The sequence below is a fragment of the Salmo trutta genome, chromosome 21 (assembly GCF_901001165.1).
Source record: "Salmo trutta chromosome 21, fSalTru1.1, whole genome shotgun sequence".
In the NCBI taxonomy this organism is placed as follows: Eukaryota; Metazoa; Chordata; class Actinopteri; order Salmoniformes; family Salmonidae; genus Salmo; species Salmo trutta.
The window spans coordinates 30004674-30148852 of record NC_042977.1 but is presented as its reverse complement, the minus strand read 5'-3'; the positions used below and the strand labels follow the sequence as shown (position 1 = coordinate 30148852).

General features: G+C 43.4%; 3 protein-coding genes and 1 pseudogene across 4 annotated transcripts in view; 3 read left to right on the top strand and 1 right to left on the bottom strand.

The window, feature by feature from the left end:
- LOC115157131 (phosphatase and actin regulator 1) overlaps positions 1 to 28569 on the bottom strand; it is an 86978-nt gene extending 58409 nt beyond the window's left edge. For both annotated transcript variants that reach the window (XM_029705112.1, XM_029705115.1), the window contains exon 1: positions 28291 to 28569. In XM_029705112.1, the coding sequence (XP_029560972.1) occupies positions 28291 to 28402 (112 nt within the window). In that variant the 5' untranslated portion in view covers positions 28403 to 28569. The remainder of the gene's footprint in view (positions 1 to 28290) is intronic.
- A 62-nt stretch (positions 28570 to 28631) lies between these two features.
- On the top strand, positions 28632 to 38506 carry LOC115157751 (NAD-dependent protein deacylase sirtuin-5, mitochondrial-like; annotated as a pseudogene).
- Positions 38507 to 60118: 21612 nt separating this feature from the next.
- Positions 60119 to 132097, top strand: LOC115157130 (adenylate cyclase type 1). Its single transcript, XM_029705108.1, has 21 exons — positions 60119 to 60727; positions 68140 to 68289; positions 68728 to 68846; positions 81000 to 81111; positions 95161 to 95288; positions 96973 to 97131; positions 97315 to 97456; positions 99534 to 99689; positions 102746 to 102940; positions 103118 to 103215; positions 104917 to 105001; positions 105585 to 105674; positions 108325 to 108599; positions 110346 to 110475; positions 110907 to 111023; positions 112585 to 112731; positions 112825 to 112923; positions 113086 to 113325; positions 113502 to 115307; positions 130459 to 130641; positions 131870 to 132097. Exons 1-19 carry the CDS (start codon positions 60119 to 60121, stop codon positions 113937 to 113939), a joined length of 3489 nt encoding a protein of 1162 aa, XP_029560968.1. The 3' UTR covers positions 113940 to 115307; positions 130459 to 130641; positions 131870 to 132097.
- Positions 132098 to 135760: 3663 nt separating this feature from the next.
- On the top strand, positions 135761 to 142895 carry LOC115157129 (insulin-like growth factor-binding protein 1). Its single transcript, XM_029705107.1, has 4 exons — positions 135761 to 136290; positions 136463 to 136602; positions 141512 to 141640; positions 141811 to 142895. Exons 1-4 carry the CDS (start codon positions 135942 to 135944, stop codon positions 141934 to 141936), a joined length of 744 nt encoding a protein of 247 aa, XP_029560967.1. The 5' UTR covers positions 135761 to 135941; the 3' UTR covers positions 141937 to 142895.
- The last annotated feature ends 1284 nt before the right edge of the window (positions 142896 to 144179 follow it).

Here is a 144179-nt window from a genome sequence, read left to right as displayed (position 1 = left end):
GAGTGAATGAAATGGTATCAAACACATAGAAAACAAGGTGTTTGATGTGTTTGAGACCATTCCATTAATTTCGTTCCAGCCATTACTGTGAGACTGTCCTCCCCATTTGAAGTGCCGCCCAATGCTCGAAAGGGGGACAAGTCAAGAAAGTAAATCATGATGCAAGTCATGGGAGGGAGGGAGGGGGGTGCACAGTCATGGGATCTATCATACCATAACAAGTGCACTATACCAGTGCGTCATGCCGTTTTTTGGCCTGGCTTCAAATCCTGAAGGAGGAGATTGATATATCAGAGGACGAGATCTATCTAGACTTGCAACAGGAGAGTTGGGTATAGCCTGTCTTGCGTAATGGCCAACGCAGTCACCCCATAGCCATGGAGTCCCATCCCCTTGCACTCTGAATCTCGATCCTCACAAAGTTAAACTCCAGAAGTTAAATGAGGCAGTAATAAGGCTGCAGCTTTAATATAGGGAAGATATCTAAAGGTCTCCACGGTATTTTCAATCATGTTTCAGGCTGAAAATCTTTTTGCTGTGTGTGTGGTGCCTTTGATGTTCCTCTCAATGAACTGTGGCTTATTCCAGTGACATCAAAGCCCCTATCTGAAATGAGGGACAAAGGCACCTGATTTTCCAACTGCTGCCACAGGTCAATGCGGTGGAGTCAATGCCCTTGGCCATTTTTCGATTACAGAATTTCACCATGTGCTATTCCCACCACCCTTTGGGTCGATGGACAGTAAGGTTCTCTACACTCCCAGACTCTTGTCAGATAGTATTTATGGAGTTCCAGGTGTGAACAGGGAGTACAGGAGGGGACTAAGCACACACCCCTGTGGGGCCCCTGTGTTGAGGGTCAGAGTGGCGTAGGTGATGTTGCCTCCCCTCACCACCTGGGGTAGGCCCGTCAGGAATTCCAGGATCCAGTTGCAGAGGGAGGTGTTCAGATCCAGAGTCCTAAGCTTGGTGATGAGCTTGGAGGGGACAATGGTGTTGAATGCTAAGCTGTAGTCAATGAACAGCATTCTTGCATAGGTATTCCTTTTATCTAGGTGGGTGAGGGAAGTGTGGAGAGCAATTGAGATTGCGTCATCTATGGATCTGTTGGGGTGGTGTGCAAATTGGAGTGGGTCTAGGGTGTCTGGGATGGTGGAGTTAATGTGTGCCATAACCAGCCCCTGTGGGGATCACAGACTGGAACAAGGAGAGGTTGAAAATGACTCTGAATATGCCTGCCAGCTGTTCTGCACATGATCTGAGAACGCACCCTGGAATACCATCGGGCCCCACGGCCTTGCGGGTGTTGACCTGATTAAAGGCCTTTCTCACGTCGGCCTCGGAGAGCGAGATCACCCAATCCTCTGGCTCGGTGACGGCCCTCACACCCGGCACAATGTTGTTGTCAAACATGCATAAAATGCATTGAGTTCATCTGGTAGAGAGGCATCGTTGGGCAGATCAAGGTTGGGTCTTCCTTTGTAATCTGTAATGGACTGTAGCCCTGGCCACATGCGTCGGAGCCTGTGTATTATGATTCCACCTGTATTGTCCTTTTGCTCATTTGATGACTCTGCGGAGGTCATAGTGGGACTTGTACTTATTGCTGTCCTCAGCCGTAGCCTCCGTGTTGTCTACGATAGCTCTGTGTGCGATAGCCCTGTCCTTTAGTTTAGTTTAGCGCCAACCTCAGTGCTTACAGGAATCATTGAAGTGAGACACCAGCCCTCACATAAATAGAGAGATGAAGTACACAGACATATAGGCCCTGCATTGTTGGGTTTTGAGTTTGCAAGAACGGCATTTCACTGTACTTGTGCATGTGACATTAAAATCTTTCAACTTGAACCTTGAAGCAGCACAGTGTTTAAAGCTGCATGACCCTATCAGTGTGTCTCTCTATTCAGCTCCAGTGTTAGCTGTTGGCCCACATGACACATGACAGCATTCTTATGTAACAACAAGCTGTGGATAGGGCCCAACCACATAACTTGGGCTCATTCATGGGAAAACAAACCAAGGATGTTTTATATTCATTTTTGTCTTGGAGCAAGGTAGTTTATTTTTAGCTACAAGTAGTGTTTCTTGAAGGAAAAAAAAATATTTTAGGCAGAGATTTTTGAAGTGAATTTGCTTAGAGTTCATTTTATACTTTAGATGTAAAAGGCTGTAGACAAGACCCATAACAAGGCCCATACCATGGAAATGTATTTGGTCACATATTTCCTCTACAGCAGGGCAGGCACTACACCAACACTGCCACAGCCTTAAATAACCTACACCAGTATTCAAACCTATGTTCATCAAGTACAGTATTTTGATTAGTAGATTATATTTAAATTATTTAGCTTGTTTGATAGAGTTTTGCATTTACAACATAAGTAGAATATGACACTATGATTGCTCTTTTAGTTTATTTTGCACATTGTGTGTATATTTTAGTTTCTGACTGTACTGGATATTGTTAGTGCTTTATGCAGTACTACTGCTACTATGTCTCACCTCATTAATCGGTTATTTTCTTTGATGTAATAATGTAAATGAGTCTAACCAGCCTCTCCAGTTTCCCTAGACCGATTATGTTTCTGTCCGCAGCACGCTACCCTCCAAAAAACCCTGTATTAGAAAACATACTTTTCTGTACAGTCGGTTTGTCCAAGTGGATTGGAATAGTCACTCATCCAGACAGAGAAGTACATGAATTGATCTGTTAGAGCTAATACCTAGGCCGAGACAGTACACTGTACACGCTCTGGAGAGTCCCGCTGCTGTGTTATGAGTGAGGGCGTGGCTAGGGCATGAGTCTTGCGCTGACACAAACAACCACCATGTTTGAATTATCCCTCTACCTCGCCTCAGTTTCTCCTGTTCCATTTCCTTGTCCCACTTCCCTCCCTCCCTCCCTTTCTTTCACTCTTCACTCTCTCTCTTTCTACCCCCCTCTACCTCCCCTTCTATAGTTCCCTCTCCCTCCTTTTCTCTCGCTCGCACGCATACACACACACACACACACACACACACACACACACACACACACACACACACACACACACACACACACACACACACACACACACACACACACACACACACACACACACACACACAGGTCATTCACATCTGCTGTGTTCCCTCCCCATAAACCTGAAAGGAAATTACATTTAAATGATAAAAGCATGATGGCTTTTTTCTCTCTCTCCTTTGAGTCTCTTCTTGGCGTGTTGAATTGTTATGCAATTATAATCTGGGAGGGACCTAATTTTCCTCCATTTAGTTACACAGTTCTTGGCTCCACCCTGAAAACTAAGCTCAATCTAACGTAATCGCTTATGTAAAGTCTGACTGAGACGCTATGAAAGAAAAGATAAATGAGGCCCGTTGAGTCTCTGGCTTCAGCTCCCCGTTTCTTATATATCTTACACATCACGTAAGTTCTCTCTCTCTCTCTCTCTCTCTCTCTCTCTCTCTCTCTCTCGCTCTCACACACTATATTTTCTGCGGTGGTGATTCAGTTAGCTCAGAGTTTGTATAGGGGAGGAGGACTGAGAGACCATCACCCCAGAGGTATTAGACTGTATCACTAGCTATGTTAACAATATGACACTGTAGGGGGAGCACCTTGACTACATTGCAGCTATGGTAACATAAATCCCATCCCAAGAGAGAAACATGAAATAAATGATAGCCAACAGAGACACAAGTTCATGCTCTAGGAGAGCGCACTTCCAATACCCAGATACAGTAAACTGCACTGCCACGCCCAGATACAGTAAAATGGCTGAAATACATGTTATCATAAAATCCAGCTGGTGTAAACTTTCACTTAAATTATACAGTATGAACATTGGCAATGTGGAAAGTGTTCTACCTTGTGTCCATTATGTGAAAATGCTACAGTGGAAAGATGATAAAGATGACTTGGTATTTGCGGCTTTATAATGCTGCCACCTAGTGGTTACTCAATTCACATCAGCCCTACTCGTATCTAACACCTCATTCGGGTCAGGAGTATCATAAAATACAACATAATGTATCTCATACCTTTATATTGTTTCTAGGGCACCACATAGTGTCATACTGTATGCTGTCGCAGGAACATCAAACCTTCCTTTGTATTTTTACAACAGTCCTACTCTGTACCTTAAGTGTCAGAAATGGGTAGAGCTGAGTAGTAACATACTGAATCTCTCTGTGGCAGCAATACACCATTGTATTCTAGAGTTTATAAGGTGGTTCAAGGGAATAGTGGAAAGTAAATATCTATACAATGGTAACCATTTACTGTAGCTGACAAAAAAATGATGTTGTACCCAATAAAAATGATCACACTGTCAACAATGGCTTTCCTCTTATTAGAATGCTCCATCAACTCTTTCCTCATTTCTGGATTTTAACCCCATAGAGTTGATGTCCGAGCCCCCGTGAAAATCGAATTAACATAATTAAAAAAATCCACATCCAAATCCGTCTGTTTAAGCTAGATATATCTTCCATAGGATACGTCTCAATCCAGCACATCCTCCGATGGCGGCATTCCGCATACATTCTGAAAATCGGTCTCCTCGCAAAAATGTCTGTAGCATCTGAACCGTTTGGCCTACAAAACTAAGATGAAAAGATGAGACTACCAGAAACACAATGGTGTTTTCCCTTTTGCTCTACGACCCCCACAAGCGTCACGGGACTCATCTGAAGTCAGTACCGCCCATCACCCAAAATCTGTAGCGTCCCAACACTTTGGGCTACACACTAATGATATGACATATCTATGGAAAGGTGAGACTCTCACGGACACGTACATGTTTTGCTCTAAGACGCCCACAAGCCTCACAAGACTCGTCTGAAGGTAGCCCGGTAACAGTTTAAAAAAATGAATGGAAGTATACACTGAGTGTACAAAACATTAGGAACACTCTCCTAATATTGAATTGCACCCCTTTTGCCCCCAGAACAGCCTTAATTCGTCGGGGCAAGGACTACAAGGTGTCGAAAGTGTTCCACAGAGATACTGGCCCATGTTGACTCCAATGCGTCCCACAGTTGTGTAAAGTTGTCTGGATGTCCTTTGATTGTAGGACCAGTCTCGATACACATTGGAAACTGTTGAATGTGAAAAACACAGCAGAATTGCAGTTCTTGACACACTTACACCGGCGCGCCTGGCACCTACTACCATACCCCGTTCAAAGGCACTGAATGGCACGCATACACAATCCATGTTTCTATTGTCTCAAGGCTTAACAATCCTTCTTAAACCTTTCTCCTCTCCTTTATCTACACTGATTGAAGTGGATTTAACAAGAGACATCCATAAGGGATCATAGCTGAATTCACCTGGTCAGTCTATGTCATGAAAAGAGCAGCCTAATGTTTTGAAAATTCAGTTTAGTGCCCCAGGAAATTGGTTAAATATGGGTAAATAAAAAAATAAAAATCCTGATCTTTCTTCTATCTCTCAGATATAGGACAGACACTATAAAACAAACCTCTTTTTGATTCGTTTTTTTACTGTTTTTTTCCATGTATGAATCTGTTATTCAATGCGTTTCTATGGGCTAATAGCAATAAGGCCAAATTCAATGTTTCACCAAATAATTGTTTTATAAAAACAATTATACATAAAGGGGTTCTAAAATTAAAAATCAAATGGCTAAATGATCTTTGGTATGACTATCTTAAAACAATTCCACATGCTAGCGAAACTACCTCTTACTTCCTTCATACTGGACACAGAGACATCAACATTTCATCCACGACTTCATCTGACTCTGGGGAAGTAGATAAACGGCTTCACTGCCAAAATCCCGAAGTATGCCTTTGGGGATTTTAAAGGACCCCCCCAGAGGAAGTTTACCCCACTATTTCGATGTAATTTCCTGTCCTGGGATGAAATGCACATTTAGGTTCTACCTCCGAAGAATGACCAAGGCAATTCATGAATTGGTTGTGGGAATTTCCATGTGGAGTTGATAAACATCAACAAATAGGGCACTGACAGCTATCAGTGTACTGTAGCTAGCTATCATGCTAACCTTATCTATGTACTGTATATATACTGAACAAAAATATAAATGTAACATGCAACAATTTCAGCGATTTTACTGAGTTACAGTTTATAGAAGGAAATCTATGGATTTCACATGAATGGGCAGAGGCGCAGGCATTGGTGGGCCTGGGGGGCATAGGCCCCACTTGGGGGCCAGCCCCACCCACTGGGGAGCCAGGCCCAGCCAGTCAGAATTAGTTTTTCCTCACAAAATGTCTTTATTACAGACAGAAATACTCTTCAGTTTCAGCTGTCCAGGTGGCAGGTCTCAGACGATCCTGCAGGTGAAGAATCAGGATGTGGAGGTCCTGGGGTGTCGTGGTTACATGGGGTCTGTGGTTATGAGGCCAGTTGGACGTACTGCCAAATTCGGCTTATGGTAGAGAAATTAACATTCAATTCTCTAGCAACAGCTCTGCTGGACATTCCTGCAGTCAGCATGCCAATTGCACACTCCCTCAAAACTTGAAACAGCTGTGGCATTGTGTTGTGTGACAAAACTGCACATTTTAGAGTGGTCTTTTATTGTCCCCAGCACAAGGTGATCATGCTGTTTAATCAGCTTCTTGATATGCCACCCTTGTCAGGTAGATGGATTATCTTGGCAAAGGCGAAAAGCTCCCTAACAGGGATGTAAACAAATTTGTGCACAAAATTTTAGAGAAATAAGCTTTTGTGCATATCAGACATTTCTGTGATTTTTTTATTTCAGCTCATGAAACATGGGAGCAACACTTTACATGTTGTGTTTATTTTTTTTGTTAAGTATAGCTAGCTAGCTATCCTGCTAACCTTATCTAGCTAGCTCATGTTATCTGTGTTGCTGTTTTTTTTTTTTTTTTTACTACACCTTATTCAAAAGATTAGCCAGTTGGCTCTATGGCCGATTCTGGAGCTGGATTTGTCATAAGCATTGATTTAGGGAAAACTTTGCCACAGATGGAAACCACTGGCCTTTGACTTCGCCATTTATTGTAATCTCCAAAGTTTTGTCATCTTTCGTAAATTTACGGCCACGAATCCGCCATAGAAATAATTGGAAAGAATAAGATGAAGCTCTGGTAATATGGATAACTATTGAAAGATAGCTGATATGCGTTTTCCTACATTGTAATGGACACGGTGTGACCTTTCGTAGGCTGGTGATAGGTTTTGGCTGAGATACAGCAAAGCCAAGTCAGCCAATGCTCATGGTTCTCACAGAGGAAGTGAAATGATAGGCTACAATGATCATTCACGCCACAAATTACATGTAACTATAAGTTCCTTGAATTTTCTTTCACAAGGGCCTTTTCATTATCTGGATAGACACTTGTGGTTTCTAGCTTACATTATACCAATCAAAGCATTGGAGCATGTAGTGAAGAAAAACTTTTGTGGTCAAAACCATTCATCTTGTGGCGAGTGGGTTTGCAAAATGCTATCACATCATGCAATTATACCATTTATAAAATGGCCATATATACATATATATTTTAGTTATTTTTTATCCAGATTAGCTAAAAAAAAAGTGAAAATGTACAAATGATCCAATGGATTATGATAATTTTCAGGTAAAAAGTGGAGGTGCAAAAACGTAAGTTTGCATCCCCTATTTTAATTTGCTCCAATATATCATACTTTGACTAAAACGATGACTTTTTGACTTAAATCGTTGTGCAACATCAAGCTCTGTCCATGGTCTTTCAGCTCGAAAAAGTGGATTTCTACCGGTGTGGGTGTTTTAAAGCAGCAATATGCAGTTCAAACATCAACAAAGCAGACACCCTCCCACAGATTTGGCAAACAGCTGAGGGATGGGGCTAGAGAAATGTATCCACTCTCAAATTCATAGACCGAGCTATGGATGCAAGGACGTGATATGAAAATGATCGTTTTAACCATGTTTTGGAGCTATACTGTACAGGAAAAATTATGTATTTACCTGCTTTGTTGAATATTGATAGTTACCAATTATATGCTTAACAATAGGAAGACATTTTCATAACTACTAATACTGTGCTTCTGTAAAGGGATGGTTACCCTCTAGCTTCCTGCAGCTGGTCTGTGAGTATAGTCAAGGAGATAGAGATAACCTGAGGAGTAGAACAAACCCCTACTTGTTTCTAATCATCTTTGCTTTTGAGAAACTAAGCCGGGAGGGGGGTGGGGGTGAACATTGTTCTCTCAACCTGTGCACTTACGTTGTAAACTTTAATTCATAGGCTAGGTTGTAGCAACCTCATGATGGGTATATGGAAAATTAGAGTATCATGTAGTAGCCTAAACCTATAGATGTTACGTTGAACTGGGTGAATGGAATATGAATGACAGGCCATGCTCATGAAAAAGAAAATTGTCCTCCCTCATCATAAACAGCACTGACCGCCACTGATATTAATGCAGTTGTAACGCTCGTCGTTAGAGGGAGAAGTGGACCAAGGCGCAGCGTGGTAAGTGTTCATGATAATTTATTACAAGAAACACTCAAACAAGAATAACCAAAAGTAACGAAACGAAAGCGAACAGTTCCGTCAGGCATAGACGCTAAACAGAAAATAACCTCCCACAAACACAGGTGGAAAACAGGCTGCCTAAGTATGATTCCCAATCAGAGACAACGATAGACAGCTGCCTCTGATTGGGAACCACACTGGCCCAAAAACAAAGAAACAGAAAACATAGACTTCCCCACCCGAGTCACACCCTGACCGAACCAAACATAGAGAATAATAAGGATCTCTGTGGTCAGGACGTGACAGCAGTGTAGTAGTATAATCAGACTATCCCCTCCCCGTCCCTTTACTCGTCTGCCTATAGAGTAGGCTGCTGCTGCAGCAGAGTCAGCGCTGAATCCCTCTGTTTCTGATTTTTACAACAGTGTGCTAATGATGAAACAGCACTGCGGGCTGGGTGAAAGATGGTGACAGACACACAGCAGCTTTTGGAGAAAATGAACATCGCTTTAAAAACTGAGGAGCAAGGGTGTGTGTGTGTGTGTGTGTGTGTGTGTGTGTGTGTGTGTGTGTGTGTGTGTGTGTGTGTGTGTGTGTGTGTGTGTGTGTGTGTGTGTGTGTGTGTGTGTGTGTGTGTGTGTGGCTACAGCACAGGGGTGGGTGTGTGTGAGTACATAGCTAGAGTAATGAAGCAAGGTCATACAAGGGAGAGGGAAATGTTTCAATCCTAATTCAGGTGTGATGAAGTGTAAACCCTACAGTCAGGTCTCAGTGAGGAGATGTAGGATCTATGCAGCTCTTTGAAGTAACAACAATGTATTTTTCTCAGTCCAATACAAGCTTTGTTGTCATACGATATGCAGTGAATGATAGCTCGAATTCAAAATCTTTGCTCTGTGAGGTTGAAATCTGTGACTTTGATATTCTTCTAGAATGAGGCCTATAGAGTTTGATATCCAAATAAACAGTATGTCAAACCTGTACTTGTGAGTTTGATATTCCTCTAGATAGACTGTGCTTCAGTGGAGGCTGGTGGGAGGAGCTTTAAGAGGACAGGCTTATTGTAATGGCTGGAATGGCATTAATGGAATGGAGTCAAACGTGGTTTCCATATGTTGGATTTGTTTGATACCGTTCCAAAGATTCCATTCCAGACGTTACAATGAGCCCATCCTCCTATAGCTCCTCCCACCAACCTCCTCTGCTGTGCTTCCTTTCTGCATCTGTTCTCAGTGTACCGTTGCTATGGGCACTGAGACGAGGTGTTGCTGAGCTGAGCACAGCAACAACACTCACAGGTAAGCTGGCAGCCTGGCAGCAGCTTGGCACATCATGGCCTGCTGGGAGGTGTATAAGAGGTAGCAAGGCCTCTCTTTCTTTCTCTCTCTCTCTCTCTCTCTCTCTCTCTCTCTCTCTCTCTCTCTCTCTCTCTCTCTCTCTCTCTCTCTCCCTATTTCCCTCTCTCTCTCTCTCTCTCTCTCTCTCAAACACACACTCGCTCTGTGTATCTATACATCTGTAATTTGTAACTCTCTACTACTCCCTCTGTTGTCAACACTGTCTTTTTCTCTCTCTCCGTCTCCCTCTTCCCATATCTCCTTTCTATCACTCTCCCTCCGGTGTATCTATAAATCTTTAATTTGTAACACTCTAGCTACCGCTGCTCTCCCTGTTGTATACTCCCTCTCTCTCTCTCTCTCTCTCTCTCTCTCTCTCTCTCTCTTTCCCTCTTTTCCTCTCTCTCCCCCTCATTTTGTGAATGGATTGCTGGTTCTCATCAGAGCTCAGTCATTCCCTCTGGCCTGTGATGACTCAGTAGAAGATTATACACTACACATGCAGCTCTGCTCTGGATCTCATGGGCGGGTAGCATTGCTTTATGTAACTGCTTACACCCAGGAGTTCACTGGCGACAGAGCACGCCAGCAAGTCCCAACAACAATTATGCTAATGTGACAGGACTCCGGTCCCCGAGGGTCCCAGGGAGAACATGGAAACAGTGGAAAGGCGGGAGACGCGGAGGGGGTAAGGGAGAGGGGGGAGGAAGACGGCTGTAACCGCTCACAATTTAATGCTGATGCAAATAAGCCTCAGGTATCAAAATAACAATTCAAGTTTATCTTGACTAAATTAGTCACTCTCTCATTGCCTTCATACAAAAACTCCTCAACTGCTTAATAATTGTGTACCTGCTTAACGTGGACAGATTTCTCGGCTATTGGTTCGCCTCCCTCTCTCTGGCGCTGCCCATGCTCTTACAGATCCCATAATAGGACAGATACAACTTTGCGTCCTCTAACGATCTCTATGGGTTAAACAATTGTACTAAGTTAATGAGGCATTTGTAAGTTATATTCTTAAAGAATCAATGTCTATACATAATTGATTTAGAAGTCCAAAAATGTATGTTTCAATCGCAGAATGCCCTTTAAATATTCGTTGCCATTGTGACCCTTTTCCTTCGGTTTAGTGAATAGCGGTCCAGTAACTGCATGTAAGAACCCAGAGGCACATGCATTTTCACTCTACTGCAGTTGCAGTAGCATTGCACTCCACCAGAGAGCAGCAGTGATACATTATGTGCTACTACTGGACCAAGCCCTTTTGAATAAATGAGAGAATACTGAGGTCGAGTTCCTGCCTGACTACATTGCCGACGCATACCAGATCTTAGAACGCCTGGATAGGTATTTAACATATCAGCTAACCACATCATATGATATAGAAATATGATGCCCGACTGCACAGTCGATGATGTGGCACGCAACAATTGGTGATGCAATACAACGCCTGCACATCTGGTCTGGCAGGAACTTGACCGGTTTCTTCTGTGGTGGGAGTGAACAGCTCCAAGTCTCTCAAGAACTGTAGGGTGCCAAATAGTCTGGTCCCAGATCTGTCTGTGCTGTCTTACTTTGGTTGCAGTGACCATAGGAGTTAGTTGACAAGACATCAGAACAGGTCTGCGACGAGGCTAGGTGGCAGAGGCTGCAGGTGTAGTTTTCCACCTCCCAGTCACTGAAGCCTCTTCTGACCAGTGTGGGTTTGATGATTTAACACCAATCAGGCCACCTCCTTCAGTATGTTCAGTTGGTCTTGGCCATGAAACCTCACTGGAGATGTGGAATGTAAAAGCATTAATATTTCACAAAGGAACTCAAGCACTAAAAAGCTAGTGTATGATCTTAATTTGATCACCTTGTTGAAGGAGAACATTCCTGCAATGCAAACTTGTAGTGTATTTTAGGTTTAAAAAAGCTTCTGAAGTTTGTAATTTCCACAATTCAATTTCAGACTTGATTTTCACAAAAATGTCCATTAATTATGATCCACGTAATAATTCACATTTCCGGTTGCAGCAGGATTATTTTCCTGCTGTATTAAACTGGCTCAAATTAAGATCCTACATCTGTACACTGACATGATGATATATAGCTAGAGCTATTGATGGAGGGGAAAACAAACAATAATAATGGTTAAAATGAATTACTCAATCTAAAATTCAATAGTCCAATGGTTTTTGTTAATGGTGAAAATTGATATTCACCCAAGCAAAAATGCTCATGTTGAAAGTGGTGACCATAATTGTACAAATAATTACCCTCTTATTGAGATGCTTTTGGGAATGAATACAGCTCATACTATTTGGGCATCTGAGTGCAGTCTGACAGGGTTCCTTGAATAAAATGTATCATAAACTCCTCATATTGACCAGAGCAATTTTTTCCCCATCCCATCCCAACAACAACATCATTTAGAACACACTGGTCTCTACACTGAACACATGGACACAGATTTTCCCTCTTATCCTTGGAATGACCAAGTGAAAGACTGTTGAACAAACTGGTATGCAAATAAGAATGATAGTGCAAAAAATAAAGACTCATAATATAAAAATAAAAACAAAGCCTATCATTGGTCACTTCTCTAAACTGCTTGGAGATATAACACACTACCCTCCCTTTTAAATCATCTTTATGATGCTGTTAAACCAATGCCCTGCGGTGCTTATGGATAGTCTATGAGAGTACAGCACAGCAGTCCCCGGTGGAGACACTAGTCAAACTCAGTTGCATGGTTTGCACAGCCAGGAACAATATAGTTCACATTGGTCTTTCCTAAAGGGATTCATTCAAAATGAATAATGGAACGACCGAAATAACTTTCAGTGCCATACAAACTTCCCCAAGGGAGTTTACTCTTCTACGTATTTAATCCCACTGGTTGCTGCACTACACAGAGCTGCTACATATCAGTGGAGATTGCTTAGAGGATGAAGGGGAGGACCATCCTCCTCAGTGAATTTCATAAAAATAAAAATCGTAAAACATTGAAAAAGCTATCCTTTTTAGATAAAACTACACTAAATATAGTCACGTCACCAAATAATGGATTAAAACACACGGTTTTGCAATGAAGGTCTACAGTAGCCTCAACAGCACTCCGTAGGGTAGAAACATGGTGTTGTGACATGGTGAGGTTGGACTCAGGTCCAGAGAAGAGACCAGACGAGGAATCAGTGGTTAAGGATAAACATAATACTTTACTGAGAAATGTTAATGGAAGGATCACTGGAAGAACAACAAACACTAAGTCTCGAAAACTCACTCAGGAGGCAAATGCACATGGCACACAATTCATTCCAGCTTCAGCAAAGGACAACAGAAAACACACCTCTTTTAAAAGGGAAATCATAATGAGTAAATGTGTCGTTCATGTCTCTAGGATGGTCTCTGCTGCCCTCTAGTGACAGGTGGAACCATGTCAGGTGTAGCCGGAGGACAGCTAGCTTCTGTCCTCCTCTTTGTACATTAACTTCAATACAACACCTAAGAGGCTCTTGGTTCTCACCCCCTTCCATAGACTTACACAGTAATTATGACAACTCTGGAGGACGTCTTCCAACCTATCAGAGCTCTTGCAGCATGAACTGGCATGTTGTCCAACCAATCAAAGGATCAGAGAATGAATCTAGTACTGAAAGCATAAGCTATAGCTAGCTAGCACTGCAGTGCATAACATGCGGTGAGTAATTGACTCAAAGAGAGAGAAAGACAATAGTTGAACAGTTTTCAACAAATTAATTTCTTCAAAAATGAAGGAGAAGGAAGAGAGAGAAAGAGTGGCATTTTTTTCACTTTCAGTTTCACTTACTTAGCTAGTTTAGTTACTCAAACACCCAGCTCAAACAGAGGGATGCTATGTTAGCTAGCTGGATATGATTATCCAACACAACACTGGAACTCTTCCAAGTCAAGGTAAGCTTTTGGTTAAACAAATTTATTGCCACCGGGGCCCGCCGGTGTAACTGCTTAATGACTATACACTGTAACGTTACTGCACGATTGTAGCGAGTTTACTAATTCATTAGTTCTATTAGCTATGTTGACTAGGACGTTACTTTAGCTAATATGGTGACAACGATGTAGGCTGTGTGTAGCGGTTATGACATGGTTTGGCTTTGAAAGGTTTGGGATAAAAATACAATAGAAACTCTCATTTGCAACTGTGGGACCAATGATTACGCCATAGACAAGCAAGATGCTTGTCTATGTGTGCAAGGCGGTATTGAATGTGTCACTGTCTGTCACCTCACATTTTTCTCTCAACCTGTGCACCTACGTTGTAAACTTTAATTCATAGGCTAGGTTGTAGCAACCTCATGATGGGTATATGGAAAATTAGAGTATCATGTAGTAGCCTAAACCTATAGATGTTACGTTGAACTGGGTGAATGGAATATGAATGACAGGCTATGCCCATGAAAAAAAAATGGTCCTCCCTCATCATAAATGGCACTGACCGCCACTGATATTAATGCAGTGTGGTAGTATAATCAGACTATCCCCTCCCCGTCCCTTTATTCACCTGTCTATAGAGTAGGCTGCTGCTGCAGCAGAGTCAGCGCTGAATCCCTCTGTTTCTGATTTTTACAACAGTGTGCTAATGATGAAACAGCACTGCGGGCTGGGTGAAAGATGGTGACAGACACACAGCAGCTTTTGGAGAAAATGAACATCGCTTTAAAAACTGAGGAGCAAGAGGGCGTGTGTGTGTGTGTGTGTGTGTGTGTGTGTGTGTGTGTGTGTGTGTGTGTGTGTGTGTGTGTGTGTGTGTGTGTGGCTACAGCACAGGCGTGGGTGTGTGTGAGTACATAGCTAGAGTAATGAAGCAAGGTCATACAAGGGAGAGGGAAATGTTTCAATCCTAATTCAGGTGTGATGAAGTGTAAACCCTACAGTCAGGTCTCAGTGAGGAGATGTAGGATCTATGCAGCTCTTTGAAGTAACAACAATGTATTTTTCTCAGTCCAATACAAGCTTTGTTGTCATACGATATGCAGTGAATGATAGCTCGAATTCAAAATCTTTGCTCTGTGAGGTTGAAATCTGTGACTTTGATATTCTTCTAGAATGAGGCCTATAGAGTTTGATATCCAAATAAACAGTATGTCAAACCTGTACTTGTGAGTTTGATATTCCTCTAGATAGACTGTGCTTCAGTGGAGGCTGGTGGGAGGAGCTTTAAGAGGACAGGCGTATTGTAATGGCATTAATGGAATGGAGTCAAACGTGGTTTCCATATGTTGGATTTGTTTGATACCGTTCCAAAAATTCCATTCCAGACGTTACAATGAGCCCATCCGCCTATAGCTCCTCCCACCAGCCTCCTCTGCTGTGCTTCCTTTCTGCATCTGTTCTCAGTGTACCGTTGCTATGGGCACTGAGACGAGGTGTTGCTGAGCTGAGCACAGCAACAACACTCACAGGTAAGCTGGCAGTCTGGCAGCAGCTTGGCACATCATGGCCTGCTGGGAGGTGTATAAGAGGTAGCAAGGCCTCTTTCTCTCTCTCTTTCTCCCTATTTCCCTCTCTCTCTCTCCCTCTTTCCCTCTCTCTCTCTCTCTCTCGCTCTCTCTCAAACACACACTCTCGCTCTGTGTATCTATACATCTGTAATTTGTAACTCTCTACTACTCCCTCTGTTGTCAACACTGTCTTTTTCTCTCTCTCCGTCTCCCTCTTCCCATATCTCCTTTCTATCACTCTCCCTCCGGTGTATCTATAAATCTTTAATTTGTAACACTCTAGCTACCGCTGCTCTCCCTGTTGTATACTCCCTCTCTCTCTCTCTCTCTCTCTCTCTCTCTCTCTCTTTCCCTCTTTTCCTCTCTCTCCCCCTCATTTTGTGAATGGATTGCTGGTTCTCATCAGAGTTCAGTCATTCCCTCTGGCCTGTGATGACTCAGTAGAAGATTATACACTATACATGCAGCTCTGCTCTGGATCTCATGGGCGGGTAGCATTGCTTTATGTAACTGCTTACACCCAGGAGTTCACTGGCGACAGAGCACGCCAGCAAGTCCCAACAACAATTATGCTAATGTGACAGGACTCCGGTCCCCGAGGGTCCCAGGGAGAACATGGAAACAGTGGAAAGGCGGAGACGCGGAGGGGGTAAGGGAGAGGGGGGAGGAAGATGGCTGTAAACGCTCACAATTTAATGCTGATGCAGCTTTAGCAACACAATGTAATGCATGGAGCAATTTAACCTTGCATGGTGGGAGTGAAGTAGTAGTGTACGTGTGTGGAATTCCAGATCAGTATACTGCCTCCCCTGATTCATACATTGCTCCAGGAACAGCATTATATACAAAAATGAATATAATATTAGGCACTTAATCCAACCTCTCTTTCCTCTTACTACAGCCACCCATTTCCTCCTTCCATAGCCTACTGGCTAGGCTTAATGTAGACTTACATAACTGTCACTCTGAATAGTGGGTACATTATTTCCCGTTATGATCTGTCTATATGGATGAGCCGCACAAACCACCATGTCAAATTTGTCCCATTCTCATTGGCTGCTCTAATTCTGCCCCAATGAAAACACATCTGGAATCTACTTTTTTGTGGAAATTAGTTGTACTAAATGTGGAATTGATACCAGTGTCATGGTTCAGACAAGACAGGGTCTGGATTCAATAAAATGATGCCTGCCCTGGCAATACCCATGATCTGTCTCATTTTTCATGCACACATGTCTTATTCTAAAATGTGGAAGCATCTACCTGTGAGAGTACTATACCTGTACAAAAGAATTAAGCAATTTGACAATGGTTTCTTATCCATATGTATACTGTGTAAATAAATGCTGCAGTGTAGCTTTTACTTAATGGAGTCCAAGGTTACTACTGTACAATAGCATTGCATTTTGAGAGTTGTATCTTAGATCTCTCCTCTGCCAGTCAGCAGAAATGTCATAAAGAACTGGTGCTGGTGGTGCGCAGTGGGAACTGTAGTGTGATACTACCAACAAGCTCTTATGCCATCCTCTCCGCATTGTTTCACAAAAATGCTGCCTGCCTGTCACCAACTCAAACAGATATAAATGAACTGCGCTCCACCGGGCTTTCTGCAGATTGGATAAAATAAAACAGGCTGTGTAGGAAAAGAGACACTGCACTGTACCACAGTAAACATCGTCCACCTCCTCCCTCCTCCAGGCAGCATATTGGCTTTTGGCAGTGGTGGAGCTGTCATTGGGATTCAGTGCCTCAACCCATCCTATCCCCCCACCCCTCTTCCCCCTTCCCCTTTCCAACGTTCTGCCACACTGACTATAAATATGATCAATAACCGCATCGTCACGCAGCTTTCCCTAGCTTGGAGAGCTTTTGCTGAAAGCATTCTTTCACAAGGAGGGGCACATGGAAAGCGCATTACAGCTAGAGCCATTGCCAGACTTCCGGAGAAAGAGGAGGGAGAGAGAGACAGAAAGAGAGACAGACAGAGAGAAGAGCAATCTTGCAACCTCTCCAGGCCTTTCATGGTTGACACCTGCCTGTCTCCTTCTTTCATCTGAAGTGGGGGATGATGGGAGACTTCCTGGTAGGATGGTTGGTTCTGAGGGTTGAAAGGAATCGTAGCACCATTAGTTGCCTCGGTGTAGCACAGCTATACAGCTATTTTCAATATGATATCCATGTTTTATTCACAGATTGATGGTGAAACCGGTGCTGGTCAACGTGAATCACTGTGAGAATAAACAAGTGTGTTGCTTGAGATCTCTGTGAAATGCAACTCTGTAGGCTCACGTGTCATGCTTTAAGTTTAAAGGACAAATTTCTGTTTTTGATGTAAATGGCATGTTATAAAAGAGATTTCTCGTTCCCATTGTGGTGATATGAGAAACGAGAAAGTACCAGCTTGCTAGCACACAAAAAAGTAACGCTCGAGTCCAACAAAATTATATATAATGTTGAGGATAAAGTTTGTAAAGACAAAAATCTTAGGACCAGCATCAATATACTGAGGGCATTGCCGTTTCTAAAAATAAGGTATTTGGGTGTTTTTGGAGCCTTTGTTCTTTTGGAATTTGTATTTATTATTATGGATCCCCATTAGCTGCTGCCAAGGCAGTAGCTACTCTTCCTGGGATCCAGCAAAATTAAGGCAGTTATATCATTTTAAAAAGATTACAATACATTCACAATATCACAATACATTCATAACAGATTTTCACAACACACTAAGTGTTTTAAACTGTCATCTCTGTTAAGGAATAGATGCTCATATCAGGGATGCAATTACTACTAGATGAAACCCTCCCTTGCAGTGAAGCAGTCAGAGAGACCAGGCAACTTCATACACAACTTCATACACACAGTGTATGAAGTAGAGAAGATACAGTAGATCTGCCCGGGGCAGACCACAGACGGACTCAGATAGAGATCAAATACAGCCTGTATTAAGGCTGGGAGTGGGTCTGGTCTGGCAGGTGGCTGTCCCCCATAAAGGCCCAGTCGAGACAGGCAGATAGAGCCCTGCACCTACAGGGTGGCATTGGATGGGCTCTGCCCTGCCGCCGCCACCATCCATCTGGCTATATTGAATGTTCTCTCTAGGACAGGAGTGATTACAGAGAGCAGGAGGGGGAGGGAGGGAAATATGGAGAACTCAGTACCTCAACTGCACTAGGATACCAGGCGGCCGGGGATGGGAAAGAATGATCCCGTAACATTGTAAAGAGGTTGTCAGAATGTTTGGTGCTGAGAAGGTGTGTTAATTGGTATACTGGAGGGGTTATTGTGACACGGCATGTGTGTGCGTGTGTTTGTGAGTGAGTGTGTACTGTACGTGTGAGTCAGTGGAGGCTGGTGAGCTCATAGTAATGGCTGGAACAGAGTTGATAGAATTGATAGAAACACGTTTCCCTCACCAGCCTCCACTGGTGTGTCTTTCTACGCATCACATGCAGGTGTGTGAGTGCATGCGTAAGTGAGTAAGTGAGTGCGTGTGTGCCTGTTATGTACTTGTATCTGTAGAACTATATGTGAATTAAACTGGCTCCAACTCAATATGGGTGTCAGTTACTCTTCTGGAGCACAGCCAGGGGGAGCACCAAATACACACTCCATCCCCTGCAATGCAGCCCAGCCCAGCCCAGTCCAATCCAGCCCAGGCTCCAGCCCATACAGGCTATTTATATTCAGCCCATGTTCTGTAGTGGCGATAAAGCCATCAGCATCCCCTGTACCATGACTCAGTCTGCACACACAGCATTCACCTGCCCAGGACAGGATAACTAACTACTGCACAGCATGTAGCCCACCCCTGTAAAATGCACAGTGTATCACAGACCAATACACTACATTACAGGATCATCCAGATACTGTGTAAGACAGATCAACAATGAGTGTAGCTATCTTCAAGGATGTGATTACATTTAAACCAAAAGCAGATCAAATGTAATCACACACAGATCAAAGGCTCCAGTGTCGGATGATACGAGGAGAACGAGGAGAAATGGAGGAGAGTGTGTGTTTTGTGTGTCTGTGTATCTGTGTGTGAGAGGGAGATAACAGATGTGACTGTTGTTGAGTTGTGCTTGAATGATGATCAAACAAAAACAAACAAATACATCTAATGAGCAGCTGTATCAGCAGACGGTCGAGCAAGCAGGCAACACACACACCGTCGCACATGCACACACATACACACACACACACACACACCATTGCACACACATCACTGCATGGCAGGTACACCACATGTGCATGCAGGCACGCACATACGCATGCAGACACACACACACGTACACACACACAGCTCTCACCCAAACCTTCCCTGAATGATTTTGACTACTGTCTACCATACAGGATCCTGTATAGATGGGACTGGATTCTATTCATCCTGTGTTTGTCTGCACAGTGTACTGTATTATGGAAGTGTCACCCAGCTTCTTTGGTTAGTAGTCATTTCCTGTTGGGGTTGTTGATTGAAATCCTCACTGCACTAGTGCCTTGAGTGAACAAGTCTGACATATGTAGTTCCAATAGTTCAAAGCGGAGCCATATAAAGATTAGTGATGGATACACACACACACACACACACACACACACACACACACACACACACACACACACACATGCACACACACATAGGCACACATGCATTCTTGCATACACATACAGTACATCCTTTGGACTGGCCCCCCAGCTGCTCTGAGAAAACCTCCAAAAGGGTGGCATTGTGGTATTGTACAGTATCTCTGGGTGCACACTGGGAGCTTCATAACATGAGGTGAGAGACAACAGCTAGGGTTAATTTTAACAGCTGTTTCCAACAACAACAAACACCTCGATTAAGGATGAAAAGCCAGCGATATGACGCAGCTCAGGTTAATCTAATCAAAGAGACTAATCAAATTATCCACACGGTGCTAAACAGGCCAATTCAATATACCTACGTCTTGTCATACTTACCCCTTACTGTACTCAACTCTGATTCCATTATGGGGTGATTCCTATCATAAAGTCATTGGATGCTATGGTACTATCTGCAAGCTCTCACAGTCTCACGTCCATCCAGGTTTCTGTTGTTCCAAACGTAACATTTCAAAGTGTCTAAGGTTAGGTTTAGGCATTAACTCCAAATTCTTAAGGTTAGGCATTAACTCTGAATGGTTAAGGTAGGGGTTCATGTTTGGGATAGGCAAAAAATAATAATAATAATACTTGTAGGTATTATTGCTAACTGTTGCCCCTAGCGGCCGGTTTCCACGTCATCTCCCGACGTCCTCAGACATGGATGGACATCGAATACTGACTTGTATCATGGGTGACCTGGCTGGGTAATACAGGCTTGCAGGGCCGAGCTAGCCCCTCAGCAGAGACTGGATCTCCAAATCAAATCAAATCCTACTGGTCGTGTACCTGCCGCTTTTGGGGCGGCAGGTAGCCTAGTGGTTAGAGCGTTGGGCCAGTAACCGAAGGGTGATGGATTGAATCCCAGAGCTGACAAGGTAAAAATCTGCCGTTCTGCCCTGAACAAGGCAGTTAACCCACTGTTCCCCGATAGGCCGTCATTGTAAATAAGAATTTGTTCTTAACTGACTTGCCTAGTTAAATAAAGGTTCAAATGAAAAAAAAATATATATACATCACATACACATATCTTGGGTGCAGTGAAATGCTTATGTTTCCAACAGTGCATTAATACCTAACAATACACAACAATACACACAAATTCCAAAAATGTAAAGAAAGGAATTAAGAAATATTAGAACGAGCAATGTCAGTCAGATATTTATATTACAATGTATATGATGGTGTGTATAGACAGTATATGAATAGAAAAGGTGTGTACAGCAGTAGTTACAGTATATACATATGAAGTGGGTAAAACAGTATGTAAACCTTATTAAAGTGACCAGTGTTCAATAACTATGTTCCATTGAGATGGTAGCAGGTGAACAGGCTGCGGCTCAGGTGGCTGAGGTCCTTGATGATCTTCTTGGCCTTCCTGTGACACCAGGTGCTGTAGATGTCCTGGAGAGCAGGCAGTGTGCCCCCGGTGATGCGTTGGGCTGACCGCACCCCCACTGGAGAGTACTGCGGTTGCGGACGGTGCAATTGCCGTACCAGGCGGTGATACAGCCCGACAGGATGTTCTCAATGGTGCATCTGTAGAAGTGCGTGAGGTCTAGGGGCCAAGCCGAATTTCTTCATTTACATTTACATTTAAGTCATTTAGCAGACGCTCTTATCCAGAGCGACTTACAAATTGTTGCATTCACCTTATGATATCCAGTGGAACAACCACTTTACAATAGTGCATCTAAATCTTTTAAGGGGGTGGGGGGGGGGGGGGGGTTAGAAGGATTACTTTCTGCTATCCTAGGTATTCCTTAAAGAGGTGGGGTTTCAGGTGTCTCCGGAGTTTGAAGAGGTGCTGTAGCGGCGTCTTTGTCACACTGTCTGTGTGGATGGACCATTTCAGGTTGTCAGTGATGTGCACGCAGAAGAACTTGAAGCTTTTCACCCTCTCCACTGCGGCCCAGTTGATGTGGATGGGGATGTGCTCTCTCTGCTGTCTCCTGAAGTCCACGATCAGCTGCTTCTTGTCCAGATGGGACAGGCCAGTGTGCAGTGTGATGGCGATTGTGTCATCCATGGATCTCTTTAGGCGGTATGCAAATTGTAGTGGGTCTAAGGTGTTGGTTAAGGTGGAGGTGATATGTTCCTTAACTAGCCTCTCAAAGCACTTCATGATGAGAGCAGTAAGTGCTATGGGGTGATAGTAATTTAGTTCAGTTATCTTCGCTTTCTTGGGTAACAGAACAATGGTGGACATCTTGAAGCACTTGGGGACAACAGACTAGGATATGGAGAAATTGAATATGTATGTTCACACTCCAGCCAGCTGGCCTGCGCATGCTCTGAGGATGCGGCTAGGGATGATATCTGGGTCAGCAGCCTTGCAAGGTTTAACACGCTAAAATGTCTTTATCATGTCGGCCAAGGAGAACGAGAGCTCACAGTCCTGGTGAGCGGCGGTGGCCCATGTCGGTAGCACTGTGTTTTCCTCGAAGCCGGCGAAGAAAGTGTTTAGCTTTTCAAGGAGCAAGGCATCAGTGTCCACGACATGACTGGTTTTCCCTTTACAATCCGTGATTGTTTTGGAGTCCCTGCCACATACGTCTCGTGTATGAGTATGTATGACTCGTGTATGACTCCACTTTGTCCCTGCACTTATGTTTTGCCTGTTTGATTACCTTACAGAGGCCATAGCTGGACTGTTTGTACTCGTCCATGTTCCCAGTCACCTTGCCGTGGTTAAATGCAGTGGTTTGCGCTTTCAGTTTTGTGCGAATGCTGCCGTCTATCCAAGTTTTTTTTGTTTGGATAAGTTCTAATCGTCACAGGGGGAACAGCATGCTCTGCTCTCACTTCCTGATAAACTCGGTCACCGAGTCAATGTACACACTACATGACCAAAAGTATGTGGACACCTGCTCATTGAACATCTCATTCTAAAATCATGGGCATTAATATGGAGTGGAGTTGGTCCCCCCCTTTGCTACTATAACAGTCTCCCCTGGGAAGTCTTTCCACTAGATGTTTAGTAAAACTAAATATATTCTCTTCAACCGATTGCTGCCCGCACCCGCCCGCCCAACTAGCATCACTACTCTGGATGGTTCGGACTTAGAATATGTCGACAACTACAAATACCTAGGTGTCTGGTTAGACTGTAAACTGTCCTTCTAGACACACAGTAAGCATCTCCAATCCAAAATTAAATCTAGAATCGGCTTCCTATTTTGAAACAAAGCCTCCTTCACTCATGCTGCCAAACATACCCTCGTAAAACTGACTATCCTACCGATCCTTGACTTCGGCGATGTAATTTACAAAATAGCCTCCAACACTCTACTCAGCAAATTGGATGTAGTCTATCACAGTGCCATCCGTTTTGTCACCAAAGCCCCATATACTACCCACCACTGCGACCTGTATGCTCTCGTTGGCTGGCCCTCGCTACATATTCGGCGCCAAACCCACTGGCTCCAGGTCATCTATAAGTCTTTGCTAGGTAAAGTCCCGCCTTATTTCAGCTCACTGGTCACCACAGAAACACCCACCCGTAGCACGTGCTACAGCAGGTATATTTTACTGGTCATCACCAAAGCCAACACCTCCTTTGGCCACCTTTCCTTCCAGTTCTCTGCTGCCAATGACTGGAACTAATTGAAAAAAATCACTGAAGCTGGAGACTTATCTCCCTCACTAACTTTAAGCCTCAGCTGTCAGAGCAGCTAACCAATCACTGCACCTGTACACAGTCCATCTGTAAATAGCCCACCCAACTACCTCATCCCCATATTGTTATTTATTTATTTTTTGCTCTTTTGCACCGCAGTATCTCTACTTGCACATCCTCATCTGCACATATATCACTCCAGTGTTAATGCTAAATTGTATTTATTTCGCCACAATGGCCTATTTATTGCCTTGCCTCCCTAATCTTACTACATTTGCACACACTATATAGAGATTTTTCTATTGTGTTATTGACTATACGTTTGTTTATCCCATGTGTAACTCTGTGTTGTGTTTTTGTCACACTGCTTTGCTTTATCTTGGCCAGGTTGCAGTTGTAAATGAGAACTTGTTCTCAACTGGCTTACCTGGTTAAATAAAGGTGAAATACATTTTTTTTAAATTAAATTAAAAAAGATGTTGGAACATTGCTGCTGGGACTTGCTTCCGTTCAGCCACAAGAGCATTAGTGAGGTCGGCCACTAATGTTGGGTGATTAGGCCTGGCACGCAGTCGGCGTTCCAATTCATCCCAAAGATGGGGTTGAGGTCTCTTGACATGGCTCTGTGCCGGCCATTCAAGTTCTTCCACACCGATCTTGACAAACCATTTCTCTATAGACCTCACTTTGTGCACGGGACCATTGTCATGCTGAATGAGTAAAGGGCCTTCCCCAAACTGTTGCCACAAAGTTGAAAGCACAGAATCGTCTAGAATGTAATTGTATGCTGCAGCATACACTGGAACTAAGAGGCCTAGCACGAACCATGCTAACTTTACAGTTGGCACTATGCATTGGGGCAGGTATCGTTCTCCTGGCATATGTCAAACCTAGATTCATCTGTCGGACTGCCAGATGGTGAAGCGGGATTCATCGCTCCAGAGAACGCGTTTCCACTGTTCCAAAGCAGCAGCAAGCTTTACACCACTCCAGCCAACTCTTGGCATTGCGCCTTGTGATTTTGAGGTCTACTTTGCGGCTGAGCCGTTGTTGCTCCTAGACGTTTCCAATTCACAATAACAGCACTTACAGTTGACCGGGCCAGCTCTAGCAGGGCAGACATTTCAAGAACTGACTTAATGAAAAGGTGGCATTCTATGATGGTGCCACGTTGATCGTCACTGAGCTCTTCAGTAAGGCCATTCTACTGCCAATGTTTGTCTACGGAGTTTGCTTGGGTGTGGCTGAAATAGCCGAATCTACTAATTTGAAGGGGTGTCCATATACTTTTGTATATAAAGTGTACGTCAATGCCATTCTCAGAGGCAACCCAGAATACATCCCAGTTTGTTTTGATCATGCAATCTTGAAGCCCTGGATTCTGATTGGTCAGACCATATTGAACAGCCCTTACCACGGGTACTTCCTGTTTAAGTTTCTGCCTATAGGAGGGGAGAAGCAGAATGGAGGTGTGATCTGATTTGCTGAAGGGAGTGTGGGGGAGGGCCTTGTAGCCATCCCAGAAGGGGGAGTAGCAATGGTCAAGAGTTCTTGATGAGCGAGTAGCGCAGGAGATGTGTTGATAAAACTTTGTAAGCGTTTTCCTCAGATTTGCTTTATTAAAATCCCCAGCTACAATAAATGTGGCCTCGGGATATGTGGTTTCCAGTTTGCACAAAGTCCAGTGTAGTTCCTCGAGAGCTGTCGTGGTGTTGGCTTGAGGGATTATATACACGGCCGTGAAGATTACCTCCCAAGATCATTTTCTTCGGTCATGTGGTCGGCATTTGATGGTGAGGTATTCCAGATCGGGAGAACAAAATGACTTGAGTTCCTATATTTTACCACAATCACACCATGATTAGTGAATCATGAAACATACACCTCCCGCACCCTTTCTTTTTCCTGGAGAGTTATTTCTTCATGTACGGAGAACTCCACTGGCTGTATGGATGGGGGCAGTATATCCGGAGAGAGCCATGATTCCGCGAAACAGAGTATGTTACAGTCATTGATGTCTCTCTGGAAGGAGATCCTCACTCTGAGCTCGTCTATTTTATTGTCTAGGGACTGAACATTAGTGAGTAATATACTCAGAAGCAGTGGAATTAAGGGAAGTCACATTTCTGGTCGAAATGCTGGTAAGTGACCACCGATCTAATATCTGAGCAAATAATGTAAAATGTAACACGCAAAAAAATACTGCAAAGTTGTCTAGGAGCTAAGAACAGGACGATCATGTCTGTTGGTGCCTACTGTATGTGATACTGGCAGAACAGGGATCCAAATGTTTCAACAGTTTCAGCACAAATGGTGAACAGTTCAGAGTACAAATAGCACTGCACGTACTGATTTCTCCAAGCTGTTGATGTTCCTGAGGCCTCTTTATTATGTTGACCCTGGATCAACATGTCCATCAACCAATCAGACAATAGTCTGCCTTTTGAACTGTGTCCTCAGATAATTCAACTGTTGTCCACTCTGAATGATTTTTCTGTTGTCCTCAGTTGTGGAGGGTCGGAGTATGTGTGAGTGTGTGGGACTGTGAATTTGGGTGATATCTGACCCCGTATTGTGATCTGTGGTGTCTGCCGCAGACAGATTGCATGTCTGTTCTCCTTTTGCCACCTTTTGGGAGGTGGCCTTAGTGTAAAGGGAGCAGAAGAATGGGGACCAGCACTTACAGGATTCATGGAATAGACCTGAAGCATGCTGCTACTGTATATTGTATGACAATCTGTCTGCGGCAGACACCACAGATCACAATACGGGGTCAGATATCACACAATCACAGTCCCACACATTCACAGTCACACATACTCCGACCCAGCAGCAGCATTCCATTCCTATTCCATGAATCCTGTAAGTGCTGGTCCCCATTCTTCTGTCCCCTTTCCACTAATGCCACCTCCCAAAAAGGTGGCAAAAGGAGGACAGACATGCAAAGTCATAACCCTCACAGCATGCTACCTGCCACAGAGTGACGGGCTCATTAGAACAGACAGTGTGAACTGGGTCCAGGTTACCCCAGGGCTCATCTGGACTAAATTACTTGGTGACCTTGTTTCCACATAGAAGCTCTGCTTGGCCTCCTGCTGGCCTCAAACCATATGTATACCCTCTGTCTCTGTTGCTCTGTTTCTCTCTCTCTCCCTTCATTTTGCTCTCTCCCTTCATCACCCCTTTCCTCTTTCTCTTCATCTCTTTCTCCCTTCCTCCATCATTCCCCCTCTCTCTCCTCTCATTATCTCTCATTCTCTAGCTCTCCCTCCCTCCCCACTCCCCCCTCTGCACCTCCCTCTCTCCCTCTCACCCTCCCTCTCCCTCTCACTCTCCCTCAAGGCACACCCATACAGCACACAAAATTGCGGACAGCATTTAGCCTACCTGATAGGATTGGGAGCACTGTTTTAGAAAGGTGGGGGGGAAAGTAACCTGCTCCAACTGTCCTCTTTAAATTCCTTTCAGTTGATAGCAACAACAAAAAAACATGGTTTGGACAAATCAAAACACAAGATAGTAGACATTTCCAGAATGCATCAATAGCCTGAAAAGTATTTATTCCTGAAACTATGCAAGTCGGTGCAAAATTGACTGTTAATCAATAACACAGTAAAGTCCATCTAAACACCATAGGGACTGATGCTGCAGTTTAGTCACAGAAGATCACTCATAGTGTGGGTGTGACCATAACAGAAATTGTTAAACAAAATATAGCAGATTAATACAGAAAAAAATATCCGAAAAGATAACATTTAAAGACTTTACCTTAAGTTATTCGAAGTTTGTCCACGTACGCAACGCAATTTTCTAGCCGTTTCAGCACCACAGCACAGTGGACAGCTCCGGCCAGGTGACAGAAGCACTGCAAGACTATTGAACTGATGCACGGACTATATGCCAACTAAAACCATGCAAACGTCTCCAAGGCTATTTATTTCTGAACAAATTCATCATGGCAATCATGCAATCGTATAGACCACATTTTGCATGATATCGAAATACGAATAACTGCGATATGTGATCGGATGCCTAGGCTACATTTGGCTGTATTTGGTTGAAGTTGTATGCTATTACAATGCAAAAAAATCTGAATGCCTCTCATGGGCTAACAACAGACTCAGCCCGAAAATTATGCCAAGTCACCATGGTAACAAGAGATGCAATACACCTAGGCGCTCGGAAAGGGAGCAATTTGTGTACGTTTCCCACAAGCCAGAAACGGAATCTAATCAACATCTAATATACCAATAATATTGCACTGTATATAATAACTTGGATGTATTTAACATATACGGGTGCTTTAACAGTCAACACCAATCTGCTTTCTGTCAGGGATCTCCGGCATAATCCCGAACACCTTGCTGGTGACTACACGATCACGTTGGGGCTCAGATTGTCAGTCGAATGCTCCCTCTATTATGTAACTGAAATGAATTAGAGGACCTAATGCCGTTCTCTAACGAAATAAAATCTCACACGTTGTACAATGACCATTCATCTTCTTCTTATTCTTACATAGCCTAAGAGCAAATGATCAATCGACCAATCAAACAATTCGATATGATAAATGTGTCCAAAATGCCACCAAAATGGCAAATTGGGCAAAACCAAATGTCCACATTATATATGCACTAGTGCAGATCGAGCTGTCTCAGTAAAAATAACTATAAAATATAATTCTATTTTACAAAACCGTTAGTTTACAATAGTAAGGTTTGGTGCTCCGAGAATCAATGGCCACACGTGAGAACAAACCTACCTGTTTGCAGGTTGAAGGAGACTCTGGCTTCGGCGAGGTATGGGGTATCGCTCTTGGACCGGACTCTCCTGATCCGCCGGCGGTCTATATGGTCTTCCGGAGAAGCCGCCATCAATTTGAGCAGCGTCCAGTGACGACTGGCGTGTTGGGACAGACACAGAGCCACGGCCGATCACGGGAAGGTATTGATGGGGAGAGAAATAAATAGAAAGGGTAGAACAGGAGAAGGAGATGCTGGGAGATTTGAAGCGAGGCTTGGAGCTACTATTACAGAGCTCCTTAATAACCCAACAGCAGAGTGGAATGAGAATGGAATATCAGAGGGGGGAAAAATCGCAAAAATGGAAACATCAGACCAGTCAGTGCATTTATTCGAGGTTATTGAACTAACATATGACTGCCTATGAAAGCTAACATTATGAGAACATTAACATTATTTTCCTTCATGTATGTAAACTATGATAAACCAAAAGACATAACTGTAAATTGTGTTATACATTCGTGATACATTTTTAAAATAGCCTATCCAACGCCATCTTGTGGAATTAAATTAGAAATATTGGGTCCTTTATGGACGTATCAGCAAAGTGAGATGAAAATGAAGAAAAAAAGAAAGAGAGAAAGTGTGAGCTCAGGGAAGAGAGGAAGTTCTATATTTTAACACCACCAGAGGGCATTAGAAACTAGACTATATCTTTCCCCTCAGTGGATTTTGTGGTCTGGCTAGAAGGGATCCAGCTTTTGGCAAATTAACGTCAGATTTGACATTTCGTATAGGAGAATGTACGCAGCAGGTTAGGATAATTAACATAGCAGGTTATGAAAAGGTTTAGAGTTAGCTAAAATACAAAAAATATATACTTTTTAAGATAATTTGACAAAACTTGGATCCCTTCTAGCCATGACCGAATTTTGGAGCGAAACATTCAATGCTTTGTGACTGTAAGGGAGTCTTTACGGTTTTCAAACTAATTACTGTAAGAAAAGTAAACAAACTCTGCCTCGCAGGCTGGTAACTCTACTGGTTCGGTATGGATGTGTTACAAATGTTATGTATGAACTCAAAATATTCTGAACACAGGCTATTCAATGTAGTGATCGATGCACAATTTATTTGCCTGCATGTACATTTTATCCTGACTTGATGGCTCATCACCTCACTGTTTTCAGTTTTATACATGTATCGTTGGGGAAATTATATGTATTTGTTATTAAAAGCTGTGTTTAAATGTTTTATAAAAACTATTTCATTTACGAGCCACAGCTGATTTGAACGAGTTTGCTCATTCAGATTCAGAACTTTAAAAACATTGGGTAGACTCCCACTGGGCAGGCTCGCATTGGTCGAATCAACGTTGTTTCCACACTGAAATGACTTTGAACCAACGTGGAATAGACCTTGGATTGACGTCTGTACCTAATGGGGCCTTAATCAAGAAGTTTGCCTACATTGTTAACACCATTCAGAATACATAATCCTACAAAGAGTGGATTTCCTACATTTGGTGGTGCTGCAGGCTACTGGAGGAAATGGCTTTCTCAGGTCATGTAAAACACACATACATAGAACTACAGGCATTCATTTCATAGTCATGATTTTTATGCTCATGTACACACAGATGTTTACACAATGCTACAGATATACAGTAGCAGTCAAAAGTTTGGACACACCTATTCATTCAAGGGTTTTCTTTATTTTGACTATTTTCTTCATCTTAGAATAATAGTGAAACAATCTACACTATGAAATAACACATATGGAATCATGTTGTAACCAAAACAGTGTTAAACAAATCTAATTATATTTTATATTTGAGATTCTTCAAAGTAGCCACCCTTTGCCTTGATGACTGCTTTGCACACCCTTGTCATTCTCTCAACCAGCCTCAGCTGGAATATTTTCCAACAGTCTTGAAGGAGTTCCCACATATGCTGAGCACTTGTTGCCTGCTTTTCCTTCACTCTGCAGTCCTACTCATCCCAAACTATCTCAATTGGGTTGAGGTCGGGTGATTGTGGAGGCCAGGTCATCTGATGCAGCAGTTTTTATTAAAATCTGTGTTGAAATGTTTTAAAACATTTTGGGTGGACTCACACGGGGCATGCGCACATTGGTTGAATCAAAGTTGTTGCCACACTGAAATTACATTGAACCGACGTGGAATAAACTCTTGGCATTCTCTCAACCAGCTTCACCTGGAATGCTTTTCCAACAGTCTTGAAGGCGTTACCACATATGCTGAGCACTCGTTGGCTGATTTTCCTTCACTCTGCGGTCCTACTCATCCCAACCCATCTCAATTGTAAACACCATTCAGACTGCATAATCCTACAACAATCGTACAGGGCAGGTGCACATTGGTTGAATCAACGATGTTTCCACACTGAAATTACTTTGAACCAACATGGAATAGACGTTGAGTAGAGGTCTGTGCCTAGTGGGGTTTTCCTACATTGTAAACACTATACTAAACACTACTCCATTACTCTCCTTCTTGGTCAAATAGCCCTTACACAGCCTGGAGGTGTGTTGGGTCATTGTCCTGTTGAAAAACGAATTACTAAGAGCAAACCAGATGGGATGGCGTATCGCTACAGAATGCTGTGGTAACCATGCTGATTAAGTGTGCCTTGAATTCTTAATAAATCACTGACAAAGCACCCCCACACCATCACACCTCCTTCTACAGTGCATGCTTCATGGTGGGAACCACACATGTGGAGATTATTCATTCACCTACTCTGTGTTTCACAAAGTCACCGCGGTTGGAACCAAAAATCAAACATTTTGACTCATCAGACCAAAACCCAGATTTCCACCGGTCTAATGTCCATTGCACGTCTTTCTTGGCCGTAACAAGTCTCTTCTTCTTATTGGTGTCCTTTAGTAGAGGTTTCTTTGCAGAAATTAGACCATCAACAAGTTGATGTTGAGATGTGTCTGATACTTGAACTCTGTGAAGCATTTATTTGGGCTGCAATCTGAGATGCAGTTAACTCCAATGAACTTATCCGCTGCAGCAGAGGTAACTCTGGGTCTTCCTTTCCTGTGGCAGTCCTCAGAGCCATTTTCATCATAGCACTTGGTTTTTGCAACTGCACTTGAAGAAACTTTCAAAGTTCTTGAAATTTTCCAGATTGACTGACCTTCATGTCTTAAAGTAATGATGGACTGTTATCTTTGCTTATTTGAGCTGTTCTTGCCTTAATATGGACTTGGTCTTCTACCTATCTTCTGTATACAACCCCTACCTTGTCACAACACAACTGATTGGCTCAAGCACATTGAGAAGGAAAGATATTCCACAAATTAACTTTAAACAAGGCACACCTGCTAATTGAAATGCATTACAGGTGACTACCTCATGAAGCTGGTTGAGAGAATGCCAAGAGTGTGCAAAGCTGTCATTCTTATTTACCTTGGCAAGTCAGTTAAGAACAAATTCTTATTTACAATGACAGCCTAGTACAGTGGGTTAACTGCCACGTTCAGGGGCAGAACAACACATATTTACCTTGTCAGCTCAGGGATTCGATCTAGCAACATTTCAGTTACTAGTCCAACACTCTAACCACTAGGCTACCTGCCACCCCACGTCATCAAGGCAAAGGGTGGCTACTTTGAAGAATCTAAAATATAAAATATATTTTGATTTGTGTAGCACTTTTTTGGTTACTACATGATTCCATATGTGTTATTTCAGAGTTTTGATGTCTTCAATATTATTCTACAATGTAGAAAATAGTAAAAATAAAGAAAAACTTTGGAATGATTAGGTGTCCAAACTTTTGACTGGTACTACACTTTCTCTCTCTCTCTCATATCTACATAAACTCCCACACACTGTATGACATGTACTGTATGAAATTGTAGAATAAACACACTGCATGGGTGTGTGTGTGTGTGAATGTGTAGCTAAATAGGTCATATTTCCCATCTTGTTGCTAGGTCAAAGTTTAGTCTTTGATCTCAGCATCAGGGTGGCTCCAGGGTCATTGTGGTAATGGGGGTCTGTCTGTTTCTTCACATAATATGGCTCTGTGCCCTATCAACAGATTTATCTTGACAACAAGAGTGAGAAAGGGGAGGAGGGTGGGGTGTTACTTGCGTAACCACGGTTACTGTGTTCGGTACCAAGGAGCTGGAGCCAGGAGCTGGAGCCAGTGTCAGTTCATCTAAGTGGGACAGTCTCAGGTTGCATGATTGAGTGCCCACCAAGTGTTTATTTATGGGAGCTTGTTCCCACTCTGTTAAATATCTACCTACTTAGTCTCACCCAGCCAGCCCCTAACACTGTAGACTTAACCCATCCCTCTCCACCCTGACCCCTCAGACTCTGTGCGTGTTCCCCTGCCCAGGCATTGCTAACACCTGCCAGATCTTACAATGCCTGGATAGTTATTTTAAGTATCAGCTAACCACATCATATGTTATAGCAATCACGACACAGTCGATGACGTGGCACGCAACCATTGGTTGATACATGCGAAGTTTGAGCAGGGGAATGCGACTTCTACCTCCTTGCCCTGTAAACTCTGACCTCTAACCTTCCATGGCCCTGTTTATCTCTGTCCCCAGGACCTAGCCACCCCTGAGGCCTTCTTTCAGAACCCGCACCTCTCAAGGTTGAGAAAACATGCTGAGTCCGGAAGCAGGTCCGGTCTGTGGTAGTCAACGCCCAGGTCATAGATGATCTGCACTGCCAGGCCGGTTCCAGACATGTCCTCTAGATCCACGGTGAGAGGGCTGGGCTGGGGTTTTCTGTACTAGGCTGGGCTGGGCTAAGAGATGGCTAGGTGGGCCTGTGGAAGGTCTGGGCTTGGGCTGGGATGGCTTGGGCAGCAGGGCTTGGCTGGGTTCAGACAAGGCCACAGGCAAATACATTTTAAAAAGAGGGCACTGTTTCAAGGGAGGCTCCATTGTTTATGACTAAACTGAGAGGATATACAGTAGCCAGATAATTAGCCCTTGCTCTTGTGGTGGTTTCCAAAACTAGTTGTCAAAAGTAGAAAATGTTAAGATGAAGAAAAGACTAAATTTATCTATTCGGGTCCTTCACCTAGGGTTGATTACATCAAACAGCTCTCAACAAGAAACCAGTATGCGTCATTATAATAAGCACACTAGCCATTGAGGACACTACCTTTGACCACTTTCCAGTATTAACATCTCACACACGAGAACTGGAGGACTATTTTGTCTTGCTTTACACCATTGGAGGCAAAGTGGAATGGAGTTAGAGGTAAAAGAGGCGGAACATTCCAACGTATCCTCCCTCTGCCCTCACGTCCAGACCTGTGGCTCTCTAACCGTTTTATGGCTCTGAGCCCCCTGACATCATCGGGGCCCTCTGATGAGGCCTTCCCACTCCACCTTAGCACCCAGTGCAAGCTTCTCTGTATCTGGTCCTGGGGTAATGAGCTGGCCATCCCCTGGATCATAACACGCCTCACAAGCTCGCAGCGACCCTCTCGTTATCCTCTGCTAGTGGTTGTTATAGGGAGCTCCATAGTTAGGGATGTGGTGGTCGTGGAAGCAAGTACCCACTGCTTCCCTGGAGCCCGTGTTTGTGACATCGATCACCAGGACCATGCTGTGATGGAGAAGCACCCAAATTCTCACACGGTAGTCACAGGCTCTCGATTGGGGCAGTGGTCTAAGGCAGTGCTTGAGGTGCCACTACAGACACCCTGGTTTGAATCCAGGCTGTATCACAACCGGCTGTGATTGGGAGTCCCATAGGGTGGTGCACAATTAGCCCAGCGTTGTCTAGGTTTGGCCGGTGTAGGCCGTCATTGTAAATAAGAATTTGTTCTTAACTGACTTGCCTAGTTAAATAATAAAAAAATAAAAAATTTGGTTCAAACCACAACAATCTTCATAAATCGGAGCAATTAAAAGAGGACTTCAGAGGGCTCATAGGCAGGCTAGGCAGCGGGTTCTCATTTCCGGGCCTCTACCAACAAAGGGTCACTGAATGGAATGCTTTAGTCATCTCCTCTGGCTTAAATCCTACTGTTCCTTGATGGATTTTGAATACATTGACCATTTTGAGCACTTTTGGGAGAGGCCTCAGTTTTACAAATAATTGTTTTACAAATAATTGGCTTGCATCCAATTATGAAAGAGGCATAAGTTCTCTCGGCCAACATAACATTGACTCAAAAACAGCCAAACTCCTGCTGAGGTAACTCATCCCATTCCCACTATGTCACAGCGTTATCGTACTGCTACAGGTACATATCTTCCCAGGGGCATTGTCAGTAATAATCTTGTGACCATAAAGTTGATGTCACGTGTACTCCCTCTTCGGCCGCTAGGTCACCAGGCTGCTCGTTATGGCGCACACCTGTCACCATCGTCAAGCGCACCAGCACCTCATGACACTCACCTGGACTCCATCACCTCCTTGATTACCTTCCCTTTATATGTCCCTCCCTTTGGTTCCTTCCCCAGGTGTTATTGTTTCTGTGTCATGTCTGTGCGTTGTTCGTGTTTCTTATTTTGTGTTTATTTATTAAAACACTCACTCTCCTGAACTTGCTTGCCGTCTCTCACGCACATCGTTACAGTTGAATTCCACTCTTATGAGTTAATAATTAAAATGGGCTTCTATAAGAACAGGTCCCGTCTATGGTTAAAAATAGCAGAATACAAACCATTGAGTCGTTATTCATTCTGGTTATTGAATTTGGCGATATCATCTATAGGAACGCAGCTTCCACTGTATTGAAGCCATTGGACACAGTTTATCATTGCGCATTGCGCTTTGTTACGAGCGATAGGTTCAGAACACATAATTGCATTTTGAATGAGAAAGTAGGCTGGCCCTGTTTGAAGTCTCATAGATCGATGCATTGCACTCTTTTTGTCAATAAAGACCTTTTGCATTAACATCCGACATACCTTACGTCATTGTTGACCTTCAGACCCGTGCTCAGGGATGGTTAACCCTGGAGATCCCATTAATCTTCACCGAGTTAAGTAAATCTGCTTTCAGTTTTTTTTGTGCCTCTCATGTGGAATGCTCTCCAAAAGTCCTTAAAGTTGGTGGATTCAGTGTGTTCAAAGTGTTTTGTTTTTCAGATGATTGTTTTGCTTTCTGTATTTTTGTGTTTGCTTTTCATGTGTTGTGTAATTGATGTTCCCTTTATTGTAATTGTTGTTTATTGATGTGTTTGACAAGTCATCATTGTAAATAATAATTGGTTTTTGATTGACTTACAGTGAGGGAAAAAAGTATTTGATTCCCTGCTGATTTTGTACGTTTGCCCACTGACAAAGAAATGATCAGTCTATAATTTTAATGGTAGGTTTATTTGAACAGTGAGAGACAGAATAACAACAAAAAAATCCAGAAAAACGCATGTCAAAAATGTTATAAATTGATTTGCATTTTAATGAGGGTAGTAAGTATTTGACCCCCTCTCAATCAGAAAGATTTCTGGCTCCCAGGTGTCTTTTATACAGGTAACGAGCTGAGATTAGGAGCACACTCTTAAAGGGAGTGCTCCTAATCTCAGCTTGTTACCTGTAAAAAAGACACCTGTCCACAGAAGAAATCAATCAATCAGATTCCAAACTCTCCACCATGGCCAAGACCAAAGAGCTCTCCAAGGATGTCAGGGACAAGATTGTAGACCTACACAAAGCTGGAATGGGCTACAAGACCATCGCCAAGCAGCTTGGTGAGAAGGTGACAACAGTTGGTGCGATTATTCGCAAATGGAAGAAACACAAAAGAACTGTCAATCTCCCTCGGCCTGGGGCTCCATGCAAGATCTCACCTCGTGGAGTTGCAATGGTCATGAGAACGGTGAGGAATCAGCCCAGAACTACACGGGAGGATCTTGTCAATGATCTCAAGGCAGCTGGGACCATAGTCACCAAGAAAACAATTGGTAACACACTACGCCGTGAAGGACTGAAATCCTACAGCGCCCACAAGGTCCCCCTGCTCAAGAAAGGACATATACATGCCCGTCTGAAGTTTGCCAATGAACATATGAATGATTCAGAGGACAACTGGGTGAAGGTGTTGTGGTCAGATGAGACCAAAATGGAGCTCTTTGGCATCAACTCAACTCGCCGTGTTTGGAGGAGGAGGAATGCTGCCTATGACCCCAAGAACACCATCACCACCGTCAACCATGGAGGTGGAAACATTATGCTTTGGGGGTGTTTTTCTGCTAAGGGGACAGGACAACTTCACCGCATCAAAGGGACGATGGACGGGGCCATGTACCATCAAATCTTGGTTGAGAACCTCCTTCCCTCAGCCAGGGCATTGAAAATGGGTCGTGGATGGGTGTTCCAGCATGACAATGACCCAAAACACACGGCCAAGGCAACAAAGGAGTGGCTCAAGAAGAAGCACATTAAGGTCCTGGAGTGGCCTAGCCAGTCTCCAGACCTTAATCCCATAGAAAATCTGTGGAGGGAGCTGAAGGTTCGAGTTGCCAAACGTCAGCCTCAACCTTAATGACTTGGAGAAGATCTGCAAAGAGGAGTGGGACAAAATCCCTCCTGAGATGTGTGCAAACCTGGTGGCCAACTACAAGAAACATCTGACCTCTATGATTGCCAGCAAGGGTTTTGCCACCAAGTACTAAGTCATGTTTTGCAGAGGGGTCAAATACTTATTTCCCTCATTAAAATGCAAATCAATTTATAACATTTTTGACATGCGTTTTTCTGGATTTTTTTTGTTGTTATTCTGTCTCTCACTGTTCAAATAAACCTACCATTAAAATTATAGACTGATCATTTCTTTGTCAGTGGGCAAACGTACAAAATCAGCAATACTTTTTTCCATCACTGTACCTGTATACATAAAGGTAAAATACATTAAAAAAATTCTCTGAAGGGAAATTCTTATTGGACAAATGTCATTGTCAGCATGTTTTGGAGAGAGAAATACATTGTTTTCTTCTCCAAAGTCTCTGGTTGGTGTTCAGTTCTGTGTTTTCCTCCCCTGTGAATCATCAGGTCTGTTTGTGACGTGCTGTGTGAGCTGTGGACATGTGGCTGTGAACCAGGGCAGCCCTATATGTGCTGCCCTAGAGGGGAAAGGGTAACTGCAGCTGCACTACAGCCCCTCAGTACAGCACAACCACCTGCTCACAGCAGGAACATTCCTCTCTCTCAACATGATGAACTTCATTCTCCATTTGGATCCGGTGAATTGTCTGCATTGGCTGTGTGACTTGACTTTTAGAACATTTATTTTATTAATTTGTTCCACTGACCCAAATACCAGTGATGCCAAGATTCCTTCAGAGGAGCTGCCAAGGTAGGGATGATTCGTTTGGTTCTGTGTCTCTTTGTTGACATATTTTGATACAAAATAATTTTCTACATAGTGGCAATATTGTGTTATTTGCTTTTAACTTAACCTCTTCTCAATCCTAAGTAACCATACATACCTGTTATGTGTGATGTTAACCTGCATGTGTCTGATGGTGGTGTTGTCTGGCGGTGGTTTTATGTGCAGATGTGAGAGGAGAGACTGTCATGCTCTGCTCAGGCTCAATGTGACCTGGTTTGGGGAAACTCTGGACTTGCACGTCCTGACCAAGGTGGAGACAGTACTGGACACCTGTGATCTGTGTCTCGTGGTGTCACGTCCTGACCAAGGTGGAGACAGTACTGGACACCTGTAATCTGTGTCTCGTGGTGTCACGTCCTAACCAAGGTGGAGACAGTACTGGACACCTGTGATCTGTGTCTCGTGGTGTCACGTCCTGACCAAGGTGGAGACAGTACTGGACACCTGTGATCTGTGTCTCGTGGTGTCACGTCCTAACCAAGGTGGAGACAGTACTGGACACCTGTGATCTGTGTCTCGTGGTGTCACGTCCTGACCAAGGTGGAGACAGTACTGGACACCTGTGATCTGTGTCTCGTGGTGTCACGTCCTGACCAAGGTGGAGACAGTACTGGACACCTGTGATCTGTGTCTCGTGGTGTCACGTCCTGACCAAGGTGGAGACAGTACTGGACACCTGTGATCTGTGTCTCGTGGTGTCACGTCCTGACCAAGGTGGAGACAGTACTGGACACCTGTGATCTGTGTCTCGTGGTGTCACGTCCTGACCAAGGTGGAGACAGTACTGGACACCTGTGATCTGTGTCTCGTGGTGTCACGTCCTGACCAAGGTGGAGACAGTACTGGACACCTGTGATCTGTGTCTCGTGGTGTCACGTCCTAACCAAGGTGGAGACAGTACTGGACACCTGTGATCTGTGTCTCGTGGTGCATTTGTGGAATTTATGTTCAATCTGTATCTTATGAATCTCATTCATTATTTTTGGCAAATGCCCTCTTTAAACACCCACTTTTTATATACATTATGCACAAGATTTAATATATGAGGGGCCTCCCGAGTGGCGCACTCCGGTGCTTAAGGCTTCACTACAGATTTAGGTTCGATCCCGGGCTGTGTCACAGCCATCCAGGACACTATTATAAGATGCAATGTTTTTGTTTTAATAAAAGTTTATTTTGGGATTTATTTTAGTACATTTTTGAAGAAAAAGAAAAAGATATTTCATCAAACGGGGATACTTCATCAAAACAGAGCCCGATAAAATGTGTTTTATTCATACTTCTACTGCACCACACAGTTCAGGTTTAAAATCATTCAGCGTTAATGGCTCATTGGACTTATATCTTATCATATGTGTGTCACTGATTCCCCCTCAGGAGATTTGGCATGGGTCCTCAGATCCTCAAAAGGTTCTACAGCTGCACCATCGAGAGCATCACTGCCTGGTATGGCAACTGCTCGGCCTCCGACCGCAAGGCAATACAGAGGATAGTGCGAACGGCCCAGTACATCACTGGGGCCAAGCTTCCTGCCATCCAGGACCTCTCTACCAGGCGGTGTCAGAGGAAGGTCCTAAAAATTGTCAAAGACTCCAGCCACCGTAGTCACCACTCTCTGCTACCGCACGGCAAGTGGTACCGGAACGCCAAGTCTAGGCCCAAGAGGCTTCTAAACAGCTCCTGAACACCTAATCAAATGGCTACACAGACTATTTGCATTGCCCCCCCCCCCGACCTCTTTTACACCGCTGCTACTCTTTGTTGTTATCATCTATGCATAGTCACTTTAATAACTCTACCTACATGAACATTACCTCAACTAACCGGTGCCCCCACACATTAACTCTGTACCGGTACCCCCCTGTATATAGTCTCGCTATCGTTACTTTTATTTCTTATTCTTATCTGTATTTCTTTTAAACTGCATTGTTGGTTAGGGGCTTGTGAATAAGCATTTTACTGTAAGGTCTACAACTGTTGTATTCGGCGCATGTGACTAATACAATTTGATTTGATTTGAATTGGTACAGCAGCGAAATCAATAACCAATGTCCTTTGTGATAGTATTCCTTAGGGAGACACTGGGGAGACCGGTAGACCGATTTGTCACATTTCTCCTTTTATACATGCATTGTCCGGTGTTTGTCTTGTGTGTGTCGCGGCATGCTGCTGCTGTACAGGTACCATTTTCAGGGCCCGTGTGGGACCACGCTACCCCTGGCGTTGGCGCGTCAAAGTCTGAATTTATCCAAGGGTCAAGGGGCGGGGTCTGATGGGGTTTGACCTCCGGGGCTCTTCTCATATCCACTCCAGGGTTGTTCGATTCCACGGCAATTATTCTCAGATCCAAAAAACGTGCCTAAAGACACTTTCAACTCGGAATTCTTGGTGGAGGGAGTGCTGCTGTCTGCTGCAGAAGACTGAATAGTAGAGCTGAGTAGTCTGACTGGACACTTGATACTTGTTAGGTTAACTAAACTGGAACTGAGATGTTATGTGTGTAATTGTTGGTTCTTGAAAGGCAGAAAAGTACATATTCAGCTGAAATAAGAAAAATGGATCAGGCTGCTGATTATACCGCACACCTGTCACCATCGTCTCGCGCACCAGCACCTCATGACACTCACCTGGACTCCATCACCTCCTTGATTATCTTCCCGTTATCTGTCACTCCCCTTGGTTCTTTCCTCAGGCGTTATTGACTCTGTTTTCATGTCAGTGCGTTGTTTGTCTTACGTGTTTATTGTTTCATTTATTTATTAAAACACTCACTCCCTGAACATGCTTCCCGACTCTCAGCGCACTCGTTACAGTAGTCACCTGGATGTGCCTTGTTTAAAGTCAATTTGTGGAATTTAGTTCCTTCTCGATGCGTTTGAGCCAACCAGTTGTGATGTGACAAGGTAGAGGTTTGTATACAGAAGATAGCCCTATATGGTAAAAGACCAAGTCCATATTGTGGCAAGAACAGCTCAAATAATCGGAGAGAAACGACAGTCCATCATTATTTTAAGACATGAAGGTCAGTCAATACTGAAAATTTCAAGATCAAAAACCATGAAGTGCTATGATGAAACTGGCTCTCATGAGGACCGCCACAGGAAAGGAAGACCCAGAGTTACCTCTGCTGCAGAGGATAAATTCATTAAAGTTAACTGCACGTCAGACTGTAGCTCAAATAAATGCTTCACAGTTCAAGTAACAGACACATCTCAACATCAATTTCCAGAGGAGACTGTGTGAATCAGACCTTCATGGTTGAATTGTTGCAAGGAAACCACTAATAAAGCACACCAACAAGACGAATGGACTTGCTTGGGCCAAGAAACACAAGCAATGGACATTAGACCAGTGGAAATCTGTCCTTTGGTCTGATGAGTCCAAATTTGAGATTTTTGGTTCCAACCACCATGTCTTTGTGAGACACAAAGTACGTGAACGGATGATCTCTGCATGTGTGGTTCCCACCGTGAAGCATGGAGGAGGAGGTGTGATGGTGTGGGGGTTCTTTGCTGGTGACACTGTCAGTGATTTATTTAGAATTCAAGGCACACTTATCCAGCATGGCTACAGTTCTACAGCATTCTGCAGCGATACGCCATCCCATCTGGTTTGCGCTATCATTTGTTTTTCTACAGGACAATGACCCAACACACCTACAGGCTGTGTAAGGGCTATTTGACCAAGAAAGAGAGCGATGGAGTGCTGCATCAAATGACCTGGCCTCCACAATCACCTGACCTCAAACCAATTTGAGATGGTTTGAGATGAGTTGGACCGCAGAGTGAATGAAAAGCAGCCAACAAGTGCTTAGCATATGTGGGAACTCTTTCAAGACAGTTGGAAAAGCACTCCAGGTGAAGTTGGTTGAGAAAATGCCAAGAGTTTGCAAAGCTGTCATCAAGGCAAAGGGTGGCTACTTTGAAGAATCTACTACTTTGAAGAATCTCAACACTGTTTTGGTTACTACATGATTCCATATGTGTTATTTCATAGTTTTGATGTCTTCACTATTATTCTACAATGTAGAAAATAGTAAAAATAAAGAAAAACCCTTGATTGAGTAGGTGTGTCCAAACATTTGACTGGTACTGTATATATATATATTGTTTTTTATAGCGTACCATATGATCATACAGTAATGTAATCATATACCTGAATGTTTGTTTTTATTCTCTATGGAGGAAATGTTTACACTATTTCCCTTGTGAACTGTATAAACTACAACCCAGTACAATACCTAATCCATATGCCTGGTCAACTGTTTACACAACCAAATACACACAGCCATGACCAAATACACACAACTATGACCAAATACACACAACAATGATCAAATACATCAAGTACATGGCAATATCACAGAGAGAGTTTCAGCCAAGTTCACTGAGATGGCTATTGCTAAGGGAAAGAGGAGGAGGACAGAGAGAGACTGGAGAGTTTGGGCAAATGTACACTATAAAGCTTAAAAATCAGAAATACCTTATTTACATAAGTATTCAGACCCTTTGTTATGAGACTCGAAATTGAGCTCAAGTGCATCCTGTTTCCATTGATCATCCTTGAGATTTTTCTACAACTTCATTGGAGTCCACCTGTGGTAAATTCAATTGATTGGACATGATTTGGAAAGGCACACATCTGTCTATATAAGGTTCCACAGTTGATAGTGCATGTCACAGCAAAAACCAAGCCATGAGTTTGAAGGAATTGTCAGTATAGCTCCGAGACAGGATTGTGTCGAGGCACAGATCTGGTGAAGGGTACCAAAACATTTCTGCAGCATTGAAGGTCCCCAAGAACACAGTGGCCTCCATCATTCTTAAATGGAAGAAGTTTAGAACCACCAAGACTCTTTCTAGAGCTGGCCGTCCGGCCAAACTGAGCAATTGGGGAGAAGGGCCTTGGTCAGGGAGGTGACCAAGAACCCGATGGTCACTCTGACAGAGCTCTAGAGTTCCTCTGTGGAGATGGGAGAAACTTCCAGAAGGACAACCATCCCTGCAGAACTCCACCAATCAGGTCTTTATGGTAGAGTGGTCAGACGGAAGCCACTTCTCAGTAAAAGGCACATGACAGCCCTCTTGGAGTTTGCCAAAAGGCACCTAAAGACTCAGACCATGAAAAACAACATTCTCTGGTTTGATGAAACCAAGTTTGAACTCTTTGGCCTGAATGCCAAGTGTCACGTCTTAAGGAAACCTGGCACCATCCCTACGGTGAAGCAGGGTGGTGACAGCGTCATGCTGTGGGGATGTTTTTCAGCGGCAGGGACTGGGAGACTAGTCAGGATCGAGGCAAAGATGAACTGAGCAAAGTACAGAGAGATCCTTGATGAAAACTTGCTCAGGACCTCAGACTGGGGTGAAGGTTCACCTTTCAACAGGACAACGACCTTAAGCACACAGCCAAGACAATGCAGGAGTGGCTTCGGGACAAGTCTCTGAATGTCCTTGAGTGTCCCAGCCAGAGCCCAGACTTGAACCCGATCGAACATCTCTGGAGAGACCTGAATATAATTTGCAGCGATGTTCCCCATCCAACCTGACAGAGCTTTAGAGGATCTGCAGAGAGGAATGGAAAAAGTCAAGGGGTCTGAATACCTTCCGAATGCACTGTATATACTTCGATACAATGATCGTATTTGTACTTTTGTACAATTACCGCTAGCTATTGTAGGTGTTTTGCTTCTATTCAAGTTGATCTCATATACAATGCTTCAAAATATAATACTGTCAACAACATTATGAATACATTTTCATCACGTTTGTCCTTTTTTCGTCTCACACAATGTTATCATTACTGCAGTCACTGAACGGTCTCTACATAATAAACTATGAGTGATTGGGGGAGTGTGAGTTCCCAAAGCTAACAGTAGATGCCAGTATGTTTCCTGAACAAAAATATAAACGCAAAGTGAAACAATTTCAAAGATTTTACTGAGTTACAGTTCATATAAGGAAATCAGTCAATTGAAATTAATAAATTAGGCCCTAATCTATGGATTTCACATGACTAGTCGGGGGTGCAGCCATGGGTAGGCCTTGGAGGGCATAGGCCCACCCACTTGGCAGAAAGGTCCGCCCACTGGGGAGCCAGGTCCAGCCAATCAGAATGAGTTTTCACACACAAAATGGCACACACGTGCACCTGTGCAATGATCATGCTGTTTTATCAGCTTCTTGATATGCTATACCTGTCAGGTGGATGGATTATCTTGGCAAAAGAGACATTTTCACTAACAGGGATGTAAACAAATTTGTGCACAACATTTTAGAGAAATAAGCTTTTTGTGCATATGGAACATTTCTGGTATTTTTTAATTCAGCTCATGGAACGTGGGACCAAGACTTTATATTTTTGTTCAGTTTAGCTTCTTCTTCCTCATACTGTAGCTTCAATAACAAACTCCTCTGAACAGACAGACAGAATAGTCAGGAGAGTCTGCAGTCAGTCAGGCTGTCTCTCACTTAGTATGAATGAGTGAGAGGAAATACGGAGTTGTGTTCTCCTGCGACAATGTTTTGTTCTGCTCAAGGTGGAGCTAACACCGGCAGTAATGCAGTAGACTGCAGAACCAGGGAGCTCATTCAAACCATCATAATGTTTTGCTCTGCTCAAGGTGGAGCTAACACCAGCAGTAATGCAGTAGACTGCAGAACCAGGGAGCTCATTCAAACCATCATAATGTTTTGCTCTGCTCAAGGTGGAGCTAACACCGGCAGTAATGCAGTAGACTGCAGAACCAGGGAGCTCATTCAAACCATCATAATGTTTTGCTCTGCTCAAGGTGGAGCTAACACCAGCAGTAATGCAGTAGACTGCAGAACCAGGGAGCTCATTCAAACCATCATAATGTTTTGCTCTGCTCAAGGTGGAGCTAACACCGGCAGTAATGCAGTAGACTGCAGAACCAGGGAGCTCATTCAAACCATCATAATGTTGTAAAATAAAAATATCATGTAGGTGTGAACTACTAGCCACATTGACCACAGGTTCATGGTCATTGTATGACCCTGTTTAGCTATTTTAGTTATTTCTCTGTTCCCATATGTATTCTCAAATGACTCTCCATTTCTATTGATCTATTGAGTGAATGAGAAACCTTATGAAACCAGAGAGAGCATGATTTGGAAGCATGGGGTATGGGGAGAGGATTTGGCTGCTAAGGTCCAAGCAGGACAGACCTCTCTTACAACTTACAAGTTGTTGACACGGCTCTGTCTGATCTACAGTCTGCCTTCATTGTTTTACTGAAAACCTTAAGTGACCTTAAACTAGTATTGAATGTGAATAAAACTAAGTATACAGTGCATTTGGAAAGTATTCAGGCCCCTTGACTTTTTCCAAATGTTGTTATGTTACAGCCTTATTCTAAAATGGATTGTATTGTTTTCCCCCCTCATCAATCTACACACAATACCCCCTAATGACAAAGCAAAAACAGGTTTTTAGCCATTTTTGCTAATTTAATAAAATAAAAAAACTGGAATATAACATTTACATAAGCAGCGTCATCCCTTCTTGGGGATGACGCTACAAGCTTGGCACAACTGTATTTGGGGTATCACACCTTGATCTGTTTCATCTGTCTTTGTGCTTTAGGGTCGTTATCCTGTTGGAAGGTGAACCTGGTATTCCAGCACTTTGGATTTGAAATGATACAGTGACTATGAGGTTGAAGTGCAGACTGTCAGCTTAAATTTGATGGTATTTTAATCCATATCGGGTGATACGTTTAGAAATTACAGGACTTTTTGGACACAGTCCCCCCATTTTAGGGGACCAAAAGTATTGGGACTGACTTACGTATGTATATTAAAATAGTAAAAAGTTTGGTATTTGGTCCCATATTCCTAGCATGCAATGATTACATCAAGCTTGTGACTCTACATTTGCTGTTTGTTTTGGTTGTGTTTCAGATTATGCCCTATAGAAATGAATGGTAAATAATGTATTGTGTCATTTTGGAGTCACTTCTATTGTAAATAAGAATAGAATATGTTTCTAAACACATTTTACATGAATGTGGATGCTACCATGATTATGGATCGTCCTGAATGAATCGTGAATAATGATGAGTGAGAAAGAACACAGACACACAAATATCATACCCACAAGACATGCTAACCTCTCACCATTACAATAACAGGGGAGGTTAGTATTTTTTGTGAGTGTATGATATTTAAGCCTCTAACATTCTTACTCATCATTATTCACGATTCATTCAGGATTATATATAATCATGGTAGCATCCACATTAATGTTTAGAAACATATTATTTTCTTATTTACAATAAAAGTGACTCCAAAATGACACAATACATTATTCACCATTCATTTCTATAGGGAACAAAATAATCTGGTTTGTGTCACGCTCCACAGTTTCCCGTGTGTATCAAGACTGGTCCAACACCCAAAGGACATCCAGCCAACTTGACACAAATGTGGGAAGCATTGGGGTCAACATAGGCCAGCATCCCTGTGGAATACTTTTGACACCTTGTATAGTCCATTCCCTGAGTAATTGAGGCTGGGGTGCTCTCAGTAATAGGAAGGTGCTCTTAATGTTTTGTACACCCAGTGTATTTTGTGTGTGCGTGTGTGGACAAGGTGATTCATCGCTGGCGACCCAGGGGAGTCACACAGGTCCAGTTCATATCATGCCCACCCTGCTCCCCGCACTCTTATCAAATTAGTGTCTCACACACACACACACACACACACACACACACACACACACACACACACACACACACACACACACACACACACAACCGAGGGAACAAAACACAAAGACATGCATCACAACCCTGTCTAGACTCATCTAGTCCAAAAATACCCCATCCCATTTCCCATTCATTAAGGAGTAATTCCCTTTTCTTCATGGCTTCTCTCTGCTTCATTTCTTTACCAACAATTAAGGGCCAAATGACATCCTCCTTATGTCCACCATATTGGATCTTCTACTGTAATGTTGATTATCATTGATGATAGAACTTTAGAACTTTTCTCCTATTCTTCTTACCCCTTTATTTCACTTGAATGTTTTCAGTTGTACAACTGACTAGGTATCTCCCTTTTCCTTTCCCTTTCTTTCCATTTATTTTGTTCATATTCTTTATCTTCTATAAACAGTATGTCTAATGTCAGGTAGATGTGAGGGGAAAATGCTATATGGTTTTTCACATCCTAAATAGAAGCCATTAAACAGAGGATAAGATTGTCCTTGCTTTGATATAATGTGATACAGTGGTTTTAAAGCCTCAATTGAGCAAGCCTGCTGGAGTGTGAGTGGTTATATTGGCAGTGACTGGATGCAGGAGAGTGGGATGAGGGAGGACTCAGGGAGGGATGAGATGGTAGATGTGTAGAGGTCCCTGTCTGACCCAGGCAGCTGCAGGTTTATAGAGCCATCATCATTGGTATCAGTTCAGCAAATATCCTTGTGTCTATTTGAATGAAAAGTAAATTGACCAGGAGACAGGGTGTGTGTGTGTGAGTGTGTGTGCTTGCGTGTGTGCGTAAGCGGGTTTCTCTTTATGCAGACTGATAGGACTGTCAGAACTATCCAGGTCAGCAAAAACACCCCATAAATTTGGCCCATTCAAAGAGCATGGTAACTTAGTGAAGACAGATATGATTTCAATTACCTACAAACAAGGTCCCACTTTGTGTAAAAAAAAATTACATTTCAACATTGCTGTGAAATATTCTAACAGACAAGCAGACAGGTTGATGTACAGTACTGTAGGTACTGTTGGTACTTTCTATTCATAGTAACCGTCAATCAGCTTCACAACTGTGCAGGGGAGGCTGCGGCTGGTCTCTATCTATCTCTTTATCTCTTTCTCTCTCTCTATTTCTCTCTCTCATAGACACATAGGTGGGAATAAATAAGGAAATAGAATACCAAGCAAAAACCAACGTCCGGGCTCTTGCACATTTTACCCTAGGCCTAATCTGTGTTCATGCTAGCTGTCAACAAGTGATCATCAGTGATTATAGCAGAGTTGCCTGCAAGTCCAATTGTCCAGGCGTTAGTGCAAATTATTTTTGTCATCTCAGTGATAGTGAATGGCCCGTACGAACAAAGAGAGAGCACAATATTTCACAATGGCAGAGGAAAAGCAACATGATTCAGACAGAAACGACAAAGAGCACTAAAAGCCAGACTCAGAGATTGAAACAGAACTGTCATTATATCAGAGACTGAGTATCAAAATAGCCTAGGAAACTTTCAAAAATATTACATTTCCATAATATCTCAAATCAATTGCAATCCAAAAGGAAAACATAAGTCAAATGTGTTGCCAAACCATTATGAATTTACATTTCAGATGCTCCAAACGTGTTTGAAATGAATATTAAATGAATACATTTCCTGTCATTAATTAACGGTGTGTGACTGCTAAACAGTGATATCTACAGTATCTGTGATAACACTAATACAATATAACAAAAACTTTAAGTGCCATCGGAACAGTGCTACAGTTCACATATTTTAATTGCAATCCAATATTCAATACAGTACGATAGAAGTGAGGCTTTTCTTTTGTCAGGCAAGGGATTCGATATACTTGTGAACAAAATGTCAATGCAGAAAAAGAACTAAAGTACAGAGAATTATAATTATCAATTTTAAAGGTCTTCTACACGCTCTTCTACATACAGGTGAAACTATGACAATGCACAGCATTCCGACGCAAACCCCAGGCACCAGAGATAAAAGAAGCCTCGCTACTTCAGGAGTATACATCATGAATACGCTTCTCCACTTTAACCCCTTCTAATAGCTTGGTATCTGTTGGTGCATCTCTCGACTCGTCCAGCTCCTCTGTTCTAACTGCTTGGTTGACTGACTGATGTTGTATCTCCTGGGTTGGAGACCGATGTGAACTATCTGAGAGTAGTAATGCTGCTGACCTAGGATCAGTTTTCACTTTAGGATAATAATGAACAAGATCACATGAACAGGGCGGCCCTGATCCTAAATCAGCACTCTTACTCTGAGATGCTTTGTAAATATGGTAGTACCAGTCACACTGCCAGCTCCAATATCCATAAATCAATTCACATTACAGTGAGTCCATACATTTTTAGTATATGGGCATGCTTGTTTATTTATCTTTCTATTGATTTCTAGATTAATTAGGCTACCATGCAGGAAATCAGTGTGTCAACAAAGTGACTCGCTAAAGAGCTTAGGCGGCCTAAAAATAGCAGCAGTTTTTCTTTCTAGAGTAATATTTGTTTTTCCTAACAAGCTGTGTATTAGTGATTGCCTGGAGGATTTCAGTCCAAAAATCCAATCTGGAGAAACAGCCAGGGAACTGGGATTATTAATCTGGGCCTATTCTACATCAGTGTGTGCATTCCAGACCCAAAGCAGCAGGCTACTTCCTATTGCTAGAGGATAACATATTATTTTATGGAGTAAGTACTTTACCTGTGAGGACTTGTATGAGGACTTTACCTGTGAGGACTCGTATGAGGACTTTACCTGTGAGGACTTGTATGAGGACTTTATCTGTGAGGACTTTTGATGCGCTAATGAAGTGCTAATGATCAAAACCCAGTAGACCTAAAGGCTCCAAGACTAATTCCCTCTGCCATACATTGTGTGTATGTGCGTGTGTGTGTGTGTGTGTGTGTGTGTGTGTGTGTGTGTGTGTGTGTGTGTGTGTGTGTGTGTGTGTGTGTGTGTACTCTAGCTTAGGATGGATCAATAGACAGGAGAATCCTCTTAATGCTGCTGATAGGTCAAGTCATCTAGGAGAGGCCAGTCACTGTGTGTGTGCTTGCCCATGTGCCCTGTCTCCTCCCTCCAGGGCTTTGCTCCACGTGCCCGATGCTGAACTGAAATACAGAGTGCAAGGTTGGTCTTACCCTGAACATGGGAGCCCACACACCCACCCCCTCGCACAGTCACACAGAGGCACACACAGAGAGGGATACAGAAAGAGGGAGAGAGAGAAAGAGAAACAGATAGAGGAAGAGGAAAAAGGAGGAATAGGAAATACCTAGAAATTAGTGTCTGATGGCAATAATAGAGGTAACACCTATGAGTCAGATATGATTTATTTCTAGTGTAGATATATTGGGGACCTTGACTAGGGAGACCGAGAGAAGATTGTGCAGGAAGTTATGCGATATAAGTGGATGAGGGTCAACAGTCATAGAGACTGGTTGTCATAGGGTCAGGTAAACAAATGTGACGTTCAGAACAACAACAAAAACAAGACACAGGTTTGTCAAGGTATGTGGAAAATAAGAAGAGCAATGTACACTGAATAAAAATATAAACACAACATGTAAAGTGTTGGTCCCATATTTCATGAGCTGAAATAAAAGATCCCAGAAATCTTCCATACACACAAATAGCTTATTTCTCTAAAAGGTTGTGGACAAATTTGTTTACATCCCTGTTATTGAGCATTTCTCATTCGCCAAGATAATCCATCCACCTGAGAGATGTGGCATATGAAGGAGCTGATTAAACAGCATGATCATTACACAGGTACACCTTGTGCTGGGGACAATAAAAGGCCAGTCTAAGATGTGCAGTTTTGTCACACAACACAATGCTACATATGTCTCAAGTTTTGAAGAATCGTGTAATTGGCATGCTGACATGCTGCATGCCTCCAATGTCATTTTAGAGAATTTGGCAGGACGTCCAACCGGCCTCACAACCATGCCAACCATGTACAGATTAAAATGGAAGAAAATAGAATAGAGCCTGTTCAAGTCCTATACAACCCATCCATTCTATCAATTGAAGAAGAATGGCGCCGGAGGAGATGGCTGCTGTTTTACGGGCTCCTAACCAATTCTGCTATTTTTTAACGTTGTTTGTAACTTATTTTGTAGATAATGTTTCTGCCACCGTCTCTTATGGCCAAAAATAGCTTCTGGACATCAGAACAGCGATTACTTACCTTGAACTGTACAAAGTTTTTTTCTTTAACGAGTCGGACGCAAAGGATTTACTCCAGATACCCGACCCGGTCTATTTGCATGAAGAAAAGACACCGATTGTCACATCTACTCCTGCTCCTCCTCTCTGGCGCTCGTTGTAGCCAGTTTACTCATCATTACACGCTACTCGTGTTTCTTGTTTTGTTCATGTTTCATTTATTATTAAATGTACTCCTGTACTTGCTTCCTGACTCCCAGCGTACATGATACAGAATAACACCTCACCAAAGGGAAACAACAGGGATTTTTTTGCTTTTTGACTGGTGACGTCGGGTCCAACGTTCGTCTGCCGAAGCACCCGGGGATGCCTCAGCTGGCTCATCAGGCTTCCATGCCTCAGCTGGCTCGACAGGTTCTCAGGCTTCAGTTGGCTCGTTAGGCATCCATTGCCGAAGCTACCGGGATGCCTCAGCTAGCTAGTCAGGCTTCCATGCCTCAGCTGGCTCGACAGGTTCTCAAGCCTCAGTTGGTACGTCAGGATTCCCGCGCCTAAGCTGGCTTTACTGGTTCCCACGTCTCAGCTGGCTCTACAGGTTCCCGCACCTCAGGTGGCTCTACAGGTTCTCGCGCCTCAGTAGAAGTGATCGGCCCACTCCTGGTCCTCGGGACCGTCCTTCTGGTTGGTGTCCTGCTACTGTCACGTCTACTCCTGCTCCTCCTCTCTGGCGCTCGTTGTCGCCAGTTTACTCATCATTACGCACACCTGCCACCGTCGTTACATGCACCTGCGCTTCATGTGACTCACCTGGACTCCATCACCTTCCTGATTACCTCCCCTATATCTGTCACTCTGAATGGTTCATTCCCCAGGCATTATTGATTCGGTTTCTGTGTTTCATGTCTGTACGCTACTCGTGTTACATTTATTATTAAATTCACTCCCTGTACTTGCTTTCCGACGACCAGCGTACACCGATACAGGGGACGCAGGTCTGGGTGCCTTGAGAAAATTAATCGGCGAGCGGGTAACCCGCCTCTACCATCCGTCCTATTGGCCAACATGCAATCATTGGAGAATAAACTGGATGAACTCTGTTCAAGACGATCCTAACAACGGAACATTAAAAACGGTAATATCTTATGTTTCACAGAGTTGTGGCTGAATGACGACATGGATAATATACAGTTGGCTGTTTTTTCCATGCATCGGCAAGACAGAACAGCTGCGTCCAGTAAGACAAGGGGTGGCGTTCTGTGTCCATTTGACAATAACAGCTGGTGCGCAAAATCAAATATTAAGGAAGTCTCAAGGTTTAGCTCGCCTGAAGTAGAGTATCTCATGATAAGCTGTAGACCACACTATTTACCAAGAGAGTTTTCATCTATATTTTTCGTAGCTTTCTATTTACCACCACAAACCGATGCTGGCACTAAGACCGCACTCAACGAGCTGTCTAAAGCCATACGCAAACAAGAAAATGCTCATCCAGAGTCGGCGTTCCTAGTGGCCAGGAACTTTAATGCAGGGAAACTTAAATCAATTTTTCCTAATTTCTACCAGCATGTTACATGTGCAACCAGAGGAAAATAAACTCGAGGCCACCTTTACTCCACACACAGACACATATACAAAGCTCTCTCTTACCCTCCATTTGGCAAATCTGACCATAATTATATCATCCTGATTCCTGCTTACAAGGAAAAACTAAAGCAGGAAGTATCAATGACTCACTCAATACAGAAGTGGTGAGATGACACAGATGCTAAGCTACAGGACTGTTTTTCTAGCACAGACTGGAATATGTTCCAGGACTCGTCCGATGGCATTGAGGAGTATACCACATCAGTCACCGGCTTTATCAAAAAGTGCTTTGATGATGTTGTCCCCACAGTGACCGTACGTACATACCCCAACCAGAAGCCTTTGATTACAGGCAACATCCGCACTGAGCTAAAAGGTAGAGCTGCCACTTTCAAGGAGCGGGACTGTAACCCGGACGTGTATAAGAAATCCTGCTATGCCCTCAGGTGAACCATCAAAGAGGCAAAGTGTAAATACAGGACTAAGATACAACACTGGCTCCAACGTTTGTCGGATGTGGCAGAGCTTGCAAACTATTACGGAAGACAAAGGGAAGCCCAGCCACGAGCTGCCCAGTGACACAAGCCAACCAGACAAGCTAAATTACTTCTATGCGCGCTTAAAGGCAAGCAACACGGAAGCATGCATGAGAGCACAAGCTGTTCTGGATGACTGTGTGATCACGCTCGTCGTAACCAATGTGAGTAAGACCTTTAAACAGGTCAACATTCACAGGGTCGCAGGGCCTGACGGATTACCAGGACTTGTACTCTGACTGGCAAGTGTCTTCTCTGACATTTTCAACCTGTCACTGGCCTCGTCTGTAATACCTGCATGTTTCAAGCAGACCACCATAGTCCCTGTGCCCAAGAACACCAATGAAACCTGCCTAAATGACTACTGACCCGTAGCACTCAAGTCTGTAGCCATGAAGTGCTTTGAAAGGCTGGTCATGGCTCACATCAACATCATCATCCCAGAAACCCTAGATCAACTCCAATTTGCATACCGCCCCAACAGATCCACAGATGATGCAATCTCTGTTGCATTCACCACTGCCCTTTCCCACCTGGACAAAATGAACACCTACGTGAGAATGCTGTTCCTTGACTACAGCTCAGCATTCAACACCATAGTGCCCTCAAAGCTCATCACTAAGCTAAGGACCCTGGGACTAAACACCTCCCTCTGCATCTGGATCCTGGACTTCCTGACAGACCTCCCCCAGGTGGTAAGCGTAGGCAACAACACATCTGCCACGCTGATCTTTAACACAGGGGCCCTTCAGTGCTGCGTGCTTAGTCCCCTCCTGTACTCCTTGTTCACCCATGACTGCGTGGCCAATCAAGACTCCAACACCCTCATTAAGTTTCCAGACGACACAACGGTTGTAGGCTTGATCACCGACAACGATGAGACAGCCTATAGGGAGGAGGTCAGAGACCTGGCAGTGTGGTGCCAGGACAACAACCTCCCCTCAACGTGATCAAGACGAATAAGTTGATCATGGACTACAGGAAAAGGAGGGCCGAGCACGCACCCATTCTCACCGAAAGGGCTGTAGTGGAGCAAGTTCAGAGCTTCAAGTTCCTTGGTGTCCACATCACCAACAACCTATCATGGTCCAAACATACCAAGACAATCGTGAAGAGGGCACGACAACGCCTATCCCCCTCATGGGTCCTCAGATCCTCAAAAAGTTCTACAGCTGTACTATCGAGAGTATCCTGACTGGTTAAGTCACCGCCTGGTATGGCAACAGCTCGGCGTCCGACCGCAAGGCGCTACAGAGGGTAGTGCGTACATCACTGGGGCCAAGCTTCCTGCCATCCAGGCCCTCTATACCAGGCGGTGTCAGAGGAAGGCCCTAAAAATTGCAAAAGACTCCAGCCACCCTAGTCGTAGACTGTTTTCTCTGCTACCACACGACAAGCGGTACCGGAGTGCTGAGTCTAGGTCCAAGAAGCTTCTTAACAGCTTTTACCCCCAAGCCATAAGACTCCTGAACAGCTAATCAAATGGCTACCCAGACTATTTGCATTGACCCCCCCCCCCCCTTTTTTTTAACGCTGCTGCTACCTGCTGTTTATTATCTGTATCTATACATATTACCTCAACTACTTCGACTAACCTGTATCTCCGCATATTGACTCGTACCGGTACCCCCTGTATATAGCCTTGTTATTGTTGTTTTTATTGTTGCTCTTTTATTTATTACTTTAGTTTATGTAGTAAATATTTTTCTTGTAAGTAAACATTTCACGGTAAGGTCTACACTTGTTGTATTCGGCGCATGTGAAAAATAAAATTTGATTTGATTTGAATCAATTGACATGTTGTTTTCTTTCATGTCGGTTTTTTTCAAGTCTTTTATCCTGTGAGTGTCCTGTGAGTGTCCAGACTGGGTTCTGAGGCAGGCTGTCACATGTATCTTCGTCTTCTGACGATATAACGAAATCGTCGGTGAAGGAGGACCAATACGCAGCAGGTATGTGTATGCTCATTTCGACTTTTTATTAGCTACAAAATGAACGTACAAAAATAACAAAACAGAAATAACGATCGACAAAACAGTCTGGTAAAGCATAAGGCTTACACACAGAACAATCACCCACAAATAACAACCACAAACACACCCTACTATATGGGACTCTCAATCAAAGGCAGATAGACAACACCTGCCTTCAACTGAGAGTCCCAACCCCAATCAACACAACATAGAAACACACTCACCAGACTACACATAGAAATACATAAACATAGACTTTAAACCAAAACCCCGGAAATACTAAATCAAACACCCTTTAACCAAACACTCCACCCTGAACCACATAAAACAAATACCCTCTGTCACGTCCTGACCAAACTACAATACTAATTAACCCTTATACTGGCCAGGACGTGACACAGGCCAGGGTTTGTGGCCATGATCAATAATTAGGTGGCCGCTAGCCTTGATCCTAATTATCCTAGCTTTGGAGGAGATTAGCCTGCACCTGAGCCCCATTCTCAGCCTGTCTTAAAAACAACTCCCTCCCAATCAGCCTAGCCTCACTACCCAGAACCTCTAGCATCAGCCCAATAAAGGGAAATACAGGTGGGGACAAGACACCTTAGTTTATCAGTTTACTCACCAGATCTCTCTCTCTCGCTCTCTTGCTCTGATTTTCTCTTTCTCACCCCCCCTTCTCTTCCATAGCGACTTTGTGGATTAGTAATGAACCTACGTTATTGTTGACCAATACCGTTAACAGAGGCAGTTATTAGAAGGGCTAGAGAAGGGAGATGGAGGAGATCACTATGAGCAGCAGAACGTGTGTGTGTGTGTGTGTGTGCGTGTGTGCGCGTGTGAGCCTACCCTAGAGTAGGGGATGTTTTTAGAGTGTGACAGGCAGCTCAGACAACCAGTCGTTCTAAAAATAAACGTTTCTAAGGAGTTCCTCATGTATGTCTCTATCCAGGGGCCAATCTCAACTGCTAAACTGATACCAGAAGCAGCCAGGTAAATCGTCTGTTAACGCATCACAACACACTTAGTTTATTTTCACTGGCATCTGTTTGTTCTCGCCGTCATCATCCATTTTTACATCCATCTATAGAACGCATGGGGATTGAAGTTCAGAGTATTTTTTTTATTTATTGAGGTTGTGGCATTGTAAATCCATGAAAGCCATTGATGCAATATTCATCATGTGTATATACCAGATATTTAAACAGCAGATTAATCAGATACTGCTCGCCCAACTTAGACTGTCTGCCTGTCTGTATGTCTGTCTGTCGTCCTGTCCGTCTATCTGTGTCGGTAATAATGATACTCTTACATGAGGATGTACAGTAGCTACTACCGAGCAGCAATATGGTCAAGACAAGTAAGACAGAATGTCAGGCTCATAATAATGGGTGGTCTACATCCTGAGTACCACATCTTTGTGCTCCTTTGGGCCAGCTAGGTGTTGAAATGTCACTGATGAAAAGCAGTGCCAAGCCCAGGCCTTTTGGGGAAGGAGCCCAGAGGCTGTCTGAGGTCTGTGCAGTTGACAGATGCACACTCCGGCTCTGTCCCAAATGACACCCTATTCTCTATATAGTACACTACTGTTGACCATATCTCTGGTCAAAAGTAGCATACTATAGGGAATTTGGTGCAATTTGGGGCACATACTTGGCCTCTCATTGTCATGCTGAGGAGTTGGTGATCCCTAGATGTGAATCAGAAATAGGTCATCATATGGTGTGTGATTGTTTGAATAACGGTTGTGATTTACTGTATACCAGGGTTGGGGTCAATGCCATTTCAGTACAGTCAGTTAAGGAACTGAATTGAAATTCCAATGTTACACAAACCCTAACCTGGATATACTAGCTATCAGTATTAGCTATCAACTTTTTTCTATTTTTCTCGTCTCTTTTCTTCCTTCCACCACAACATCAACATCCTGTGCATCGTCTCTCTGTTTGCATGTTATGGCATAATCACTTATTCAGAGCGAGTTACATCATTGGAAGCCAGCGATGCAGACAACTACAGAGAGTGTCTGTCTGGGTGAAATAGTTCAGTGTTCTGCTTCATATAGGTAGACCATCTTTCAGCTATCACACGCCAACCTCTCCCTGGCTCAGATGGGTCATGGTGTGTGTGTGTGTGTGTGTGTGTGTGTGTGTGTGTGTGTGTGTGTGTGTGTGTGTGTGTGTGTGTGTGTGTGTGTGTGTGTGTGTGTGTGTGGCCGTCATTTTGCCTCTGATGGATGACTAATCTTCTCCTGGTAATGACTGAGGAGGAGCTACCTTCTGAATGCCAAGCAGCTGGATAGGAAGAGATGGAGCGAGAGGGGGGAGAGAGAGAGTGACAGTCAGGGAGAGAAGGAGAGGGTGAGTGAGAGGAGAGTAAGAGGGAGAGAGAGAAAGAGAGGAGGGAGATGGAGAGGAGGGAGACAGAGAGTGGCTACAACACCATGAAGCCCCAAAGAATGTTAAAGATGAGACACATGTTTCTGAATTCCCTAGCTGTGTCTGATTCAGACTGATAGTATCTAGATCTCCTGTGTAATAACCTGTGTACAACATGAGCTTTCGTGTTTCATTGCATTTGACCATGAAATACAATACACACATACAAGAGTGCAATATGAAGAGGGGGCTGCTTGAAGGAAATTATTATCTTCACTCAGCAAACTCAATGCAGTAACCGGATATTGTAATCATAATTATACTGTATTCACACAATCACTAAGACATAAATAATATATACAGTACCAGTCAAAAGTTTGGACACACCTACTCATTCAAGGGTCTTTCTTTATTTTTACTATTTTCTACATTGTAAAATAATAGTGAAGACAACAAAACTATGAAATAACACATATAGAATCATGTAGTAACCAAAAAAGTGTTAAAAAAATGAAAATATATTTAATATTTTAGATTCTTCAAAGTACTCACCCTTTTCCTTGATGACAGCTTTGCACACTCCTGGCATTCTCTCAACCAGATTTGTGAGGAGGTCACCTGGAATGCATTTCAATTAACAGCTGTGCCTTGTTAAAAGTTATTTTGTGGAATGTCTTTCCTTCTTAATGCGTTTGAGCAAATCGAGGTAGGGGTGGTATACAGAAGGTAGCCCTATTTGGTAAAAGACCAAGTCCATATTATGGCAAGAACAGCTCAAATAAGCAAAGATAAATGACAGTCCATCATTACTTTAAGCAATGAAAGTCAGTCAATGCGGAAAATTCTTGAAGTGCAGTTGCAAAAACCATCAAGTGCTATGATGAAACTGGCTCTCATGAGGACCGCCACAAGGTTCAAGTAACAGACACATCTCAACATCAGCTGTTCAGAGAAGACTGTGTGAATCAGGCCTTCATGGTCGAATTGCTGCAAAGAAACCACTACTAAAGGACACCAATAAGAAGAAGAGACTTGCTTGGGCCAAGAAACACGAGCAATGGACATTAGACCAGTGGAAATCTGTCCTTTGGTCTGATGAGTCCAAATTTGAGATTTTTGGTTCCAACCGCCGTGTCTTTGTGAGAAGCAGAGTAGGTGAACGGATGATCTCCGCATGTGTGGTTCCCACTGTGAAGCATGGAGGAGGAGGTGTGGTGGTGTGGGGGTGCTTTGTTGGTGACACTGCCAGTGATTTATTTAGAATTCAAGGCACACTGAACCAGCATGGCTACCACAGCATTCTGCAGCGATGCGCCATACCATCTGGTTTGCGCTAAGTGGGACTATCATTTGTTTTTCTACAGGACAATGAACCAACACACCTCCAGGCTGTGTAAGGGCTATTTGACCAAGAAGGAGAGTGATGCAGTGCTGCATCAGTTGACCTGGCCTCTACAATCACCCGACCTCAATCAAATTGACACTTTTTTGGTTACTACATGATTCCATATGTGTTATTTCATAGTTTTGATGTCTTCACTATTATTCTACAATGTAGAAAATATAAAAAATAAAGAAAAACCCTTGAATGAGCAGGTGGGTCCAAACTTTTGACTGGTACTGTATGTTCACAGATGTGTCCAATATTGGAGTTATTCATATGGAATCACATTGTATCTTATGGATTTTCTGTGTATTCAATGACTAGGACCTAAAGTTAGGAAAACATTGTAGTGTACTAGAGAGAGAAGAGGGGAACTGTGGGTTCGGTCTAAAGTGAGCTCTGCAATACTGGGTATTTTTTTGTTCAAGACAGGAGACGACTAAGACGGGGAATGACAAAGCGATATTTAGGATTTATCCTTCTCTCATGCTTTTTTCTTTTTTTGGTGTTCATTCTGCCTCTCCAGATGTCACAAGCTGCTCTCCTACACATGACAACTTCACTTTGAACTTTAAAAAGATGACTTAGACTTGAAAGAACATGCTCTCCCTCTCTCCCTCCCTCCTTTGTTCTTTCAAACAAACACACAGGCCTAGAGATACGCATACATGCACTCACGCACATAAACAAACGCACACACACACGCACGCAGACACGCACACACACACACACACACACACACACACACACACACACACACACACACACACACACACACACACACACGCAATACACACAAGGATTCACACATCCATGAGTTCTGTGATGATTCCTGATATCTTCCAAACAACTCTCTTCACCTGGCAGAGGTGATATAACTGTCTATATAAAAATACACAGGTGGCCTCCTCCCTTGTGCATTGCTATTTTTACAGCTACTCACAGATATGTGAATGTGCTACTGTTCCTCTAATTGGGGAATGCACACAGTCTATTAATGGATCAAAATGGATATCATTTTATAGTGCAATATATAACAGTTATACAGCAATGATGTTATTCATATGCCTGTTAGCTGATACATGATATACACAGACATTAATTGTGTTCTGTGCATAGGCCCCGAAGTGCCATACCTGTTCTCATTTGTATACATGAAACTCAGTAGTCTACTTTAGTTTGTGCAAATTAATTGTTCTAAGATATAATCGACATACTTCTTCTGACTTAAACCTACAGTAAATAGGCTACAGTATAGCTCACTAAGCCCAGAGAAATATAGTTATTTGCTCTGTGTGGGGACTGTAGTGCTAGCTACCTCTCAAATCTCTGTTTTGTGTTGGAGATCTGTTGAGTTACTAATACGTGTCTTATCTCCACTTCATAATGCGCAGGCGTGATCCAATCTAAGCCTAGCGAAAAGCTGTTAGATTCAGAACTCGACCGTCGTGTGTTCGAGTCTGTTTCCACACTGTATTCCTCGCCCGAGTGAAACAAAAGCCACCGACAGCCTACTTTTTGGAGTCTTCCTCAAGGGGAGAAAATGCTTGCACGTTTCCTTGGTGACTGATCTCCACGAACAACAGATTTCAACCTGTGGATACTGCGTGGCGTGCCCCAGTTTCCAGCCATAGGGATCCGGGACGCTATCCCCTCTAGCCGGCTGCGTGCTTGATTGTTTCCCGGCGTCGGTCTGTGGCGCGCTGTGTGGTCCAGTGTCTCGTTTATGAATGGCCCTGACATGGAGGAAATTCCGTTTCAGAAAGTCAAAACTCGGCGGAAGAAAAGCCACTGTCCACCCGGCGTCCCTCTGACTACCATTGCATGCGAGGACGAGTTCGACTGTAAGGAGCTGGAGTCTCTGTTCCAGAACTACAACCTAAAGCTGGAGCAGACGTCCACTCTCAAAGCCCTGGCGGTGCTAATCATCATGGCATCGACGCTGGCCGTGGTGGAGTTGCTTTCCGGGCCCAATCTGACCATCTCCAAGGGGTCCCATCCTGTCCACTGTATCGTCTTCGTATCCCTCTTCATTGTCACCAACGTCAAATACCTACAGGTGACCCAGCTCCAGCAGATCGTCAACCTGACCTTGCTCTTCGCCTTCACCTTCTCGTTCCTCTGCTGTCCCTTCTCCCTCGGCGCGGTGGGGCTGGAGCCTCCGACCAACCCGGAGCAGGGCATGTGGCAGCTCATGCTGGTTACATTCGTCGCCTACTCGCTCCTGCCCGTGCGGACTCTGTTAGCAGTAGTGTTTGGAATAATGATTGCCATCTCTCATATCATTGTGACAGCGACCTCCGTGACAGTCAAGACGCAGAAATTATGGAGAACGGTAAGTGGGTGCATACTAATTTGTATGTGTGTATACATAGTTAACCACCAGGCTGTTCAAGGCATGGCTAACGGCTTTATGAAGAACCGATGAGGGATGACATCCGCGACAGGAAGCAATGAGTAGGCCTATGTCAATATGAAGTTCAGCACCGTCAAACTGGACAGCGACCGGCAGCTTTTCATACGTTTACATGTCAGTCATTTAGCAGACGCTCTTTTCCAGAGCGATTTACAGTAGTGAATGCATACATTTTCATACTGGTCCCCCGTGGGAATCGAACCCACAACCCTGGCGTTGCCATGCTCTACCAAGTGAGCCACACCGTACTACAATGTCTCGCTTGTGGAAGACCTACAAAGTTAAATTCTTAAATTAAATATATTTTAGGTTTATATATGTAATGGTTTAGATTTATGTAGAATAGAAACAACTGTGAACGTGTGCTGGATGTAGGTCTACAGTAGGCTGGTAGACATGGCAAGGCTCTACAGTAGCTTGTAGAAAGTGCAAGGCTGTGCGAGATGATGAACGGAGAGGTGCTCAGTAGCTCAATCTAAACTCGGACTTCAATGACGCGCAGCGGATTTTGATACCCCTCTGCTCTCCTGTCTGTAGAGGTTATCTCACGAAGTAGGTTTGAGGAGTTAATGAGGTAACGTTGGTCAACTCTGAGTTCAATTCGAGATAACCGGCCATACGAAAGTGTGTCACCTTTTAACAGGTACATTTCTATGACAAAGATACCTTCAAAACTAACCTGCTCCGGGATAGGCCAACTCACCGCTAACTTCACTTACCGTGAATGAAATGACAGCCACGAGTTGAGGACCAATGAAATCAGATTCCCTCCCTCTTGCTAAGATTGCGTCATCATCCCCTTAATTTGAGAGATGACTGATTACATATTTTATTAATTAACGTTGGTTTGTGTGTTAAAAAAGAGTGATGTTAAAATATATCACATCATATGGAAAGCCGTTTTAACATATATTTATATATTTTTTATATTAATAATTCATCTTTTTTATATAAATAATTAATTTGTTGATATCAATAATCATATGATAATGACCTTCATAGGGGCTGAATTCCATTTGCATGCTCCTACATACAGTTGCTCGTGAAAGTCTACACACCCCTTGCAGTCTTCACATTTTGCTGCTATAAAATGAAAAAAAAATGGATTACATTTTATTATTTTCCTATAGATCTAAACAACGTACTGCTCTTTTTCCAAGTGAAAGAAAAATTATAGAACCTTTTTTCAAAATAATAATAAAAAAATAAAATAATAATGTGTTGGTTGCATGTATTGATTGAGTATGTCAATGTATTGATTGAGTATGTCAATGTATTGATTGAGTATGTCTCACAGCCCATTAGTTAATACTTGGTGGAAGAACCTTTGGCAGCCATTACAGCTGTGATTCATTTGGAATAAGATTCTACTAACCTTGCACAACTCTTGGAGCAACATATCCATTGTTTTTGTCAAAATGACTCAAGCTCAGTAAATTTGGTTGGGAATCATTGACAGACAACAATATTCAGTTCTTGTCACTGGTTTTCAAGCAGATTTAGATCAGGACTGAGACTACTAGACCATTCAGGAACACTCAGCACCTCTTGGAAAGCCGTCTGCTGTGTCTTTCGAATTCGAATTAGTTTAATTGTTTCGCTGAAAATAAAACTATGGCAGGTTTTTAGAAAACTATGGCAGGTTTTCCTCTTAATGTTTTACCTGTCCTTTGCTCCTTTCATATTCATTTTGATCCTAACATACAGTACTCCCCAGCCCCTGCCGGAAACAAGCATATTCATCTCATTCAAAATCATTCATACCTGTAATGGCTGCCAATGGTGCTTCCACCAAGTTCTCCTATACGCTTCATGCTGTATAGGGGACTACATCTGCAGGCATCCCAACAACTACATAGTTAAGTTCTTGGATGACACCGCTGTCCTCGGGCTCTTAAACAAAGGCTTTGACACCACTTGCTACAGGGCAGAGATTGAAGGATTCGTCAGCTGGTGTGATGAACATCACCTACAACTGAATGTGAAAAAAAACTGAGGAGATGATCCTTGACCCTAAGTCCATTGGGGACCACAGCCCCATAGTGGTAAACAGAGAGCACATTGAGCAGGTGAACTCATAGTACCTGGGAGTCCACATTGACAGTGGGCTGTGCTGGCACATCCGTGTGGAGAGTGTGCTCACGCGTCCAACAGCACTTGCACTTGTCGACACAGGGTCTATTGAGTCAACCAGAAGATCATGCTCCTCTTTTATAGATCCACAATTGAGTCAGTCCTACCCTACGGCATTGTTACATGATTTGGTAACCTGACAGTGCAGCTCAATGCCCACATTTTGAGACTGACCAAGACAGCAAGGAAGATTATAGGCATGACACTTCCCTCCTCGCTCCAGGACATTTTTTGATGAGACCATCATCAGACTGGCCAGAAAGGTCATATGGGACCCCACTCATGCACTGAACACAGAGTTCCAGCTGATGCCATCGAGGAGGCGTTACAGGGTGCCTATATGCCGGCCAAACCGATATAAACATTAGTTTGAACCCCTGTCAATAAAACTGCTTAACAGCAGGGCAGACATAGAGACTGTAGGCATTCATCATGTGTTATCATGCTTGCTAAATAAATGCCGGCGGAAACTGGAGAGCGAGCCTTCAGCTTTGTGTTGTGGCCGGCACGTGCGACCTGCCCGGCACGTGTGACCTTTCTGTGAATCTGATTGGTCAAGACACGCACAGAGCCTACAGCAGCACTCTGATGTGAAGGACAGAGAAATTGTGCATGAGTTGACAAATCATGAGGCAAATCAGTAAAAAGAAAAGCACTTTGTTCCTCTTTTTAACGCTTTGCGTCGATAGATTTTATTAAATGAAATCAAAAATTGTGTGCCATAGTTAATACTTGGTGGAAACATCATTGGTGAATCATTTTGAATAAGATTAATATTGTGGTGGCAGCATCATGTTATGGGTAGGCTTGTTTCCGGCAGGGGCTGGGGAGTATGTTACCGTCAAAATACATTTGACAGATAAAAAGTTAGAGGAAAACCTGCAATAGTCTGCTGAAAACCTAACCTTGCAATAGTTTTATTTTTCAGCAGAACAGTTACACAAATTCTAATGCTAAAGACTCAACACAATGGCTTTCCAATAGGTGCTGAGTGTACCTGAATGGTCTAGTAGTCTCAGTCCTGACCAAAATCTACTTGAAAATCAGTGACAAGAACTGAATATTGTTGTCTGTCAATGATTCCCAACCAAATTTACTGAGCTTGAGTAATTTTGACAAAAACAATGGATATGTTGCCCTTAGAGTTATGCAAGGTTAGTAGAATCTTATTCCAAATGAATCACAGCTGTAATGGCTGCCAAAGGTTCTTCCACCAAGTATTAACTAATGGGCTGTGAGACATACTCAATCAATACATTGACATACTCAATCAATACATTGACATACTCAATCAATACATTGAAAAATATTTTTTCATGAATTTTGACATTTTTTTCCAAAAATGTTCTTACACTTTTTAAAAAGAGGAGTAATTTGTGTAGATCTATAGGAAAATCATCAAATGTGGTAATCTCTTTTTAGATGTCATTTTAAGGCAGCAAAATGTGAAGACTGTGCAAGGGGTGTGTAGACTTTCACGAGCAACAGTATGTAGGAGTATACAAATGCAATCCCGCTCCCATGAATGTCATTATCATATAATTATTGATTTATATATATATATATATAATATAATGATCAATAAAAAAATGAAGAATTCTAATGATCGATAAAAAATAAATCAATCAATGAATATATGTCAAAACCGCTTTCCATCGGCACAAATAAAAATGTGCCACTGACTCGCCCCGATGGATTGATGTTTCAACATTGTCTCAATGAAGCGTTTGGCGTTCGACTAGCCATGTGCGACATGCATGCTCAGTTTCAAGCCTGCTAGAGGTAGCGGCCGAGCAGTATCCACTAGAGCCTATAGAGCTGTGTCTGTCTCACACCATTGACTTCAAAATAGCCTGTGTGACTGATATGACTTGGGTCTATGGTATGAATTTCAATTTCACACAAGACGTGGGAATAGGGATCATCTATGAAAACACACTCCCATTCAAATGTACCATTCCCCATTTATATATTGCAACTGCCTATGTCAATTATGAAAACACAGAGCACATTATCTGAAAATGGAAAGCCTCTTCACTTATTATACTTGTTCTGAAGCACATCCGAGATTTACTGGAATCTCACCTTTGAGATCAAGTGATCAGCCACCATGTCTGATGGAAAATCAAGCTGATATGAGAGTGTATGTCTAATCATTTGACCCAACCTCATATCATCCTACATCGCCAACACAGAGTGAAACAAAACAAACAGGACCACACAGAGAGAGCAGGCAGACAGTGTTCAGACAGGGTTCACATATGCCTCTGTTTCATAGGGAACATCTGGTCCACTTAAGCCTCAGAGGATGAGGGTAAAACATCCTTGAGCAGAACCAAAGTAGGCCATGGTAGAGGACCTGAACCAGATATCAGACAACCAGACAGAGTGAAACAAAACAAACAGGACCACACAGAGAGAGCAGACAGACAGTGTTCAGACAGGGTTCACATATGCCTCTGTTTCATAGGGAATATCTGGTCCACATAGGCCTCGGAGGATGAGGGTAAAACGTCCTTGATGCAGAATCAACGTAGGCCAAGGTTGAGGATCTGAACCAGATACCAGACAACCAGACAGTTAAAAAAAGGGCATTGCAAAGCTAGATAAGTTATTTCAGGACAGAAATACCTAAAATGTCTTGACAATCTCAACAAGTTCTCTCTCTCTCTCTGGATAGGTTGAGCTCTATCAAATCAGCTCTAGTTCTTCTCCTTACAGGTTAAGGTTGTGTGTGGTTTTAGTTTTTTAGCATGTGGCCTATAATATCTCACGCCTGTAGCCTGTACTGTATGTGGGCCAGGAAGACTGTGTGAAGGACAGTGCTAGCAGAAGCAGAGTGCAGCCTGGGGAGGGAAAGCTAATCCCTTAATCCTGAAGATGAGCTCAGCGGTGTAACCGTACAGGACCTATAGACCACCTTCTCTTCAGAATCTCACTGTGGTGTAAACAAGCCAACAATAGCCATGCTTCGCCTCAGTCAGAGAGAGAAGGACTTGGGCTAGACTCTTTCTTTCCCCTCTCCTGATTAGTCACTGCAGCCTTTATTTACCTGACTTCTGTTATAAGAGTCCACCAACACACTGACGGATATTCGAGGGTCGTCGTCTGTATGGCAGTCTTGTGAGACCAAGGATTTCTTGTGCCTTGGGGGTCAGGTCAAATCCCCGTTTATAACAGTTGGTAGTTAGGTTGACAGTATCAAGCTTGCCCTCATCAAATACAATCACAAACCCTACAGTACAGTACTGTATAACTAATCAACCCATTGGCTGCTGTTGGCTGTTGTGTTTTCTAAATGCTTGTTCTCGCCACCAGTCATCATACTCTATCAATGACCTATATTACAGTAGACTTTGTAAACACCAGTGACCAATCCCCAATCAGGGTCTGTGGAATAAATTATTCCATGTTGAGTATTGCTCCTGGTGAGGAAGGCTGGCTGAGGTTATACAGAGTTTTAATGGACTAGTGTGTGTGTGTGTGTGTGTGTGTGTGTGTGTGTGTGTGTGTGTGTGTGTGTGTGTGTGTGTGTGTATTTGTGTGCTTCTGTGTACAGGCCTTGTTTTGTTGTTGTAAAGGTCACACTGTGCCAGGACCAGTCATGCCCAGCCACATGGAAAACACTCACTGTTCCAGCCTCTGTTGTTCTGTTGTTCTGTTGTTTTCTCTCCTACATGTCCTGTGCTCGGCTGGAAGCACAGCTTACACACACACACACACACACACACACACACACACACACACACACACACACACACACACACACACACACACACACACACACACACACACACACACACACACACACACACACACACACACACACGCACCATGACCCATCTGAGCCAGGGAGAGGTTGGCGTGTGATAGCTGAAAGATGGTCTACCTATATGAAACAGAAAACTCAACTATTTCACCCAGACAGACACTCTCTGTAGTTGTCTGCATCGCTGGCTTCCAATGATGTAACTCATCATACACACACACACACTGATTGATTGATAGTTTCCAAATGTGTAATAAGACAAGACAAAGCAAATACGTTATTTTTGGCTTCAAAATAATGTTTGTGAATGTACAGTACAGCTGTTCTCTCTTCCTATATCTATACAGTGCATCAGTCTGTCAGTGTGCTATGTATTTAGGCCAGATGGTTTCTGATGCCTCAGCTTCACCTGGCCCTTCATGCGTTAAAGGGGCAATCTGCAGTTCAAACAATAACAAGCGGACAAACCACCACTGAGGGATGGGACTGGAAAATTGTACCTCTCTACAATTAATTGACAGAGCTATGGATACATGGATACATGGACTGACCATCCATGATAGTTTTAGTCATGTTTTGAGGCTATACAGTGCTTGTTTTCAATTACATTGTTTCCAGACAAAAGGGGTAAAACAAGCTTAAATTTGGGGTTCTGATGGGATAAGACAATTGAACTAAAAATGTTTAAGTTACGTTCTTTAAAAATCTATGGGTATACAGCATATGTGAATTTAGAAGTCCAAAAATGGATGTAGCAATCACAGATTTCTCCTTTAAAGATATAACGCAGGTAACTATCAAAATGAAGGAAACACCAACATAAAGCGTCTTAATAGGACATTGGACCACCACGAGCCGCCAGAGCCACCAGAACAGCTTCAATGCTCCTTGGCATAGATTCTACAAGTGTCTGGAACTCTATGGGAGGGATGTGACTCCATTCTGCCACGAGAAATTCCATCATTTGGTGTTTTGTTGATGGTGGTGGAAAACGTTGTCTCAGGAATCGCTCCAGAATCTCCCATAAATGTTCAATTGGGTTGAGATCTGGTGACTGAGACTGCCGTGGCATATTATTTAAATAGTTTTCATGCTCATCAAAACGTTCAGTGACCACTCGTGCCCTGTGGATGGGGGAATTGTCATCCTATGGGGGCATAGCCATGTTATCTAGCTACCTGTCAAAGTATAGTTTCACTATCACCATACTGTATGTACTTTGCACAATTATCAGACAGTCAATACATGTATTTGCTATTTAAGACAGTCTTGCCTTGAGAACGTAGTCCTGTGTAGTTCAGTTGGTGAGAGCGTGGCACTAGCAACTCTAAGGTCATACGTTCAATTTCTGCAGGGATCCTATGTCACTTTGGATAAAAGCATATGCTAAGTGGCATAATGTTGTGTTGTTTGTTGTTTGTGCTTGTAGCTGGTGGCCAACACAGTGCTGTTTACCAGTGTGAACCTGTCTGGATTGTTTGTGCGCATCCTGACTGAGCGAGCCCAAAGGAAGGCTTTCCTACAGGCACGCAACTGCATCGAGGAGAGGCTACGCATGGAGGACGAGAATGAGAAACAGGTACAAACACACATGCACGCACGCACACACACACACACACGCACACGCACACGCACACGCACACACACACACACACACACACACACACACATAAACAGAAGGCATAAGGTTAAAATCACGTGTATGATGTCTCATGATGTCTTTATGCATGGCTCCTTTCTTCCCTCCATTCTCTTTTTTTATCACACTTGGTGACTCATTCACACACTTTTTCAATTCTGTTTGATACACCACCTTTTTGTCTCTCACTTTTCTTATCTGCACCAGCACCAACACTCTCTCCTCTCCTATTCTCAAGTCTGATACAGTATAACTTTCTTTCCTTCTCGTCACTGTCTTTCTTTTCTTTCTTTCTTTCTTTCTTTCTTTCTTTCTTTCTTTCTTTCTTTCTTTCTTTCTTTCTTTCTTTCTTTCTTTCTTTCTCACCCACACACACAGGAGCGCCTTCTGATGAGTTTGTTGCCAAGGAACGTGGCGATGGAGATGAAAGAAGATTTCCTGAAGCCTCCTGAAAGGATCTTCCACAAGATCTACATCCAACGCCATGACAACGTCAGGTAGGACACCCACCCAATCTACAAACTCCCAACCCAGCGTCAGGGTGATAAACTTGGCATTGGTTCATTTAAAACAACTCAAAACTCCCCACACATATTGCCTACACCCTCTTTGACTCATTTAGCCATGAATTAACAGACTGAGACATTTTCTCCTCTTAGTCATTTTTCAGCTAAAAGTAGAAGCATAAATACTGTCTGGTTGTGTTATAATATTTCCACAAAAGGAAACCAAACATGCCCTGTGGATGTAGCTAAACTCAGAGATGGAGAGAGAGTAACACAATCTAACATTACGGCAGAGTGCTTTGTCCCAGAAAGACCCTGCATCCAAATCCATCGTTACTGCAGAATGCCCATTGATTGTAATATTCATTCCTTACTGTGTTTTTTTGTATCACTGTGAAATATACCCCCTATCCAACTCAAGGTCACTTGCATAATATTATATTGCGTTTCTAAATAGAGTAGTTCCATCATCCATTCAGTGCCTTGCTTAAGACTGCACTGTCCCTCACAGGATTAGAACCGGCAAGTTTTGGTTCCGTGGGCGAAAATCGAAACAATTTTTCACAATAATAAACTAACGACGTGAGTTGTAGTGAACGCTCCCCCAACCTCAACTCACGCCAAGGTCAGGATGCCGCCATGTTTTGGCCGGACCCAGGGCACTATGCCATGGCCCATGGGTGAACATGACAACTTCTGGGAGCGTCACATCTTATTGGGTCCCTGGGGAAGGGAAACATGGCCTGGGGAATCATAGTTCCTCTAGGTTTCAGTGAAAGGTGGATTAAGCAACGCTCAGTGAGCAGTAGACTCCTCCGGCTCTTAAGCAATATCCTGCCTTGGCTGTCAAACCAAGCCCCCTACTGGCTGAGCTCAAATTCTCACGCTCCGTGTCCTCTAGAATAGAGCTTTAAACTCCAGTTATAAGAGCATCTTATTACCTGCTCACGCTGTCTCCTCTAGAGTAGAGCTTTAAACTCCAGTTAAAAGAGCCTCATACCACTAGCAATCCACTATACCATTACCAGTGGATTTATAGACACATGTATGAGTTGGGATGCTGTTGGGTTTGCTAAAGGGTTTGCTATTGTAATGGTTACGTTGGCATTGAGCAGAGCTTCTTGTGAGCAGACAGAGAGGAATTGTGTCTCAGTCAGTGGTGGGTGTCAGTTTTTGCCAAATGGCATTAGCTTGCACAGAATGTTACTGGCCGATACACTGTGGTTTCGCTGGAGGGGGACCAGCGATTTATTTAGTGGGTTCACTGAGTGCTTCTTCATGGACTTCAGTACCTCTTCCACTTCCAGAGGGCTTTTTTTGAGTCCTTTCCTCCCTCTCTCTCTTTCCCTCCCTCCATCATCCCTCTGTATTCCCTCCCTCCCTCCCTGTCCAGTAAACAAACAGCCAGTGATCAATTAGAGGTTTGTGGGTGGATCTGCTTTCATATGATTAACCAGCTTTGATGTCTAAGTAATTTGTTTACACCTTCCCCCCTGTCCCCGTCCTCTCTCTCCATCTCTCTCTCTCTCTCCCCCGCCCACTCTCTCCATCTCTCTCCCTCCCCCCTCTTTCCATCTCACTATCCCCCCACCCCCTCTCTCCATCGCACTCTCCCCCCACCCGTCTATCCATCTCACTGTCCCCCCGCCCCTTCTCTCCGTCTCTCTCTTGCCCCCTGCCCCCTCTTTCCATCACTCTCTCCCCCCGCCCCTATCTCCATCTCTCTCCCTGAGCCCCCTCTCTCCATTTCTCCCCGAGCCCCCTCTCTCCATCTCTCTCTCTCCTCCCTCTCTCTTCCTTTATGTTGTCAGAGGGGTGTTGGGGCATTGAGGTGTGCGGTGGGAAGTTTGCTTAGCCTCGGCATTAAGCCTCTGCAGTGGAGACTAAACTGTATTGCATAAAACAGTGTGTGTGTGGTGGTTAAGCATGGACACATCTCAATGGAGTGCTTCTGATTGCACTACGCCTCTCACTGCACCAAAGGGCTTTACTGTAGGCCTTATTCACATGCAGTTAGTGCCCACTGACGATCCATTATAAGAGATCCAAGCATATTGCAGGGGGTGGATGATAGGATTTGGGTGGGCAGTAACTGCAAAGTAAACAATGTTACAGCAGTTTAGTCAATACTTTATTATTATCTTCCACAACTGTGGGCGTTATATGATTTAAAATAAATCAGATCATTAACCCTCATACTACCAACATATTTTACATACTGTACATAGATTACCAACGGGGGTCATTTTGACTCCCAAGTAGAAACTTTTGGAAAAACCAACAATCATAGGAAAATATCAACTGAATTATTATAAAAACATCATTAGACATGTAAATAATGTTATCTGATGAAAATAAATTTTGCTAAATTACAATTCATTCACATATTCTGTTAAAGAGAAATGTAAAGATTTCCCTTAAATAATGTGCGCTTACTATCCCCATAAGTACTAAAAAGACGATTTACCATAATTTAATTGTAGTATCATTTCAAAAAATAAATAATTCTAAATACATATTTTGACAAAAACGACTGCCATTTTAAGGGGCAGTACACCAACATTTAAAATATACTTAATTCTATTGACAAAAAGTCATTTATCCATTGATCCTTAGAGTTTTAATTATTTACTTACCCCACAGCCAGCATTAGCATTGCTGCTAGGGAAACAAGTTGCACATATTGAATAATTATAGGAATTCTGGTATTTATATGACATTTCCCGTAGAATAACTATTTTTCAAAGAATATACACCAATACAGCACTATGTGTACATTTAGAGGGTAGCTGGTTTCTGTATGACAGTTCTACCAAGTATTCATACCACTGACAGAATTTGATGAGCTGTTTTGACTGCAGCCTAGCATATATGTAAGGTCATTTTAACCTAGTTCTGACAAGTTATAACAATAGACGAGTACATAAGGTGCTCCATCTCTACAGGGGATCTGTCTATCAGGTCAAGATCACTGATACAGGTCCCCCTCTATGTATAAGTTATTATTGTCTCCAGAGAAACCGGGATTCAAATAAATGCTTTTTGAGATTTGCCCTAGAAGAACTACTTTTCAGAGAACACACACCAGTACAGCTCTCTGTGTAGATTCAGAGTATATCTGAGTTCTGTATTGCGGTTGTATCAAGTATTTATACCATTGGCAGGCCTTGTATACCATTAGCCGATTTTTATATGCATGAAAGGTAATTTTGGTTTTGTACAAAGTCATACAGTACGTGGGATAGAAAAGTACAATCGTAGGTGAGTACACAGGGAGCAATATCTCTGTAGATGATCTGTCTATCTGGACAATCTCTGTAGATGATCTGTCTATCTGGACAATCTCTGTAGATGATCTGTCTATCTGGACAATCTCTGTAGATGATCTGTCTATCTGGACAATCTCTGTAGATGATCTGTCTATCTGGACAATCTCTGTAGATTATCTGTCTGTCTGGACAATCTCTGTAGATGATCTGTCTATCTGGACAATCTCTGTAGATGATCTGTCTATCTGGACAATCTCTGTAGATGATCTGTCTATCTGGACAATCTCTGTAGATGATCTGTCTATCTGGACAATCTCTGTAGATGATCTGTCTATCTGGACAATCTCTGTAGATGATCTGTCTATCTGGACAATCTCTGTAGATGATCTGTCTACCTGGACAAGTTCACTGATACAGGTTCCCCTCCACCCTCTGCTGGTATGCATAACACCTTTGGGCTATGATAAAAAATATGCCTCTGAGGTCAAAATGGCCCCAGTCGGTAGTGTGAGGGTTAAGGTAGCTTGGACTATTATGATATGGTGCTGGTGTGGGAAGTTACTACACACTTAAATATTATACAGTACTAATAATCTTAAAAATAAAACAATTAAAATATGAAGTGTTGCAAAAATTAAAGGCAGCTCCACCACTTTTCATCCTCAAATATGAATTATCTCCAGCACCAAACCAGTGTCTACATGATGTGAAAATGGCGCATTTCTATGATCTGTGATAAAAACATAAGAAGAAAGGTCCAAAAAAATGCTTCTTTGTGCCATCACAGGGTAGGATTTAAAGTAAGAAAAACAAGAATTTTCAAAACCTGCAATGTGTTTCTAGCCAGAGGGAGGGTATTTTCTTAACGTTATTTACAATATGTTTTCTATAAAACTTAGAAATATGCCATTTTCACATATGTAGACACTTGTTTGGTGCTGGAGGTAATGAATATGAGGCTGAAAAGTGGCGGAGTTGCCCTTTACTAAGTAAAACCATAATATGTTACAGAACATAACCACACATGAAATGCCAGCAATAGTGTAAGTCTTCTTGATATGGGCATCGGCTTTGTAAACTAGATAATGTAATACTGTGTAGTCTAATTTAACAGATGCTTTCAAATGAGATTGTATTTATTCATCTCTCAATTTACAGCACAATAATCTGTGTGTGTCTGTTTCTGTTGCAGTGAGGAGAGGGAGAAAATAAGGAAGAGAATGTGCACTGGTGTGTACAGAATTATACTGGGAAAGAAAGAGAGGAAAGTAGAGATGCAAAGAAAATTAGGAAAGCAATGCATCAGACCTGTTTGCCTGTTTGTGAACCAACAATGGGATAACAGCAAAAAGATATCTCAGTAGCATTATCCAGTCAGCAAAGAATGCCATCTGCCTCATCCTACCAAAAGAGGCTTGCTTTATCCTTGCAGCCTACAAACCAATTGTCTGCCTCTTTCATAATTTTCCTTCAATTCGCAAGTAGCTGAATGTTTTAGACCAGAGAAAGTATCTCAGTAAGCGAAACCGCGCCCCTCTGTTTCAGTATCTGTAGCCCATGTATCTGATCCTGCCTGGCCAACGAGAGAATGACATTTAGTATGACAAGCCCGTAGCATTAACCCCCTAAAGTCGATGTCCGGGCCCCCGGGGATATCTAGTTAGCATAATACAAAAATACCCATAAAAGCTGTAAATTTAAGCTAGAGATATCTGTTTTGTTGCATTGGATGAGTCTCATTCCACCGCATTCGCCGATGTCGCACTTCCGCATCTGCAGTGAAAGGTGACAGAGCTAGTGTCAAGCTTGTGTGTAGAGAAGGACCAAGGTGCAGCGTTCTCTGAGTTCCACATTTTATTTTAGTGAAACAAACCGTGACGACAGAGGTGCTACATGCACTGACACAAAATAAGATTCCACAAACAACAGGTGGGAAAAGGCTGCCTAAATATGATCCCCAATCAGAGACAACGAGATACAGCTGCCTCTGATTGGGAACCATATCAGGCCAACATAGAAATACAAAACTAGAGTACCCACCCTAGTCACACCCTGACCTAACCAAAATAGAGAATAAAAAGGATCTCTAAAGTCAGGGCGTGACAGTACTCCCCCCCCAAAGGTGCGGATTCTGGCCGCAAAACCTGACTCTATAGGGCAGGGTCCGGGTGGGCATCTAGCCTCGGTGGCGGCTCCGGTGCGGGACGTAGACCCCGCTCCGCTCGCGGATCTGCCATCTTTGGTGGCGATTCTGGTGCAAGGATCGTCGCAGGAAGCTCCGGACCGTGGATCGTCGCAGGAGGCTCCGGACCGTGGATCGTCGCCGGGACCTCCGAACCGTAGATTGTTGCCGGAAACTCCGGATCGTGGATCATTGCCGGAGGAACCGGACCGTGGATCGTTGCCGGAGGAACCAGACCGTGGGTTGTCGCCAGAGGAACCGGACCATGGGTCGTCGCCGGAGGAACCGGACCGTGGATCGTCGCCGGAGGAACCGGACCGTTGTTTGTCGCCTGAGGAACCGGACCGTGGGTCGGCGCCGGAGGAACCGGACCGTGGATCGTCGCCGGAGGCTCCGGACCGTGCATCATTGCCGGGGACTCCGGACCGTGGATTGTTGCCGGGGACTCCGGATCGTGGATCGTCGCCAGGGACTCCGGACCGTAGACCATCGTAGGAGGTTCCGGACCGTGGGCCGTCTCAGAAGGTTCCGGACCGTGGCCCGTCTCTGGAGGTTCTGGACCGTGGCCCATCTCTGGAGGTTCCGGACCGTGGCCCGTCTCTGGAGGTTCCGGACTGTGGCCCGTCTCCGGAGGTTCCAGACTGTGAAACGTCACCAGAAGCTCCGGACTGGGAACTGTCGCCGGAAGCTCCGGACTGGGAACTGTCGCAGGAAGCTCTGGACGGAGAACTGTTGCCGGAAGCTCTGGACTGTGAAGGCACACTGGAGGCCTGGTGCGTGGAGCTGGAACAGGTGACGCCAGACTGGTGACACGCACTTCAGGGCGAGTGTGAGGAGCAGGCACAGGACGTACTGGACTGGGGAGGCACACTGGAGGCCTGATGTGTGGGGCTGGTACAGGTGGCACCGGACTAGTGACACGCACTTCAGGGCGAGTGCGGGGAGAAGGCACAGGACGTACTGGACTGTGGAGGCGCACCGGAGATACAGCGCGTAGAGCTGGTGCAGGATGTACTGGACCGTGGAGGCGCACTGGAGGTCTGGAGCGTAGAGCTGGTGCAGGATATACTGGACCGTGGAGGCGCACAGGAGGTCTGGAGTGTAGAGCTGGTGCAGGATATACTGGACCGTGGAGGCGCACTGGAGGTCTGGAGCGTAGAGCTGGCACAACGCGTCCTGGATAGATGACCACCTTCGCACGGCAAGTGCGGGGGGCTGGCACAGAATGCACCAGGCTGTGGAGGTGCACTGGAGACATGGTGCGTAGAACCGGCAGACATTGTACCGGAATGGTGACAAAACACCTCAGGGCAAGTGCGTGGAGGAGACACAGGACGTACCGGACTGGGGAGGCGCAGTGGAGGCCAGATGCGTGAAACTGGTGCATATGACACCGGACGGGTGTCACGCTCCTCAGCACGCCCGCTCTGCAGCGCTCTCAACGCCAACACCTCTCTCCGGAATCTTTCGTCGAGTTCCTCACTCAACTCCCTGACTGGCTCTGGTTCACCCCTCGGGCTCTGCCGACCACTCCGTGTGCCCCCCCAAAAACATTTTTTGGCCTGTCTTTTGGGCTTGTGTCCTGGCCGCAAACCCTGGAGTCGTCGTCGTTCCTCCTTCGCTGCTTCCGCTTGTTTCCATGGCAGGCTTTTGTCTCCTGCCATTATTTCCTCCCAGGTCCAGGATGTCCTCCACTCCTGGCTTTCCTTCCAGGCCCAGGATCCCTGTTCCTCCTGGGCACGCTGCTTGGTCCGTTGGTGGTGGGATCTTCTGTCACGCTTGTGTGTAGAGAAGGACCAAGGCGCAGTGTGCTCTGAGTTCCACATTTTATTTTTGTGAAACTTTACAACCAAACAACAAAAACAAAGAAACAACCAACAAACCGTGACAACAGAGGTGCTACATGCACTGACTCAAAATAAGATCCCACAAACAACAGGTGGGAAAAGGCTGCCTAAATATGATCCCCAATCAGAGACAACGAGATACAGCTGCCTCTGATTGGGAACCATATCAGCCCAACATAGAAATACAAAACTAGAGTACCCACCCTAGTCACACCCTGACCTAACCAAAATAGAGAATAAAAAGGATCTCTAAAGTCAGGGCGTGACAGCTAGAGCGGTGTTTGTTACACCATGAGACATCCTGAAAATCAGTCTTCTCACAGAATCATCTGTACCATCAGAACGGTTTGGCCTGCTTTAGGACGCTCACAGGCCTCACAAAACTCGTCTGAAGATCCTCTAGTACCAATTGAAAAAATGTATTGAAGTATACACTACCTTTCAAAAGTTTGGGGTCTCTCAGAAATGTCCTTGTTTTTGAAAGAAAAGCACATTTTTTGTCCATCAAAATAACATCAAATTGATCAGAAATACAGTGTAGACATTGTTAATGTTGTAAATGACTATTGTAGCTGTGTACCACTCCCTTCACAGAACAGTGCAAACTGGCTCTAACCAGAATAGAAAGAGGAGTGGGAGGCCCCAGTGCACGACTCCGGGAGGCTGGCCTTCTAGGCAGAGTTGCAAAGAAAAAGCCATATCTCAGACTGGCCAATAAAAAGAAAAGATTACGATGGGCTAAAGAACAAAGACACTGGACAGAGAAACTCTGTCTAGAAGGCCAGCATCCCGGAGTCGCCTCTTCACTGTTGACGTTGAGACTGGTGTTTTGCGGGTACTATTTAATGAAGCTGCCAGTTGAGGACTTGTGAGGCGTCTGTTTCTCAAATTAGACACTCTAATGTACTTGTCCTCTTGCTCAGTTGTTCACCAGGGTCTCCCACTCCTCTTTCTATTCTGGTTAGAGACAGTTTGTGTTGTTCTGTGAAGGTAGTAGTACACAGCGTTGTACGAGATCTTCAGTTTCTTGGCAACTTCTCGCATGGAATAGCCTTCATTTCTCAGAACAGAACAAGGGTTTCAGAAGAAAGGTCTTTGTTTCTGGCCATTTTGAGCCTGTAATCTAACCCACAAATGCTGATGCTTCAGATACTCAACTAGTCTAAAGAAGGCCAGTTGTATTGCTTCTTTAATCAGAACAGCAGTTTTCAGCTGTGCTAACATAATTGCAAAAGGGATTTCTAATGATCAATTAGCCTTTTAAAATGATAAACTTGGATTAGCTAGCACAACGTGCCATTGGAACACAGGAGTGATGGTTGCTGATAATGGGCCTCTGTATGCCTATGTAGATATTCCATAAAAAATCTGCTGTTTCCAGCTACAATAGTAATTTACAACATTAACAATGTCTACACTGTATTTCTGATCAATTTTATGTTATTTTACTGGACAACAAATGTGCTTTTCTTTTAAAAACAAGGACATTTCTAAGTGACCCCAAACTTTTTAAAGGTGGTGGACCTGTATGGAGACTGTTTAGTGCCAAAAATAAGGGGTTAATTAATACATGTAAAAAAAAAAAACGACAACAGATGTTTCCTGATCTTTCTTATATCTCTCAGATGTAGGACAGATACTTCAGAACAAACTTCCTTTTTTGGAACTATCTGTTTTTCCATAGTAGTGAATCTGTTATGCGTTTGTATGGGCTAATAGCAGTAAGGCCAAAACAATTGTTTTATCAATATGTACCTAACTAAGTTAGATGTAGTATAGGCTAACGTTAACTAGCTGTCTCATCATTTCCCATGAAAGGAAGTTAAGCAAGCAAGTATTTTAGTAGTCCAGGACAACAAATACTAAAAGCGTGCACTACAGGAGTCATAGACCGTTTTGGCAACATGAAAGAGAGGTTGTCATAGCGTTCCTCTACAAGTTGGGTGAGTAAACATGTTTTTTTTTTACTTGCACACATGTGTGTATACACACACAGGTCTACACACAGAAATCAGTACCATGGACAGCCATATGATATTTAGCTTATGTTAATTACACTAAATCGTTTTTGGTATATTTAAGTTGTCACTGTATTACACTAAGCATAGGTGATTTGATGTTGAAATATGGAAGTTGAAATAGTGCTGGAATAGTGGAGGCAGCTCCTGGATTCTTTGCGACTTGCGGTAACTCTCTGTGGTTCTAAATACATAGTTGTTTAGCAGTTTGAAAATGTCGAAAACATTGACTTGCTTTACCATGCTGTAGGTCATGTAACTGTTTGATACATGCAATATTTGCTTTGTGGACTTCACCGGATAGAGGTTTCTCTCTGGTTTTGTGATGAAACAAATAAAATCAAATTTTATTTGTCACTTGCGCCGAATACAACAGGTATACACCTTACAGTGAAATGCTTACTTACAAGCCCTTAACCAACAATGCAGTTTTAAGAAAAATAAGTATTTAAAAGTATTTACTAAATAAACTGAAGTAAAAAAAATCATAAACTAAAAAAGCTACAAATAAAATTTAAATATAACTAATAAACAATACAAATAAACAAAAGGAAAAATAAATAATATATAATAACAAATAAAAAATGTGATATTGAATTTATTCTGCCACTGTGTGACTGTTGTCACCATGTTGTCAAGGTGGTGTATGAACTAATGGGTTAAACAATGCAATTATCAGAACACAAGTTGTAATATAGCTTTTTTCCTGGATTATCTTCCCCATTGATTTTACCCATGCACCACTACTGCAACATGCCCAATCCTGCTGACAGTCTGCTATTGTTGCGTAATCCCTGACAGGCAGACAGACAGACAGGTTGCGTCACAGTCGTCTGCTGAATCCCACCTGACACATTCTTGTCACACCTGGCAGGTCTAGTGTTCCTAGAGCAGGGCCCTCTGGGGGCTTTATGCCTGTTGATGATGTGTTGTGTGTGTGTGTGCATGTGTGTTTGTGTGTGCTGCGCCCCACACAAGCCACCTCATCAAGTAGAATCTTTCTGTCCTGCTCTTTACATGAACCTTGATGTCAACGACTACTTCACACACACACACACACACACACACACACACACACACACACACACACACACACACACACACACACACACACACACACACACACACACACTCCACCCCTGAGGGACCTCTAGGCTTGACCCCCTCTGGGTCGCTGTGTGGGTCTAGTTCTAGCTAGCGCCTGGCTGCTTCAGAGGGACTTGGTGACGTTACAATAAAATACAATCTTTATTTGTCCATTATACACTTGATAAAACAGAAATGTGTTAGTTTTTGCTGTCAGAGCAGCTCCTAACCTCGCCACACATTAGTATACTAGGGAGAGAGAAGACATGATCCCTGGAATGTGATGAGATGAGATCTGGGTGGGGGACATGATGGAAGGTCAACTATGTCTGCCTGGCCTGGTGATGGGGCACTGGGGAGGACAATATCCAACATTTGGCTAATAACATCGAATCATATAAATGGCCCTAATAGGATGATTTGTTTGATTCAGAAAGCGTTCATGTCCTTAAGAGTCAATTCATTTTGTGTCTGGGGTGGGTTTTGGGGTGGGAGCTGGGGGGTGGTGCTATTTAGGTTTGGGGCTGTGGGATAGGACTGGAGCTGCATTAAAATGGCTGTTTAACCACAGCTCATGTTTCACCATGAGAAAAATATGTCAAGTTCTCTCTCCAAATGTTTGCTGCTCGTAGATGGCTTCCAATTAAAACAATCACAGTAAATTGAATCCATTGCAGTTCATTCCATTGACATCTGGTATATGACAAACTGGCATTTAGTAGCTCACAGATCGTCACGCCGGAGGGACACGCTGTGTGTGTGTGTGTTTGTGTGTGTGTGTGTGTGTGTGTGTGTGTGTGTGTGTGTGTGTGTGTGTGTGTGTGTGTGTGTGTGTGTGCGCGCTCTGTCACACTGTGAAAAGTCCATCTTAAAGAAAGACAGCAGGACGCTTCGACCACGAGATCCTTAAACACAGACATGCAAAGCAGTATGGTCAATCATCATCTGTAGATGAAGACGAATGATCCCCTTACCATACCTCCCCTGCTCCCCCAGCAGTTAGGACAATTCCATACAAGATAACTAAGCTTCTCAGGTCTGAGTAGATACATATTCATGTTGTTAGGTCCCCTTAAGGACCTGTTACACCATGTAACTAGGGGCCAGAATTTTCCCCAGTCAAGACAAACTTTGGGCCCTATATGAGTTGTGTCTGCTTATAATATCTACTCATCTAGTTAGTTTGTCTAAGGGTTGAGATGTATTTATATTTCTGTCTAGCTCCTAACAGGGCATGGCTCTGGTTTGATTCCTATGAGAATGATCTAGGGAAGAATTATCCATGTTTCTATTCTGAGTTCATCTGCTTGACTTCACTGCCAGTCAGTCAGTGGAATAGAACAGGAATCATCTCATTGGCTGTCACGGTTCGTTAATCACAACGTTTGATTGATTGGAGGAAAACACATTATGAATAGAGACAATGCTCACTCACTTCCACTTTGGCGTCGCTTTCTAAATGTAATTTAACAAATCCAATGAGACAGTCTGATTTAGCATGTGGTGGCAGGTAGCCTAGTGGTTTGAGTGTTGGGCCAGTAACTGAAAGGTTGCTGGATTGAATCCCTGAGCTGACAAGGTAGAAATCTGTTGTTCTGCTCCTGAACAAGGCAGTTAAAACACTGTTTCCCGGTAGGCTGTCATTGTAAATAAGAATTTGTTCTTAAATTACTTGCCTAGTTAAATGAACATTAAATAAAAAAAATCACTTGTATCTAACTATTTCTCCTTCTCTCTCCCAGTATCCTGTTTGCTGATATCGTGGGGTTCACCAGTCTGGCGTCCCAGTGTACAGCCCAGGAACTGGTCAAACTACTCAACGAGCTCTTTGGGAAGTTTGATGAGCTGGCCACGGTGAGTCTACAGTCTTCCTGTCCTCCCTCTCTCTGGCTGTCTACTGCTGGACACTTCTGGAACTATCATTCTCATTCTGTTCCATAGAATGGCTCCTAGACATGCTGGCATGGTCAAGGTGTTGTTCAGTTGCTATACAGTCACGTGTTCCATCTTTATCTACATGATACCCTAGTGCCTATTGTTGAAGTGCTAACACCAAGTCATGTACTGTAGTCATTTGGAATTTGACACATGGATTTCAGTAATTGCTGCTTTATCAGTGAGGAAGATGTTGAAGGTTTATTCATTACTTATCACAGAACTTGTAGCTAGCTTATAGTCTTGCCAGCTAGCTCTACCTTACTGAAAGCTAAACAGCTTGCTTGGTTTGTTGAATTACCCTCAAGTTGTAGACATTCTGCCCCAAAAGTAAGAGGGAATGTTATCAGAAATCAATTCGTAGATCAACATGTTTTGCCGCGATCGCTATGTTGTAACATTGGGTCAGCTAAACGCAGCAGCAGCTGATTCAGGAGGCTACTACGAAGGCTCGCAGCAGAACAGGCAGTTGCTTCATGAAAACAGATGAAAACTCATTATAATGTTAGCTACTAAAGTGGCTAGCTAGCTAGCTTTTGGTGGAAGCATTCGGCATTGTGTGTGCAGCACAATGTAGCTCGTTGGTTAGCAGCATCCCATTCATTTTATATGAAGTGTGACTGGCTCAGCTAGCAAGCTAATGTTGGACAAATTTAAGATAGCTTTCATGAAAATTGTCAATCTTCATAAAATACTGCTTTGTGAAGCACAAAACTCCTTTGCTAGATAAAAAAATGGTGTGACTAAGATTTTCTCTACAAAAACTAGGTTGAAAATAACAAAGGTTAAGACAAGAGGATTCTAATATCCCATAACGTTTTGCATAAATGATGAAGAATTCTAAACAGTTGAACCAAATATGCTAGTTAGCTACAGCACATGGAATCACAACTTGTACTAACCTGGGTATTGTTGGGGTTGAACTGGCTATTTGTTTGCATAACCTATATAATATACCGGGGAAGCTATGCTACAATATTAAGTATATAAACTACGGATAAATCAACTGCTGAAGACAAGAACTACACCCGGCAACAGGAAGTGCGTCACGAGGCCAGGACCAGCCTGCACGCCGACGTTAGGATGAGCAAGTTTAAACCATGCTCATCCTCACCCTGACAGGCCAGCATTGAGCGGGAACTATCTCTGTCAGAGTATATAAGGGAGAACAAAAGGATGTGTCGCCCTCTTCTCTGTCTGCCTTGCGTGGTGTCACAGTGAGACCGTATATATACGAACAACATATTTACCATTCAAGTGTTTGCAATAATTAAAAACTTGAGTTATGGGTCAAAACTTGGTCAGGTTTTGACCCATAGCCATATGGATCGTGTCTGTCTTCATTTAAGGATGCGGGATACAGTCGACTGGCTCTTGCAGCTATCATTACAGCTTAGTAGGATGTCATCAGGAACATCAGGGCCCCATATGATTTTTAATATGATTATACGCGCTCTCATCTGAGAAAGAGATGACAGGACTCTTAATCCATCCCAGATTTACCCCTGACTAAAGCTCCTATGTCTCCTCTGTGATAGTCTGAATGAACTGAGGAAAGGAGAGGGGAAAGTGGACTAATACAAGTTATATCTGTCCCAATCTTTCCATCCAGTGTCAAAAGAAAAATATTTGCACGGTCCATCTGTCAATATACAGTATTTCATTCTTAGCAACTCTCTTGCTATGTTGGTGCCTTGAAAGTCCATGCAACAACAAAAAAAGCCTTTACACTTTAGTACTTCACCTTGTTTTGGCCTATTTAGATTTTTCGATTATCATTGATATTCTTACAGTCAGGTAAAATGCAAATGTAGAATAAATTCTAAGATTCAGCTCTCACAACAGGCATTGTTACTGTAGTAGCCTCAACCCATCCCTTCTCTTCTTCAGGGAATTCCAGACCTTGATATTAGGCTGACACATGTATTTGTTGTGTTAGAGTTAGAGGGTTCAGACCCCCACCCCTTCACACACACCCAGCAGATCATTTCCCCACATCTCTCTGTAATCTGGCCCCCATTACTTACACTGTGCACATGCCTGTGCAATCCCTTAATCCACTGGATTACAACCAAACCTTTTTTGCTTTTATAGAACAAAAGTCTGTTTGTTTACATGCATTAAAAACAGAATCAGACAAGACAACTGTAGTTTTTCTAAAAGTGATGAAGGGTAGTCAAGACAGTAAAAGGGAATTCCTAGAAGTATTTGTGACATTGGTTATTTTTGTCATTATTACATATTTGATTTGATATATTAGAATGCCTTCAATGCTCTTGCTTTACAGTACTGTATGTCTTACCAGTTATTCAGAAGAAGGTCATGGCCAGTCTGTAGGTACAGTACATTGTAAATAAATACATGCATGGTAAAGACAGTCCTACAACCTACACACTAATGCCTCACAAGTCAGAGTAAATGAGAGAGAGAGAGAGAGGGTCAGAGAGAGAGGGGGGGAGAGACAGAGAGAGAGGGGGAGGGGGAGAGAGAGATGGGGGAGAGAGAGAGAGAGATATTATGTACAGTATATAGTAGATGCCGACATGTGCGACCACAATTCAAATTGAGCTTTAAGCTATTTCTCATAAGCTATTGTGTATTGCGTTGCAGCTATCACATTTTCACACTTCCATCTCCCCAGTGGCTGTGTCACACTGACAGTTGTCCCCCCGACTTAAACTCCCTCACCAGAGGTTCCACCCTGTGTCCTGACCCATAGCCCCAGTCACTGTGATCCAGGCTGGCAATAAGTGGCAGTGCAAGTGACTCATCCTGCCTTGCCACAGCACACACACATACACACTCACACACACACGCTGTCTCTCCCTTTTCCAGACGATGAGCGGGCGATTCCACATGTCCACCAGGCAGCGTCTCAGCGCGCCAGTCCTGCCCATCCCCACACCATCCCTACACCACCTGTCCAACCGTTGGACTTGTTGGCTATCCGCCGTGGTAGTGGGCCAGGAACGCAGCGTTCTCTCCAAATGTCCTGCCTTAAGCAACTCCTCCTCTCTTCTCTTTCTCTCCTACCGCTCGTCTGTCTTTCTTTTACTCCTCTCCCCTCCCCCCTCCCTTGTGCTCTCCTCTCCTTCTCCCTAACTTCTCACACTTATTTTTTTCCCACCCGCATTCTATCTCCCTCTCCTCCCCTCTCTCTCCCTAAGACATGCACAATGCAAATGAGTAATAACTTAGTGTTATTTGACTTCAGGCTTGTAAAACATTTAGCCTGCGCTGTGCTTGATCCCACTTCCCTTGCGGTCTCAGTCTCTTTGTAACCTGTGCTGTTAACAGACTGAATCACGCTGGCTTCTGTCACAGCCTCTCCTTCACTGCCCTCCCTGCGCCTTAGGGTGAACTGATGTTGCTCTGTGATTGTGTCAAAATAAAAGTAAAAAAAAATACCATTACTCTTAATTTGGTTAACCCATTCTGTCTTAAACTATGGGGTCCTCCTTTATTTGAAGGGCACCTAACCTAAATGATGACTTCATAACACATTTGTAACCCATTGGGCCTTTTGTTTTTCCTTAATCATGTGACCTGATTAGGAAGACCTCCAGGTCCTATCATAGCCCATAACTTGGACTCCGTTTTTTTTTGTGATCAGGTCTCGTGGTATAGGAAAAATACAATTAGCATGTGATGAAGAAACACATTCCACTTTTTCCTCCATCCCTCTCCTGCTCTAGCACTGTTTAAACACTGTTTCTCTCTGTTTAGTTTTTCTCTGTCATGCCAGACCCTGAAACAACAGTCTCTGTGCAGAAAGAGACACACTCAGGGCTGATTAATACAGCAATATTATGCAATTCATTTGAATGGTTTTGGCTTGTGTGTGTGTGTGTGTATGTGTGTGTGTGTGTGTCTGTGTGTGTGTGTGTGTGTGTGTGTGTGTGTGTGTGTGTGTGTGTGTGTGTGTGTGCGTGCGTGCGTGCGTGCGTGCGTGTGTGTGTGTGTGTGTGTGTGTGTGTGTGTGTGTGTGTGTGTGTGTGTGTGTGAGCATGCTTGTGTGTGTGTGCGTGCGTATGTGAGCGTGTGTGCATGTGTGTGTTTTCCTCAGTTTCCATTGTAGTTTCACAGAGCTTTTTATTCCCCCCTCTCTCATCTCTCTCTTCTCTCCCTTTATCTCTTCCTCTCTCTTCCTCTCTTCTCTTAGCGCCTCTTTGCATCTGAGCTCTTAGACCGGCTCACAGCAGCTCGATTTCCTGAACGGTGTCTTTCTTCCCCATGCTGTTCCTCTCCCTCTCCCTCTGTTCCCTCCACTTATTGGTGGGCTTCCATTTTTTGTTGGACGCTTTGATATTTCTTCCTCTGACCTTTTGGATTATTTCAACAAGTCAGAGCTCCTTTTTGGTTCACACACACACACACACGCCCACACACATACACACACGCACGCATGCACGCCCTCACACACACATACACACACACACACATTATCATCATTGTGTAAATGAGTGGCGTGTCAGAGAAGCCATTGGACACAGCTGAGCACAGCAGTCCCATGTCACATAGCATCCTTAGGGAAGGGACTGACCTACAAGTAGCTAAGTAGCTAAGATAAGATATAAGTCTCCAATTTCAGTGATTTTTGCAATTTGTTCCAGTCAATGGCAGCAGAGAACTGGAAGGAAAGGCGACCAAAGGAGGTGTTGGCTTTGGGGGTGACCGGTGAAATATACCTGCTGGAGCGCGTGCTACGGGTGGGTGTTGCTATGGTGACCAGTGAGCTGAGATAAGGCGGAGCTAAGATAAAGCGGAGCGAGATAAGGCAGAAGGTTTAAAGAGTGTTTAAAGTGTGTGTGTGTGTGTGTGTGTGTCTGTGTGTGTGTCACCGCATCTCAACTCAGTTGAACACTTATGGGAGATTCTGGAGATTCTGAGACAACGTTTTCCACCACCATCAACAAAACACCAAATGATGGAATTTCTCGTGGCAGAATGGTGTCACATCCCTCCCATAGAGTTCCAGACACTTGTAGAATCTATGCCAAGGAGCATTGAAGCTGTTCTGGTGGCTCTGGCGGCTCGTGGTGGTCCAATGTCCTATTAAGACGCTTTATGTTGGTGTTTCCTTCATTTTGGCAGTTACCTGTACAGTGAGGGAAAAAAGTATTTGATCCCCTGCTGATTTTGTACGTTTGCCCACTGACAAAGAAATGATCAGTCTATCATTTTAATGGTAGGTTTATTTGAACAATGAGAGACAGAATAACAAAAAAATATCCAGAAAACGCATGTCAAAAATGTAATAAATTGATTTGCATTTTAATGAGAGAAATAAGTATTTGACCCCCTCTCAATCAGAAAGATTTCTGGCTCCCAGGTGTCTTTTATACAGGTAACGAGCTGAGATTAGGGGCACACTCTTATAGGGAGTGCTCCTAATCTCAGTTTGTTACCTGTATAAAAGACACCTGTCCACAGAAGCAATCAATCAGATTCCAAACTCTCCACCATGGCCAAGACCAAAGAGGTCTCCAAGGATGTCAGGGACAAGACTGTAGACCTACACAAGGCTGTAATGGGCTACAAGACCATCGCCAAGCAGCTTGGTGAGAAGGTGACAACAGTTGGTGCGATTATTCGCAAATGGAAGAAACACAAAAGAACTGTCAATCTCCCTCGGCCTGGGGCTCCATGCAAGATCTCACCTCGTGGAGTTGCAATGATCATGAGAACGGTGAGGAATCAGCCCAGAACTACACAGGAGGATCTTGTCAATGATCTCAAGGCAGCTGGGACCGTAGTCACCAAGAAAACAATTGGTAACACACTACGCCGTGAAGGACTGAAATCCTGCAGTCCCGCAAGGTCCCCCTGCTCAAGAAAGCACATATACATGCCCGTCTGAAGTTTGCCAATGAACATCTGAATGATTCAGAGGACAACTGGGTGAAAGTGTTGTGGTCAGATGAGACCAAAATGGAGCTCTTTGGCATCAACTCAACTCGCCGTGTTTGGAGGAGGAGGAATGCTGCCTATGACCCCAAGAATACCATCCCCACCGTCAAACATGGAGGTGGAAACATTATGCTTTGGGGGTGTTTTTCTGCTAAGGGGACAGGACAACTTCACCGCATCAAAGGGACGAAGGACGGGGCCATGCAAATCTTGGGTGAGAACCTCCTTCCCTCAGCCAGGGCATTGAAAATGGGTCGTGGATGGGTATTCCAGCATGACAATGATCCAAAACACATGGCCAAGGCAACAAAGGAGTGGCTCAAGAAGAAGCACATTTAGGTCCTGGAGTGGCCTAGCCAGTCTCCAGACCTTAATCCCATAGAAAATCTGTGGAGGGAGCTGAAGGTACGAGTTGCCAAACGTCAGCCTCGAAACCTTAATGACTCGGAGAAGATCTGCAAAGAGGAGTGGGACAAAATCCCTCCTGAGATGTGTGCAAACCTGGTGGCCAACTACAAGAAACGTCTGACCTCTGTGATTGTCAACAAGGGTTTTGCCACCAAGTACTAAGTCATGTTTTGCAGAGGGGTCAAATACTTATTTCCCTCATTAAAATGCAAATCATTTTATAACATTTTTGACATGCGTTTTTCTGGTTTTTGTTGTTGTTATTCTGTCTCTCACTGTTCAAATAAACCTACCATTAAAATTATAGACTGATCATTTCTTTGTCAGTGGGCAAACGTACAAAATCAGCAGGGGATCAAATACATTTTTCCCTCACTGTATGTTGTCATTGACACAATGACAGATCAATATAACACAATATTGATGGGCTAGGGCCATGGCCAGGCCGTCTTGTCTTGATGACATTCTCTACTATGCCTTGTCACCTCGAAGAGGGAGGGGACATACAACAGTAAGGATCTGGATGTAAACATTAGCCCCATTCACCCCTTAACACCAACAAGTGTCTATATACATGTGTGTGTTCTAAAGTGTGTGTCTGTATATCTGTCCCCTTCTCTTCTTCTCCCCATCTGTCTCTCTTTCTCTCTCTCTCGCTGTCTGTCTGTCTCTGTCTCTATCTCTATCTCTCTCTCTCTCTCTCTCTCTCTCTCTCTCTCTCTCTGTACATTATGGCTGTATAGATTGCACATGGGTGGTATGGTCACGTGATAGGGCTAGAGTAATCCTGCATGGCTTGGGTTTGAATCAGCCTCCTAAGCCCTAGCTCACTAGGCAGATCAGATGAACTAACACAGGGACAGGAGAAGAGAAGCAGCACAGCACAGAGAGAGGACTGAGAGGAGAGGAGGAGCCTTTCTAAGCACCAGGGCTTTTCTGTCCACAGCTCCAGCCTCTATCTACCCACTGTAGCCTCACTATAGCCAGGCTCTATATAGCCCACCACCTGTTATACCCTCACTGTCTTGGCCCTAAGATATCCCCCGACCATGGACGTTATACCCTGGTTTCACCCTAGTTTCAATCACCCCTGGTTGCTCATGTGATTGTTTGTGATTGTTTATATTAAAAAGATGACGTTTAGGTGTGTTCCCATGTGGGTACATATAGTGGTGTAGGTTTAGGAATCTTTACTAGCAGATTGTTTGCACCTCTCTTTTGGATGGGATGTTCATTTTGCATCTAGCTATATCTGTCTTAGCTATATCTGTCTTCCCTATATCTGTCTTCCCTATATCTGTCTTCCCTATATCTGTCTTCCCTATATCTGTCTTCCCAACTACTGAGGTCATGTAGGTTTATGGGTATTTCCTGGTAGGTGGCTTAGCCTATTAGTGCAGTAGCTACACTACCTGCTCGTCCAACATCTCATTCCAAAGTCATAGGGGACTGCAGGGATGTGCTTCCAGCCACAAGAGCATTAGTGAGATCGGGCACTGATGTTGGGCGATTAGGACATGCTCGCAGTCGGCGTTCCAATTAATCTCAAAGGTGTTCGATGGGGTTGAGGTCAGGGCTCTGTGCAGGCCAGTCAAGTTCTTTCACACCAACCTTGACAAACCATTTCTGTATGGACCTCGCTTTGTGCACGGGCGCATTGTCATGCTGAAACAGGAAAGAGCTTACCCCAAACTGTTGCCACAAAGTTGGAAGCACAGAATCGTCTAGAATGTCATTGTATGCTGTCGTGTTAAAATGTCCCTTCACTGGAACTAAGAGGCCTAGCCAAATCATGAAAAACAGCCCCAGACGATTTTTCATCCTCCACCAAACTTTACAGTTGGCACTATGCATTGGGGAAGGTAGCATTTTCCTGTCATTTGCCAAACCCAGATTCAGCCGTTGGACTGTCAGATGGTGGAGAGAACATGTTTCCACTGCTCCAGAGTCCTATGTTGGTGAGCTTTACACCACTCCAGGCGACGCTTGTCATTGCGCATGGTGATCTTAGGCTTGTGTGTGGCTGCTCGACCATGGAAATCCATTTCATGAAGCTCCGGACGAAAAGTTATTGGGCTGACATTGCTTCCAAAGGCAGTTAGGAACTCACTGGTGAGTGTTGCAACCAAGGAGATGATTTTTACGTGTTACTCGCTTCAGCACTCGGCAGTGCCTTTGTGTGAGCTTGTGTGGCCTACCACTTCGCGGCTGAGCCGTTGTTGCACCTAGACATTTCCACTTCACTATAACAGCACTTACAGTTGACCAGGGCAGCTCTAGCAGGGCAGAAATTTGATGAAATGATTTGTTGGAAAGGTGGCATCCTATGACGGCGCCATGTTGAAAGTCGCTGAGCACTTCAGTAAGGTCATTCCACTGCCATTGTTTGTTTATGATTGCATGGCTGTGTGCTTGATTTTATACACCTGTCAGCAACTGGTGTGGCTGAAATAGCCAAATCCACTTATTTGAAGGGGTGTCCACATACTTTTGTTTATATAGTGTAGCTCTTCTGTTGTACAGTAGGAGGATGTTCTCTTTAACACTCTCTGGTCTCTCTCTTTCCAACGACAAATGTGTTCTGGCTCTGGCCCAACCCATCACTTTCTGGATCAATCAGACGGCCCCGAATGTGTTCGCATTCGCTGAAGGGATGGGGAAGTACTCAGATCCAGACTCATTGCGGAGAAGAAACTAATGTCCGTGGGTGTGGCGTAGTGTTTAGCCGGAGGAAGGAGTCTGGGTAGCCTGGCAACCATTGAGTGTTAAACTAAGAGAAAATTAATTATTTATTATTTTCTTTTCTTTTCTTTTTAAGGCTAAGTCCCAAATAGCACTCTGTTCTGTATGTAATGCACTTTGTAGGGAATGGGGTGCCAATTGGGATGTAGACGGAGACTTACCTGTTAGTGAACAGTTGGGATGTACGTTCTTAAAGCAGGTGGCTTAACTCTGTGGCTTGCTCCTTTGGCACAGTGTTATTGCCTAAGCTGTCTATTTGAAATGTGTGTGTGTAGGGGACCGATGGAACAGAGGAAGTGAAGTGGAGTCTCAGAAGTTCTAATGAAAATGTATAACTGTTGTTTCTGCAGTCACACAGCTGTAAAGACCTAGTGAAATAGCTAGGGGCCTCAAGTAGAGCCCAAAACACTTGCTCTCCTCTGAAGTTTCAGAATTTCCAGTACGTGTTCCAAACTATTTTTGTGTCTATTTAATTTAGGTTACACTGTTCATTCTACCTAGTTGGGTCTGGGAAGTAAACTTAGATTAGTTTTGGGCTTTGGAGGGTTGATGGTGTACGTTTTTGTATTTGTTCTTTCTGTTGTTCGATTCTTTAATCAATACTACTGTCTTCTCAGAAGTGAGGCTACGTGTCACCCGTCACATTGGTTATGATTAGATGGCTAAGACCTAGTTTTGCCTTGACAGGTTATGTGGTCAAGAGACCGCTGTAGTCCCTGTGCCCAAGAACGCCAAAGTAACCTGTCTAAACGACTATCGCCTATTGCAACTCGCATACCGCCCCAACAGATCCACAGATGACACTATCTCTATTGCACTCCACACTGGCCTCTCCCATCTGGATATGAGGAACACACGGTGTCAGAGGAAGGCCCGAAAAACTGTCAAAGACCCCAGCCACCCAAGCCACGGACTGTTCGCTCTGTTACCGCACGGCAAGCGGTACCGGAGCACAAAGTCTTGGACCAAAAGGCTCCTTAACAGTTAACCCAATAAATCCCACCGTATTGCTGGTGCATTTTGTACTTCTAACCCCTTTTAAACATTGTGTGTTTGAGCTACAGACTTCTGTTGTAGCTCAAACACACAATTTGTCTAGTTCTTCTGCATCCATAGATACCCACCATTAGTCTGTGTGATTAACGGGCGCCGAGCTAAAGCGGTGTTTGTCAGGCAAGGGCGGATCCCGAAGGAGAAAAACAGGTTTTTCTCTAAGATGCTCACAACAGTTGTTAGAAGGTAAGGGCTTCTTCTAAATAGAAGATTATTGGAAATCCCAGGACATAGTGTCTATAATTCTGTAATAAGCTCACATAGTTGTTGTCACAAACTCCAATCTCCACACAGTTAACGCTGACTAGTTGGATATTCATTTCCCAGTGAGCAAAACATTTCTCTACTTACAGAGTTCATATAAATTCCTTTTGATCAGGTTTTTGCTATGACTTACCTTTTTTTAATTTACATTTATCAATAAAACTCATGAATGCAACTGTTTATGTCAAATGATTTTGTGTTATACTGATTGTCCTGAAAAGAAAATGGTAAAAAACTTAATTGTGAGTCGAAATATAAGTCAGATAAATAACAAGCTGATTTTTGCTAGGATCTCGGGACTGATAGGGTTAATCAAATGTCTACCCGGACTATTTGCATTGACCCTTTTTTGCACTGAATCTATGCACACTCACTGGACTCTACCCACACAGTTACACACACACACACACACACACACACACACACACACACACACACACACACACACACACACACACACACACACACTACCTATGCTCATACACACAAAACACACACACACACATACATATTGACGCCACACATAGTCACATTTATACACTCTTAACATACGCTGTTGCTACTCTGTTTATTATCTGTCCTGATTGCCTAGTCACTTTTACCCCTAGCTACACATGTACATTTTACCTCAACTACCTCGTACCCCTGCACATTGACTGGGTACCCCTGGTATATAGCCTCGTTATTGTTATCTATTATGCTACTATTTTCTATTTTTTTTTTGCTAATTGACTTACTTTTTAAGTGCACTGTTGGGAAAGGGCTCGCAAGTAAGCATTTCACGGTAAAGTCTACACCAGTTGTGTTCGGCGCATGTGACAAATATAATGTTATTTGATTTATGATGAATTATGATTTTGTCCATTAAACGAATCCGAGTTTTTCCGCATTATTTTCATCATTCATTATTGCTGTTAAGCTCCTATCAAAACACAGAATTTCCTTTTTTTATGTTTATCTTTTAAGACAATATCTGACTTGAAAGAAATATGCCTCAGTGCCACTGAGCGATAACAAAGCGACTGTAACCTGTCTGTCTGTCTGTCTGTCTGTCTGTCTGTCTGTCTGTCTGTCTGTCTGTCTGTCTGTCTGTCTGTCTGTCTGTCTGTCTGTCTGTCTGTCTGTCTGTCTGTCTGTCTGTCTGTCTGTCTGTCTGTCTGTCTGTCTGTCTGTCTGTCTGTCTGTCTCATTCAACACAAATAGACTTGCATGTTAGAAATAGAGCTTCCATCTCCATGTTCTTCTTCCCGTGGCACACTGAGAGATGCACTGCATAGTTTTGGGGCTTTGAGTTTTTTTTGTTCACATGCTCTGCTCAGCCCACGATCACATCTCTTCCATGGAGAAACAACGGGAGCTGGGATATTGTATTACCCCATAGCAGCCCAGCCCCCACCCCTAGTTCAGCTAGCTCACAGTGATGTCTGTGGCTCACAGATCCTTAATGATGGGTTAGACTTCCAACGCACCTTTCATCCCAGAACAGAGCACAGCTTCACATCATGCCAGGCAGCCAGGCAGGCAGGCAGGCGGTGTGACTCACCAACAAACGTCTACAACACTGATCATATGATATGATGGAGTGGGGACTCTTGTGGTTCTGCGCTTAGAAGCAGTTCCTTATTTAAGTTGGAATTGCACTGTACAGTACATCTTGCAATAAACTGTATGTTCACGTTAGTGTGTACTTCACACACAGTAGCCTACAGTATACTACATTGATGATACTTGTTGGAGTGGGGACTGTTTTTATCTGTTTTCATTTAATTACATTTTATATCAAATCAAATCAAATGTTATTTGTCACATGCGCCGAGTACAGCAGGTATTACACCTTACAGTGAAATGCTTACTTACAAGCCCTTAACCAACAATGCAGTTTTAAGAAAATACCTAAAAAAAGTACGAAATATATAAGAATTGTGCTGTGCAGAACATGATGCAATATACTGTATGTTCACATTAGTGTGTACATCACGCACAGTAGCCTACCGAATGTGCAGCACCCCTTTAAATTAAGTACAATTTATAAAGGCTTTATATAGCATACATAAAGGATTCATAAGGACTACATAAATGCTTCACAAATCATCTATAAGCATATGGGATACTCTACAAATGGTGTATAAAGCGTGACATGAAATCAAATTGTATTTATATAGCACGTTGATACAACACATGCATTTCAAGGTTCTTAACAAATCACATGAAGGCATAAGGACATAACAATTCTAACTGTAGGATGAATTGCAAAATGTGACATATGTATGTTTATAGACCATTTATAGAGTATGACATATTCTTATAGATGATTTGTGAAGCATATATGTGATGCCTATGAAGCCTTTATGTATGCTATATAAAGCCTTTATAAATTGTACTCTGTTTAAAGTGGGACCGGATAGGTCAGTGTATTTGCACATTAGTGCATATTGTATATGGATGCACAAGACCCAATTCGGATGCACAGATTTTCATACAGTATGTACCCTGAATGGCTTGCAGTGGTTCTCAACCTGGTCCTGGGAACCCAAATGGGTGCACGTTTTAGTTTTTTCCCAAGCACTACACACCTGATTCAAATCCTCAAAGCCTGATGATGAGTTGATCATTTGAATCAGCTCTGTAGTTCTTGGGAAAACTAAAACGTGCACCCCTTTGGGTCCCCAGGACCAGGATTGAGAACCACTGGCTTAGGGGAATGGATATTAGATAGAGGGCACCAGGCAATCTAATATCGTAGGTCTGGCATACTGCTCTGAATATTTATTTATTAGGTACACTCACCTAGTACCGGATCAGACCCCCCTTTTCCTCCAGAACAGCCGGAATTCTTTGGGGCATGGAAACGTTGCTCAATTGGTTTCAATTGAGCAACCATTACACCACTGCCACCAGCCTGTACCATTGACAACAGGCAGGATGGTTCCATGTACTCATGCTGCTTACGGGAAATCCTGACTCTACCATCAGCATGAGGCAACAGGAACCGGGATTTGTCGGACCAGGCAATGTTTTTCCACTCCTCAATTGTCCAGTGTTGGTGATCGCATGGTCACTGGAGCCGCTTCTTGTTTTTAGCTGACAGCAGTGGAACCCGGTGTTGTCGTCTGCTGCAATAGCCCATCCGTGACAAGGATCGACAAGTTGTGCGTTCAGAGATGTCGTTCTGCACACCACTGTTGTAGCGCTCCGTTATTTGCCTGTTTGTGGCCCGCCTGTTAGCTTGCACGATACTTGCAATTCTCCTTCAACCTCTCATCAATGAGCTGTTTTCGTCCAAAGGATATCCGCTGACTGGATGTTTTTTGTTTGTCGCACCATTCTCTGTAAAAGCTAGACACTGTCGTGTGTGAAAAGCCCAGGAGGCCGGCCGTTTCTGAGGTACCGGAACTGGCGCGCCGGGCACTGACAATCATACCACGCTCAAAGTTGCTTAAGTCACTCGTTTTGCCCATTACAACATTCAATCGAACAGTAACTAAATGCCTCGATGCCTGTCTGCCTGCTTTATATAGCCCTCTTTCTCTACTCTCTCTCACGCTCTCTCTCTCTCTCTCCCTCTACCCCGTCTCTGTCTCTGATTGACAGGAGAACCACTGTAGGCGTATAAAGATCCTGGGAGACTGTTACTACTGTGTGTCAGGTCTGACCCAGCCCAAGACTGACCACGCTCACTGCTGCGTGGAGATGGGCCTGGACATGATCGACACCATCACGTGAGTCTATAGGTTTCTGGTAAACACTCACTCAGTCATTGCTAGCACCTTGGAGCGTAGCGCTGCGGCATTTGTCTCTCCATGACGTCGTGTTCTTGGCCAGGTCCCGGGCTGATGTGATGTTATGTCCCAGGTTGTATGGGTCGTCCGTGGTTAACACGTCACCTAGTGTAGCCCACAGCAATTTGGCATAGCCAGATCAGGACCAAACATAAGGACAACTCAGAGTATGCTATTCTGTTCTTCTGAAATATACTTCATTTTCTTCATATCATGCTTCTTTAGACCTGTCTAAAATAAATAATGGAGTTATTGTGAAGGTGTAGGCTGTATTGCATGGATTTATTAGACTTTATAAGACTTTATTAGACTTTATTCAAATGTAGCTGTTCCAGAGGTCTGCATCAGTGGCTTGTAGGCTGTGTGTGGAAGCCAGGGGGATGCTAAATGTGTTTACATAATTAACGGTCAATTACCACGAGACCAACATTTTGTGACTGCCACAGCCCTAGGTACAGACACATTGAGTTGTGATGGATACCATATCACATAGCTCTTTATGGCTCTGTGGAATGAGCAGCTGCATGGCTTTCAGCCATTATATTGATTCATTTGGTTTGACCAGGGATAAAGGCCCAACTGAAGACTGGGGATATTTTGCTATTCTCTATTCTTCTCATCTAAACCACAGTGGTTCAAGTGAGTCCAGGCTGAAGGATTCCTTAGTGGGATTGTCAATGGCTGCTATGAATACATGCCAAGACTGCAGATAGAGTTGAGAGTGGAATCTCATTTGAGGGCGCGGGAATGGAAATGTATTTGGATGCTTCCTTATGAAGCGTGAAAGTGTTTGTCTCATTTGCATGTCCTGCACAATTTGGAGAAAGAAGAAAGAGCTCAATACTTCAAAAAGCTTTATCCCATTCCGTGTTAAATGCATGGCCATGGACTTGGTCTTATATGGCTCTATGTGCACAAGGCCACACAGGATGTCAGTATTCAAAAACGGACAGTATAGGACTATACACAGACACATAGGGCTACAATGCACAATGAAAACACATGCCTTTTTATATTAACAGTAGATTCATATGCATATTCATTTATATTCCTATTGGTGACCAGTGTAGCATTTTGCCCTGTTTATTTTAAAGTCTAAAGATTGCTCTTAAATCTCACCCTGCTCCCTCCATACGGATGGAATTTTCCTCTGTCTGCACTCTTACATTATTAAAAAAAGTAAAAAATAGTTTAGAATCCAGTGTAGCAACCATTTTGTCCTTCTGGCTTATCTCCCCAGAACATGTGCACTTTTTCCTCCAGAGAGAGAGAGGGGGAGGGTGGTTAGAACTCAGCTGCCTGGCCTTTCTATATTATTAGGTGAAGAGGAGCAGCACCATTTATCATGGAAGAATAACATTTGTGGAATTTATGACATTGCCTGCTAAGGCAAGAAATTATTTGTATACGGGAATGCTATAGTACACACAAACACACACACATCTACTCGTATGCACACACTCACACACACATGCATGCAGGCACACTTAGGGACATGGCACTTGGCTGGCGGGCAGGTACACACACACGTACGCACGCACACACATATACACACACAATCACACACACATACACACAGTATCAATGTTTTAATGTTGTCATGACTCTTCTCATGCACCTGCAGGTCGGTAGCGGAAGCCACAGAGGTGAATCTGAACATGCGTGTGGGTCTCCACACGGGCCGGGTTCTGTGTGGGGTCCTGGGACTGAGGAAGTGGCAGTATGACGTGTGGTCCAACGATGTCACACTGGCCAACGTGATGGAGGCAGGGGGACTGCCTGGGTTAGTACCAGTTACCACCATGCCAAAATCTACTGTCCCAACTTCTCACACAACAACACACAACACAGGCTGTGAGCAGCGCCTCTGGAGCAATTAGGGGTTAAGTGCCTTGCTCCAAAGCACAACGGCAGTAGGTAGCACCACATGAGGCTGACTCTGTTTGTGTTTCTCCTTCTCCACCAGGAAGGTCCACATCACCAAGGCGACCCTGGACTCCCTGAATGGAGACTATGAGGTTGAACCAGGCAACGGTCATGAGAGAAATGCCTTCCTCCTCAAACACCAGATCGAGACCTTCTTCATTGTGCCAACTCACCGACGGAAGGTGTGTTTGTGTCTGCGTATGTGTGTGTGTGTTTGTGTGTCTGGGTGCGTGTGTGTGTGTGTGCGTGTGTGTGTGTGTGTGTGTGTGTGTGTGTGTGTGTGTGTGTGTGTGTGTGTGTGTGTGTGTGTGTGTGTGTGTGTGTGTGTGTGTGTGTGTGTACAGTATGTGAGATCTTCTGCATGGGAGTGTGTATGTGTGTGTAGGATTAGAGGTGTTTGTATGTGTGTGTGGGGATGAGTGTTTATGTGTGTTCACAGTATGAAGCAAAGTAAAAATAGACACATTTTAGGACACAGATCTCATTTGGTCTTATAGTAGTTAACTTAGGTTCAGTGATGACATCTGTGGAACATGAAGTAAGCCTACTAGCTAGCAGTAGTCTAGCCATTAGGACTCCTGGTTTTTACCCAGGCGCTTGGTTCAACTCCCGGTATGGGAACTCGCATTTTGGGCAGCAGGTAGAGCATTGGGCCAGTAACCGAAAGGTCGATAGTTGGAATCCCTGAGCCGACAAGGTGAAACATCTGTCGATTTGCCCTTGAGCAAGGCTCTTAACCCTAATTGCTCTAGGGTCGCCATTGATAATTGCTGACCCTGGCCGTGACCCCACTCTCTGAGGGTGTCTCAGGGGGAGTTGGGATATGCAACAAAAAAATTATCTAATTCACACATACGTATCAATTGTACATGTGTGAAATAGAACAAATGTAAGCACCCACCAAATTATTATACTAGCATTCTTAGTTGGACTAGGAAACACAGTATGGGACATAATCTTGGGCATACTTGAACATACTTGGATATACAGTACTCGACATAACATTGGATATACTTGGAAATACATACATGAACTGCACATAACCTTGGCATACTGTACATGGACAGATGCAGTGAGACTGCCAGAAGTTAGGATAGATAATCAATTTTAAGTCCAGATTTGAAAAAAAACTTAACCTCTCATTAGCCTGCATTTTCATCTTAATAGGTCTGGAAAGACAGTATTTTAGTGCTGTAGTAGTGTAGGCCTACATGTTCCATATGCTGTGTGTATACTAGAAAGTGTTAGGTACGTTTTCATTGAGTTGTCACTCCCTCACGTTGGTAGGGTTGTTCAGATGAGATGGGTTCCCTTACAGACTCGCTGATGTTCTGTAAGTGCTGTTATTGTGTAGTGGAAACATCTAGGAGCAACAACGGCTCAGCCGCAAAGTGGTAGGCCACACAAGCTCACAGAATGGGACCGCCGAGTGCTGAAGCGCGTAAAGATCGTCTGTTCTCGGTTGCAACACTCACTACGGAGTTCCAAACTGCCTCTGTAAGCAACGTCAGCACAAGACTGATCCATCTATCACCTCTCCTGCTATCTCCTTCTCCTACCCTACCCTCGTCTTGCAGACTTTATTAGGTCTGGAGAGAGGATCTGACTTCCTGATGCCTGATGCCTGACGCCTGTGTATTTATTATATGCTGCTTGGCTATTCCAATGGTACACTGTAAAGAAATGAACAATGCACAGTCTGGTGAGGTGCTGAGACTGCTGACTAGCAGAAGATAAATGAAACAGTCAAGGCTCTTCAGCCGAAACACTGGCTAATAAATCTACAAGGAAGGAGAGATGAGTGCACAACTTTTCTTTAGCAATAGTGCACTGTTATCCACCAGGTTTCACATGATGTAAAAGTGTATGTATGTGGATCCTTACATGAACCTTTAAAGCAGTGTCACAGTGTCTCAGAGGGCCGTTCAACCACCCTGTCTTCGTCTACTCTCCTCCTCTGTGAGTGGTGGGACCCTTGACTAAGGTTGTGGCCCAAATGACTTTCCATGAAGTCCACCACTTTTCAACAAGTGCACTAAATAGGAAATAGGGTGCCATTTAAGACACAGCTTTGGTTAATCCTCTTAATAGATGCACCGACAGCTCTACTTTATCTAAGAGAAGAGAGAGAAGAGACGCCACAGTTGTGTGTTTGTGTTTGTGTACTGTAATCTGGGTTGAAACCATATCTACTGAAGTGTATCTCCTGTATCATAGTGTGTATCTTAACACCTGCTCTCACTGCTTGTTTGTTGACAGATATTCCCAGGATTGATTCTCTCGGATATAAAGCCTGCCAAAAAGATGAAGTTTAAGACGGTGTGCTACTTGCTGGTGCAGCTCATGCACTGTAGGAAGATGTTCAAGGCCGAGATACCCTTCTCAAATGCCATGAACTGTGAGGATGGTGACAAGGTAAGGGCTTTGTGTTTGTTTAGGTGTGTGTGTGTTATGTAAGGGAGTGTAGAGACAGAGAAGTTGTATGTGTGTGTACACATGAAATGTGTTTTTGTGTGTGTACATGCATGTGTGTGTGTTGTGTTAGGGAATGTAGAAACAGGGAGAGGCGTTGTATGCGCATGTGTGTACGTCTGTGCACGTGTGTGCGTGCGTGCAAGTGTGTGCGAGCGTGCGAGTGTGTGTGCGTGCAAGTGTGTGTGTCCTCGATGAGGAGTCCAAGCCACCTAGACTTAGTTGACCTTCATCAGCTTACTTTCAAATCCTGTGGTAATCTGGCTAAGTGTCAGTGTGTTTACTTGACCTGCTATTCTTGTGAAGAAATCCTGAGGTCTGGCTGCAGTTCAACTCTGGCTCAGGGTATTTAAATGCAGATGCTCAGGGTATTTAAATGCAGATGCTCAGGGTATTTAAATGCAGATGCTCAGGGTATTTAAATGCAGATGCTCAGGGTATTTAAATGCAGATGCTCAGGGTATTGAAATGCAGATGCTCAGGTCTGTGTGGGTGTGTGTGGAAAAAAGATGTGTAGGATAAGAACCAAATGAATATTGCACTTTCAGATAAAAGCATGAAACTTGGCACACTCACCTACCTCTATGTGGTTACACTTATGTAATATGTCATAGAGCTGTGACTATGTAAAGTTCATGCTTGAAACTGTTTCCATTTGCTTCGGGATAACCCTGGATGAAAGCATGTAGACATAGACAAGATAATACACAGGAGAGGAAAAGGACAAAGTGGAAATATACTCGACACAGAATGAAAGATTAGGATTCAGGCCACACACACACTCTCTCCAGGTTGTTGGAAATGACACAGACTCGGGAGAGAAATAGAGAGAGAGAGAGAGAGGGTGACGGGAGAGGAGGAAGGAGAGAAAGGATGAGTGCGCTCAGAGCAGGCGGGGGTGTGTGAGGTGATGACTGTCCTATGCTCCCCAGACCATCTCCAAATGATTGGGTCATATGCAGAAGTTCACATCCTCTGGGGAATATATTACAGTGGGAGATAGAGAGACAGAGAGAGAGGAAGATAGAGAGACAAATAGAGAGAGAGAGAGACAAAGCAAGAGAGAGAGTGCGAGATAGAGGGAGAAACTGAAGAGAGAGACTAGAGAGAGAGAAAGATGGTAGAGGAAAGGGGTGAGAGACAGGCTTTTAACACAGACATATACATACTCATTAGCATAATGAATGCACACACACCTCTGAAACAACCAACAAAAAGCGAGAGGTGTTAAAGGATGGAGGATGATGAGGATGAAGTCAATGGGGTGTGTGTTAACCTTCCGCAACATTCACCACTCTCTCCAGCCTCTCCTTGCCTACCCACTGGCTCTCACACTGTGATACTGATGTCTGTACAGCTCAATGGCTTTCTGCCTTCATCCAGGAAGACTCACTCAGGCTACGTCCCAAATGGCACCCTATTCCCTATATAGTGCACTACGAAGGGAATAGGGTGCCATCTGGGACGTATCCTCCTTCTCTCTGGTGTTAAATCACTGCTTCTGCTCTGCTGCCCCACATAGCGTACTGTACAATAATGATATTTACTTCCTATGGACACTTAAGAAAAGGGTGTTTAGTTGGGTCAGAGAATTAATGTTAGCTGTAGAGGGAATAATGAATGTTAACTGTAGAGGGAATAATGAATGTTAGCTGTAGAGGGAATAATGAATGTTAGCTGTAGAGGGAATAATGAATGTTAGCTGAAGAGGGAATAATGAATGTTAGCTGTAGAGGGAATAATGAATGTTAGCTGTAGAGGGAATAATGAATGTTAACTGTAGAGGGAATAATGAATGTTAACTGTAGAGGGAATAATGAATGTTAACTGGAGAGGGAACAATGAATGTTAACTGGAGAGGGAACAATGAATGTTAACTGTAGAGGGAACAATGACTGTTAACTGGAGAGGGAACAATGAATGTTAACTGTAGAGGCAATAATGAATGTTAACTGTAGAGGGAATAATGAATGTTAACTGGAGAGGGAATAATGAATGTTAACTGTAGAGGGAATACTGAATGTTCACTGGAGAGGGAATAATGAATGTTAACTGTAGAGGGAATACTGAATGTTAACTGTAGAGGGAATAATGAATGTTAGCTGTAGAGGGAACAATGAATGTTAACTGGAGAGGTAACAATGAATGTTAACTGGAGAGGGAACAATGAATGTTAACTGGAGAGGGAACAATGAATGTTAACTGGAGAGGGAACAATGAATGTTAACTGGAGAGGGAACAATGACTGTTAACTGGAGAGGGAATAATGACTGTTAACTGGAGAGGGAATAATGAATGTTAACTGGAGAGGGAATAATGAATGTTAACTGTAGAGGGAATACTGAATGGAGAGTGAATAATGGATTTTTTGTTTGTTGTGTGAAGTTAAGCATTTATTAAGTTGATGTTAGTTATTGACTAATGTGAAGTCAAGTCAACCACAATGATTGACTTTGTTTCATTGCCCTTTTTGAATACAATTAGAACAAATCTCTTCTTACTCCATGGTCAATATTGTTGTTGAATGGTTTGTGATATATGTGCTAAATAGGGATGTCACAATACCAGTATTGCGAAACTCAGAAGTATCGTGGCAAGGAAACAAAACATGAGGTAGATTTAATTTATTGAGTAAAAAAGCCCTAATGTTTGAAACAAACATTATTATGTTGTCATGCAGTCTTTAAAAAAAAAAAAAAAAACTATAGCACAGAATATATTACTTAAAGTAGGTTTTTAAGGTCCAAAGACTTTCTGCTTTGTGTTTTCTTTTTTGGCATGGAAAATCAAATATTGCGATATTGCGATACTGGTATAGTCACAACCCTACCTACATGCAGTTAGATATAAACGTTCTCTACCCCACAGTGATCCTCAACAATAGACAGTAAAAGCCCCGTAGTATTTTTCCTACATGCTCCATTGTTTTGAACAGCTGGTATCAAACCCTCTGAACGTAGTTAAGTCAGGACTCCGTTTCCCACAATGCTGTGCCACAGCGGAGGGCCCTGCGGACGGCTCCAGATAAACTGCGGAACCGGACTTCAGTGTCAGCTAACGTGACCCAGGCCAGCCCGGGCACGCGGGTCAACCGCTACATTGGTCGTCTGATCGAGGCGAGGCAGACAGAGTCGGACACAGCTGACCTCAACTTCCTTACACTCATGTACAAGTGCTCTGAGCGCGAGCAGAGGGTGAGTTACTGTACTGCACTTATAACATACATGTACACACACACAACTGCAAATTCTGCAGCATAAGGAATAAAATTACTTTTGAATCGGACTCTTTCATAGACATTGCATCCATGTCAGCTTTATTAATTGTTTTGCATATATCTGAGACATCCCTCTCTCTGGTTTCTCTGACAGTACCACCAGCTACATGATGAGTACTTCTCCAGCGCTGTAGTCCTCTCTCTAATCCTAGCTGCCTTGTTCGGCCTTGTCTACTTTCTCATCATCCCACAGTATGTATTAGATTATTAGAGGATATCATCCTACCACAGTATGTATTAGATTATTAGAAGATATCATCCTACCACAGTATGTATTAGATTATTAGAGGATATCATCCTACCACAGTATGTATTAGATTATTAGAAGATATCAACCTACCACAGTATGTATTAGATTATTAGAGGATATCATCCTAACACAGTATGTATTAGATTATTAGAGGTGTCATCCTACCACAGTATGTATTAGAGTATTAGAGGTGTCATCCTACCACAGTATGTATTAGATTATTAGAGGATATCATCCTACCACAGTATGTATTAGTTTATTAGAAGATATCATCCTACCACAGTATGTATTAGTATATTAGAGGATATCATCCTACCACAGTATGTATTAGATTATTAGAGGTGTCATCCTACCACAGTATGTATTATATTATTAGAGGATATCATCCTACCACAGTATGTATTAGATTATTAGAGGGTATCATCCTAACACAGTATGTATTAGATTATTAGAGGTGTCATCCTACCACAGTATGTATTAGATTATTAGAGGATATCATCCTACCACAGTATGTATTAGTTTATTAGAGGATATCATCCTACCACCGTATGTATTAGTTTATTAGAGGATATCATCCTACCACAGTATGTATTAGATTATTAGAGGTGTCATCCTACCACAGTATGTATTAGATTATTAGAGGATATCAACCTACCACAGTATGTATTAGATTATTAGAGGATATCATCCTACCACAGTATGTATTAGATTATTAGAGGATATCATCCTACCACAGTATGTATTAGATTATTAGAGGATATCATCCTACCACAGTATGTATAAGATTATTAAAGGTGTCATCCTACCACAGTATGTATTACATTTTTAGAGGATATCATCCTACCACAGTATGTATTACATTTTTAGAGGATATCGTCCTACCACAGTATGTATTACATTTTTAGAGGATATCTGACAGCAACTCATTCTGTAGCTCTCTCTCTCTCTTTCACTCTCTCCCTCTCTTTCATTTTACTATATGATGTCTGACAGCAACACACTCTCTGTATCTCTCTCTGTATCTCTCTCTGTATCTCTCTCTGTATCTCTCGCTGTATCTCTCTCTGTATCTCTCTGTATCTCTCTCTGTATCTCTCTGTAGTTCCGCTGCAGCTCTCTCTTTCCCGCTTTCATTTTACTGTATGATTTATTTATTTTTGTGACCAAATGTTTATTTATTTTGTCATTTTTTATGGGCGGGTGGGGTGTGGGTATTACTGGTACAATATAGAAATTCATATAATTTTATATTCAGTTCATATTCACCTGTGGGCTGCCACTCAAGAAGAGAAAACTTTTTTAAAAAGGTACATAAATACAAAGTATTGATCATTATGATCATATTACAGAGTTAACTAATAATAATACATTTAGAATGTAAAGGAAAATAAACAAAAAGAAGTGAGCCTCCACACCTAACCTCCTGTCACCCAACACCACCCACCCCTCAGCAACTAGGGTTGCTTGCCATTCACCCCCCCCCCCCACCACAGAACACACTATATCTTTCTTTTCTCTTTTGATCTGCTGCCTTTTCAGTTGACTTCCACAGGCTCTGTCCACTAACTCTCCCCCATCTTCTTCTCCTCTCTCTCCCCTCTTTCTTCCACTCTATTCCTCCTCTCTCCCGCTTCTGTCACCAGGGGAACAGTGGTCCTGGTCCTACTGGTCACCTGCATCTGTTTCCTAGTAGTTTGTATCATGTACCTGCATGTCACTAAATTACAGGTAAATGCCTGCTTGATGCCTTGGTCACCATCTGATTTAACATGTTGTTCTTTTACTTATTCACTCACTCACTTTTTTGACTGGCTCATTAGCTGTAAGTTATTTTCCTTGGGTAGGTCAAGTGGCCACGAGAAACTCTTGGCTCAAGCTATAAGTCATTTGTGATAAGTTAGTGCTGCTAAATTTAATTTAGCAAATATAAAACTTTTCAGTTTAAATAGGCAAATATTCAATTATATTTTCATAAGTAGTCTATAATGGGAATCTGGTGTATGTAAATTGATGTCAATGGCCTTCAGAAAACTTGCAAATCACACTCAGTTTTCCTTCAAACTCAATGCTAAGTCTATTCATTTCAGCTTTCGTTGAGGTTGACAGTTTTACTTTTTCCAACTTTCCCAAACCCCTTAGCTAATATTATACAACTGTAATGTATTTTCAAATTCAAATTCTTACCAGTCTCCCTCCCCTTTCCTCCTTAATCTCTTTCTCTCTCTGTGTCTATCTCTCTCTCTCTCTTTCTGTGTCTATCCTCTCTCTCTCTCTCTCTCTCTCTCTCTCTCTCTCTCTCTCTCTCTCTCAGTGTTTTCCAGGGTGCCTCACCATTCAGATCCGTACTGTTCTGTGTGTTCTCATAGTGCTCTTAATCTATGCTGTAGCCCAGGCCTGTGTGGTAAGTCGGGTTAACAACATGGCACTAAACCACCTAGACTCATTATATTCATTGCAGTACTCTTGAACACGTGAATGTAAATGTCATGTCAATCTAATATGCAAAGAACCAACCTTTGAATTACTGCTCGAGAGGTATTAACATTTGCCATATTCACCTTCTCCTCTCCTTTCCTCTTCTCTCCTCTTATTTTATTTTCTCTCCTCTCCGCTCCTCTCCTCTACACTCCTCTACACTCCTCTACACTCCTCTACACTCCTCTACACTCCTCTACTCTCCTCTCCGCTCCTCTCCTCTACACTCCTCTACACTCCTCTACACTCCTCTCCTCTACACTCCTCTACACTCCTCTACACTCCTCTACACTCCTCTCCTCTACACTCCTCTACACTCCTCTACACTCCTCTCCTCTACACTCCTCTACACTCCTCTACACTCCTCTACACTCCTCTCCTCTACACTCCTCTACACTCCTCTCCTCTCCTCTACACTCCTCTACACTCCTCTCCTCTACACTCCTCTACACTCCTCTCCTCTACACTCCTCTACACTCCTCTACACTCCTCTACACTCCTCTCCTCTCCTATCCTCTACACTCCTCTACACTCCTCTCCTCTCCTATCCTCTACACTCCTCTACACTCCTCTCCTCTACACTCCTCTCCACTACACTCCTCTACACTCCTCTCCTCTATACTCCTCTACACTCCTCTACACTCCTCTCCACTACACTCCTCTACACTCCTCTCCTCTATACTCCTCTACACTCCTCTACACTCCTCTCCTCTATACTCCTCTACACTCCTCTACACTCCTCTCCTCTCCTCTACACTCCTCTACACTCCTCTACACTCCTCTACACTCCTCTCCTCTACACTCCTCTACACTCCTCTACACTCCTCTACACTCCTCTACACTCCTCTCCTCTACACTCCTCTACACTCCTCTACACTCCTCTACACTCCTCTCCTCTACACTCCTCTACACTCCTCTCCTCTACACTCCTCTACACTCCTCTCCTCTCCTCTACACTCCTCTACACTCCTCTCCTCTACACTCCTCTACACTCCTCTACACTCCTCTCCTCTACACTCCTCTACACTCCTCTACACTCCTCTACACTCCTCTCCTATCCTCTACACTCCTCTACACTCCTCTCCTCTCCTATCCTCTACACTCCTCTACACTCCTCTCCTCTACACTCCTCTCCACTACACTCCTCTACACTCCTCTCCTCTATACTCCTCTACACTCCTCTACACTCCTCTCCACTACACTCCTCTACACTCCTCTCCTCTATACTCCTCTACACTCCTCTACACTCCTCTCCTCTATACTCTTCTACACTCCTCTACTCTCCTCTCCTCTACACTCCTCTACACTCCTCTACACTCCTCTACACTCCTCTACACTCCTCTCCTCTACACTCCTCTACACTCCTCTACACTCCTCTCCTCTACACTCCTCTACACTCCTCTACACTCCTCTCCTCTCCTCTACACTCCTCTACACTCCTCTACACTCCTCTCCTCTCCTATCCTCTACACTCCTCTACACTCCTCTACACTCCTCTACACTCCTCTCCTCTACACTCCTCTACACTCCTCTACACTCCTCTACACTCCTCTCCTCTCCTATCCTCTACACTCCTCTACACTCCTCTACACTCCTCTACACTCCTCTACACTCCTCTCCTCTACACTCCTCTACACTCCTCTACACTCCTCTCCTCTACACTCCTCTACACTCCTCTACACTCCTCTCCTCTACACTCCTCTACACTCCTCTACACTCCGCTACACTCCTCTACACTCCTCTACACTCCTCTCCTCTACACTCCTCTACACTCCTCTACACTCCTCTACACTCCTCTCCTCTCCTATCCTCTACACTCCTCTACACTCCTCTCCTATCCTCTACACTCCTCTATACTCCTCTCCTCTACACTCCTCTCCACTACACTCCTCTACACTCCTCTCCTCTATACTCCTCTACACTCCTCTACACTCCTCTCCTCTACACTCCTCTCATCTACACTCCTCTACACTCCTCTCCTCTCCTATCCTCTACACTCCTCTACACTCCTCTCCTCTCCTATCCTCTACACTCCTCTACACTCCTCTCCTCTATACTCCTCTACACTCCTCTACACACCTCTCCTCTACACTCCTCTACACTCCTCTACACTCCTCTCCACTCCTCTCCTCTCCTATCCTCTACACTCCTCTACACTCCTCTACACTCCTCTCCTCTCCTATCCTCTAAACTCCTCTACACTCCTCTCCTCTACACTCCTCTCCTCTACACTCCTCTCCTCTACACTCCTCTACACTCCTCTCCTCTATACTCCTCTACACTCCTCTACACTCCTCTCCTCTACACTCCTCTCATCTACACTCCTCTATACTCCTCTACACTCCACTCCTCTCCTATCCTCTACACTCCTCTACACTCCTATCCTCTCCACTCCTCTCCTCTATACTCCTCTCCACTCCTCTCCACTCCTCTCCTCTATACTCCTCTACAATCCTCTACACTCCTATCCTCTACACTCCTCTCCACTCTTCTCCACTCCTCTCCTCTATACTCCTCTACACTCCTCTACACTCCTCTCCTCTACACTCCTCTCCTCTCCTATGTTTTTCTCCCAGGTGGGCTGCATGCCGTGGCTGTGGGGTAGTGCCCACCACTCCAACAGCTCCATCGTCAACATGGATACAGCAGGCCCGCTACGCAGCTTCAACCGTACTTTGATGGAGCTGCCGTGCGACGGTGCCCACTACGCTTTCTTGTCATGCGTTGTGGGCACGCTGACACTGGCGCTCTTCCTGCGCGTCTCCTGGATGCCAAAGATGGCACTGTTGCTCCTCCTGGGGGTGCTGTATGTCACTGTGCTGGAGCTCAGCGGATTCAGACGCACCGCGAGGTAAGAGAGAAGACAGAACATACACACACACTGTCGGGTAAAAGAGAGGATACACACATGTACTAGGGATGTGTATCTTTCCCTTTCAAGATGATTCGATACGTATCTAGATACATGGGCTCCGATACGATACAGGAACGGTGCGATTCGGTTTGATTCAAGAACGATTCGATGGAATTTGTTGTTGCATAAACACATTCATTTTCCATTCTCCATATTAAAAATGATCATATAAACTGATTTTTTTAAAGCAAAACTACCAAAACGATTGCTGATGGTGTCAGGAGAATTATTTTCTCAATGTTAACTTAAATTAAAATACTCAGTCTGCAACCTGGAATTGGTTTGATTCTGGTTGAATGAAACAGACAGAGTCCCAGCTTACAAGAGGCAGAATGTTTATTCACGAGAACGTTCTGAAGTCCATTGTACAGAGACATCATTTTTATAGTTCACTCCTTACTTTCGCACACACATACTCACAAACATTAAGGCCCCAGATCTCTTAACACTGTAGATCATTACCCAGCCGACAGTTTCATTCCTCTGAGATTAGAGAAACCTTGAGGGGTCCTCCCTATCATATCATAAACCCTCAGAGTTCAAGCTAGGTCAGGTCAACCACAGTTTAACAGTTCTTGATGTTTACTTAAACACACAGACACACATTCTTCTCTTTTCCAGTCCAACCTTGTTAGATTTATGCTTAACCCTTTAGTTACTCATTCTACATGCGATATAGACCATATCCCTAATAGTTAAGTTTCAGGGTAGAATTATTTAATCATTACATTCAAACATATAAATCCCTTAACAGATGGTGAACCTGAACAATCAAAATAAAATCAATTGTAAGCCCCGTTCAGCAGGTGGGATATAGCCAAATGAGAGTTGGGTCTCCATTAGTTTACTTTTATTCTGGTAAAACACCATTTTCAACAGCGCATAGATAACAATGACCTATCAAATGACATATGTCGTCACATAACTAATAAAGCCTAATACCACACGAGCCATTTTAGCATTTGAATGCTGAAGGTGTCGCTCAGATTTGCTAAATCAGAAACAGGCCGCCTACCTCCTCGCATTGGTCAGTGTGCGAAGCTGCCACAGTGCACAGTTTGACCAGGCTACTGATATTCCATAGGGTTGTTCTCGGCATTGAAAATGACATGTAGATCAATGACTGTCAACACAGTCAACACAACACACTGAAGAAGAGGACGCATCAGTCACAAAATATGAGGTTTTTTCGGAAGGTAAAAAGAAACTAATAAAAGAATGGGATTCGCCGTTTCATAACATTTTAGTCGATTTTCTGACCGATGCATACCACATTTGGATTGGTTTGGTGTCCATACTAAACATAACATTTGACTGACATCAAAGTTGGTTCTCACAAAGTGGGGCTTCTTTCCACATCTCCCTTGTGAAGTTGTACTGCCCACTGTATTTATCTGGTCACCCACTCCCCCTTTTATTACTGATGTGGTACCATCCTACAGTTGGTCTATCCACATCTCCCCACTTCCCCTATTCATTTATGATGTGGTACAGTCTTACTGTGAACCTACTTATATTGCTGACTTCTCTGTTGGTTTGTCCAACAGTGATGGGGTCCATAGTGTTATATCTCTGTGGGGGTGGAGGGGTGTCTCTCCATGTACCTCAACTCCCCTTTTAATGAATAATGTGGTACAGTCCTTTTGTATATGTTGTTGATGTCTCTATTGGTTTGTCCCACAGTGGGGGGTCTAATCTCCAGATCCGGGGCTTTGAGCCCATCCTGTCCCTGTTGCTGTTCACCAGTGCCCTGGCCCTCCACTCCAGACAACTGGACCTCAAACTACGACTGGACTTCCTTTGGGCCACACAGGTGTGTGTTTGTGTGTGTGTCACTGTGTGTAACAGCCAGTGCCAGGCTATTGGCTGTTAAAGCTGCGGGCAGAGTGGTGGTGTCTGATATTGGAATGTTGGTTACGATAGGACAACGATAGGTCTCTAGTAGGGGCTGGCTTTTAGGTTTGGACCATAGAGATCCTATTACATTGCTATATAATATTCAAATTCTTAATTCTATGGTTTGGAACTTTTAGCTATTGATTCTACCTAGTGCTCCTTGTCCATAATGTCAGGCTAACACAGTGCCTCAGTCCTGTACATTTAGAGCTTTTACTGACAACTTGTGGTAAGAACCTTGAACTGCAGGCTTGAGTTGTACTGTGGGGTGAATATAATGTTCCAGTTTTATTCAAATTAGTATTTGTTTGTGTGTGGGTGCGTGCGTGCGTGTGTGTGTGTTGTCAGGCAGAGGAGGAGAGGGATGGCATGGAGAAGGTCAAGCTGGACAACAGGCGGATTCTTTTCAACCTGCTTCCTGCTCACGTGGCTCAACACTTCCTCTTGTCCAACCCCAGAAACATGGTGAGACTTATGGACGGACGGGCAGATAGATGGACAGACAGAGGCAGGCAGACAGAAGCATTGATGTTTCATAAAGGATATAACCCCTCAAAGTCTAATACGATTATTGATATCTTGTCATACAGTGAATTCGGAAAGTATTCAGACCCATTCCCTTTATCCACATTTTGTTACAATACAGCCTTATTCTAAAATGCATTAAATAATTGTTTTCCTCATCAATCTACACACAACACACCATAATGACAAAGCGAAAACAGGTTTTTAGAAATGTTTGCAAATATATTAAAAATAAAAAACAAAAATACCTTATTTACATAAGTATTCAGACCCTTTGCTATGAGACTCGAAATTGAGTTCAGGTTCATCCTGTCTGATCATCCTTGAGATGTTTCTACAACTTGATTGGAGTCCACCTGTGGTAAATTCAATTGATTGGATATGATTTGGAAAGGCCCTCTCTATGTAAGGTCCCACAGTTGACAGTGCATGTCAGAGCAAAAACTAAGCCATGAGGTTGAAGGAATTGTCCATAGAGCTCAGAGAGAGGATTGTGTTGATGCACAGATCTGGTGAAGGGTACCCAAAAATGTCTGCAGCATTGAAGGTCCCCAAGAACACAGTGGCCTTCATCATTCTTAAATGGAAGAAGTTTGGAACCACCAAGACTCTCCTAGAGCTGGCCCGCTGGTCAAACTGAGCAATAGGGTGAGAAGGGCCTTAGTGAGGGAGGTTTACCAAGAACCGATGGTCACTCTGACAGAGCTCCAGATTTCCTCTATGGAGATGGGAGAACCTTTCAGATGGACATCCATCTCTGCAGCACTCCACAAATCAGGCCTTTATAGTAGTGGCCAGACGGAAGTCACTCCTCAATAAAAGGCACATGACAGCCCGCTTGGAGTTTGTCAAAAGGCACCTAAAGGATTCCGACTATGGGAAAAAAGATTCTCTGGTCTGATGAAACCAAGATTGAACTTTTTGGCCTGAATGCCAAGCGTCACATCTGGAGGAGACCTGGCACCATCCCTACGGTGAAGCATGTTGGTGGCATCATCATGATGTCTGGATGTTTTTCAGCGGTAGGGATTGGGAGACTAGTCAGGATTGAGCGAAAGATGAATGGAGCAAAGTACAGAGAGATCTTTGATAAAACCTGCTCCAGAGCGCTCAGGAACTTAGACTGGGGGCGAAGGTTTACTTTCCAACAGGACAACGACCCTAAGCACACAGACAAGACAACACAAAAGTGTCTTCGTGACAAGTCTCTGAATGTCTGTAATCGCTGCCAAACGTGCTTCAACAAAGTACTGAGTAAAGGGTCTGAATACTTATGTAAATGTAATATTTCAGTTTTTTATTTGTAATACATTTGCAAACATTTCTAAAAACCTGTTTTTGCTTTGTCATTATGGGGTATTGTGTGTAGATTGATGAGGGGAAAAAATTATTGAATCAATTTTATAATAACGCTGTAAGGTAACAAAATGTGGAAAAAAGTAAAGGTGTCTGAATACTTTCAGAATGCATGGCCTAAGGGTGATTATCTGTTCTCCTATAGGATCTGTATTACCAGTCCTATGCCCAAGTCGGAGTGCTGTTTGTTTCCATCCCCAACTTCAATGACTTCTACATTGAGCTGGATGGGAACAACATGGGAGTAGAGTGTCTGAGACTACTCAATGAAATCATCGCTGATTTTGACGAGGTGAGGCCCTTTCGGCTGCTACAGTTAACTTAACTGGGAGAATGTGTTCTATTCTTCTGTGTATGACTGTGAATCTTGTTTCTTTTTCCTCAGCTCATGGATAAAGATTGCTATAAGGACATTGAGAAGATCAAAACGATTGGCAGCACGTATATGGCAGCTGTGGGTCTAGTCCCCACCATCGGAACAAAGGTGTGTGTGTGTGTGTGTGTGTGTGTGTGTGTGTGTGTGTGTGTGTGTGTGTGTGTGTGTGTGTGCTTGCGCATGTTTGATAAATAAAAAAAAATATAACAAGGACAATGAATGAATGTGATTATGACATACAGTATATATATTTTTACTTCCTTTCTACAGGACAAAAGATCTGTCTATGATCACCTGAGCACAGTTGCAGACTATGCTATTGAGATGTTTGATGTGCTGGATGAAATCAACTACCAGTCATACAACGACTTTGTCTTGAGAGTGGGTATCAACGTGGGTCCAGTGGTGGCGGGGGTGATCGGGGCCAGGAGGCCTCAGTATGATATCTGGGGGAACACAGTGAATGTGGCCAGTCGCATGGACAGCACCGGAGTCCCTGGCAAGATACAGGTACCGTATTCAATTATGAGTTATGTTTGAGGCTTGAGGATTGGCTCGGAGTAGATTGGTGTTGGGCGAGTAAATCTCATTGTATGACAGTGGTTTAACCTCGCTCTCTCTCTCGTTCTCTCTCTCTCCCTCCCTGTCTCTCTCTTTCTCTCGCGCTCCCTCCTTTCCTCCCCCAGGTAACAGAGGATGTGTACCGTATCCTGGGGGATAACTATGACCTGGTGTGCCGGGGGAAGGTCAGCGTGAAGGGTAAGGGTGAGATGCTCACCTATTTCCTGGAGGGCAAGGTCCACAGCGCAGGCTGCGCCACCACCTCCTCCGTGGTGCGCTCTGCCAGCCTGAACCGCCGCGCCCACTCCTGCGGCAAGGCCAGTGTTCCCACCAAACTGGGCAGTGTGAACTCTGTCGCCAGCTTCACAGTTCGCGCCAGCATGGTTAGCCTCGGTGGCACGGGTAACAGCAGCTCTAGCCCCAGTGTCAGTGTCAGCATCCACCCCATGCCATGCTTGCCCTCACCCTGCGTGCCCACTCTGGGAGAGGAGGATGAAGAAGAGGAGACAGATGTAGATGTGGGAGGAGTGGTGGTGGAACGGGTGAAAGAATTGGCGGTGTAGGGAGGTGGAGAGAAGAAGTGCCACACTGTTGTAAACTTGAGTTCCAGACCTCCCCGTCCTGGGCTATCACATCCGTCAGAAGTCACTGGGGGTCCCACTAAAGACTGAACCAGGGTCTCCTGTGGGTAAATGGTACACTGGGATACTGGGACAGCCCACTGCACAATGTAGTGATGCTCCTCGAGGAGTTACCTGTCTCTGAGGATGGTCAGACTGGACAACTGGACAATCACACCTAGGATGGCTGCACGATAAAATCACGCAGACTTGATTGAGTTTGTTGTTACATAAATAGTGACTTGTCACTGTTTGCAACCAAACACAATCAACTGAAGAATTCCGGCTTCCAGCATTGGAACATCAGGCTCCTGGTGACATGACCAGGAGTATGAGTGAGTGTGGCAGCCAGGTGATAGTGTGTCGTCCCTCTGTGTGTGTACACTCCCAACAGGAGGACATGCACAAAGCACAACCCAGTATTATCCACATAAAAAGGATTCATTCCATCCTTCAAGGTATAATAGGCTAGTTTTCGTGTACTGTAAATACGGTATGCATGCAAGTGTGTATTCATACAGAAGTATTTATATGTGTGTATGCATGTGGGTGTTCGATCTTAAATGAAATAGCACAAATACAATTTTTATACACTCAAAGAGTCCTCAACATCTCAAAAGGCTTTTGACACAACGTCTTTAGTAGTGCATGACCTGTTAGTGCTGGTCTGGACTGGTCTGGTTTCCTGTCGAGTGTAAACCAAAGCAATGAGCTCCTCTAACATCCTATTGTTTAGTACTTCGTCCTTCACAAAAGGAGCACTACTGCCATCTAGGTTTCTGGCTTTTTAGAGCAAGTCATGGTCAGGGGGGTCAAACACTCAATAGGCAAGATATATGGTTTACTGCATGTGACATATTTTAAGTCTCATGGATCCAAACAAATAATCATGGCTGTTTAGTAAGACTGTTTTGAACCAGAATGGTCTGGTTTTAGATAAGGGTAAGTCACTTAGTGTTACATTTCTAATGTAGGGAACCAGGTGCAACACACACACAGTCAGACGTAGCTTTGTTTGCATCCATGAACTTGTCGAGTTGTGTATTGATCAAGGCTTGTTATTCGTCCATTGCTCGGCCCTGATAGGGATTATGTGTGGGGGTGTGTGTCCTGTGTCGGCTATACACGCAGCAGGCTGTAGCCAAGGCTTTGAAGGGACAGGGAGGTCGGTAAAATAGGCATTGGGTAAGGTGCGTTGGCTTTGACACACAGAGCGATGCCCTCATCCTTGAGTCCCCGATGTGTGCTATAGAACTTTAGTTAATGCCAAACCTGGAACAGTCACTCTTACGCACAACCAACAAAACATACGTATGTATGCTCGCACCTTCACACATGCTCTGTGACACACACACACACACACACACACACACACACACACACACACACACACAAAGAAAACAGTATTCTGCAAATACGTACAGACTTAGCAACATCTGTGGCAGCTGTAGAATCAAAGTGTTTCCAACTCCCATGCTGTAGACTATGACCATTAGATAGAGAGATGACGACTTTCCCTTGATCTGCAAAAATGTAAATACGTCAAGTTTCAAGTATTTTGCCTTACTTCTATAAATGCTTACAGTGATTGAAAAATGCCTTTTTAGCGCATCACTTTGATACGCAGAATTTTGTAAATTAATGACTACTACAGCTGTAAACAACGTTGTATCTTGTACAGTGTAAAGTTGGGTTATCTCAGATTTTGTAATAAACACTTTATTGATGTACAAAATACATTTAATTTGTTGATGTGCGTGTGCACGTGTGTGATGTAGGAATTAGGCCAAGATTCAGCAATTCTGCCATTCCGAGATGTCAAGGCATGTCCTTGATGAGGTTACCCCTTGATAGGCATGTTGTTTGTCCCTCAACGAAATCCTCAAATCACCTTTCAAATCAGGACCACCATGGTCCAAGTGGATGTAAGTTACACTATATATACAAAAGTATGTGGACACCCTTTCAAATTAGTGGATTCGGCTATTTCAGCCACACCCGTTGCTGACAGGGGTAAAAAATTGAGAACACATATATGCAATCTCCATAGACAAACATTGGAAGTCCTTACAGTACTCTCCCTGTACACCAAGTCAGAACCTTAGGATAAATAAAGGGGGCATATAAGCAGACAATGAAAGCTCTTACAATATTCGATGATTACGTTTCTCTAAAACAGGCTATAGGCTACATGTGCACCATCAGGTCAGAACAGTAGGCTAAGTTATGAGGGGGAAAGGGACCAAATTATTAGGGTGAGAAACATGGGCTACTAACAACTTACTACACAACATACACTTAGTATTACTTTCTTAGCTACAGTATACATATCTCCCTGGCATATTACATCATTTATACAGCAGCATACAATACATTTTTGGACTCACATTGAACAGGAAGGTGGTGCGGCGGTCCTTCGTGGGCAAATTTGTCATCAAACTTTGTCATTAAAGTCTGGCATTCTCTGGATTTATGGTGCTTTCAAAACAACTGGGAACTCGGAAGGTCGAATCATGATGTCCGTGATCTTTAGGTCGGGGCTCTAGAAAGAGGCCCGAGTTCCCGACTTGGAATTCCGTGTTGGATGACCGTTCAAAACGTATTTTCCCAGTCGGAGCTCGTATTTTTCCAAGTTCCCAGTTGTTTTGAATGCGGTAGAAGTCATGCTTGATTGACAGCATGGCCAATTTATTCAACTTTTTCTGTCCCATGGTGTTGAATGTTTATCCTTTTAAGTTTGGAAAAGAGACCCTTAAACCCAGACTTGGACTACACACCCACTCCACTGAATAGCAGGCTAGTGATTGCTTTGCAACCACTAAATCCTTCCAAACCACTCATTGTTGATTTTGCGATTTCCAACTTGTTGTGTAATGTTTATGTCCAATCGCCGATGAGCACCGATACATTTTATCTATAATTTATTTTCATATGACAAGGATGGAAAAGGATTTGCCAGTAAATTGTCAACTTGATTCATGACGATGACTGGTTTTCTAGCTTGCTAGCTAATATTTTGAAAGTATGATGTTGACGTGATATCAGTGATCAAGGCAAGACCCAGATGCAGACTTGAAGTGACACTGTTTATTGTAGCAACAGGGGCAGGCAAAGACAGGTCGAGGCAGGCAAGGGTCGAAAATACAGGGTAGGGCAAAGGTTTTGGACAGCAGGCGACTCAGGGTCAGGGACAGGCAAGGTTCAGTAATCCAGAGGTGGAGCAAAGGTACAGGACGGCAGGCAGGCTCAGGCAGAGAGGTCAGGCAGGCGGGTGCAGGGTCAGGACAGGCAATGGTCAAAACCAGGATTACTAGTAAAGAGAGGCTGGGAAATGATAGGAGCTGACAGGAAAAACGCTGTGAAGCTTGAACGAACCAGATGAACTGGCAAAAACAGGCAGAACACAGGTATAAATATTCAGGGGATAATAGGGAAGATGGGCGACACCTGGAGGTGGATGGAGACAAGCACAAGGACAGGTGAAACAGATCAGGGCATGACACATGATCAGTCCAATCAAAGCTATAGAAGATATAACATGATTTGATGTAATTTTATCTGTGGCCAATGACCTTGAGCCTTCTTGGATGGGCACATATAATATAACTCTATGGCATCACTTGAATTTTCAAGCTTTTCTCGTGGATTTTGCATTGAAGTAGTGTCCCCATGAGTGACAGAACACTGAGCCAATCACAGTGCAACTAGAGAACATTACCAACCCCTACGCTCCGTATTTTCCACTGGCTGCCCCACCACCACAGATTTCACTGAGCAAGGCTGAAACACCTGTATTTTGGAGCTGCCTTACTCAAGAAAGCAAAAAAGAGACTATGTTAGTATGCAGCTTTATTAACTCAATGATTGTTATTATTTTACATTGTTTGCTAACTGATATGTGACACGTATAAAAAAAATATATATATACACAGTATCAGTCAAAATTATGGACACACCTACTCATTCAAGGGTTTTTCTTTATCTTTGCTATTTTCTACATTGTAGAATAATAGTGAAGACATCAAAACTATGAAATAACACATATGGAATCATGTAGTAACCAAAAAAGTGTTAAACAAATCAAAATATATTTTATATTTGAGATTCTTCAAAGTAGCCACCCTTTGCCTTGATGACAGCTTTGCACACTCTTGGCTTTCTCTCAACCACCTTCATGAGGTAGTCACCTGGAATGCATTTCAATTAACAGGTGTGCCTTGTTAAAAGTTAATTTGTGAAATTTCTTTCCTTCTTAATGCGCTTGAGCAATGATGGTCAGTCAATGCGGAACATTTCAAGAACTTTGAAGTTTCTTCAGGTGCAGTCGCAAAAAACATTTAGCGCTATGATCTGGCAGTCCGACAGACAAATCTGAGTTTGGCAGATGCCAGGAGCATGCTACCTACCCAATTGCATAGTGCCTGTAAAGTTTGGTGGAGGAGGATTAATGGTCTGGAGCTGTTTTTCATGTTTCAGGCTAGGCCCCTTAGTTCCAGTGAAGGGAAATCTTAATGCTACAGCATATAGTAACGTTCTAGACAATTCTTTGCTTCCAACTTTGCGGCAACAGTTTGGGGAAGGCCCTTTCTTTTTTCAGCATGACAATGACAAAGGAAGGTCCATACAGAAACAGTTTGTCGAAATCGGTGTCAAAGAACTTGGTTGGCCTGCACAGAGCCCTGACCTCAACCCCATCGAACCACCTCGGGATGAATTGGAATGACGACTGCGAGCCAGGCCTAATCGCCCAACATCAGTGCCCGACCTCACTAATGCTCTTGTGGCTGAATGGAAGCTAGTCCCGAAGCAATGTTCCAACACCTAGTGGAAAGCCTTCCCAGAAGAGTGGAGGCTGTTGTAGCAGCAAATGGGGGACCAACTCCATGTTAATGCCCATGATTTTGGAATGCGATTTTCGATGAACAGGTGTCCACATTCTTTTGGTCATGTAATGTATGTTCTGACTATGAATCAGCTACTAAAAGAAAAAACGAACTATCCTACCAAATTGCCCTCACTATATAACTGGTCCAAAGCACATCGCCCCACGTCTTGTCAGTGTCTGTGATAGACTCAAAGCCTATATGTTCAATGTGCTTTTCCAGCTCCATTCCTTAACCTTTGAATCAACACGGTTCTTACAATAACAACTTCCCTGCTATGCTTCAGCTGCCCAAAGTCACTGACAATGGCAAGTTTACAAAGTCTGTCTGTATTACTTTCCACAGATAAACCTAGGAATGTCACTTTTTCCCAATTGTTGAGTGTGGGCCAATGTTTTTAAATGTTTTCCCAGTGTTGATGTGTGGTTTTTCAGGGGCTCACTCAGTGTAACAGATACGTCAATACAGAGCTGGCCTGGCTTGCTCAACACTCCTGGTTCACCAGTCTGTTGTGGTGTTCTAGTAAGGAATCAAGGACACAGTCAACACAATTCCCTTCATGAGCTACAATTTAAATGTTCCTGTGGTTAGGATCATTTCAATTGTATTGCTACTCATATCAAAACAACTAATCTACAGTAAATCATAAAAATATCGAAATGAGATGTCCTCTCCTGGTTTATTGCACAATAGTCTGTTATATTGGAGGGTAACTAGTCCTGTAGACTAACAGTGAAATGCTTACTTACGGGCCTTTCCCAAGAAGGCAAGAAAAAAAGAAAGCGTAGAAAAATAATAATACAAGGAATAAATACAGAATGAGTAAAGATAACTTGGCTACGTACACGAGGTACCAGTACCAAGTTGACGTGCAGGAGTACGACGTAATTGAGGTAGGTATGTAGCTACAAATACTGTAGGTAGGGGTAAAGTGACTAGGCAACAGGATAGATAATAAGATAATAAGCAGTATCAAATCAAACCGTGCTACCCCATGCCTGTAGGTATCACAAATTAGAAACACTGACTACAGATGTAATTTGGTAGCACGGACGGAGTGGATATTGAAAATGCTAACAAAAAAAGAGATGAACCTAACAAAGGTTCATGAACCTAACAAAGGTTCATCAAGATAATGAGATTGCAATATTTGATGGTTGATTTTTTTTTTCGTTGAGCCAATTTAGTCAAACTGAGAACATTTTGGAATGACCGGCTCAGTTCGGTCTTATGTAGCAAAATTTGAAATGATGTTTTTTACACTGGATAAAAGTAGAGACTCAGAGCTAGAACATGGTCTTCAAGGGCCACTTTGAGAAAATGGCCCTTGAATATTTAGGTACACCTACTGGAGAGTTCTTCTTTGTTTACACCAATTCAGCATCGTTCACATCCTCTTAAACCTTAGCCTCACCCATCTCTTTAAGGATTCACATGTGAGGCCATGTGCTAAACAGAGTGAGTACGTTAGTGTACTAAAAAACCAAAGATTTCAAACTAAAAGCTGGTTTATACTACAGTGAGGGAAAAAAGTATTTGATCCCCTGCTGATTTTTTACGTTTGCCCACTGACAAAGAAACGATCAGTCTATCATTTTAATGGTAGGTTTATTTGATAAGTGAGAGACAGAATAACAACAAAAAAATCCAGAAAAACGCATGTCAAAAATTGAATAAATTGATTTGCATTTTAATGAGGGAAATAAGTATTTGACCCCTCTGCAAAACACTTAGTACTTGGTGGCAAAACACTTGTTGGCAATCACAGAGGTCAGATGTTTCTTGTAGTTGGCCACCAGGTTTGCACACAACTCAGGAGGGATTTTGTCCCTTTGCAGATCTTCTCCAAGTCATTAAGGTTTTGAGGCTGACGTTTGGCAACTCGAACCTTCAGCTCCCTCCGCAGATTTTCTATGGGATTAAGGTCTGTAGACTGGCTAGGCCACTCCAGGACCTTAATGTGCTTCTTCTTGAGCCACTCCTTTGTTGCCTTGGCCGTGTGTTTTGGGTCATTGTCACGCTGGAATACCCATTTTCAATGCCCTGGCTGAGGGAAGGAGGTTCTCATACAAGATTTGACAGTACATGGCCCCGTCCATCGTCCCTTTGATGCGGTGAAGTTGTCCTGTCCCCTTAGCAGAAAAATACCCCCAAAGCATAATGTTTCCACCTCCATGTTTGGCGGTGGGGATGGTATTCTTGGGGTCATAGGCAGCATTCCTCCTCCTCCAAACACGGCGAGTTGAGTTGATGCCAAAGAGCTCCATTTTGGTCTCATCTGACCACAACACTTTCACCCAGCTGTCCTCTGAATCATTCAGATGTTCATTGGCAAACTTCAGATGGGCATGTATATGTGCTTTCTTGAGCAGGGGGACCTTGCGGGCGCTGCAGGATTTCAGTCCTTCACGGAGTAGTGTGTTACCAATTGTTTTCTTGGTGACTATGGTCCCAGCTGCCTTGAGATCATTGACAAGATCCTCCCGTGTAGTTCTGGGCTGATTCCTCACCGTTCTCATGAACATTGCAACTCCACGAGGTGAGATCTTGCATGGAGCCCCACGCCGAGGGAGATTGACAGTTCTTTTGTGTTTCTTCCATTTGCGAATAATCGCACCAACTGTTGTCACCTTCTCACCAAGCTGCTTGGCGATGGTCTTGTAGTCCATTCCAGCCTTGTGTAGGTCTACAATCTTGTCCCTGACATCCTTGGAGAGCTCTTTGGTCTTGGCTATGGTGGAGAGTTTGATTGCTTCTGTGGACAGGTGTCTTTTATACAGGTAACAAACTGAGATTAGGAGCACCAAAATGTGTAATTATAGAAGATGCTCATGCTCACCCTTAGAATCTTTTCAGAGTCTATTTTCATAGGATTACACTAACAATATTAATGAAAATGTTTTTAATTAAATCAGGGATTTCCTCATCGTCTGATTCATTTACAGAGTCAGAGAGAGTCAGTATGGCACAATCATCCTTCAGAAAATGGAAAGCATTAGCAAAATGTTTGCAGTTCTTTGTGATGCAGTTGAAGTCGGAGGTTTACATATACTTAGGTTGGAGTCATTAAAACTTGTTTTTCAACCACTCCACAAATTTCTTGTTAACAAACTATAGTTTTGGCAAGTCGGTTAGGACATCTACTTTGTGCATGACACAAGTAATATGTCCAACTATTGTTTCCAGACAGATTATTTCAATTCACTGTATCACAATTCCAGTGGGTCAGAAGTTTACATACACTAAGTTGACTGTGCCTTTAAACAGCTTGGAACATGCCAGAAAATGATGTCATGGCTTTAGAAGCTTCTGATAGGCTAATTGACATCATTTGAGTCAATTGGAGGTGTACCTGTGGATGTACTGTTACGTCCTGACCAGTAAAAGGGGTTATTTGTTATTGTAGTTTGGTCAGGGCGTGGCAGGGGGTTGTTTGGTTTGTGTGTATCGGGATTTTTGGGTTATGTTCTATGTTAGTCTATTTCCATGTTTATTCTAGGTTGTCTATCTCTAGGTTGGGAGTGTTTGGGATTGGTCTCTAATTGGAGGCAGCTGTATCTCGTTGCCTCTGATTAGAGACTATATTTAAGTAGTTATTTTTTTCTCATTGTGTTTGTGGGTGGTTATTTTCTGTTCAGTTTTTCGTGTACCTGACAGTACTGTTTGGCTGTCGTGTTTTTCTTGTTTTGTTTAGTGTTGGTAATAAAGTTAATTATGAGCACTGTCGTGTCTTTGGGCACCATTAACTGAAGACATGTTTATCAAAATAACTCCCTGTTATTATTATTACGTGATTAAACTGATTAATCGTTTAACTGTAATTAACTAGGAGATCGGGGCACCAAGGAAAATATTCAGATTACAAAGTTTTAATTTTCCTAATATAACTTTCCTATATTATAACATTACATATTATATTATATTATAGTATAGGTCGATTATCTTCTGGTTTAAATGGTGTATTTTACCTCGCGTCCGTCTCATTCCAAACGTCGTAAATTGTTGTATCTGCACGAACCCAGTCTTTACTAAAAGTCATCTATACATCAATTGTCTTAAAATCATTTATTTACTAAACTAAGTAATTCACAGAAAGCATACAAACAGTAATTATCGTCAAAAAGAATTGGTAGAGAAATGTGCCCTTGTGGGCTAAACCGGCATGGCTGGTGTCTTGTTAAAACAAAGGGTCAAAAAGGGCAGCCGAGAAGACCCTACAGAGTTGATAAATATTAACAATTGATATGCTAATCCTTTGCACATGAACGCTCACTCATTCGGGAACAATTGCAATCAATATATATTTACGCTCAGTGTGTCGTCGGGATCCTTGTTGGAGAGTTTTTGTCCTGTTGGAGAGTTTTTGTCCGCGTTCTCTCTCTCTCGGTTAGAATGGTGGCATGCCGATGACTGAGTTAAGCTTTGAACAGAAATACAATTCTATCGCATTAACATCAGTACATAGCCTCTCAACATATTCCAAATAGCTTTAATCTTATTAAATCATTGTATACAACCATTTAGATGCAAGTCCCATAGCTGAGGCTATTATATAAACCTTAGTATGGTAATATGGTACTATTGTCTCCAATGGGTATCACAAAATTGTACCAAGCGGACCAGTTCGTAGCTGGATTCTTCGCCGATCTTTTATACCTTCTCCAGAACATAAATGTCGTTCGGTTCCCCAATTCTGTGAGTTGGAAGAATTTCCTTTGTCTCTCTATGAAACCCCTCTCTGTCTCAACTGGGCCATGCGGCAGGACATTCTCCTTTAGAATTTTATGACCGCCTTCACAGGGCCTGGGTAGGGAGAGGTAGGTAGGGGGATGGTGCAAGGGGGAGGGGGTCAACTGTGCTCCCTGTTCCCAGAGCGAGGGCAACGTCATGACAGCACTCAACCCACTGCGCCTTGGTCTACTCCCTTCGACAGCCGTTACATGTACTTCAAGGCCTACCTTCAAACTCAGTGCCTCTTTGCTTGACATCATGGGAAAATCAAAAGAAATCAGCCAAGACCTCAGGAAAAAATTGCAGACCTCCACAAGTCTGGTTTACCTTGGGAGCAATTTCCAAACGCCTGAAGGTACCACGTTCATCTGTACAAACAATAGTACGCGAGTATAAACACCATGGGACCACGCAGCCATCATACCGCTCAGGAAGGAGACACATTCTATCTCCTAGAGATGAATGTACTTTGGTGTGAAAAATGCAAATCAATCCCAGAACAACAGCAAAGGACCTTGTGAAGATGCTGGAGGAAACAGGTACAAAAGTATCTATATCTACATTAAAACAAGTCCTATATCGACATAACCTGAAAGGCCACTCAGCAAGGAAGAAGCCACTGCTCCAAATCCGTCATAAAAAAGCCAGACTATGGTTTGCAGCTGCACATGGGGACAAAGATCGTACTTTTTTGAGAAATGTCCTCTGGTCTGATGAAACAAAAACAGAGCTGTTTGCCATAATGACCATCGTTATGTTTGGAGGAAAAAGGGGGAGGCTTGCAAGCCGAAGAACACCATCCCAACTGTCAAGCACGGGGGTGCCAGCATCATGTTGTGGGGGTGCTTTGCTGCAGGAGGGACTGGTGCACTTCACAAAATAGATGGCATCATGAGGCGGGAAATCTATGTGGATATATTGAAGCAACATCTTAAAACATCAGTCAGGAAGTTAAATCTTGGTCACAAATGGGTCTTCCAAATGGACAATGACCCCAAGCATACTTCCAAAGTTGTGGAAAAATGGCTTAAGGACAACAAAGTCAAGGTATTGGAGTGGCCATCACAAATCCCTGACCTCAATCCTATAGAATATTTGTTGGCAGAACTGAAAAAGTGTGCGCGAGCAAGGAGGCCTACAAACCTGACTCAGTTACACCAGTTCTGCCAGGAGGAGTGGGCCAGAATTCACTTATTGTGGGATGATTGTGGAAGGCTACCCCTGAATTTTTTTGACCCAAGTTAAACAATTTAAAGGCAATGCTACCAAATACTAATTGAGTGTATATAATCTTCTGACGCACTGGGAATGTGATGAAAGAAATTAAAGCTGAAATAAATCATTCTCTCTACTATTATTCTGACATTTCACATTCTTAAAATAAATTGGTGACCCTAACTGACCTAAGACAGGGGATTTTTACTAGGATTAATTGTCAGGAGTTGTGAAAAACTAATCCTTTCTAACTGGCTAAGGTGTATGTAAACTTCCGACTTCAACTGTATCTTTAAAAAAAGCCACATTAGAAAGGATTACCTACACATACTGATCAGCTCATGTTATAGACAGAAGCATGCTAAATCATGACAGACGAATCCGAACTCATCGCTCAGCTTTTCCAGCCCATCCATTATCTCAGCCAATAATGGCTAGCGGGAAGGTTCCTGACTTTTTCCGTGGCTCCTAATTTAAGAATTGTATTTGTATTTACAGATGCCATACAAGTTTGTTATTAAGGCACATGAAAGGTCACATGTTCCTGAAGGCATTTCTGTCAAAAAACTAATTTTGATTAAAAAAATGTTTACGTTCAATGCCTCCTGTGAAGTAGTGGCGTACGACATACGCCTGGTTTCCTGAAACAAGTCACATTTTATGACTGAGAATGTTTTTGTCATCTCATATGTCTTTGATTTGGGCAAACACTGTCTCTGCCAAACCAGGATTGGTGTCACTGTTTGTACTGCCATAACCTGTCAGGCACAGTTTTCTGTAGTTTAGGCCAAGGACTTGCCTGGTAAAACTGACTGACCGCTGCCCTCTCATTATTGTTTCACTTCACTTGCTCCCGAGTGGCGCAGCGGTCTAAGGCACTGCATCTAAGTGCTAGCGGTGTCACTACAGACCCTGGTTCGATTCCAGGCTGTATCACAACCAGCCGTGATTGGGAGTCCCATAGGACGGCGTACAATTGGCCCAGTGTTGTCTGGGTTTGGCCGGGGTTGGCCGTCATTGTAAATAAGAATTTGTTCTCAACTGACTTGCCTAGTTAAATAAAGGTTCAATAATTAACTTGTTACATAATACGTCACTACACTACTTAATACGTCTAGCGAAACAGAACGTGAGCTCGTGAGATCAGGATGGTGGATCAGGTTAAAAGAGTACCTCCACTGCACTCAAATGAACCCACAGTGTGACACAAAAAAGAGCAAATCAAACTGAACAGCTGATGGTGTTATAATGGCCTTGTAGTGTGTCCCATCAATCAATTTCTCTAAGGTCATGATTAAGCATTAAAGGGGATGTAAGGTTTACCATTTAGAGTGTTAAACTGCACAATCAGTCCTCTCTACAACATCACCAATACTACAGTTGTCGACATTGGAACAACTGTGTCTTTAATATACAAATACATCATTTCAGATGAGATTAACTCTGGGTAGAGGTTGTCATCATAACTTGCTTTCTGATCGTAGGGCACCGGGTCAGCTAAGTCGGGTACTAGTTTTATTTTCCCATGCCTGCATATTTGCAAAATGTGTCAATTGACCTCCCAGGCTTCAATTAAAGAACAATCAAGACAATTACAAACTGGTGTGTAACCAGACTGCATATAAACAGTTCTTGATATTCACTTCAAATGAGAAGTTAACCCTCAGGGAAAACAACAACTACTTACTCTATTCCTTAGATAATTGATGTTATGGAGAATCAACAGCAATATGTAAGTTTAAATCTGTATATGTTTTGTCTCCAACCAAATATGTCTCTTGAAAAACTTTGAGTTTGAATAGTTTGAATAGAAAATATGCAAAATAAAATGTTTGGTGCTGTTGTGTGCTATTGAAATGATCTGAGATTTTGCTAGCTTCTGAGTCTTCACAAATAATACAAGAGTTCTATATACAGTTAAAGTTGGAAGTTTACATACACCTTAGCCAAATACATTTAAACTCAAGTTTTTCACAACTCCTGACAATTAATCCTAGTAAAAATTCCCTGTCTTAGGTCAGTTAGGATCACCACTTTATTTTAAGAATGTGAAATGTCAGAACAATAGTAGAGAGAATGATTTATTTCAGCTTTAATTTCTTTCATCACATTCCCAGTGGGTTAGAAGTTTACATACACTCAATTAGTATTTGGTAGCATTGCCTTTAAATTGTTTAACTTGGGTCAAATGTTTTGGGTAGCCTTCCACAAGCTTCCTACAATAAGTTAGGTGAATTCTGGCCCATTCCTCCTGACAGAGCTGGTGTAACTGAGTCAGGTTTGTAGGCCTCCTTGTTCGTGCACACTTTTTCAGTTCTGCCCACACATTATCCATAGGATTGAGGTCAGGGCTTTGTGATGGCCACTCCAATACCTTGACTTTGTTGTCCTTAAGCCATTGTGCCACAACTTTGGAAGTATGCTTGGGGTCATTGTCCATTTGGAAGACCCATTTGCGACAAAGATTTAACTTCCTGACTGATGCTTTGAGATGTTGGTTCAATATATCCACATAATTTTCCTGCCTCATGATACCATCTATTTTGTGAAGTGCTCCAGTCCCTCCTGCAGCAAAGCACCCCCACAACATGATGCTGCCACCCCCGTTCTTCACAGTTGGGATGGTCTTCTTCGGCTTGCAAGCCTCCCCCTTTTTCCTCCAAACATAACGATGGTCATTATGGCCAAACAGTTCTAGTTTTGTTTCATCAGACCAGAGGACATTTCTCAAAAAAGTACGATCTTTGTCCCCTATGGTGGTTTTGGAGCAGTGGCTTCTTCCTTGCTGAGTGGCCTTTCAGGTTATGTCGATATAGGACTCGTTTTACAGTGGATATACATACTTTTGTACCTGTTTCCTGCAGCATCTTCACAAGGTCCTTTGCTGTTGTTCTGGGATTGATTTGCACTTTTCACACCAAAGTACGTTCATCTCTAGGAGACAGAACTCCTTCCTGAGTGGTAGGACAGCTGCGTGGTCCCATAGTGTTTATACTTGCGTACTATTGTTTTTACTGATGAACGTGGTACCCTCAGGCTTTTGGAAATTGCTCCCAAGGTAAACTAGACTTGTGGAGTCTACAATTATTTTTCTGAGGTCTTGACTGATTTCTTTTGATTTCGCCATGATGTCAAGCAAAGAGGCACTGAGTTTGAAGGTAGCCCTTTAAATTCATCCACGGGGACACTTCCAATTGACTCAAATTATGTCAATTAGCCTCTCAGAGGCTTCTAAAGCCGTGGCATGATTTTCTGGAATTTTCCAAGCTGTTTAAAGGCACTGTCAACTTAGTGTATGTAAACTTCTGACCCACTGGAATTGTGATACAGTGAAATAATCTGTCTGTAAACAATAGAAATTACTTGTGTCATGCACAAGGTAGTCCTATCCGACTTGCCAAAACTATAGTTTGTTAACAAGACATTTGTGGAGTGGTAGAAAAACACGTTTTAATGACTCCAACCTAAGTGTATGTAAACTTCCGACATCAACTGTATTCTATCTAGCCCTGTAAAGTTAATCAGATTCACATGATATACAGTGCCTTGCAAAAGTATTCATCCCCCTTGGTGTTTTTGTAATTTTGTTGCATTACAATCTGTAATTTAAATTGATTTTTATTTGGATTTCATGTAATGGACATACACAAAATAGTCCAAATTAGTGAAATGAAAATAATGACTTGTTTAAAAAAATTTTTTATGGAAAAGTGGTGCATGCATATGTATTCAATCACCTTTGTTATGATGCCCCTAAATAAGATCTGCTGCAACCAATTACCTTCAAAAGTCACATAATTACATAAATAAAGTCCACCTGTGTGCAATCTAAGTGTCACATGATCTCAGTATATAATACACCTGTTCTGAAAGACCCCAGAGTCTGCAACACCACTAAGCAAGTGGCACCATGAAGACCAAGGAGCTCTCCAAACAGGTCAGGAACACATTTGTGGAGAAGTACAGATCAGGGTTGGATAATTAAAAAAAATCTAAAACTTTGAACATCCCACGGAGCACCATTAAATCCATTGTTAAAAAAATGGAAAGAATATGGCACCACAACAAACCTGCCAAGAGAGGGCTGCCCACCAAAACTCAGACCAGGCAAGGCGGGCATTAATCAGAGATGCAACAAAGACACCAAAGATAACCCTGAAGGAGCTGCAAAGCTCCACTGCGGAGATGGGAGTATCTGTCCATAGGACCACTTTAAGCAGTACACTCCACAACGCTGGGATTTACGGAAGAGTGGCCAGAAAAAAGACATTGCTTAAGAAAAAATAAGAAAAGACGTTTGGTGTTCGCCAAAAGGCATATGGGAGACTCCCCAAACATATGGAAGAAGGTACTCTGGTCAGATGAGACTAAAATTGAGCTTTTTTGCCATCAAGGAAAACGCTGTCTGGCACAAACCCAACACCTCTCATCACCCTGAGAATACCATCCCCACAGTGAAGCATGGTGGTGGCAGCGTCATGCTGTGTGGATGTTTTTCATTGGCAGGGACTGGAAACTGGTCAGAATTGAAGGAATGATGGATGGTGCTAATTTGAAGGAAACCTGTTTCAGTCTTCCAGAGATTTGAGACTGGGACAGAGGTTCACCTACCAGCACGACAATCACACTAAGCATACTGCTAAAGCAACACTCACGTGTTTTAAGGGGAAAAATGTAAATGTCTTGGAATGGCCTAGTCAAAGCCCAGACCTCCATCCAATTGAGAATCTGTGGTATGACTTAAAGATTGCTGTACACCAGCGGAACCCATCCAACTTGAAGGAGCTGGAGCAGTTTGCCTTGAAGAATGGTTAAAAATCCCAGTGGCTAGATGTGCCAAGCTGATAGACATACCCCAAGAGACTTGCAGCTGTAATTGCTGCAAAAGGTGGCTCTACAAAGTATTGACTTTGGGGGGGGGGATAGTTATTCATGCTCAAGTTTCTGTTTTATTGTCTTATTTCTTGTTTGTTTCAAAATAAAAAAATATTTTGCATCTTCAAAGTGGTAGACATGAGTAAATCAAATTATACAAACCCCCCAAAAAATCTATTTTAATTCCAGGTTGTAAGGCAACAAAATAGGAGGGGGTGAATACTTTCGCAAGCCACTGTATTTACCAAAACTAACAATACAGCAGCTAGAACCTATCCAGGAAGAGGAAGAGGAGGAGGAGGAGAAGGATGAGGAGGAAGAGAAAAAAGAGCAGGAGGTGGTGGATGATCAGGAGGAAGAGTCTCCACTAAAGGTGTGGAGGCCAAGCCGGCAGTCCCGTTCTCTGGACCAGAGTAGTGCTGCACAGGTGGAGATCTACAATCTCTCTGTACCATATCCAAATATCACCCAGGCCACAAGTGACCTTGGGGAGGAGATTACCCCAACAGGGTTCACACTCCCTAAGAAACATAGAGCAAAGGCTGATGGTGAAGAGGATTTAGTTCATCTGGAAGTAGAGGTAACCCACTTGGGCACAGATGTCAATTCAACGCCTATTCCATTTTTGTTCAACATAATTTCATTGAAATGATGTGGAAACAACGTTGATTTAACCAGTATGTGCCCAGCCTGTTCTCCCAACTCATCTTCTCACTTTTTATTTTTGTTGATGTTTAATGCAAGTATTTACATTTCAGCCCCAGCTAACCATCAACAGAAGAGTGAAACAAACATCTCGTACAAGGAGGAGACTCTCCTGGTCATCGTCAGATGAAGAGCTACCAACACCACAACGACCACAGAAGAGGAGATGGAAGGACGAGCTACCACCACCACAGAAGAAAGGAGGGGCTAGGGGACGGAGAAAGGTGCCAACTGCAGTGAGTATCAATAATACGCCTGTAGTCATGATGGTCTGGACAAACAAAATACATGTACATTACCAGTCAAAGGTTTGGACACACCTACTCAATCAAGAGTTTTCCTTTTTTTTTTTTTACTATTTTCTACATTGTAGAATAATAGTGACGACATCAAAACTATGTAATAACACATATGGAATCATATAGTAACCAAAAAAGTGTTTAAAAAGTAAAGATATTTAATATTTTAGATTCTTCAAAGTAGCCACCCTTTTCCTTGATGACAGCTTTGCACACTCTTGGCATTCTCTCAATCAGCTTCATGAGGAAGTCACCAGGAATGCATTTCAATTAACAGGTTTGCCCTGTTAAAAGTTAATTTGTGGAATTTCTTTCCTCCTTAATGCATTTGAGCCAATCAGTTGTGTTGTGACAAGGTAGGGGTGGTATACAGAAGATAGCCCTATTTGGTAAAAGACCAAGTCCATATTATGGCAAGTACAGATCAAATAAGCAAAGAGAAACGACAGTCCATCATTACTTTAAGACAAGAAGGTCAGTCAATCCGGAACAGTTCAAGAACAGACACATCTCAACATTAACTATTCAGAGGAGACTGCATGAATCAGGCCTTCATGGTTGAATTTCTGCAAAGAAACCACTACTAAAGGACACCAATAATAAGAAGAGATGTGCTTGGGCCAAGAAACACGAGCAATGCCATTAGACTGGTGGAAATCTGTCCTTTGGTCTGATGAGTCCAAATTTTTGGTTCCAACCGCCGTGTCTTTGTGAGACGCAGAGTAGGTGAACGGATGCTCTCCGTATGTGTGGTTCCCACCGTGAAGCATGGAGGTGTGATGGTGTGGGGGTGATTTATTTAGAATTCTAGGCCCACTTAACCAGCATGGCTACCACAGCATTCTGTAGCGATACGCCATCCCATTTGGTTTGCGCTTAGCAATTCTTATGAAGCTGGTTGAGAGAATCCCAAGAGTGTGCAATGATGTCATCAAGGCAAAGGGTGGCTATATTTTGATTTGTTTAACACTTTTTTTGGTTACTATATGATTCCATATGTGTGTGTTCTACAATGTAGAAAATAGTACAAATAAAGAAACCGTTGAATGAGTTAGTTTCCAAACTTTTGACTGGTACTGTACATCAAAAGTGCATTCAATTATAGTGATCAAACACACATTTTGACCATTTTGTCCATGATACTCTCTTCACTATATCCCTATAGGAGGATATTTTCCCACAATGGCTGGTGAATTTGATGCACAACATTGAGGAGGCTACAACACATGAGCTGGTTGTTGAGTAGGCTTGCAACATGACTAAAGGGCATCCAATAAATCATTGCAAGATGATACATACTGTGTGTCACTAAAGCATACAATGCAAGAGAAATGCATGTGTCTGATTCTTGAACATGAATAAAGGTTATCTGGACGTTATCCAGGGTACACCTCCAATGTACCAATTGTGTTTACCAGGGCCAGCATTTCATCAGACTGGGAAAATAACAGGGTCGTTCCATAAAATGAGTCCCTTTTGGGTAGTGTAATAACTCTGTAAAAATATTCCGATAGTAAGAGCCTATTAAGTGCAAAATAAAGTAACAGGGTTGATGATTTCATCTTAAATCAGCCATAAATTCCCTTATGAAAGGATGAATGGAAGCTTGTGTGTGCAACAGTGAGCGGCAATTGAATGCAAGATTCAAAAAAATAATGTATTGTTAAAATAATTCTAGCCTGTCTATCTATGGGTAGACTTAGCGGAGTTGCCAAAAACCGGACACATACATTTTTTTAGGGATACAGCTAATTCCACCCAGCTTCCTTTTCCGCTGAAAACAGAATGTATGAACTCCGCTCAGGCATTTTCTTTTACGTCTGATACTTTAGGTTAATCTATCGGTAACAGGGTTTACATGTTAGAAGTCACAGAGGGACATGCCAAAATACAGAATTTTGGCACTTTAGCAAGTCTGATTTACTAAATTTTACACGTGGTCTATATTAAAGGGCACTTCATTTAATATAACATGCTTTTTAAATGCAATTTTGGTGCAGTTTCTTCTTAAAATATCAAAGGGATGTAAAAGGAACTCATTTCGTGGAATGACCCAACAACCTTTCACTATCTACATATGACAAGGTAGTTTCAGTTGGTGTCTCAAGACATTGACTAATAGTCCAGTCATTGCACAAAGTCACCATGCTTCATCATGCGATGAAAAACATGAGGTATCAGAGGCACAGAGAGACTGTGTGTGTGTGTCAAGGTCTGGGGAGGGGTGTAGAGGTGTTCAGTGTTAACCGTAGATAAAGTGTGATTAACTAATACTACACCAGGAAGTGACCAATTAAAAAAGACATTCTCCAGACAAACATGTTATGGTTGCATGGTTATGTAACTGATGGGATGATCATGTTTATGTGCCCTGCAGATGACCCCCTAAGTCCACCTGTCACGTCCTGACCAGCAGATGGAGCTAGTGTTTTAGTTTTGGGGTCAGGACGTGGCAGGTTTGTGTTTGTTAAATGTTGGGTTGATGATTGGGACTTCCAATTGAAGGCAGGTGTGTATAGTTGCCTTTGATTGGAAGTCCTATATAGGTGTGTGTGTTTGTCTTTAGGGTTGTGGGGCATTGTTTTGCACTGTGGTTTTTATGCCTGCAAACTGTTGCTGCTGTTGTGGTTTTTTGGTTTCCGGTGGATGCTTTACTCCTTTTGTTGGGGAAATAAAATATGAGTATCCACACTTCCGCTGCGCCTTGGTCCTCCATTACAGATGACAACCGAGACAGAATTCCCCACCTTCACAGGACCAAGCAGCGGAAGAAGGCTGGCAAGGACTGGGAGACCGAGAGGCACCCCCAATACTTTTTTAGGGGGGCACAAGGGCTGTGTGACGGGGCCAGAGCTGCCCGCCAGTCGCCAGAGCTGCCCGCCAGTCGCCAGAGCTGCCCGCCAGTCAACAGTCGCCAGAGCTGCCCGCCAGTCAACAGTCGCCAGAGCTGCCCGCCAGTCAACAGTCGTCAGAGCTGCCCGCCAGTCAACAGTCGTCAGAGCTGCCCGCCAGTCAACAGTCGTCAGAGCTGCCCGCCAGTCAACCGTCGTCAGAGCTGCCCGCCAGTCAACCGTCGTCAGAGCTGCCCGCCAGTCAACCGTCGTCAGAGCTGCCCGCCAGTCAACCGTCGTCAGAGCTGCCCGCCAGTCAACCGTCGTCAGAGCTGCCCGCCAGTCAACCGTCGTCAGAGCTGCCCGCCAGTCAACCGTCGTCAGAGCTGCCCGCCAGTCAACCGTCGTCAGAGCTGCCCGCCAGTCAACCGTCGCCAGAGCTGCCCGCCAGTCAACCGTCGCCAGAGCTGCCCGCCAGTCAACCGTCGCCAGAGCTGCCCGCCAGTCAACCGTCGCCAGAGAGGTCAGACTGCGCTGAACTGCCGGAGTGGCCAGACTGCGCTGAACTGCCGGAGTGGCCAGACTGCGCTGAACTGCCGGAGTGGCCAGACTGCCCTGAACTGCCGGAGTGGCCAGACTGCCCTGAACTGCCGGAGCGGCCAGACTGCCCTGAACTGCCGGAGCGGCCAGACTGCCCTGAACTGCCGGAGCGGCCAGACTGCCCTGAACTGCCGGAGTGGCCAGACTGCCCTGAACTGCCGGAGCGGCCAGACTGCCCTGAACTGCCGGAGCGGCCAGACTGTCCCGAGCTGCCAGACTGTCCAGACTGTCCCGAGCTGCCAGACTGTACCGAGCTGCCAGACTGTACCGAGCTGCCAGACTGTCCCGAGCTGCCAGACTGTCCCGAGCTGCCAGACTGCCCAGACTGTCCCGAGCTGCCAGACTGCCCAGACTGCCCAGACTGTCCCGAGCTGCCAGACTGCCCAGACTGTCCCGAGCTGCCAGACTGCCCAGACTGTCCCGAGCTGCCAGACTGTCCCGAGCTGCCAGACTGTCCCGAGCTGCCAGACTGCCCCGAGCTGCCAGACTGCCCAGACTGTCCCGAGCTGCCAGACTGCCCCGAGCTGCCAGACTGCCCAGACTGTCCCGAGCTGCCAGACTGCCCAGACTGCCCCGAGCTGCCAGACTGCCCCGAGCTGCCAGAGTGGCCCGACTGCCTGGAACGGCCAGAACCGGAGCCACCTCCAGGATAGGTGGGTTGGGGAGGGAGGGTGTAGCACAGTGCCGTCGGTGACGGCAGCCACCCTCCTTTCCCTCCCTTATTGTTTAGGGGTTATTGTTTATGGGTTTTTTGTTGGTGTTTTTCTGTTGGTAGGTGCATTCCGGGGACTGCACCTTGAGGGGGGTGTACTGTCACGTCCTGACCAGCAGATGGAGCTAGTGTTTTAGTTTTGGGGTCAGGACGTGGCAGGTTTGTGTTTGTTAAATGTTGGGTTGATGATTGGGACTTCCAATTGAAGGCAGGTGTGTATAGTTGCCTTTGATTGGAAGTCCTATATAGGTGTGTGTGTTTGTCTTTAGGGTTGTGGGGCATTGTTTTGCACTGTGGTTTTTATGCCTGCAAACTGTTGCTGCTGTCGTGGTTTTTTGTTTTCCGGTGGATGCTTTACTCCTTTTGTTGGGGAAATAAAATATGAGTATCCACACTTCCGCTGCGCCTTGGTCCTCCATTACAGACGACAACCGTGACACCACCACATGGGCTGAACAACACATACGGTTTTTGAAAGTAGAGTAGAATCAAGTCATATCCAGTTCATGACTGACCTATAACTTCTGACCCTTAGGTAAGTCATGTACCGAAGGATGAATCTCAATGCATAACTTAACATCAATCCATTATTAGTTTGTCCCCTACATCATACAGTATGAACGATCGAGGGGTCAAAACCAAAAAAACAACTCATTGATTTTGCAATGTTTTCCAACATCACCTTGTACAATCACTCCTCGTCCCAGAGTAAATATTGACGACAGGGCAGGCAGGCAGCTTCAGTGAACCCCAGTTCAGATCTACACACTCTACCAGAGGTCAACCCACCCAATACAGCTAATGCTGCTCCTGCGCTGTCTATCCAAAATGTTTAATATCTGGAGTCACTGGTTCAAACATTAACCTCCCTGAGGGTCAGAGCTCTGTATAAATACTGCAACTCCTTTGTTCTGAGAATTCAGTTCAGAAAGAAAGAAGGAAACCTATAGATGCCTATCTACAGTATATTGTGCTTGTCATAAGTACTTGAGGACTAAGCAAAAACTACACTTGAAGATTAAAGACTGCACTTGAAGATTCATATCTACACCTGACTGTAGATTTTAGTTTCTTTCTACACCTGAAGATTCGAGATGCTCAGATTATATGAGAAGTTGACCCTGCTGGCAGCGATGTCATTGTCCCTCCTGACCTCTCTGGCCCAGTCTTCCCCTGTGGTGGGCCCGGAGCCTATTCGCTGTGCCCCCTGTACCCAGGAGAAACTGGATGAATGCCCGGCCATCTCCCCAGACTGCAAGCAGGTTCTAAGGGAGCCAGGCTGTGGCTGCTGCTTGGCATGTGCCCTGGAGAAGGGGGCCTCCTGTGGGGTATACACAGCCCACTGTGCTCAGGGGTTAAAATGCAGCCCAAGACCTGGGGATCCCAGACCCCTCCACTCCCTCACCAGAGGACAGGCCATCTGCACTGAGGACCAGGGACAAGGTAGACTCAGCTTTCTGTCCTTATGTTTTTGTTTTTCATTCATTGATTCCTTCCTTCAGCTATTACTTACTTATAAAGATGTTGGACAATCTACAAATTAAACCTTTTTTGACAACATAATCAAAAAGATATAATCTAAACTTGTGTAAAACATGGTATACTTACTCCACAGAGGAAGTAGAGGGGGTGCCAGACCACAGCTCCCTAACCTACATCCTGGGACTCAACACCCCCTTTGACACCAAAAATGAGGGGGCTCAGGAGAGCATCAAGGCCAAGGTCAACACCATCCGCAAGAAACTGGTGGAACAGGTATGCACAGTATTCAATCTGAAGCAGGGCTGCCACTTTGGTTTTAGAAGTGGGGGGGGGACATAACCTGGTGGGGAGTCAGGGGGTCCTCCCAGATTTTTGGTGGCCATCTAAATTAATTTCCTGCATTTTTACACAATCTAATCTATAACAAAAAGTAAGCAAACATGCCCACAGTCATCAAGCTAGGTAAGAGATCCTTATTAAATATGTTTGTGGTTAATAAGACAGAACTAGATCAAAGGTAATTCAATAATAAATATTGTTACACTTTTGACCAATAGCCTAACAAATGAACGACTTTTGAAAAATACTTTTGATTGTCTTTGTTAAGATTTCAGCCAGCCCAAGCTGCCACCCCAACCAATCTAGTCAATAACTCAAGGTCACACCTTTAATTTTGTTTAATTCCCAAAAGGAAAGGTTTGGAAACAAAACCAAAAAACGACATACACCTCAAATATACATTAACACACAGAAACAGCAAATCCTCCATATAATTAATCTCATAGGACTAATAGTACTGTAGAGCTCTTTTTATTTGCACACAATATAGCTGGGTTGCCCGGTCCTGTTCCTAGGGGTCCATCACCCTGCAGCACCCCAACCCAACACACCCACTCAACTTTAGGATCTTAGTGAAATATTCCTAATTGGTTTTGGGTGTTTTAGGAGTGACAACCCACAGGACGGCAGACCCCAGGGCTAGGACTGAGCAGCCCAGCAGCTAGGGATTGCCTAAATAGATATCTCCCCTGAAGTGGGCATCTTTTCAATACAGACTCCTTTAGTCGTACTGTATTCCATATAAGGCATCCAGACCTTATGAAAGTTGCCCATTATGCCCTTAATCTTGTAATAAATAAAATCTAGTGATACATAACTTGACATTGTGGGAGGATAACCAACCTTCCAATTAATGGCAATTAATTTCTTAGCCAGTATACAGTACATGCTTGGATACCGTTTTTCAGATAAGTCTCCAGTATCAACAGTGAGAAGATCTGTAGACATGCTGAAACAAAAGAACATACTCTTTACTAAAATTCAGCCATGCAGCCTTCACAAGACCATAACATATGCAAATATGTCCCCTTGTGTGTTTTAAACCTCCAGAAGAGGAATGACATTTCTGAGTGCATCTAATTCAGTTTCACTGGCATATAGTATGTTCTATGGATGTCTGAGATGATATGAACATGACAAGCATTCAAACATATCTGTATCTATTCATCATCATCAATAGCTTCTACCAGATCCTCCTCGCATTTTACTTGTACATGTTTTGTGACATCAGGAAAAGCCTCTATCAACCCTTGAAACAGTTTGGAAATCAACTTTGGAGGTTTGTCAGACAGACTTAAAATAGCATCTGGCTTGTCCAGTGTTTGCTACACAGAGAGAATGAATTGTTGTATCTGGAAAAATTCACCTCGCCTCTGTCACAGACTGGTCTTCCCTGGCTGCCTGACTCTGTTGAGACCCTTGTAACCATCTGATGCTCCTAAAATGAGGCATGACAAATAATTATCTTAGTGTACGTTTGATTCTATTCTCGGATAATATAATGTATAATGGTTCAATAATGGAAATGACTATTATTCCCAGACTGTAGCTTTAAGTTTCAGCTGCTGTCCTGTAGCTACTGTAGGTCTAGCCATCAATTGAAGATGGAACTTTGTATCATTCACGGATATTGTTAATATACTGCAAAATTCACCTGAGCTCCGTAGACTGGTCTTCCCTGGCTGTCTGACCCTGCTGGGACCCATGTCACCATCTGATCCTGCTAAGACATGATGAGCATAGTGTTGTGTACTGACTGCACTAGAGGGCTGCATTCCCGTGGGATTCCTGCAGGACCTGCAGTTCCTGACTGAGATCATTGCGGTGCTGTCAGCATTTTTCATGCTGCGGGCAGGGGTCAGAATTAAAATAGTTTTGTTGTTGCACAGATTATTTGGAAACGGTCCTCTTTCTGCTTTGTATGCGTTAGCCTACCTATGTTTTTCGCATTATTCACACTCTGCTGCTTCAACTTCAGTAGTCTACCCCTCCTAGTTGGACGTGACAGTTCAAGTGCGCCTAGTTAGTGTGGTCTCATTGAAATAGACTAGGCTGCCTACATGGGCAGAGAATCCCATGGCATTGAATATGAAATTTACTTAAATACAATTAGACTGTAGTTTACTTCAGTGTCTGTAAATAAATATTGATAATGGAAAGAAGTGGAGGCGTTCAACCAATGTGTGTCTAACGTACAATCATTTTTTAAATTATTATTGAAAAGGAAAAGGCATAACGTGCACATAGGCTAAGTGGTGAGCTAGCGTTGAACCTTGAACCTCATTTATAATAAGTATTGATTACCCATTTATTTGTCTCTGCCAGCAAATGGTCCTTCTAAATGGTAGGCTGTGTCCTATAGGCCTATGCAAAATGTAGCAAGTGCCACTCATCATTCTTGCTGCTTCCAGTTCAGTAGCCACACATGCGAAATCAGGTGCACGTGTAGTGTCAATTAAATAGAGTAGGCTGTAGCCTATGCATGGGCAGGGGGGCAGTTACATTTAGTTACTAAATAGACCTATGATTAGAAATAGGCCTAAATATTTATCACCTAACTCTGCTCTCTTCAAACTACATCTAGCAAATTGGCTGACATAGCCTAGTAATACAATATAAGGGCCATGTGAGAATCTCTGGTAATTTAACCTATTTCTTAAGTTATTTTTGATATTTCCTATACGGTGCAAAATTGCTGGGACCATGGCTGACAAGTGAGCTGCATCACATACACCTAAACTAACATAGCTGGACTGTGGTTGGGTTTGGGACCAGTTCTTGCAGTAGTGGGTGGGAGTCGGACAGAAAGCAAGCAGGTGCGGGAGCGGGATGAAGAAATCAGTCCTGCGCTGACCTCTACTGTGCACCATGACAGTGAAGCATTTAACATTAGATCCGTTTATTACTATGCCAGTGTGAAAAGTAGGGAATTAGCTAGGGAAACTAACATTACATTGCCATACTGACTAATAAAAGTCACATTGCACTGAAAAAAACGTCAGAATATCAATATTCTATCGTTTGGCCGATGGCTTCATCGTTTGATTGAGGCAAAAAGAATAGCTAACGTTCGACAACCTTTGGACAGCTCTCTAACGGTACATCAACTGGTGACAGCTAGCCAAGTTAAATTACTTCTGAAACGGGACAAAACAAAGGCTACGAAACATTTCCATACAAACAACAGCTATTACATAATAATAATAATAGCCACCTCATATCGCTGTCTGACAGAACTGGAGGCTAGAGCTGACCTGGCTGTGGTAACTAGCATAGCTTATTCATTCACCTCAGTCGAGAGGGGATGAAACATTATCTATTGTTACATGTCAGTTACAATACTAGCTCAGCACTGCAAATTAACACTAGTAAAAAAAAATCTGTTAAGTTAAACAGCAGTTACCTTACCTAAATAGTAGCCAGTTTCTGCTCTGCTTGCTTTTACAACTCAGTGAAAGAGCGCAACACATACACAATTAACTATACTCAACTCTCTCAAGCTGGTCCAGCCAGCCTTCCAGAAGCTTTGCCTTCACACAGCCTGTCAGCCCGCTCTGTGGTGTCCACGAGGTCCTAAATCCAGCAGGCTGAACACTCCAAACAGCCTACCCGACCGCTCGGAGGCGTCCGCATGGTCCTAAAGCACACTGCCGGTTTTTGTATCACATTGCAATGATAAAACTGGGGGTGACAAAAATGCCATTTCAAAATGTGTGGGGGGGAGTGGACATAACCGGCTCAGTGAAAGTCGCGCCCCTGATCTGACGTACTGTCAAAGTTCGGTAGGTCTTCAGACTGTAATGGTGGAACAGGTGGGCACAACTTACATATGTATCAAGCTTCTGATCTGGAATCAGTACTCCCCCTCTGCATGTAATCTTATTCATCGTGATCTAAAAGGCTAAACTCCCACACAAAAAAAATTGGAGTATTGAAACAGCAGTAAAAGTGCAGCAACTGCAGTCGACTGTGATATTTTGGATGCAGTAATTGCTGAATAACTGCAGTGTACTGCAATTAAACTGCAGTTAGACTGCACTTTTACTATAGTAATCTTTTTTCGTAAGGGGTAATATATTTTCGTAAGGGCTGATCCTAAATCAGGTGCTTTATACGGGCCGGACTTACTTTCTTCTTCTTCAGCTATAGTTTAGTGGAGAGAACCTAATTTAGAGTTCAAGTCAATTTAGCTCTTAGCCACCAGAGGAAGCTGTTGCCATTTTAACTAAAACCACCCAGCCTTAATGAGAAAATGTTATTCCCTTGAGATGAAATTTGCTTTGCATTTTACCACATGAGGATTTAATGTTCTTAGTCAGATATAACAACTTAGTATAGGACCAATAAGCTCCTTAACAGCTTCTACCCCCAAGCCATAAGACTGAACATTTAATCAAATAGCCACCTGGACTATTTACATTATCCCCCCCCCTCCCCATTTCTTTTTACACTGCTGCTACTCCGTTTATTATCGATGCATAGTCACTTAACCCCTACCTACATGTACAAATTACCTCAACTAACCTCTGTACCCCTGCACATTGACTCGGTACCGGTGTCCCCTATATATAGCCTCGTTATTGTTACTATATTGTGTTACTTTTTATTACTTTTTACTTTGCTTTATTTGTTAAATATTTTCTTAAATCTTTCTTGAACTGCATTGTTGGTTAAGGGCTTGTAAGTAAGCATTTCACGGTAAGGTATACACCTGTTGTATTCGGTGCATGTGACAAATAAAGTTTGATTTGATTTCATAATGTATTCTATGTCCATCTTGCTGTGTTTATTATACAGTATGTATTGTATCAGATGTCGACTGTTCTCTTTGTCTAATCCCCAGGGTCCCTGCCACATTGAGCTGCATGCAGCTCTGGACAAGATAACCAGCTCTCAGCAGGAACTAGGAGAGAAGTTCACCAACTTCTACCTACCCAACTGTGACAAACATGGCTTCTACAAGGCCAAGCAGGTAAGGCATACCACCAGAGCTGTAGGTTTGTTTAGCAATAGCATTAGCTCATTAGTGGTTGATAGTAGGACCAGGGATTGTTCTTGTGATCTGACCAGGAAACATTTATCAATGCAGTGAAGTTGATCCATGTAACTGAATATATTGCCCCCTCTTCTGTTGTGTTCTAGTGTGAGTCGTCTCTGGTGGGACCCCCTGCCAGGTGTTGGTGTGTGTTCTCCTGGAATGGGAAGAAGATTCTGGGGTCCAATTATCTACTAGGAGGCTTAGAGTGCCAGCTGGAGCTCACTCACTAAATCATGGACACTCTGACCCACATTCACAGGCACATGCATGCACACGTATTGACAAATATACTGAGTCTTTTTTACTCCGCTTAAACACACATATAGGTGCCCTCAAACCTACACACATCCACGTCATATATACTGGCTTTCTTTTACAAACACGTACAAATACACACTCATTCAAATAAGCACACATTTTTTTAATGTAATTACTCTTTAATTTATTTACGTGACGTATCACACCTTATTTATTCAAAACGTGTATGTGCTTACTAGTATGAACCATTTGTAATTTTTAGATTATTTATGTTTCCTATTTTCTAATTGTAAATAGGGCAACAGTGTATGCATTTGTGTTTCTGACTAAATAACTCCATCTCTGAAGACCACAGGTCTCCAGCTCTGCCAAACCCAGTTCAGGGTCTTCAGAATCTGTTTTTGATTCATTCAACCAGGTGGACCCGTGCACAGTAAATGAAACAACACAGCCATTCATTCATTCAACATGTTGACAGTTTCGGAAGGTATTCTCATTGACATTTCCTCAATGGGTATCGGGGAAATACTTAAAGTTCCACAAGTATGCATCTGGTGGCCAGGCACAAACATATCACTGCTCATCCAAGCCCCTGTTTGGTTTTGGGGGAGTTTTTCTGTCTTCATCTACCTCTACTGGTCTGTGCAGGTCTTCTGGTTTAGCAGATGTTTTTTGGGACAGTTCTTTCTCTCAACTTTCTGCACGTACACCACCCTCATGTGAGGTAATTGTTTCATTTGTCTGAAAGGAAGTTCTCTTTTGTTTGATGAAATGTCTGTATTTATTGTATGTCAAACTATTCCTGACAGCAAGTCAGAAATATGTTGTGAGATATGCTGCTATTACTTTTTGTTTGGTTTGTTACAAATCATTTATAGCCTATGTTAGTTACTCTGTAATTTTGTGCTTCCAATAAACACATTAACCTCAATGTTTGTGTTTAGAGCATGTTTATGTAGCATATGACATATTAGGACACGACAAGTTTGGAGAGAGTTGAATGAAGACACCAGTAACTTCATTAAATTAAGTATTTATTTGTGAGGAAATGTGTAACAGAGGTTCTTGTATATCCCCTGGCTTTAACCCCGAGGTTGTGGGAACACTTGGTTCTCAACAAATTATGAGAAAAGATTCCTGGGTAAAGTCTAGAATGGTACCCTATTCCCTGTAGTGCGCTACTATTGACCTGGTCAAAAGTAGTGCACTACATAGGGAACAGGGTACAATTTTGGACACAACCCTGGTGGGAATTAAAAACATTTCCAGAGCTAGCAACATGCAGGGTTACTTCTGCATCAAGCCTTAACAGAACCTCTAGTGGCAATAGTTATGAGGGATATCAAGTTATAATTGTGAACTAAAAGTATTCAGAATCTCAGCATCATCAATAAAGATCATGGACATTTAGAAATCTTAAGCATATTCAGACATCACACTTACAAAAGTAAATCACATAGCCATGGAAGCTGGTGTCAACTTTACTGCATTTATTTGTTAAAAATACACTTTTTTGATACAAGCATACAGAATATTGACCTTTAACCAAGGCACAGCTAAATGGTGAAAAGGAATCTCTGAAAACAGAAAAACGTGCTAAGCGTCACGTCTGGAGGAAAACTGGCACCATCTCTACGGTGAAGAATGGTGGTGGTGGCAGCATCATGTTGTGGGGATGTTTTTCAGCGTCAGGGACTGGGAGAGACTAGTCAGGATTGAAGGAAAGATAAGCAAAGTACAGAGAGGTCCTTGATGAGAACCTGCTCCAGAGCACTCAGGACCTCAGACTGGGGTGAAGGTTCACCTTCCATCAGGACAACGACCCTAAGAACAGCCAAGACAACACAGGAGCAACTTCGGGATGTCACTGAATGTCCTTGAGTAGCCCAGCCAGAGCCCGGACTTGAACCCGATTGAACATCTCTGGAGAGACCTGAAAATAGCTGTGCAGCAACGCTCCCCATCCAACCTGACAGTTTGAGAGGATCTGGAAAGAATGGGAGAAACTCTCCAAACACAGGTGTGCCATGTTTGTAGCGTCATACCCAAGAATACTCAAGGCTGTAATCGCTGCCAAAGGTGCTTTAACGAAGTACTGATTAAAGGGTCTGAATACTTACGTAAATGTCATATTTCAGTTTTTTACTTTTTATAAATTTGCTAAAATTAAAAAAAAAATGGTTTAGCTTTATCATTATGGGTAATTGTGTGTAGA

Bases quoted from the DNA above. Each gene is read 5' to 3' on its own strand.
- LOC115157130 (XM_029705108.1), top strand. From the start codon at position 60,119: ATGAATGGCCCTGACATGGAGGAAATTCCGTTTCAGAAAGTCAAAACT. The intron at 68,847-80,999 runs GTAGGACACCCA...TCTCTCTCCCAG, and splicing joins CAACGCCATGACAACGTCAG to TATCCTGTTTGCTGATATCG. The intron at 97,132-97,314 runs GTTAGTACCAGT...CTTCTCCACCAG, and splicing joins GAGGCAGGGGGACTGCCTGG to GAAGGTCCACATCACCAAGG.
- LOC115157129 (XM_029705107.1), top strand. From the start codon at position 135,942: ATGCTCAGATTATATGAGAAGTTGACCCTGCTGGCAGCGATGTCATTG. The intron at 136,603-141,511 runs GTATGCACAGTA...TCTAATCCCCAG, and splicing joins GCAAGAAACTGGTGGAACAG to GGTCCCTGCCACATTGAGCT. The intron at 141,641-141,810 runs GTAAGGCATACC...GTTGTGTTCTAG, and splicing joins GCTTCTACAAGGCCAAGCAG to TGTGAGTCGTCTCTGGTGGG.